We start from the raw sequence: 137,931 nt of genomic DNA, 5'->3' as shown, positions 1-137,931 counted from the left end.
TCGTAATACTCGCTTTCGCTAGAGCTTATTCGATTATTATAAAGTAGTTAAAATAAAGTGCTATAAGAAAGTGTTTTTAGTGTATATTGTAGGTTTAGTTTGTTTCGATATTGCTATGCGAGAAAATAGTATGCTAGGCTGTTTTCTTCTAATATTATCCCTAGGGTAGTATTAGAGTTTAGCCTCCTAGGGGTCGCCTAGTTACCCCTAGGAGCTTTAATTTAGTAAATTTAGACAAAAGCCGCTCGGAGGAAGGAACTGCAATCTCTATTTATACCTAGATCCTAGAAACTAGCCGCTTTACTAATTATCGTTACCTCCTTTAGCTAGGCAGGGGGGCGGGAACCTTCTTTTTCTAGTAGAAGGCTAAGTACTATCCGAACGAGGTAGCGAATCTCGAAACAATCTACCCGGTTAATAGGGGAACCGTCTAGGCATCCGACCTATAATCTAGAAATTGCTATCGTATAAATAGTCTTAGCAAACTAAGCAAGGCTAATAGGTAATTAATCTATCTCCTCCTTAGGCGGGCGGTAGCTTATCTCGAGCAAGCGGTACTAAATAGGTCTTCGACCCGGAGCCGAGTCCTTAGAAGCTAGCTATAGTCGCAGACTAGGCCCTAAGCTGTAACAGTCCTAAGGGTTTGTAGCTTTTCGGGGTTAAAGCGATGCCCTCGTTAAGAGGTTTCTCTGCTTGTCGTAATAGCCCCTTAAGATACTTCGGTATCGTCCGTATCGTAGGCTCTTATCGTGCCCTCGCTTCGGTTATAGCTATTCGTGCCTAGAGACTACCTTTAATATACCCGAACCTGTTAGATATAAAGAGATAGCCCTACCTTCGGCTCTAATAAAGGACGGAAACTAACACTACTACTACTACTAGCAGTAATAGTATAGGCTACCGAGGGTAATATAACCTATAGCAATATAGGCAGCTATGTTTAGTATAATAGGATAACAAGACGGTTGCTTAGGCTAATAACTAGAGCCCTGCAATATAGGCATTATAGAAGTGTGTTATAAACAATGTGCTATACGAGGTTGGTAATCTGTCTACTCTATAAAAGGAGGCCTCTTATATAGGCTCAAAACTAGCCTATAGGTGTAGGGCCGGTTACTAGCTAATAGTAGGTTTAAGACGAGGAAGTACTTCGGGTTTTCCTTACTAATACCTTTTATCGTATAGAACAAAGCATTACCGACTAGGTAATAGGCAAGCTGTTCTCCCTCTAAGTTCTTATCGAAATAGGTCTTAACGATGCCGTATGCCTTGTTTATACAGATATATAACTAGCTAGGTACGATAACGCCCTAGTCGTATCGATCGTATAGACGCTCTAACTTAACACCCTCTAACTAATAGCTATTAAAACGGGCATATATTATCTAGTCTCCGACGATTAGGTATAACCGGCTCTGCCTATCGCGCTAGGCAATCTGCTTAGCAGAGTTACTAGGCTGTAGCTAATACCCGAAGTCCTTATCCTTATTAAGCTATATATTGTCTAGAAAGATATCCTTTAGAACCTCCTTAGATCCGGTAATAGACACCTCGTTATTTATTAATAGCTTTATCGGTACAATATCGTTAGCCTCCTCCGGATCTATTATGTCGATTAGCGGCTATGCGAAGCGTTTAGTCTTAGTGCCTAGGCGGACGAATTAGGTACCAATCCCTACTACTACGTTAAGATCCGCTTATATAGTAGACTAGTATCGTACCTTAAAGTCGTAATTGTCGAATACACTCTTTAGCTTAGGCTTAAACACAATACCTAACGCCTAGTTAATATAATATAGCGAGAGGTGCTTGCGAGTCCTGCACTTCTTATCCTCTTTAAGCTTCTCTAGGATATATTTATAGCTTAGCTGCGAGCTTAAGTCTAGTATGTCCTTAGTTAAGCTATCTTTCGGTATACGCTTATTAATACCGATATAGGAGGTAGTTATGTTTAGTATCTCTATACGGTTACCCTGCTTCTAGACGCCCTTACGATTCTTCTACTTAACTAGGTTATCGTATACCGAGAAACTCCGCTTGTCTCGAGCTATCACGATTATACGCTAGTCCTAAACTGCCTCTATCTTCCGCATTAGTACCTAAATCGTGCGAGCGGCACTAGATAGGCCTATATTGTTAATAATACTAATTATATAGTATAGCATACTACTAGTGACTAGGTATAGGCCGAATTGCTTGCCGAATACGGAAGCCTTCTTTAAGGAGATCGAGCGAACAGCTATCTAGGTTATTACCGCAATGCGCTTACGGAGGCGATCTTGCTTCTACGGTAGATCGTTCTCTTTGTCGATAGATACCTTCTTATTTAGAAGCAGCTTCCGTAGGAGACTAACCTATATTAGCGCAGTTTCCTCGATTATACTATATATCTCCTATATATTGACTTCCTATATCGAATCCTCTAGCTTATATTAGTTAAAGAAGGGCTAACTAACAAGCTTCTTTAGTTCGTTGCGAATAACTCGAGCTAAGACAATATACTTATATTTAAGGGCAGCTATAGACTAGCGGATATAGTTGCGATAAGTCCTATTTAGCTTCTCGCTATAACTATTAAAGATTATTATCTACTGCTTAGGCGGGAGCCTAGTACGCTTTATCTCTCCGAAGATATTAACGTACTTCTACTCGCGGGTACGACGCTAACTACGAACGCGTTAAGTGCCTCGAGTAGTCCTATTCTATTAAATACGTCGCTAAGGACTAGCGGCGGCGGCGGCGGCTACGGCTGCGAGTCGAGTTTGTTATCGAGTCTAGCGGCGTAGTAGTATAGCTACGCTAGTATCTTCCGTATTTTCCTCGTCCGCGAGTTTATCGCTATTATCCTCCTCGACGTCGCTAAATAGGTCGATAGCCTCGTCTTCCTCGATAGGAGCCTCTTCCGCCTCTTCTAATACGATATTATTATTACTAAGATTATTATCCTACTTGTACGCCTCTAGCTTGTATATATCTTTGTCGTCGACCGCCTAGAATAGAGCCTCTCTACGTACCCCCTCGTCGATAGTAGCTATCTAGCGCTCTGCCTCGATACGTTGCTAGTCTATATTAAGCGTAGCTTATATACTAGCATCTACCTCGGAATCTAGGTTTAATTTAGACAATAGCTTAGACAACTTATTCGGGTATAGGTTTAGTAGTAGGCTAGAAAGCGCGCTTAGTAGGTCTAGTAGGTCGGAGTCTAGTATATCGACGTCGGATATGTTAGCGATAGATGCGAGTGCTAGATACGAGTGCTAGATACGAGTGCTAGATGCGAGTAATAGATACGAGTAATAGATACGGGTACTAGGTGCGAGTAGCGAGGCAGAAGAAGAAGAAGAAGAAGAAGAAGAAGGGCGGCAGCCCGCTATTATACCCGTAGCTTAAAGCGGCAAAGCCCTATTGCCTTTAGGTCTACTTAAATAAAGAACGTATAAATAGGGCCTTTATTCGAATTACTAATAGCGATATACTATACACTATATACTACATACTATACACGACATATACGATATATAGAGAGAGTCTGCCTTAACGCGTATACGAAGCCGAATAAGACTGTGTTTTACGAGGTTGCTTATCTTAGCGCGATAAACGATAGCCTATAGGAAGCCGACTATAGGAAGCCGACTACAGAAGGCCGCCTATACGTAGGATGTTCTATCGCTTAGTGTACAACCGAGAATATTAGTAGATAATATGCTAGGTGCTGGCTTTTAGTAATAGCTTTTAGTAATAGCTTTTAGTAATAGCTTTTAGTAATAGCTTTTAGTAATAGCTTTTAGTAATAGCTTTTAGTAATAGCTTTTGGTAATAGCTAAGTAACCTCCGCTACTTAGACATAATACAACAATACTACGCTCTATACAAACATAGCTTATATTAAAGTAATTAAGAATTGGCCATTCTAGAACCTCCGGGTTATTACTTGTCGAGATCCGAAGGTCTTATTTCGAGTAGCTAGCTTAGCTCCGCTTAAGAGTTAGCAGACAGTAGGTATACATTTTCTCGATATATAGCTTATATAAATAGTACTTAGAATTAGCCGGTCTACAACCTCCTAGTCTTAGATATATGTATTTCCTATATTAGATATTAGGTAGCAGCGCTCTATAACAATCCGTCGTATACCTATATCTACCCGTAGTAAGGATTGCTTATTTTCTTTACAACTATACGTCGCATTTGAATATTATATATATAGAATAACTCAGAAATAGCAGGGCTATAATATACATACATTAAATTATAGTATTCTACGCTAGTTAGTAATCTTTTATTTTTATAAGGACAATGCTACAGATCTGCTACATTTGTCCTTAGACCCTTGCTAGCGCAAGGGGGTTAGTGTAGCTAGGTGTATAGGTATGTAAGTCTAGTCGCGTAGTAGTCCGATATAGAATAGTTAGAAGGTAGAAGGTAGAAGGTAGAATATAGAATAGTTAAAAGGTAGAAGGAGGTAGTTAGAAAGAGCCTACTACCTGCTATACTAAAAACCTCCTTGCGCTTAAATAGCAAGGGGCTGAAACGGAGATAGGGTACTAGTAGGCTAGGCTCCTATAGTAGGTAACGGAAATAGAAATAGAACGCCTATCTTTAACGAGGCTAGCAACCTAGACTAAATACGGGACTAGGAAATTAGTTTCTTCTAACTAGACCTACTAAAGGGAGAGGACGACCCGATAGTCGTAGGATTCGATACCTTCTTCTAAGACGTTAATATCTTTATTAAACGACTTAAGGATATTACAGAGTATCGTAGTAACAATCGAGTTAAGTCTAGAATCCCCGTACTACTACAAGGAACGGCCTTAACCTAGTATACTAATACGCTTAATAACCTAGCGAAATAGGGCCTTCGCTACGTACTAGGTCTAGACTATTAGTTTACGACGCTACGAGAGAACTTCTAGACGCTACTATCTAAGTCGCTAAACGAGCTAACGCGGCTTAAATATACGTTGTCTAACGTAGGCAACCGACGTAGTATAGATACCTACCTTAGCGAGATAATACTCTATATACGTAACGCTAGCCTAGTTAATAAGAGCTAGTAGCTAACGTATATATAGAATAGTATCGATATAGAGCTACGACGTAGTATTCGGCTACCGAGAGAAGAGGACACGATCGTATTATTTAGATAGAGGCTTAAGGAAGAGTAACCGGCGTAGGCTAAACTAGTACGACGACTAAACCGACGTAATATAGCTATTACCGGTTCTTTATTAAAACTATTCCCTACCCGCTTAGCGGATAAGCAACTATAGCGTAATCGAGACTAAGACTTCCGACCGAGCTATTAGTAGACAGATCGATAGGAAGGCTCTAGGAAGCCTTAGACTAATACTATACGTTTTTTATAGCCGCCGCCTCGCCGCGACTAAAGTCGAAGCGACTAACGCTATTAGAAGCCTTAAGACTATTACGAATTAGCAAGCGATAAGTTGTAGTTAAAGGGCGTTAAGAAGACCTTCGATAAGGCTAAGCCTTAGCCTATAAAGCCCTTCGCTTAGCGTAAGAAGTAAGACTCTTACTAGGTAGACGACGAGCTAGAACAATTAGAGAGCGAGGAATAGGATACTAACTACGTCGACTCTAACGAGTACTTATCTAATAAAGGAGACGACGACGATACTAATACGGACGCTAACGCGGTAGATGTCTACGATATAGGATACCTAAGTCTAGAACCTAAGTCTATCTATACTATATACTATTAGGAGTTTAAGACATCTAACCGGTTCTATTCGTATTTGCGGATAGAATACCGCAAAGGATAGGGATAAAAATCCTAGTAGCTACTAGATCCGATAAGCTAATAGGCATAACTACTAGATACGTAATAGTATTAGCTTAGATAAACAATATAGCAACAGAAATATACCTAGATAGCGGTAACCTAATTACTCTTATAGATCGAATATTAGCCTAGTAGCGATATCCTAATAGAGTTCCTTTAAAGATAACGCGCCCGCGGCGGATCCGAGGAGTAGGTAATAAGATTACGAGCCTATCTAATAAGATGCCTATTAATATTGTTACGATATAACACTATTGCATATACGATAGCAGGCAGCGGTTACTATCGACCGCTACGGTCGCTATTGCTACTAATAGTGGGACTATTATATAGATAGCTTGCCTCGCGGCACCTTAGAGAATGCATTAACTTTTGTACCGCACAACCGTTACGATACCTTCGTACTATAACCGTGTGCCTAGTAACTTAGTAGCTTCGCTTAATACTTAGTTAGCTTCTATACTAACTACTAGTCCTCTACCCGAATCGATCCCGGTCGTTACGGCTGCGACGAGAATCGACGCGATTAGCTACGGGTCCTACCGATCTTCCGCTAATTACTACGATTCAACTCCTACCCGTTACGACGGTACCTATTCGATTTACTACCCTTCCGTACTATACCCTACCGACGCGCGAGCGCCTTATCGGCGATCCTATTAGTACCCCGAGGAGATAGTAGTAGTAGTTTCTACCTTTAGTAGCAATTGCCTACTATACCTAGGTCTAGGGGCAGCCGCTTTCTATAGGAGGACCTGCCCGATAAGCTACGCTCCTCCGCCTTTAGTCGGTTCTCTATTATTGTCCTCTGTTTAGAGACTATCTCGCCTCTACCCTCTTACGGATAGTTTACCCGCTCGCCGTAGCTCCTTCGGACTCGCTTCTAACTCCGGTAGAAGCCTCGAAATTAGCTAAGCTAGCGGTTCAACCGCTGCCCTAGTACTATAATCTCGGATTGCCGGATATAGAGCCCTATATCCTACGCATCTGTTCCTACATTTAGAACTACGTCGATTATAGCGAGAACTTTGCGACCTAGCTTAAGGCAAAGTACGGCCGAATCGACTTGCTTGCCTTATACGTTCTGTACTATTACCTGCTCGTAGGAAATCCGCCGCCTCTATAGGCTAAAATCGAGGAACTCTACCTAAACGCCCTTAACGGTTACAACTTCCTAGGATAGTAGATAGTAGATAAAGGAATTCTAACTAAATCGGTTAAGGAGCTTAAAGCCGCGCTCCTAACGGTACGCGATTTACGCTATTACCGTCAATCCTACCCGAATATCTATCTACTACCTATAGTAGAGTAGCGCCTACCGGCCCGACCGGCTTAAGTTCTACCGCGGCCTACGGTTTCGCCTATTACTATAGTAGAAATAACCGTGCCGCCGGAATAGCGTCCCGGTTCGCCTAATAGCTCGCTTGAATTGGTTTTCTTACGAAGGCTACTTAAGCTACGATACCCGGCGGACGAGAATCCTTAGAAGCTAAGGGAGCCTCTGCCTAAGACTTCCCCTAAGGAACCGCTAACCGGGCCTTCCGATCTGTCGACGTCGCCGTTCTAGGACATCGGTCGCGGCTAATTGCCTCTAATAAACGACGGCCTCGCCGACCCGTAGGCTAACGAGCCGCGTAGTCGTTTCTAATATCGTACCCCTATAGAGGCCTCGTAGATAACCGAGGAGATCGATAGGGCGAATATCGCTATATAACAAAACTATTAGCGTCGTAATTATCTTCGCGAATTAGCTAGACGGAGAGGAGTCTATCTTAACGAAGTCGTGTTAGACTTTCTAATAGAATAGGCGATTTTACCGCTATCGGCTACGCGTAAGCTAAGTCCGCCCTAGCCGAACCCGGGTTAATACGATTACTAGTAGAGGGCAGACGTATATATAAATACCCGTAGGTATAGCCGCTTACGTCGGGGCGGGTTTGCGCTAGGCGATCCGCCTAGTAATCCGCCTAGTAATCCTCCTAGTAATCTACCCGGAAATCCTCCTAACGATCCTCTACTACCGCTACCTAGTAACTTCGATCTAGGTAATTCCTCTCGTAAGCCGACGCAGGGTTAGCCTTTGCCCTTTCCGCTCTTAGACTTATAGGGTCTACTACGGGAAGGTAAGAAGTAACGCCGGAAACACCGTCGGTATAGGGATAATCCGAGTAAGGATAGATCTTTATCTAATAGTAAGGATTCGGACGACTCCGATTAATCCTCGTCGGATAACGATAGCTCCTTAGATGCTAGTTATTATAGACACGCCTGCCGTCGCAGACACCGTTAGCATTATCGGGACTACGTCGCGGAAGCGCTAGTTTCTAAAGCGAGTTATATCTAGGGGCACTACGCCCGCCCCTAGCGGCTACGGTTCGATCTAGCGTATCTTAGGTTCTTCGATCCTCTACTTAGCGTTACGGATTACGGCGAGGGAGACTACGCCTTAGTTAGGAATAAGATAACATACCGTTCGGTATATGCTTTTATCGAAGCGGCTAAGGATTATACTTATATCGTAGGGCGAGAGACGGTTCGTCTTAACCTCTCCCTTTGCTTTCGAGGGGTAGCGCTTAGTTAGTATTATAGTTACCTTTCTAGCCGTAACCGAGCAAAGCTCCGCGGCGGATACGGTCTAAAGCGCTAGGAACGTTGTCTTAGCAAGAAATAGAAGGTCCCTCCGATAAAGGCGATAGATCTCCTCGATAAGTAACGCTACGACCGGTAGGATATCGCTTTAGGGCGTTTAGTAACGGACTTCATCGTTAAGACGGTACGACTCGCTAAGGATACCGGCGTACGGAAATCGAACCGGCTCTTAGAAGCTTACCGTCGAATAGACCCGCGCCTCTAATTAAATATAGACGAGCTAAATCGTCGTATAAAGGTCGACAAGTAGGTTACGTACTACGAGAAGCAGGTATTAATCTAGGAGCATATACTTTCGTCCTCGTCTAATCGTCGCCTAGACGCTACGACTAGGAATAATAGCCGCGCTAGTAAGGCTGCCTAGTAGAACCGATACAAAGGGAACGCCTCTTATGCCCTAGCGAGCTTCGCTCTAGTAAGAGCGTCCCCTAACTACTAGAACCGCGATGTCGACCGACCGAACCTACTACGCCTTACTAACGCCTATTAGCAGAATCGCCTGCCTAACGCCCCTTAGTAGAATCGCCTGCTGCTAGTAGGAAATAGTAAAGGACCGCCGAAAGGCAGTAGCCCTACCTTCCTCCTAAAAGACCTAAAGCGAGTCGATTCGCGCCTATTTAATCGATAGAATAGAAAGCGTAACGATCGAGCTCGTAAGTAGGCTAACTTTGCCGATAATAGTAAGAGAGCAGGCGATACCGTAAATAATACTAACTAAGCCGACGACGGCTATCGGGAGGATAGTTAGAAGGATAATAGGAGAACCGGCGCAGATAATTATAGCTATTTTAGTAACGCTAGAGAAGACGCCGACTACTTTACCGACCCTTACGACTCCGATCCGGACTTAGGAGCTTACTTTGCGGGCGTAGGCGATTGCTCGCTATTAGCGTTAAACTCGGTACTATAGGCTAAAGCGTCCCTACTAGCGGCGATCTAACTATTTGCCTCTACGAAGCACGCTTACAAGGTCTGTAGGCAGCGATTCAAGTTAGGCAACCTTCTATACTAATATGTTCGTAAGGAGCACGTAGGGGCGACGACGCCTTCTACTATTATCGAACGCGTATCGGCAAACCTAGAAGTAATTTAGTCGAGGGCGCCTCCGTTAGCTTAGTAAGGTTACGTATTCCGGAATTAGTAATATATAACTTTCCCCCTTCGGTTGTTACTATCCGGTGCATCTATATAGGTCTGCCTAGATACCGGCTATACGCTTACTATTACGGAAAAAGACTTCGTTTTAAGCTATCGCCCGGACGTAGAGGTACGTAAGCTACGCGAACCGATCGAAATCGGCGGTATCGCCGGCGCGTATCGCTCTAGGGAATACGTCGTATTAGATATATTTGTCTTAGTAGCGAAGACGGACGGTATAGTCTCCCTAGTACGAATAACTCGTAAGGTTTACCTAGTTCCAAAACTAAAGGCAAAAATCCTAGTCGGTATAGATACGATTACTCTAGAGGGAATAAAGATCAATATTCCCGCATAGACGGTTACCGTAGCTAGTTAGGACAACGCCCGCTTTAAAGTAGCTATTAAGCGCAAGAAAGGGAAGTCGGTTTAGCGCCCCGTAAGGCTAGCGGAGGATGTAACATTAGCGCCGCGCACGGTCGCCCTCGCGCTAGTTAAGTATAGCGATAACCTCTCTAAGGGCCGGGATTTCATTCTTAACGCCGGTTTCTTAGTCTAGCTAACTAGCAATGTATAGGGATTGTCGTTACAAGCTCCGCCTTTAGTAACGGCGTACAATTAGGTCGTAGACGCTAAATTTTCTTATATATACATTCGTAACGATGCGACTACTCTAGTAACGATTCGAGCCGGATAGCTACTCGGTTCGTTAAGTAATAGGACTATTGCTAGGGCCTACTACATCGACGTAGCCGACTACGGACTAGCAGGATTGAGTCCTAACGCTTTTACGGCTACGCGGGATATACTAAATACATAGCGGGAATACCGGCACGCGTTAGGCGTAACGATCTACGGTAACGATAACTAAGTAGACTAAATTGCTATAGTAGTCGAGCGGTACCCGGAGCTCTTTACTAATCGCTAGACGGTCGTTAATATTCCCGAGCACGATTATATACCTATCCTAACCGTACTAAATTACCTAGATCTGTTGCCGCTACCCCGTATAATTAACCTAGGTAAGAGGGATCGTAAAGTAGTAGACAAGATATATAACGACCTGCACCGCTAGGGGAAGATGCAGTATATAACCGAGCCTACGCCTTTCGGCTTCCTAGTGTTTGTCGTATAGAAGCGCGTTGCTAACGGTAAAGGTAGCATAGTTAATAAGCCGCGGGCGGTAGTCGATATACGCGCCTTAAATAAGGTAACGATCCCTAATAGCTATTAGATACCGCTCTAGGCGGACCTCTTTGCACAGTTAGTAGGGTGCTAGTATATTAGCACTATAGACTGCCTAACCTTCTTCTACTAATAGGGCGTAAAGCCGGAGGATCGTTACAAATTGACGATTAATACTTATCGTAGCTAGGAATAGTACAAGGTCGCTATTATAGGATATTCGAATAGTGTCTAATTCGTATAGCGGAAGCTAGATCAGATCCTACGCGACTGTCGCAGCTTTGCGCGGGCTTATATCGACGATATCGTAGTGTTTTCGAAGACGTTGCCTAAGTATCTCGATTATCTAGAAGCGGTCTTCTAGAGATTAGACGCCGTAAGGATTAGTATTAGTCCGAAGAAGACTTTCTTAGGCTTCCCCTCTACGACCCTTTTAGGTTAGCACGTTAGCGGCCTCGGTCTAGCTACGAGTAAAGAGAAAATCGTAGCGATTACCTTACTTTAGTTCCCGGAGAACGTATAGAAGCTAGAGCATTATCTCGGTCTAACTAATTAGTTGCGGCAACATATCCTATACTACGCGTAGATAGCGGCGCCTCTATAGGCGGAGAAAACACGCTTATTAAAAGGGGCGCTAGTTACCGGCAATAGTCGTCGCCGGCACGTCGCCGTAACGACGCTAGGTAAGAACGATTAGCACCGTAACGAGCTAGTAAAAGCGTTTCGCTTGTTGCAATCGATGTTCTACGAGCCCTCCTTCCTATACTATTTCGACCCTAACCGTCGCTTATACGCTAATATAGATTCCTTAAAAGAGTTTAGCTATAGCGCGGTGCTCTACTATATCGATAGGGACCTAGACCCTATTCTGTCTAAGGGAAAGGCGCAGTTGTTTCCTTACTATAAGGTTTAGCCTATTTTGTTCTTAAGCCGAGGCCTAACTTAGGCGGAGATACGATATTAGCCGATAGAGCTCGAATACTCGGGAATCGTATAGATAGTAAAGAAGGTAGGCTATTTAATATATGCTTTATCGAGGCCGACGACTATCTTTATAAACTACTATACCGCGGTCGGTCTTACTAACTCGGTATCGATAACTACGACTACCGATATAGGCAAGTAGAACCTAAAGTTAGTAAGGGCATCGATGTTCCTTTCCTAATATCGAGTTAATATAGTTTACCGCCCTAGGCGGATACACCTAGTTCTAGACGCCCTTAGTCGACTTCTAGGGGATATAGAGTCGCCTAAGTTAACGCCGGACGAGGAGAACTTAGACCCGCTCTCTTACTATACTAACGTAACGCCCTCTTCGGCCGATCTAGAGGAAGTAGCCTACTTCTATACGATATTAGTAGAGCTAGATCCGGATTTCCGACGTCGGTTAAACTAAGCGTACGATAACGACGAACATTAGTCTAGGGTTTTGCGACTAGTTCGATAAGCGTAGGCGCGGAATGCTTTAGAGCGTCTCTATTCGGAGGGAGCTAATATACCTTCGGTAACGAAAACGCTAGTTCGATATAAGGGTAGCAAGAACCCGGACCTATTCGCAGGTAATAAGTTTAATAGTCCGCTAGGCATTCGATTCTTCGAGAGAGACGGCCTCTTATATTTCCGTAACTAATCTTTAGGGCGCGAGCGGCTCTATATCCCTCGAGCCTTAATAGGCGAGATCTTCGAGTAGGCTTACGATAACCGTTACTACTAAGGCTTTTAGCGCGTCTTCGACCGCATTTAAGCTTCCTTCTTTATATATCGACTCGCTCGCTACCTTCGCCTCTATTTAGATTATTATTACTAGTGTCTCCTTTTGCGCACCCCCCGACACGCTCCTTACGGCGAACTTTACCCGATCTAGAATGCGGAGGGCCTATACTATACTATAACGATAGATCTCGTAACCGCCCTACTAGTTACGACCGAGGGATTTAATATACTATATACGATTACTTATAAGACGTCTAAGCGGGTAGCAGTCGTCCTAGGTAAAGAGGACTAGAAGGCCTACGACTAGGGCATCGCTCTAATCGATAGGCTTTACTTAATAGATATAAGTATGCCGGTAGTGCTTATCGCTAATCGTAATCCTCGCTAGCTAAGCGACTTCTTTAAGGGCGTTTTCTCGCGCCTACGTACGAAACTAGCTACGTCTATAGCCTACTACCCTTAAACCGATAGTCAATCTAAGCGAACTAACTAAACGGTCGAGACGGCAATTCGGTACTAGTTAGCGGATTATCCTAGCGAGGATTAGACGACGTTTATCCTATAGCTATAGGCTACGCTTAATAACTCCCGCAATGCGACTACCGGTTAGTCGCCGAACGAGGTTGCTACGGGCGTAAAGACGAATCTCGACTCGCTCGATATACTATACGACTATCCGCATAATAGGGCGGTAGAGCGTAGTCGTATCTAGAAGGAAGTCTAGGACGCGATTACTTAGGCGAACGTAAAAATAAAAGAACGGTATAATAGCAAGTATAAGCCCCTATTCCTTAAGCTAGGCGACCGTATTATACTTCGCCTGCACTATAGTTACGAAGTGCTAGGTTAGTCGTACAAGTTTAGCTACCGTTTTAAAGGGCCTTTTACGGTTCTCGAGAAGGTCGGACGGCTAGCCTACTGTCTCGAGTTGCCGCTATTAATGCGTATCTATCCGGTAATATCGGTTTCGTAGTTAGAAAAAGCTCCTAAAGACCTAGATCCTTTTAAGAGAACTGTTAATTACGAGCCCCCGCCCGTCGTAGCTAAGGACAGTCTAGGTTCTAGCGACGAGGGCGACTCTTACGAAATCGAGCGCTTTCTCGGGCGACGGACCGTCGTCCGAAGAGGCTAGCCCGTTCTCTAATACCTAGTAAAGTAGAAGGGCTACGGGAGCGCCTACAATGTATAGTATAATATCGACGACTTAACGGGCGCGGACGATCTACGTAAAATCTACGATAACGCGTACCCTCTAGAGGAGGAACCGCTATCCCGTACCCTCCGTAGGGTAGTAAAGCGGACGAGAGCTCGCTAGCCTTTTTTAGAGGTTGCTAGCTCCGCTAATAAAGGCGAGGCCGGGCAATCCCTCGCGGTTCGTCGCAAATCGATATAACTCTATAGCGCGACTCCTCCTTCGGAGTCGTAATCCGCTTAGGCGTACCCTTATATCGTTATCGTAACTACGTTACTTAGGCAACTATTATACGTAGACGCGGGCTATCCCTTATTTAGTATCGATCTTTCTAGCATCCTACGATAAGAGAGCTTTCTATTAATTACTAACGACGAATAGAAACGGCCCTCTAGCGCGATAACCGCGTCCGTCGCGGAGAACGTAAAGTAGCGGCTTTTTAGCAAAAATTTCTATAGCACCGATTACGATATAAGCGCCTAAACGTTACATTATTCGAGACGGATTTATAACGCGCGTCTTGCCTATACCGTAAGGCCGACACGTTCGACCTCCTCTAAGGAACGATAGCTAAGGAACATCGTAGAAGCGAGGATCGAGATCCTTAGGACACCGCGATAGGGAATAGTAAGATTAACGCTCCTCGCGGGGAATCGCTACTATTAGACGGTCTAGGATCGGCCGGACAGTCCTTGTTCGTTACTAGCTTAACGCCTACGCCTAAGCTAGAGGACCTAACGGACAAGGCGGATATAGTATTAGATACTACGGTCGAGAGTCGCACGGCCGCGCCGGAGCTAGAGAATGTAACGGATAAGGAAGATATAGTATTAGACGAAACGGTCGAGAGTCGCATAGCCGCGCCGGAGCCTAAGGACGTAACGAGTAGGGAGGATACAGCCTCGGATATACCGATCGAGATTCCTACGATCGCGGCTAGGGCTAAGGATATAATAAGTAGAGAGGAGGCAGACGTAGACCCTTCGATCGAGGTTCCTACGCTCGCGGCTAAGCTTAAGAATATAGCAAACGGAAAGGATATAGCGCCTAGCGCTACGGTCGAGATACGTACGGCTACGCCTAAGCTAGGGGATATAGAAAACTCGATAAAGGATTCGGTAGGCAAAGAAGATACGATAGCGGATTAGATCGGCGAGTATCGTAGAGAGATAGATAACGCCGCGCTCGACCCGTAATAACCGCGGCTAGAGGAAAACGGTACTAACCTAACGCAGACGCTAGAAGGATTTATAATTCTCGCTACGGTAGAAGGCAATATCCGATAGATCTTTCGTAGGGCGCTATAGCTTATTTCTACCGACGGTAGCTTAAGCACTAGCGAGGTTTAGACGGTATTAAGCTATGCCGCCGAGGATAGGTATATATAGCCTTTTCTAATATTTACCGAGGACGGATCCGATATAGAGCTATACTACGCATTAACGGACGCCGGCCGGCAACTATTGTAACGATACGCACCGTTATTCCTAGGTCGTAGTCGCATTAACGAAACGCTAATAGCAAGCTTAGTACCGTTGCCCCCGGCTAATAAGGCAGACGCGTCCGATTAGGAATCGCTCGATATAATAGCCCGGCCGTAATCGTAGGGAACGCCGGGTAGTAAGTTTAGCACGGCGTAGCGTTAGACTATCGCTAACCTATCGATAGTGCTTCCGAATCTAGACTATCCGCTCTCCGATATTAGACGGTTTTTATTTCTGAAATATTACATACCGGCGGTTATCGCGGCGGTTAATCTAGACTACGTTTTCGATAGTAAGTCGTTCGTATAGGCGGTTACAGCGCTTACTACGAAGAAGAAATAGTTAACGGAATTAGCGAAGGCGTTATTAGGCAAGGGCCGACAGACAGGTCGAGCACTCTATAAGGCTATAGCCGACTATTTTATTAACAACGGCGACCCGCCGCCGTACTATTTAGGTAAATAGGAGTTTGTTTAGAAGGGTAAAGCGTTAGAGGTTAGGATTCCGGAGGCCGAGAAGCTATAGGACGCCGTACCTAGCTTCTTTGCCCTCTACCGTAACGCTACGGCCTACGCGTCTAGTAGCCCGGTTAACGGTATAGAAAGCAGCCCGACTAATCCCGTCGACGCGTAGCCTCTTTATACGCCTTCGGCTTTAGAATCGGCACTACCCTTAATAATACCCGCAAACCGACCGGCTTCGCTAAAATTGCTATCTTTACTAGCGTATACCCTTCCTAATTTACCGCTATTATAGGCACTAGCCTCCCTAACGCAGGCGCCGAGTAACGGCTCGCTATAAGCGCCCGCACTAGCTCCCCCTAAGCTACTTACTACTCCGATCGAGTCGGTATATAAAGAATACCTAGACCCTTCCCCTAAAGAACTTAAGTTCGAGCGACGGCGGCTCCGAGGGTAGCGCTCGCGCTAGACTTTAATTAATAAGCGTCTTCTTCGTACTAACGAGATACCCGAACAAGCGGCAATCCGGTAGTGCGTAGAACACGAGGACTATAATAAGAAAGTCGATATACTAATCGCGGCTAATCCTATAGAGCGTAATAAGGCTAAAGATATACGCTTTATCTAGGCCGCGAAACTCGTACGCAACGTATACGCCGAGGACGTAGATAGTCGACTGCCTAACCTCTTTCGCCTACGTCTACGTAAGCGACTCGTTAAACACTATCTAGTAAGGCTTTAGCATTACCTATACTATCTGTACCTTACCGCGGGCGATTAGCGCTTCTAGATTCTACGCGAATTGCATTAGTATATAGGCAAGCTAGTTACCGATTTTGAAAGCCTACTCTTTACGCAACCGTACTCCTTCTAAATCGTAAACGACGATTACGCCCGTAAATACTCTATCTTTAGGACCGACCTCTACTCGGACGGTTACGATACGTAGTAGGAGATTTACGCGATACGCTTTAGCGAGTATATAGCGCTTATAACTACGGGCGAATTGAAGGAGCTCCCTAACCTAGCTAACCTCGATACGAATTTTCTACTAACTATTACTTTCTACTACGCGAAGTTGTAGCACCGACTCCTAGCAAATATTACCCGCTTACGCGAGAACTTCCTTAGCTTAAGCACCTATACCGGCGACCTACGATTCTAGCTAGCACCGTCTCTAATCCGTAATAGAGCCGTCGGTCTTATAGTACGCGCTATCTTACACTTCCTATAGACGGTCGACCTCGTATAAGAGTAGTTCTACCGCTTCGTCTCGAAGGAACATTAGGATAGCATTATAGTAGGCGGTTACCCGGTCCTATATAAGCGTAGCGAGAACGGTAAGGATGTATCCTACCGCGACTACGGTAAGGAATACTAGAAGACAGGTAAGCGACCTATTAGCGAATACGTCGGAGCGACGAAGTATTACGAGATCGACCTAACTACCTATAGCGAAGTCTAGTTCTTATAGATAGTAGCTACCGGACGACTCTCTATAGTGCGCCTACCTCTACTAGACTCCTAGCTTAAGGATTACACCGTTTAGCTACTACTAATCGGTATAGAGCTTAGTGCCTAGTCGGCTATATAGCTCTATAAGTAGTACGAGTCCTCCCTTAACTCTAGTAGCCTGCCCTACCTATACCGTCGCAACCTAGGTCGCCTAGCTATTACCTAGGACGTCGTCGCTTATACCTAGTAGTATGTTACAGTCCGTAACGTATACACGCTTCGCGGCGAGGGCTACACCTCCGCCCTCTATACTAATAAGGCGCTTACGGATACTAAGGCTACTAATACGTCGCGTACGGAATAGTACGCTTAGCTTACTAGTAGCGGTCGCTACTAGAATAGTACCTATATAGCTAACAAGGGCAAAGGCATGCCTCTACTACTCCTTAACCGTTAGTGCCCGGTAGACTTTAGCCTAGTCTGCTAGCTAACGTAGATCGATCCGGTATACGCCTTATCTACCTTTATCGCCTATATCTAGACGCTTAAGGACGGCGCTATCCCTAATAGATTGCAGCCTGCACTAACGCTATAGTTCTATAATTTGCCGCGTACGGCCGCTACCGATCTAGTCTTCGATCCTTTAGGCGTCTAGGAGCGTATTATATAGGGCAATACTATTTTTAAGTACGATAAGATAGTAACGAATAAGAATTACTAGTAGTACAATATCGACTATACTTAGGATCCTATAGGCGCATTCCTAGTGCCGTTACCCGACTACTCGCTAGACGAGACCGACCTTACCGACGTATACCTATTCGGCAAAATCATCCCTCTAGAGCTCGCGACTCGGGCTAAGCCGGTTGCCCCGCTAACTAAGGCGATCTAGCTAAATTCCTCGCGCGTATTACTATCGACTAAGTTAAACACTCGCTAGAAGCTAACCGCTAGCCCTTTCTTAGCGCCTCGCCTACCGTCGAAGATACCGCCGCCGTCTAACCTATTCTCTACGCCTACGAAGGCTCTAGTTGCGGCTTAGCTACTACCGCCTAACAACACGGTTGCGTAGCTATAGTACAAGCTCCTATCGCTTCCGATACGCTTGCTACCTCTGCCCGCCCTATAAGAAAACACTATAGGCGCGTACGGATAGTACTAATATAATGCGACGGCAATTGGTATACGTACGCTTAACTTACAAGCGCTCTACTATATACGCTAGTCCGAGTTAGCAGCAACCGAGGTATACTAGCTTTAGTAGATGCTAGCTAAGGCATAGATCCGCGAAGCTACTAAGCGCTAGATAGCCTAGCAGTATCGCCTTTCCGCTATAGTCTTAAAGGAGTCCCTTACGCTATCGCTAACCTATCTCTACTACGATTTCTTACGCGTCGCGCCGCAATAGGCAATCCCTATACTATATCTAATTAACGAGGACGCTTTTAAGCTGCTCGGCGGCGCATAAGGCAATGCTACTAAAGATAAGATCGCGAAGCTTAACGTATAGATAGCCGACTACTTTAAGCTATACGGTGCTATACGCGATACCGACACGCTACTATTACTAGGTGCCGACTTCCCTAACATCCCTATCGATTAGTTAGATCGCGCTACTGCTATAGCGGACGCAGTTAATACCTCGCTGTCCGATAACAAGACTATAAAGACCGTCGCGCCTTAGCCGTAGCTAAAGGCGGTTTAGACTATACTAACTAGCTTACGCGACGCCCTTCGTAACCGTCGCAACAAGCAAGCATAAAACCGACGTAGTTATTACTAGAGAGACACGATTCTATACCTAGCATTACCGTTCTAGCATACTGTTTAGGCTTAGCCTTTGTGCGACGCTATTACGCTCTTTTGCCTTAAACCTTCCTACGGTGCGGCCTGCTAAGGACCTTTGTTTTAGGACACTATAGACAGTGCCGACCTTTTTTATAGGGGGGGAGGCTGTTACGATATAACACTATTGCATATACGATAGCAGGCAGCGGTTACTATCGACCGCTGCGGTCGCTATTGCTACTAATAGTAGGACTATTATATAGATAGCTTACCTCGCGGCACCTTAGAGAATGCATTAACTTTTACACCGCATAACCGTTACGATACCTTCGTACTGTAACCGTGTGCCTAGCAAATATAGTTTTTAATAACGGGGTTACGATATTAATAAGAGTATATTTAATAAATAGGCTGCCGGCTAGAGTGCTATTAGGAACGCGCCTAATAGAGAAAGAAAAGTTAGTACTATCTTTCGCCGATAGACAAATACATTTCCTAAATAGCACCGTAGTATCGATAAATATCGCTTAGAAGGGACGAGCCCGAGTATTACTATACTTTATAGTAACTACTAAGCGAGAAGAAGACGACGAGTCGCTACCGCTAGCGTAACCGGGAGCGAAGGAAAAGCTAGGCCTAATAGGCGCTATACTATATAGCGACGACGAAACGAGAGCTAAATACAATGCCTTACTAGAGAAATATAAGTAGCTATTTATCGATAACGGCCGTTTTGTAAAGGTTCCTAAAGAGGACTAAATAACTATCCCTTTAGTTAGCGACTAGAAGGCTGCTAGCGCTAAATTAGTATATAAGGTATACCCTATAGGCCTAAAGGAACGAGAGATTATCGATAGCGTTTACGACAAGCTATACGACTAAGGACGGATATCCTAGATAAAGGAACTAACGCCTTTTAGGTTCCCTACGTTCGTAGTCTAGAAGGAATTAAAGAACGGCCGTAAGGGCAGAGCGGTTATTAACATCCGTAGACTTAACCGTATTACGATAACGGACGCCTACCTAATGCTACTATAGGGCGACGTTTTAGCCGCTATCTAAGGCGCTAAATATATCTCTACGATCGATATAAAGTCTTTCTTCTACTAGTAGTTAGTAAAAGCGGAAGACCGATATAAGCTTTCTATAGTCTCCTATAGAGGCTAGGAAATGTATAACGTCGCCGTAATAGGCTATAAGAACGCGCCGCCCTATATATAGCGACAGATTAATAGGATCCTATAAACGGAAGGACTTAACGCGTTCGCTAAGGCTTTTATTAACGATATCGTAATCTATAGTAAGACGCTAGAGGAATACCTATAATATCTCGACTAGGTATTCGATACCTTAAACCGATACTAGCTAACTATTATACCCGAAAAGGCTTTTATTAGGTACCCGTCGATCTAGCTACTAGGGTAACGAGTCGACGCCTTAGGTACCGCGACGCTAGCCGACAAACTAGCGGCTATTGCTAAGCTTAAGTTCCTACGAACGCTAAAGGACCTAGAGCACTATCTTAGACTAACTAGATAGCTAAGGACGTATATTAAGTACTACGCTTAACTAGCGGAACCGCTCTAGAAGATAAAGATAGAGAGGCTTAAGGGAGCGCCCGCGGCCGGCTAGGTACGTCGATATTATATAGTAACGATACTAATCGAGGAAACGGAGGAACGCCTAGCTGCGTTCTAAGCCTTATAAGAGGCCTTTACTAAGCTAACGATACTATATTATTTCGCGAGAAACCGGCCGCTATATATCTATATTAACGCGTTTAAGAAACGAGGCTTCGGCGTAATAGTAGCCTATATCGAGGGCGACGCTATTACTAAAAATCCCGGTAGAACAAAGACGCAACTAATTTTGTTTTTATTAAAGACTCTTTCTAGTACGGAGCAACGGTACTAGCTAACCGAATTAGAGGTCGCCTACCTAGTATAGACGATTAAACGCATACGATAGATAGTCGAAGTATACGAGTTAGTAGTAACCGTACTTACGGATCCGGGATTACGCGGTAACGCTAGGGATCGTAAGCTAAACTACTCTAATATCGTTATTAGTAGACAAGCTTAATAACCGACTAACGAGATCCTCGCAATACCTTTCCCGATTCCTACTAAAGGTAGTCTATAAGCTAGGACGAGAGTATATTATACTAGATGCTCTATCTCGGCTAGAAACGATAGAGGATTATTTACTAGAAAGCGACGTATTCGAGGAACTAGTATATAGAGTAATAATGCTAGAAATAGACGACGCATTTAAGTAACAACTTATCGAAGCATACGAAGAAGATAAATACTAGAGCAATATTAAGGTAATAGTATAGAACGCGGAACTAGGTTCTATAAGCTTCTTAGTCGACGACGAGGGTCTAGTATAGCTCGATAAGCTACACTCTAGCGATCGGCGATTGTATATCCTAAAGGTATTAGAGGGCGACATTTTTAGTAGTATATACGATAACTAATACTATATCGGCTTTTATCGTGCCTATGCCTATATAAATAACTAGTACTATATCCGGAAACTAGCTAAGAGACTAAAAAAGTACCTAAGTTACTGTTAGGACTATCTAGAGTTACAGACTAAGCGATATAAGCCGTATAGGTCCTTAAATCCTATACTATCCCCGCTAGTACCCTTCTATACGATTACGATTGACTTTATAGTATCTCTTTCCGCTTAGGAAACTAACGCTATTCTTATAGCAACGGATAAGTATACGAAACAGGTACTCCTAATTACTAGTAACGATACGTACTCTACGGAGGCTTAGGCTAACCGCCTACTCGACGAATTGTTCCGATATAATTAGGGCCTACTAACTATAATTATCTCCGATAGAGACCCGAAATTTACGTCCGAGATATAGAAGGCTATCTTTAAGCGGATAAACGTTAAGCTTCTAATAACGACTGCCTATTATCTATAGGCTAATAGCTAGTCTAAGAGAACGAACTAGACCGTCGAGATTGCCCTATAGTACTTCCTTACCTAATATCCTAATAGGGATTTAGAATTAGAATACGCGACGCCGTATATATAATTAGTTCTTAACAACTCTATTAACGCCTCGACTAGCATATTACCGAACTAGGTGTTAATAGGTTTTAACCCTAGGGAACTAGCCTAAATAGTAACGACTAGCGCGACGGATTTAGTAAAGGAACGGGACGTCTACCGAGCTAAGGTAGAGAATAATATCGCCTATATATAGGCCGCTATAAAGCAACGCTACGACTCTTAGCACGTAGCCTAGAAACCTATAGTAGGCGATATAGTCTATTTACGGCTTAAGAATTACGCTATCTCTAGAGTTAGTAACCGAAAGCTTATACCTCTAAGGATCGGGCTATATAAGGTAACGAAGGTTATAAGTACCGGACTAGCCTACTAGATTAACCTGCTAAAGACGTAGAAGATATACCTAGTAGTCTCGATTACGGAACTCGAGCCGTACCCTAATACTAAGGATCCGTATAAGCGAGTAACGAGGCAACTCTTAAGGATACGTATCGAATAGAGAGACGCCCTACCGGAAATAGAAGCGCTAAGAGACCGACGAGTCCGACGAGTCGGTCGGTATAGGAAGGAGGTTATAGAATATCTAGTTAGATAGAAGAACGTAGGAGCTAGAGCTAACAAGTAGGTATAAGCGGAAGGCATTCTACTAACGATTATAAAGGCCTACGACCGTCGCTACCGCTAGAATAGCAACGGAGCATTATATAATAGACTTATCTTATATACATTTCCTCTAATAACGGGATCGCGTAGCTTCTACGTAGTTCGCTTTACTTCTATAATAGGTAGGAGCGCGTATACTAAGCTTGCGCGTATACTAAGCTTGCGCGTATACTAAGTTTACTTTATTTTAATATAGTAACTTTACTATAATAACAACTTTCCGCGAATATATAGCTATCGCTAATACGAGAGCTTTCTCGCGATATTCGATACCGTTTCTAGCGGTATAAAGCAACAGAATACGATATAAAGTAGGAGACGCTACTACGCGAGATGCTTAATATACGCGATACGGCTTTGCCTAACGATCTCCTCGCGTAGACTACCGACGCTAGTAAGGCTAATACTAACGATACGATACTACCTAACGATCTCCTCGCGTATACCGCCGAGGCTAACGGCGAGACAGCCGCTACTAACGATACTGCTACTACTAATTTGCTAGGTAACGCTAGCGAGGGTAATAGTAAGGACGGTTCTATAGGTAACGGCACTTTTAATAACCTCTCGGATATCGACCTCGACGACTATTACCTAGCTCGCAAAAGCAACGTCTATAACCTTCTTAACGAGCCCGACTCCGACGAGCCTAACGACACCTTTAACCCTTTTCCGTAACTATAAGAGGGCAATATAACAGTAGAATAGAGAATCGACTAATTCCGAAGCGAGGTAGGATTAGTAATAGAACCTATCTCTAATAACGAGAATAAGGCAGAGGCTATATATTAGGGCTAAAGAGGCTATACGTAATTAGTATATAATTAGGCCGAGTAAAGCTAGGGTCTTAGTGCCTTAGGCAGGGCTTAGCGCTTAGCGTTAGGCTAACTAGCCTACCTTCCTCCTTCTCCTCCGAGTTCTCTATCGAATACTACTTATATCTACTACTACCCTATCTACCTACTAATATAACCCTTCTTATATAGTATTCGATCTACCCTTTAAGGGTAGTAGCTAGATAGTCCTTATTTTAAGCTTTTAGCGGTATAGCTACGAAAACTATCGATTTAACTATATTACGCCCGAAGAACGGGACCTATATATACTATTCTACTAAAACAACCGTACTAATTATTAAGTAAGGCCTTCTATACGGCCTATTATACTAAGTTAAGTACATTAGGCCGATACTCGCTAATTCCGCTATATCCGTACTATAGGGGCCTATAATATATTATTAGTACTACCCCTTATTATAATAGCCGGCTTATTACGAAGCAACAATAACAACCGCGGCGCCGCTAGCAGCGCTAGCAACGACAACGCTAGTAGCACAGTGCCTACTAAAGTGCCTACTAAAGCACCTACTAAAGTGCCTCCTACTAAAGAGCCTACTAGAGGGCCTACTAAAGAACCTATAATCGAAGGGGATAACCCCTCGTTGCCCGTTAACGACATTCTTAGCAATATTGTTAACCGTCGATATAGCTAACTAGCCTTTAGCCCCTAGCTAGTAGCGAGACTTTAAGAAGCTACCTAAAACAGGCTTACTACCTTACGTTAAAAACAATAGCTAAAGGATAATCTCCTCGAGATTCGCCGCCTATAGGAGTCCCTAGTAACTAATACTAAGCTAATAGCAGGGCCTTCCTTACTAACTATTTAAAAGAAGGATACTAAACTTAAGGACTGCACCGTGTTTAACGGCTCTAGCCGCAAGCAGTATAATAATTATATACGCGATTGTAAGCTTAACTAGCGCAATATACCGAGAGCGCTACTAGATAACTATTCCTTAGTTGTCTATGCTATATAGTACATTAACGGTAACCCTAAGCGTATATAGGATAACTATTTTGATTCCCTTTATAACTAGACTGCTATTTAGTAGCAAACCTATAAAACTATTATACTAGACACCCTTAGAAACCCTATACTAAGGCAATAATATACTTAGGACTAGTACCTTCGAGCTAAATAAAAGACTAATTAATCGGCTCGCTTATTTAAGGCCTATTTAAAGACCCTCGAGGACGACCTTCCGGCTAAGACTAATTCTATATAGATCTCCGAGTTACGCCTAAAGCTTAGGTAGGAGCTTATTCTCGAATTAGACCGCCGCCGTATATTCGAATAGGCTAGTCTTATACGTATTTAATTCATAGTTAAAGTCGAGACTATAGAGCGTATAGTATAGCTATAACAACGGTTAGAGTCTAAGATACGCCTATCTACCTATCGTAGCCGTAGAGGAAACTAAGGTTCCTACTAGAACAATAATACTAACAATAGGAATAGTAACTACGACCGTAGAAGAGGCCGTAGCCGACGGCTATATAGAGGAGGCTGCGATAGGGGCCGTAGAAGGGGCTCGTATCCCTATAATACTAACCGCTCGACTAATAATAGTAGCAATAGCTATAGCAACCCCCTAACCGGATTGAAGTGCTTTAACTATAATAGTACTAGCTATCTATTAGGCTAATGCGATAAACTAAGGGATTAGACCCGGATTAACCGCGCTTCCGCTAAATATAGGAAACACCTTTTAGCGGCTAACGCTACCCCTATAGGCTAACCTTCGAAAAAAGAATAAGCGCCGTACTAACTATTAGCCTTATACGGCGTAAAACTATCGACATTATGCTAGCTATTATATATACCTGTCTTATATAGGATATATATAGAAACAACTATAAGACTAAGGTTATGCTAGACCTAGGCAATTTAGTTAGCGCCCTTATTAGCTATCGCCTAGCTAAGCAATTAGACCTTCGACAATTAAATAGGGCTAACCTACTAACCCTTGCTTAGTTTAATAACGCTCGGCACTTAACCTATAGGGCCTACTATATTCCTATAGTTCTAAAGGACGACCTCGGAAATAAACGCCTACTAGACTTTACTACCTACGTAGTAGATATAGACAACCTATATAGAGGAGCTACTATTGTTATTAGCAACCCTATGCTTAAGCACTATGCTATAGCTATAGACCTAGGCAGCTAATAGTAGCGATTTAGAATCGCTAGGAAAGAGGACATTAAATATATTAATACTAGCGAGTGCCCTAACGATATTAGGGTCCTATTTATTAGCAACCTAATACTAGCCTCCGCCTTAGCCGATCCGACTACTAATCTTCTTAGTAGAGATAACGATAAACCTATACCCCCTAATAGTATAGACCCTAATTAACTCGCTCGTATCCTATAGCCTATTCGCGAGACCTATATTAACGTATTTAAATACTACCTAGTACCGACGTTACCTATATTCAAAGAAACGGACTATAAGATCGATATTATATAGGGCAAGGAGGTTCCTTTTAGTCCCCTCTACAACCTTAGTAAACGAGAGCTTGCTATACTACGTAAGTACCTAGAGGAAAACCTAGCTAATAGCCGCATTCGGTATAGTAACAGCCCTACTAGTGCACCTATCCTATTCGTACTAAAGAAGGATAGTAGCCTACGTTTATACGTTAATTACCGTAGACTTAATGCTATTACTATTAAAGACCGCTGTCTACTTCCGCTTATTAATAAGACCCTCGATCGCCTTTCTAGCGCCTATTTCTATACTATATTAGACATTAAGGATGTATACTATCGCATCTATATCTATAAGGGCGATAAATAGAAAACAGCCTTCTGTACCTATTATAGCTATTTCGAGTACTTAGTTATACTATTTAGGCTAGCTAACGCCCCTATAACATTCTAGTCCTATATTAATTAGGCCCTATTAGGCCTATTAGATTACCTCTGTATAGTTTACCTAGATAATATCCTAGTTTATATATACTTACCTAACATTACGGAGTACTAGGCTATAGTCCGTAAGGTGCTCGATCGCCTAAGAATATATAGCCTATATTGTAAGCCTTCTAAATATACCTTTGCTACTAAGGAGGTATTATTCCTCGGCTTCCTCGTATTAACCGAGGGTATTAAGGCTAATCCTAATCGGATTACGACTATTACTAAGTAGCTAACGCCTACTAGTATTAAGGAGCTTTAATCGTTCCTAGGTTTTGCTAACTTTTACCGCCGCTTTATTAAGAGCTATTCGAGGTATGTAATGCTACTCACTAAGCTTACTAAGACTAAGGCAAACCCTTCTAGAGAGTTTAAATAGACTAATAGAGTATAAGCCGCTTTTGACGGTCTAAAGCAACGCTTTACTAAAGTCCCCCTATTGCACTATTTTATACTAAGCAAGCAGATCCGTATTAAGACTAACGCTTTACAGTTCGCTATATCAGCTATTATATTATAATAGGCTAATAATAACTACTAGCACCTAATTGCCTTCTTCTCGAGAAAGATAATTAACGCTAAGCGTCGCTACGAGACCTACGAGCAAGAATTGCTAGCTATTATCGAGGCCTTTAAGTATTAGAGGCACTACCTCGATAGGGCCTAATATACAATATAGGTCTATACAGACTATAACAACCTCCGTAGTATTACTAAGGTTACTAGGGTTATAGGTCGATAGGCTAGATAGGCCGTCTACCTCGCTAGGTTTAATTTTAATATATTATATTGGCTAGGCGTAAGCAACCCTACTAATAGCCTATCGAGGCGACCTAATTACGACAGCGAGACCTAACATATTAACTCTTTGTTTCTAACCCTGTAGTATAAGATTGCTATAGACCTTGCTATAAAGCAAGCGTAAGATAAGTAGACTTCCAAACCCCGCGGCGATAATAAATACTATAGCGGAGTTATCGTTCTTCTAGTGCGCGTTAGGAAGGACGTAGATCGCTCGAGCTATAATAACTCGATTAAAGATATTACTATCTATAGCGACAGTACTATAGAAGAGGTTGTAGTAGTTCCGGCTACTAGTGCTATTAGATGTATATAATGCGTACCTCGTTTAATAGCGAGGGTGCTATTAAATAACCTTATAAATAGGGATAGTTAATCGTTTATAGATAAGCTATTACGGGCTTAGTAGAGGGACGCCTTTGCTATTAAACGTATTAATAGGCTTATAAGTAGGCGAACGACTCGATCTAGTAAGAGTAATTAGTCTATCGACGATAAAGGTTACTTAAAGTTTAAGGGCAGATACTATATCCCCGCTAAACAATCGATTAGATAGGAGCTTTTAAAGAGGCACTATAATAGTAAGCTCGCTAGTTACTATAGCATAGAGAGGTCGTACGAGTTACTATCGCGTATATACTACTAGCTAAATAGTAAGCAGTATATAAAGGAATATATACGGACCTATATAGTTTGCTAGCGAGTTAAAGCACCTAAGCACTTACTATTCGGCGAGTTATCTTTACTTCCTGTTCTAAAGAAACTATTTGTAGAGCTTATAATAGACTTTATTATAGGCCTTCCTCCTACTAAGCGTAGGGGTAGCAAGGATATATATAATGCTATCCTTATTATAGTAGATCGTTTTACTAAAGGTGCTCGTTATATCTCTACTCGGAAGGATTAGACTACTATTAATATAGCAGAAGGACTTGATGTAACTAATGTATTCGGAAGAAGGACTAATCTATCTAGAAGTCCGAAGATGAAGTGTAGCAGTTGCAGCCTTAGGCATTAGGCACGTAATAGACCCTAACACCTAGATATACACTCTAAGTCACCCCCTTAGTACGTGCATATCGCTATAGAATAAAACAAACACATTAGCTATTTAGTTAGCAAAGCAAACAGGAGGGTATTAGGTAATTAAACAAAACAGGTAAACAAGCTAGACTATTCTTATATGTATACAAAGCAAACAAGGGCCCTTTAGTACTTAATAGCTAGCTTTGCAGCATTCTTAATAGCGGCCTTGCAATCTACTAGGTTTAGTTGTTCAACAAAGCGGCTATACTTAACCTTATTAAGCGGCTTAGTAAAGCTATCGGCTATCTAATTATGTATGCTAACCTATTAGACGACAATAGTACTATTAGCAATCTTCTCTCGAATGTAGTAGATACGAGTATCTATATGCTTTATACGGCTATTAATGCTAGTCGACTTAGTAATAGCAATAGCGGACTAATTGTCCTCGTAGAGCGTAACTAGAAGAATATAGCCCTTATAGCCAATTTCCTTTAATAAACGAGCTAAGGCAACTGCTTCCTTAGCCCCTATAGTAAGTTAGACATACTTAGCTTTAGTTGACGATAGTGTAATAAGCGTCTAGCGGCCGGACTTATACAATAGAGGTCCGCCTATAATAGTGAAGTAGAAGCTACCTATTAAACGGCGAGTAACTAGGTTATCGGCCTATAAGGTATTATAGTATCTAGTAAAATTGAGCTTATCGTTCTATGTGCCTTAGAAGCGTATACTACGACTAAGGGTACTAACTAGGTACTCAATTAGCTAAAGGAGCGCGGCATAATGCTCTTTAGTAGGGTTAGAGATGAATCGTAATAATAGGCCTGCAGTATAGCAAGCATTAGGTCGTGTAATTATAGCTAGCTACAGTGCCTTACTAATACCTTCTTAATACTAAGTCTTGAAGGCGGCACTAGCTATATAGCCCTTAGGTGCGCGTTAAATAGACGTCTTAATATAGCGAGGCGCTATTAGAGTAGCTAGACCGATATAGCTACGCATACTATATTTCTTACTAAGCCTATTTAAATAGGCATCTTGAACGACGTAAATAGTGCGCTAACCGCGGTTACGGATAATCCGCATACCGAGATAGTAGTGTAGGTCGCCTAGTTCTCGTATATTAAAACGGTCCTTTAGTAACTAAGCAACGGCCTCTAGTGCTAATAGGCTATAGGCGATAATAATTATGTCGTTAACGTAGATAACGATAATAGAGCCGCTAACAACGTGTTTAAAGACACAGACGTCGGACATTATTAGAATAAAGTCTAGGCTCTTTAAGTACTTCCGAAGCTCTTTATACTATAGCATTAGTAACTGCTTTAGGCTATATAGTGCCTTTAGTAATAGGCAAACTATGCCCTTACTACTACGCTCTTTAAAGCCGTGTAGCTGTTTAACGTAGATCTTGTGCTTATCGCTAATTAGGGCATTAAGGAAGGCTGTTAGAATATCGTATTGCTTAGCCTCTAGGTCGTAATAAGTAATTAGGCTAAATAGGGCTCGAAGCGTGCAAGGCTTAGCAACAGCCGTATAGGTCTTATTATAATCCTATCCTTCGACCTGTATAAAGCTACGGACGACCTAGCGCGCCTTAAAACGGCTTACATTGCTATTAGCGTCTCGCTTGATAGTAAAGACCTATCGGCTACGGACTACCTTGCGACCCTTAGGTACCTCTAGTCGAGTTATATAAACCTATATATAATTGTTAATTAGTAACTTATATTCAGCCTTATAGGCCTCCTTCTATTACGGCTAATATAGTAACTAAGTCGCCTCCTTATAGCTCTTCGGAATAGGAATAGTGTCTCTATCTAACTGTTTAGTAACGTAGTAGGAAGCTATAAAGCCCTTTATATAGGCTATCGGTATATTAGCTATTATGCGTCGAGTTAACCGCTTAATACTATAATTAGCTAGATATCTACGCAACAGGTTACGAGCGGTCTTGTTGCTCCGTATCTTGCGTATAGAACGATTACTAACAGCTTTAGCTAGTCGCTTAAACTTAGGCAACTAGCTAGGCTCGCCCTTCTTAGCGTAAGGATCGTACGCCGGTTCTTCCTCTTTATTACTTAAAGGCGGTTAAATAGCTAGTGGGTTATCGTCGAGCGGTAGCGGACTAGCGACCTTATTAGGCATTTGCTAAGTAGGTTCGTCCGGAGGCTCTTCTTGCTAGGCTAGAAGCTACTAGACTACACTAGCGGCGTCGGCTAGTAACGGAGCCTCGTTGCTTATAGAATTAAACAGAGCCGGTATAATAGACTCAATGCTAATAAACTCGCTCTTAGAAGGGTTATTAGGATTAGTGTATAGATCTATGCTATTTAGAAGCAGAAGGTTACTATCTAACTTAATAAACTAAACATCCTTAGAAGCGATAACCTTATATTAATTAGGTAGGTAGATTATGTACTTTCTAGAGTCTATAGAGCCCTTAGCATAGCTAACTAGCTTGCTAACTAGGCCTCTACTATCTATCTTCTTTCTACGAGCAACACTGTAATCGTAGGCAATTGACGTATAGCTATACGCTCGAAGGTGCTAAAGACGCGGCTGTATTCGTAACTAATTGAGCTCCTTAGCGACAATAGTATATAGGCTTCCTCCGTTAGCGGTTAGCGTAATATTAAAGACCTGTATAGCGGAGGCAATAGCATATAGCTATAGGAACTTAGGAAGGTTAGCCTATAGCATTATCTTTCTTATAGTCGTATATACAATGTAATTGCTAACCTTAGCAAGGCTATTCTAAGTAGAAGAATAAGGAGCTATAACCTACAGTATAATCCCCTAATTACGAGCCTGGCTTAATAGCTAATTTCCGCCGTATTTACCCCCTCTATCGAGGCGGTAGATTAGGATCGAATAGCTAGTTTGTGTACGGACGTGTATACGATATTCCTTAATAGCTACTGCAGCCCCTAACTTAAGTAAGCTAGCATACTCGTAACGATAGCCTAACTTGGCGCATATAAACAGCGTAAAGTAGCGTTCCTATAACAGACTAGGGTTAGTAATAGTAACTATATCTATATAGATAATGTAATAGATCGTAGATAGTCGTACGCGTAGTAGCCGATTGTATTCCTTATATAATATAGCTATGCGATAGGCAATGCGGTTGCGGAAGTCGTTCTTGGCGCTAGTAATAACAATCTAGCCCTTGGACTCTATTCTTAGCAGCTTGCGGTGATAAATATAGCTATATCGTGGATGCTACTCTTCTGTCGTGCCTGTTAGCACCCCCGAAGTTACCCCCTTCTTCGATAGAAGCGCGATAACTTGGCTGTCCGGTCCGGAGGTTAGTATATACAGATAGGGGAGACCATTCTTTCGGTATGTCTAAGCAATAGTAACCTCCGAGCCGTTAACAATAGTAGATAGCACGCGCTTGTCGTTCCGATAGAAACAGCCCTTGTCGGCAAGCTTCTTAGTAGATAGGAGGTTGGCTGCTAGACCTAGTGTATATAGTGTATTAGACAACTTTATACTGCTTACACTACGCTTATTAACTACCTTAGTCCAAGCTGTTCCGACTATCGTAGCGTGCTTCGTATTGCTACTAAACCGAACAGGAATATAACAGCCTTTATATTTAATAAGCAATAAAGGGTCGTTAACTATGTATATGCTAGTACCTAAGTCGACAACCCAATTAGTAGTACGAGTGCTAGCAGTAAGAGCCGTAGAAACTAGGTCGCTTATAGTAACCGTAGCTGTAAAGGCGTAATTGTAACTTAGGTCTAATAACACCCCCGGGGTAGCATTAGCCGTATATAGCCCCTAAGCACTATTCTAACTAGATAGCGGTTGTTGCTATTACTAAGCAGTTAGTCTACGCTGCTACTGTTGCTATACCCCCTTCTTCTTAGCCTTCTACTATTTACGACGTAATCGGTCTTCCTCCTTTAGATAAGGGTATTTAGTATAGCAGCGGTTAGAAGGGTAAGTGCCTTAATAGTATAAGCACTTCTCGCGATTTTAACTATTCTAGTTGTTTCTACTACGACTACGACTATTGTTGTTATTTCCGCGGCTACTACGACCGCTATAATTCGAGTTACCTCGACCGCTGTTATTGTTACTATTACTACCTCATTGTTGTAGTTAGCGCTAAAGACTAAAGAAGCTATTATATTAGGCCTAGTTTAATTAAGCTACATTCTTATTAAGCAACGCGCTAATAATATTGTTAAGGGTGTTGTTATTAATAGTGTATTCTAAGGCGCGTATCTGCTCTCGGCGTATCTATATAAAAGCCTCGTAGAATAGAGAGATCTATATAATAAATATATAGACAGCCTAGTATTAGCTAATAGCTAATTTAGTATCCTTTAAGGTACTAAGCTTCTTCTTGTACTTATTATAGAACTTCTTAATGTCCTTACTATTATACCGAAGGGTAATATATTCCTAGTAGAGTATAAATTTAGTAGACCTACCTTTACTAGTGTATTTCTTCTTAAGGAAGTCCTACACTTCCTAGGATGTAGATAGACTAAGTAGTAATTGTTAAATGTTACTAATACAATTAGCAAAGATCTAGGTACGTGCTGTTTGATCTTTAGAGTCCTATTTATCTTAGCGGTCTTTAAACTCCTTAGAAGACTTACTAGAGGCCTTAGAAAGGGGTCGCTAGCGGGTACCTTGTATATAGCGCTAGACCGACATACCTTTAAGGGCGCCTTTAGCGGCGTACGACTATAATAGGTAATTCTCCTTATTCTTTAGCTTAGGAATGTTGCTTATATAAGCGCTAGAGGTTGTAGAGGGAGCTATTACGGACAGCGACGGCGATATAGAAATAAGACTATAGACTTGTCTTAAGGGGCGGCCGATAGGCGCGCCTATATTATAGTATAGCGGACAGCTAATACTATTGTTAGGAACCGGTATAGCGGACAGCTAACACTAATAGTAACCGACTCGAGTCGGACTAGTACCTACTAGAGTACTCGAGGGCGGCGGCGGCGACGGTATTAGTATCGGCGCAATTTTTAGTAACGGGCGCTATCTACGTAGTAGTCGGATTAACTATTAGAAAACGTATAGAAATGCGTTAGAAACGTAGGGGGCTTATAACTACTTAATATAACTAATGTATTCGGAAGAAGGACTAATCTATCTAGAAGTCCGAAGATAAAGTGTAGTAGTTGCAGCCTTAGGCATTAGGCACGTAATAGACTCTAACACCTAGACATACACTCCAAGTGAAGGGCTATAGAACAATATCTTCTATACCTATTAGGGAACCCCTAAGGGGATAGTTTCCGACCGAGGCTCGATATTTATATCTTACTATTAGAGTAAGATATGCCTATAGCTAAGACTTAAGCATCGGCTATCTATAGCCTTCTATCTATAGACAGATAGCTAGACCGAGAGGTAGAATGCTACCCTATAGTAGTACCTACGCGGCTATATTAATAAGAACCCTAATAACTAGGTTAACCTCCTATAACTAGCTAAATTCGTATATAATAACAGTGTCTACTTATCTACTAAGGTCTCCCCTTATTTCGCTATAATAGGTAGCAACCCTATATTACTATAAGACCCCCTATCGCTCGAGGCCGAGCGTAAGGAAAGGAAAGCGGGTTAAGGTTAACCTAAGATACTAGCGGCTATTAAGAGGATTTAGAAGATGCGAGAAATTCACGCTAAGATAGCTAACAAACTAGCAAAGGCCTAGGCCTATTAGAAGGCCTATTATAACAAACACTATACGCTAATAACCTTTAAGTAAGGCGATATAGTTATGCTTAGTACGAAGAACCTCCGTATCCGCAAACACCTATCCCCTAATAGCAAAACAAGGCCTAAGCTCGTACTAAGATATATTAGCCTATTCCGTATTCGAGAGGCTAAGGGTATATAGGCCTACTAGTTGTAGCTTCCTCCTTATTATACTATCTATAATACCTTCTACGTATCCCTCCTTAAACTATATTACTAGCGCGAAGGCGATAAAGCGCCTACTAAGTTAGAAGAAGTCTTAACCGATAGTAAAGAGCTATTATAGTAAAGCCTCTTTTAAAGACATAACTAAGTTATTAGATAAGTATTAGACTAGTATAAAGAATAAGAAGAAGGCTAAGGGCCTATAATATCGCCTAGGAATAATACTACCCCTAGGGTACTATTAGCTAACTAATTAGAAGCAAGCAATTGTTAGTAACGAAGGATAATAAGACTATACTACTATAGCGAACGCGTACTAAGTATTAACGAGCGCGCTATAACTATCGACTAATCCTCTACTCTTTTAAGGAATCTACTTTTTTACTAGCGTACTCTATAAGACCCTCCTTTTAACGCCCCCTTTTATTCCTTCCTTTTATTAAGGCCTCGAGGCCTAGGCGATCGGCGAGAGCGGCGCGCGTACGCGTAGAGGGCGACGATAATAATAACAATAGCGTCGCGCTTATACGGAAGGATAGCGCGGCTATATTAGTAACGGTATTATAGAGTATATTATTAGTTAAAGAAGGAAATCGGAAGTAAGGTAAAGTTAGCGCTAAGGCGACTAGCGCCGCTATTATTAATATTACCTACTCGCTGCTATTACTAACCTTACTTGTTATCGCTACTATGCCTATAAAAACAACCTTACCTATACTATAGCCTAAGGCTAAACGCACTACTCTAACTAGGTTAAAAGGTTAAACTATTCGAAGGACTTAGAGACTAAAAAGGTTAAGCGACTAATAGACTAACTAAGGGTAAAACTATAGAGCTAAGCTAGCTAGGGTCGATCTTGCAAATAATAGGTTACTCCTTAATCTTTCTAATCCTTTAAGTAAGGCGAACCTTAACTATTACACTTATAATAGCCTTTATCTATAGAAACTAGACGAGCTATGTTTTTTCTAAAAAGATAAGATAAGATTGACAATTAAAGGCTACTAAACCTAACTAATTAGGGCTAGTAAAACTACGATAGTAAATAATAGCCCTCGTAATAATAAGAACAACCCTCGGAGCGGATATTGCTAGGTCTTTTAAGAGTAGACGCAAAGAACTCGGTACGACATTACTTAGAACGGAGGTAGTGCTATAATACCTCGTACGTCTACCTATTATAGTAGAGAAGACGCGCTCGTATTATAATTAGTCGATAGTCCTTAATTCTCGTAGTTATATATTACTTTATTATATATAAGGATAGCGTAGTTAGAGTTAAACATTATATTATATTAGAGGTAAGGTTTGATATAGTTACATAATTAGGTAGTTAAGTGTTTAATTTAGCGCGGCTAAGCGGCTTATTAGACTTGCTAAGTTAGTAGTAATAGAGGTCGAGATTAGAATATAAACAGGCTACGAGGGCGCGGCCTTTAGAAGGGAAGCGTATATTAGGGCTAAAGAGGCTATACGTAATTAGCATATAATTAGGCCGAGTAAAGCTAGGGTCTTAGTGCCTTAGGCAGGGCTTGGCGCTTAGCGTTAGGCTAACTAGCCTGCCTTCCTCCTTCTCCTCCGAGTTCTCTATCGAATACTACTTATACTTACTACTACCCTATCTACCTACTAACATAACCCTTCTTATACTATATCTTTAATACTAATAGGCAATACGGCAAATAAGACGCTAGTTGCTAAGGCGCCGACTCTATCGTTTACGCTAATTAATGCCTACCTATCGTTTACGCTATTTAACGCTAACGAGGTAACGCTATCTAAGTCTAGCACTAAGAAGAGAAAGAAGAATAAGGACAAAGCCCGACTTATCGACTAAGACGAAGGCAATATAACTCCTCGGCTAACTAAGAAGGCTAAGAAGGCGACCTATACTACGCTAAAGATTATACTACTACTAGCTTAGGCGACGTCGTCGGATAAAAAGAGAGCCCTAGCTAGAACCCTAACGGCTTAGCCTACTAAGGATCGAACTTCGAAGGCGGAGCTAGCTAAGTTATTACTAACGAAAAAGGAGAAGCGTAATAAGATACTTAGAGAGTAGAGAGATATAATACGAGATATCGAGGTTAATATACTCTATCTAGTACTAAAGGAGACGCTTCGTATAGATCTAGTTATATAGAGAAATATAGACGACGACAGCATCGAGCGAGTATCTAAGAAGGTTAAGAACTTAACGAAGAAACTATAGTCCGAGGATAACTAACTATTATAGGAACTTATCTAGCGATAGTTTTAAGCGCGTTACGACCCCGAGGCCGAGCGAGTTACGTTTATTAGGCGATAGTACTAGGTAAGGGAAATAGTCGCTAATAACGAAGACTCCGTAGACTCTATAGACTCTAGAGTATTATTAGCCTACTTCGAGGTATTCGAAGATAGGGACAACCGCCGCGCGGCTAAGGAGCCTACTAATAATAGAGGTAATAATAACCTAAACCCGCCTAAATAGCAGTCTAGAGAGGAAGGTTTATTAGTAGTAACGACTAAGGCTACCTAGCCGATAGACGACCTTAGCGCTAAATTCGAAAGTAACTAAGAATAGGTACTCTACCGCAATATAGGAGTATAGACCGACCTAACTAACCTGTCCGTAGAGCGATATACTAACCGATAGATAGTAGCTAAGAAGGAAACGCGACGAGCGTAAGTCTAGGCCTAGTTAGAACGTAAGGAGGCAGCTATAGAAGCTAAGGCTAATAAGAAGCGAGTAGAATTCGTAGAGAGGAAGGCTAAGGTACTAGTATACCTTTAAGTAGATATGAGCAGAAATAAGAACGGACATTATACCTAAGTAGTAGACGGCCTACTAGATAATTAGTATCTAGGCAACGAGGAAAGTTAGAGTAACGGTACGAGGGCGTGCCTTTTCTTTTATTTAGAGTAGACTATTACAGAATAAGGAAGTAACGGTCTAGGGGTTAGCTAACTAATAGAGCGACGGCTCTACCTTTATAATTAGCCTTCCTCCTCTATATAACCATTATCAATCTCAACTTTATAACAAAAGGCAATGTAGAAAAATGCGCTAAAGGAACAGTGCAGCGTCACTTTCATGAATTCTTTCCCAAGCGGCTCAAAGCAGAAGCGCGATGTCATCAAGCCCACTTCATGCTCCTGTTCTCATCTTCAGCTGTATTTCTGAGAACTACACACCGACCTTCTTGCGTTCCCGAGAGAGCATAATATGTTGCCACGGGTCGGGATTCACGCTCCATCCACTTACACGATTAGATGGCATCTGCTTCGCCATCAGCAGGCGCTCTGCGCCCGAGAGGCGGCGAGGAGACTCCCCATCTCTCGCGGCGGGAATGGTGGCAGCATTGTATTCGTCTCCTCCAAGGCTTCTCAAATCGGCTCACCGCACGAATATGCGGACTATGCAGCTAGCAAAGGAGCTGTGGATTCTCTGACTCTGGGCCTCAGCAAGGAACTTGCACAAGACGGAGTGCGAGTCAACACGGTGCGACTGAAATACACACGACAACTGGTGATCCAGATCGAGCTGAAAGACTTGGAAAGCTGACGCCAATTGGCCGACCTGGCGAAGCTGACGAAGTGGCAGAGGCTATCCTATGGCTGCTTTCACCTGCAACCTCCTACGTGACCGGCTCCTTCATTGACGTCTCTGGTGGTCGTTAAATGGCAAGTCCGTAGGATCGGATACCTAGCATAGTGCATAGGCGCCCGGAGTGAGACTGAGAGACGCTGTGCGCTGCAACAAATGCAGCCGGCTGCATGGACGTTTGGACACGAAAGTCAGATCGGAAGGATTCTGACCGGCGCCAAGAGAGGCACTCCGCTCCGACCGAGGACTCTGCATGCAACATCGGCGCTTGATCTCGTATCTGAAACGGTCACCCGGAGCACTACACATGTCTGAACCAGCGTCTGACTTCTCTTCTTGCATCCTCTAGTCGGCGGTCACTCAGAAATGTTCCTCTTGCAACATCGGAGGTTAATTCGCAAGTTGCATTGCAACACTGGCACCAGTCATCCGATGGCTATTCTAGGCCAACATCAGGATTGGCAAAGTTTCAATGTATCATCGATGGCTAGCCGTTTGAATCTGCTACGAATACATCCAGAAGTATATAACAGAGGATCCAGATGCATCGCTCGATCAAGCTTGTCAGCACGATTAGAGGTCATCCCCACCAACCCGCGCGGCATGGGGATTATGCCCGCCGTCCAGCCACAGTTCAGCGTCCATCGCCTTGGCCGCCTCGCCATAGGGGCCAGCCGAAATCCGTTGCAGACGCGCAGGCCAGCGCACGGACCTCAGACCTTCGGCGATCGCCGCTTCCGGCAGGTCCAGCTCAAGCGCCGCGACGATGCATTATCCAAGTCAAGGATCATCATTCGCTCAGCCTTGGCGGATCGCGAGCTGGCACCCATCGTGATGGTGAGCGTTGGACGAAAGACTAGAGTTGTTCACCAGAGTTGGAATTGACAAATGATGCTCCGCAGAACCACAAGTGCAATGGCTGCGTGCTCACTCCAGCAGGCTTAAACCTCGACATGGCCCACACAGTCGCCAAGTACATCTATCACCACCACAACGGCGAAGACGCCGAACTCCCCGGCATAAAAATCTACGACACTGAAATCCACAAACCACTGATCGTCAAAGACATCGAGAAAGTCGGCGACCTGTGGATAGAAATGGAAACCACAATCGACCACCCCTCAGCCTCCACATCAACAGACATAATGAACGCCACAATAAAATGCGTCTTCCACTCCATCACCCCTCAAGGCGTACGCCTCCAAGAATGCGGCTACTGCTCCATCAAATTCGAATCCCACCAATCCTGGCTCCAAGAATGGCAACACTACACCCCCATCATCCTCGACCGAATCCAAAACCTCCACCGCAGAGCCTGCACCGAAAACAACATGGACGTCCAACTCATCCAACGCTCCCACGCCTACAAACTCTTCGAATCCTTCGTCCAATACGCCCCAAAATACCAAAACATGTCCGAAGTGATTTTCAACGCGCGAAACAACGAAGCCACATCGATCATCGACTTCCCCCACCTCGACCCAAACACGGATTTCACAGCTCCGTACTACCTCGACGCTTCATGCCACATTTCCGGCTTCGTCGCCAACGCCGTCGAACCCGACAAAGACAAAAACGCGTTCGTATCCCACGGCGTCGCCGCGCTGAAACTCTCTCCGAACTTCCAACCCGATCGCGTCGCGAAACTTTCGAGTGCTTCGACACCCACGACGCCTGCCATCTCCAGGGCTCCTTCGTTCTCCGCTGAGCCTGCGAATGCCGCGTTCCGGGGTATGAGGAATTATGTCCAGATGCGACAGGATGCGAGCGAGAAGAGTGTGATCAAGGGTGATGTGTTTGTGTTGCAGGATGGGGAGATTGTGGGTGTTTGGGAAGGGGTGCGGTTTAAAAAGATTCCGAGACGGGTGTTGAATGTGTTTTTGCCGCCGCCGAAGAGGACGGTGAGTTTTAGTCAGAATGCGAAGAAATGAGGGAGTGAGATATGTATGGGTGGGATTGGTTGTGGTTTCTTCGTCGTGTTTGTGACCGTGAGTCAGCAGGCGTTTCGAGCTGTGGGTTTTATATAGGAGTTTATCAGGGAAATTGAAAACCCGTGGTTCCCTGCGTCAAATGGTTGTCCCTCCCTCATGCAGCTTCGAAATGTCAAATCACCTCGCTCGCCTCCCAACTCTCATATTGCCGTACATCCCCCGCATACGACGGCGTGAACTCAGATCCGCAATGCGTGTAATCCATATAATGGATCTGTCGTACGTCAGGGAACAGGGGTTCGTACGAAATATGCGGAGGGTTTAGAAACTTGCCTGGTTTTCTATCATGTCTTCATCGTGACTTGCTTCTTTGGGTTTGGTGGTGATTATGTGGAGGTCCATGTATCGATGATTTCCGGTGCGACGTCCTTCTTTCAATCCTATTGCCGGATTTTCTTAAGCTCGTCCACTATCCACATCGAACATCATGTCAGCGGAGGCATCCTCTGTGCTACAGTGATCGGTTGGGACGGTGAGGCTTGCCGCCAGGAGCGGTTCATCTTTGAAAGTATCGAATCGCCCTGGGAACAGTTTGACACCCGTTGGAAATGAGTCCGGATGCATATGTACTGATAAGGTAAGATGTATGCCGAGTGATAGATGATGCGCAATCTGTTTTTGCTGGGTTGCCGAATGGAGGCTAGAGATATTGCTGAGACGGCACACGTGCATGACCAATTACGGGCTAGACCACCACCCTACCACCCACGGGCTTCCTTCCTCCACCTTGACTTTCCGAGCAAGTCCTTCCGGAGTCGGCAGGGTCAAACATCGTAGGCGTGAGTGGAAGATCGTACCAGGCCGGTGTGAAGGTAAGCAGCAATGCAAGAAGTTTCAAATGCATTACTCGCCTCGTAGACCAGCAGCGAATGGCTCCCGTTCACGCTATGAGCGAGCCATCACTCAGCGTCAGATCTGCCAGATACCTCCACGACCTCAATAGGTTCTTCCTTAGGCGCCTCGACAGGGACATGACTTCTCACAACAATCCACGTAGGAAAAACCGCCAAACCTGCAAACGCACTCAGCAAACTTCCACACATTTATCGACCGGCACCTACCAAGAAGGATCGTATTCACCGCCAACGGCACACGTCCACCTTTCCAATTCCTCGAATTAATCCCATACGACACAGCCTGCGCAAAACTCTCCTGTCCACGGAGAATGCCCGAGAACCTGGCCAAATCCGAGATATTATCCGTCTTCGTGGCAAGCAAGTAATACATGAAATTCTGAAGAGCTTGCTGCGAGAACTGCCAGAGCGCGACGACGAAAAAGCCTTTGACGAACCCTTGGTCCGCCCAGTCATATACGGGTGCTTCTCTCATGCTGGTGTATTGCTCCTGCACGATCCAGGCGTATGTCCATGCGATGATGTGGAGGGTGATGACGTAGTAGAAGGCGAGAACGATTCTTTTCTTGATAGCAAAGGCCTTGTAGTCGAGGAGTGTGCTGATTATTTGAGACGAAAGGAGGCCGGCGAGGTAGCTGCAGAAACCCATGAGTGCTCGGGCTCTGACGCCGAAGTAATATGTTTGGAAATTTCCGGTGTATTGGTTGAAGTATGCGGCCCAGAATATTGGGAGCAGAAGTAGGATGTCTTTCCTCGTGCTGGCCTGCCACAGCTTCTTGAATTCTGCTTTGAAGCTGGATTCCGACCGAACGATGACTTTACTGCCATCAGCACGCTGGACCTTCTCGGGAGGGCTAAGCGCTAGTGCGAGTGGTACGGACACGCACTGCAGTGCGATGAAGACGAGATACGTTTGGTACCCGACTTTGCCTTTCTTCGCAGCATTGGCGTCGTGGTTCAATCCCAGGACGATAGCGCCGCCCATAAGAGGTCCACCTGTTCGGAACCAGAGCCAGATATTCATGTACAGACCTCGTTTCCCCGGTTCAGGATATCCCAGAGCAACGGCACCTTCACTGGCCCAGAAGAGACCTGCTGAGAGACCACAAGTCGTTGCTCCGACAAGGACAAGCCAGACAGTGCCATATCTATTGTTGCAATAAAGACCTGCCGAGTAGATTGGATAGCCTACTGCGCCGAGGAGTAGCGTCCAGGAAAGGCCGATCCGGTTCGAAATCGGTCCTCCGAAAAGACATAGGAATCCCATGAGGCTGAATACCAAAGAGTTGGCAGCGTTGACCAGGAAAGGCGATTGTGCTCCTCCGGCTCCGAGGGCATTCATGGCATTCCATAGACCAGGTGCCATGAAGCCAACGCCTCCGATGACGAAGGCATTGAAGAGGGTCGTGCGATACCATATTCGCTTCTTGAGAGGCTGTGGCTCATCAATGGGTAGAGATGTGCTGGTCTCGGGAATCTTGGCATCGATGCTCAGGGCAGTCATGGTTGATGAGGCTGAAGACAGAACAGTGCCAGCCTTGGGGCGGCTTGAAGTATAAACGCTTTCGTGGCGCCATCGCACATGTCCGCTCGATATGGAGCCACGTTACATTCGAGATGTCAAATTTTGCCAACGTCGAGTGTGTTGAGGTCGCGAATCCCGAGACAGTATTGCGACATCAATCGGATCCGCTAGCAAGGATTCTTCGGCAGCTTGGCGTGATCATCCTCATTGCTTCTCGTCTTGAAAGTGCACCGTACTGCATCGTCTCTCAACAGGCATCTCGAAAATGTCGTCTCACGAGCCGTATCCGCGATTACGCGTCGCAATTGTTGGAGCTGGGCCGGGAGGACTTGCAACAGCCATTGCATTGAGCAAGATCGACGACGTGGACGTGACAATCTACGAGAAGTCGAGCCCTTTGCGTGAGGTCGGAGCCGGTATTAGTATCGGGCAGAACACATGGAACGTCTTGTCGCTGCTTGGCATTGGCGATGAATTGAAAGGCCATCCGACTTTGACTGTACTCAATCTGTACGATACATGCCTCGCAACAGAAGCAGTACTCAGTACTCACAAGCGGCAGAAACGGCAAGACGGGCGAGGAAGTCCATAGATTGGACAAGTCATGCAATCTGGAAAGACCTCCGATCCGTACACAGCGAACAGAGCTTCAGAGGCTTCTTCGATCAAAGGTGTCCGACGACGTTTTGCGACTGGGTCGCAAAGTCATCACTCTCGAAGATCTGGACGACGCAGGCATTCGACTTGTCTTCGACGACGGGTCAAGCGTCGTTGCTGACCTTGTGGTCGGGGCAGATGGCATCCGGTCAGCCGTTCGAGATTCTGTCTGGAAAGACTACTCCCTATCTTTCACTGGGACGACGATTTGGCGTGTGCTGTTACCATGGGACGCTGTGAAAGATCTTGATCCAAGGTTCGAGACTACAGCTTGGTGGCATGGCCCAACTACGCATGTTTACTTCTCGCCCGTAGGGGAAGGACTTTGGGAGATTGCAGCTCGTGCGTGGCAGGATCCGAATGTGCACAGCGCAAGTAAGGTGACCTGGGGCACACCCATCGATAATGCAACAGTCGAAGCCAATTTCGTGGTGAGCGCAATGGCTTATTCCTCGATCATACAAGCGGTGCTGACATTGTCAGGAATATCTCCCCCAAGTTCGCGAAGCCCTTAGGCGGGTGCCGGAAGGTGCTTGGAGAGAGTTCGCAGCATTTTCAGGCCCAGAATTGGATGACTTAACCAACTGGAATGATAAGGTGGTCCTGGTTGGCGACTCGTCACACGCGCTGTCTGGCGCATTTGGGAGTGGTGCCGGCTTTGCGATGGAAGATGGCTATGTTCTCGCCCAAGCGCTGAAGCACAGTCGTAACGACGTCCATCGTGCGTTGCCACTGTTTAATAAAGTTAGGCTGCCATATTACACGCGAATGTACGCTCATCTTCAAGGCGAAGCGACGAAGCGAGCTCTGAATTTAAGAGGCTTCACTCACCCAAGCTATGACGAGAAAGTGCGCAACAAGGTCATCAAGGCCGGTGGTACTGATATGCGGTGGATCTATGAGAACGACATCAGCAAAGTTTGGCAAGACTCTATTGCTACGACGGCTTGATGGAAGGTGACATACCTTTGCAGGATACTAGACACAGTGAGCCTAGAGCACCAGTCTTCGCGGTGTCCATCATTTAACATTATAGCTGACTCGACTCGTTCCCTTGCTTCTAGAAATCTTCTTCACGGTAGTGTCACCACAAAGATCGGTGGTATCCACATGCGTGCCTCCGCAAGGATACGTCTCCAAGCCAGCCAGTCTGACGACACGGAACTTATCTTCGCCAGGTGGTAGAAGGCTGCGATCTGGGATAAGCCTCTCGAGACCATTTTTGCTGAATTCAGCTTCGGTCCAGAAGTCAATCTCAACCGGCACAGCGCGTTTAATGTATTCGTTGAGACGCTCTTGGATCGGTGCCTTCCACTTGCCATCGATTGAGCCCTGAAATTCGCACGCCGCACTGTCCGGGAAGTGGGAAGCTTTTAGTTCGTCGAAGCCCTCGATCTCCTTCTCTAGTAAATGCCGGACTGCTGCGCCAAGGACGTGTCCAGCTGTGTGTAGTCGTGAATAAAGCAATCGCTTCTCTGCATCCACAACCTGCTCTACCACGTTTCCCGGCTTGAATTGAGGCTGAGATGAGTCCGAAAACTGCCCTAGGTGCAAGACCTGGCCATTGCTTCCAGTGTCGACATCCATGCGGACGTTGGTCACTTGGAATGTATTGGATGAGCCATCTAAAGCCATGTGCCCTTCATCTGAGGGTTGTCCGCCGCCCTGCGGATGGAAGATAGTCTCTTTCGTGATGACAACAAAATCCTTGTCCGGCACGGCCTGTTTGAAGACGGAGCGATTGGCTTCGCTCAGAGTGGTGACTGGCAACACGGAAACGACAGAGGTCTTGAGGTGTAGGAGCTTGCCATCGTGTTGAAAAGTCAGATGTGTAGGGGCCTTTGATCCAGTCATGTTGAAAACAGATGTTGAGCTTGGTGTGTAATAGGCTCTATGGACGCTCTGGCTATATGTAGCTGTGACAGCGAAATGACATTGCCTTGCAGTTATGACTGTGCGAAAGCGAGAGAAAGTAAGGAGGGTTCTGAAAGGAAGGCAGGTCGAAGACGTGATGACTAAGCTCTTGGCGTTTCCCGGAAGAAAGAACCAACATTTTGTGTTTTCTTCTTATACTGATAACGTGTGCAAGGAGGACTTCGTAATGCCACCCTCTTCGTTAGCGTAGTGGGAAGGGCCGCTGCTAGCTGTTTCCGGTAGACGCTAAACGATTAGTAGTTAGTTTAGCATTAATTAGAAAGCGGTAACCTCCGCGAACCTCGATAAGCAATACCTCCTACGGTCGCAAATGCGACTATACTATTCAATTTTATTAACCGGCTATATACTACTATAATAGCGACAAAATGAAGTCTAAATATCTATCCTAGAATACCCTTTCCTTATCTAATAAAGAAGCGAAGCTCCGAAGGATAATTAAGCGCTTCCGAGCCGGCGAATACGAGTCTAAAGTCGCCTACTATTAGGACTTCGAAATCCCCTATATAACCTTTAACGACCGAGTCCGTAGCCTCTATAATAGCTCCGTACAATATAGAGAGGGCTAGAAGCGACTAAATAGTATATAAAGAGCTACTCTAAAAGAGCTAATACTAAGAATAATCGGAATAGGGTTTCTACTAAGGTATAAGACTATTCGAGGGTAGGTAGAGTAGATACTTGCTATAGATCCGGATTACAACCCTCTTATAATACCTCCTATAGGCGTCTACTAGCCGGCTTGCTTCGTTAAACAAGACGACGACCTACGCCTTCGGTAGACTACTATAATAGACTACTACCGCCGCAGCGTTACTAATAATCCGGAGGTACTAATTAAATACTTTAAGAAGCTAGCGGATACGATAAAAGAGTATAATATTGCAGTAGAAGATATAGCTAATTTTAACGAAGCCGGATACCTTACTAGTTATTACGAGCGTAACTTCTAGGTTGTTATTTATACGCGTAAAGCTAGGTCTACCTTTATACGATAACCTAGCGGTCGTAAGTAGATAACAACTATTAAAGCTATTCGAGCCGATAGTTATTATATACCTCTATTCTTCGTATTTAAGGCGAGATAGGTTACTAAAGCGTTGTTACGGCAATTCTAGCGCTAATTCTAGTATATAGGTACTAGCTTCGCTATAACTAACAATAGCTAGTCTAATACTAAGATTGCCGCTTAATAGATATAGTATTATAATATCCGTTGCCCTCCGAGCAAAGAAGGCAAATAGCGATTGCTAATAATAGACGGTTACGACAGTTACAAGTTATTTAGTTTCCTATAGTATACCTTAGCTAATCGTATACTATGCTTATGCCTTCTAAGCCATTTAACCGCTTACTGCTAACCTTTGGATTATAGCGTATTTAGACCTTGCAAACTAGCCTATTCGAGCTAGTTAATGCAGCGCTATACCGATTATAGTCTAGCAACCGTTACTAAGACTAACTTCTTAGAAATTTACTCTAACCTATACGAAGAAGTCTTTATACCTAAGATTATAACGAAGGCCTTTAAAGGGACAGATATAGTGCTAGTCGACGTAGAGCGAGTAATTAGTAAGCTTCTACGGTCCTTTCGGCCTATAACACCTCTACTACTACGGCGGTAAGAAGGGGTAGAATCGTTACTAATTAATATACTACCGGCAGCAAGAATACTAGTTATAGGTCTACTACTAACGCTACGAAGGCTACTACTACAAGAACTCCGCTAGCAACCGGTTATACTAGCAAAGCGCCTCCTATTTAGTAGCAATCCTTCTATACTAATAAGCTATAAACGACTAAAGACAACGGCTAAGAAGGTAGACTTCTAGAGCTTACAATCTACCTTTAACAACCTCGGGTATACTTACCTGCCTTATACCTACGGCCTGCAACTAGCTATCTATAACAAACGAGTAGTTAACAGGTTTAAGAAGACAGTTAAGGCGGCTTAGGTGCTCCTTAAATAATATTATATAATTGTCCGAAAGAATAAAGGGCTCCGGTATGCCCTTAGATAGAAGATACGTAATAAAGAGCTTAAACACGTTATTAGCAAAGCTAAGGTCTATACAATAGACGTTGTAGACTCTATATTAGCAGAGGCTACTTAGAAGTCCGAATACGAGAAGCTCCGATAATTAGTAAAGGAAGACCTTAGAGCCCTTTAGCTTATACGTAAGCGAAGGTTAACCCTTGCCGCTTAATAGAATAGGACGGCTCGTAAGGAGCGTATTTACCTTGTTACTAAGCTTACTTAGTTGCGGAAGGAGTATAAAGCAGCTTATAAGACCGAGAGCTAGTATATACGAGATATCCGGTATCTTATAATAGGTAAGCGCTTACCTACAAACGCGGCTTTAATATACGTTAGTAAAGCCCTTTAATATATATAGCAACTCGAGGCTCGAGTTAAGGCCTTTAAACAAGCCGAGAAGGTTACTAAGTACGCTAAAGACCTATAGTAGACTAAGTAGACTAAGCTTAAGATAGCCGAAGAGAAGATTGCTATACTTAAGCGGATAGCAAGTAAGGCGGACGTTGCTAACAAGGCCGCTATCGACGCCCTCCTTGCGCTTAACTATATAGTAGACCTAACGGACGAGGTTAAATAGGAGGCGAATAATACTAACGATAAACTAGACGGTAAGGTTCTATTCTTAGTAGAAGATAATAGCGACGTCGAACTCCTCGATCCGCGGTAAGCTAATCTACGTTTAAATAGGGAGTAGTTGTCTATATAGGATATATACGATAGGGGCTTCTTTAGGGATAACAAAGCCGCCTAAAGCCCTCTAAATCTAATAGAAAAGCCGTCGACTAATTAGAAGCCGAGAAACACCTATTAATTATTAAAAGTATACTTAATCGACGTATCTCGGTCGATTAAGTGCACTTAGAATAGCGGCTTCGGCTAAAGTCCGAATTTAGGGAAGCTAGCTTTCTAGTATATATATCTACTATCGTACTATTACCGTTCTATAATACTTTATCTTTATATTGTATATACTTGTTATATATATTAAGACCCTTTATTTGCGCTATTTAGTATATCTATATATAGTGTAGATAGTGTGTTCTTAGTATCGAGGGCTAGTAGCTAGCCTAATTCTACCCTTTTATAGAAGCTCGGAGGTTGCCGAGCTTAGCTTAGCGGCACTTAGCTGTTCGACTAGGCTTTATACTACCTATTTCTATATTACTATATTCTATTATAATACATTAGCAACGATTGTAGAATTATAGAACCGGATGCTACGATTATTTTAGTGCAAAAATTAGTACAATCGCATCGCTATAGGGCGTATATTAATTCGATAAAGTATCGATATAAAACGACGAGGTACTTACAAATCTACGCTAACGAAGGGGTAGTATTACGAAGTCCTCCTTATACACGTTAGAGATAGAGTTCCGTACGTATATATTATTAGAAAGAAGGATAGGATATATATATCTTAGCCTAAGGCTTTAATAGGCAGTAAGCTTATAGTGTCTAATAAGGATATATAATATGTGTATGTCTTTAACAACGTCGTCTATACGCTTAAAATTTACTATACTCGATATAGTAGCTATATAAAAAGTTAAAGGATAACTAATAGGATATAGTAATTCTAGTAATTCCCGGTTTAGGATATATAGTATAAGCACTTTGCGATTATCCCGTAGCGCTAAGCTTTCTAACTACGGGTTATGCGTTTAAAGCTCGTATAAAGGGTTATTATTTTCTATCTCTACTTAGACTAGTAACAAAGGGTATTCGTATATATAATATAGAATTACGTGTTCCGTAGTAGACTTTTCTAAACCCGTAAGTAAACTTTCTAACCCCTCTACTAATTAAATAAACTCCCGTATAGACTATATAATACCCTTTAAGAATAGCGATTCCTATATTCCGCGCTCTAATTAGTAGAAAAATTTGCTTAGCCCTATATAGTTTTTATTTAAGCCCGCTGCGGAGTAGTCTATATACGGGACGCGGACCGCTATATTCCGCAAAGGCAAATTGTCTAATAATAAAACGCTAGTAAGAATATGTAAGGTAGGAATCGCTAATATTCTCGTCTGGTCTCGAGATAGATTATTTTAGGGGTTGGGTGGCCGCGTGAAAGGAGATAGTGTGTGGCTCATCACTGTAACGAGCGGGTCCAGGAGGAGCATAGCATAGCGCGACCTGGTTCAGAGCGTAAGTGATGTCTCAGCAGTTCGATGTGTGCGGCTGATGCGGGTGGTGAATGCCAAACGACAAGCCAAGCCAAGCCACCCTTGCAGTCCTCTCGTTCGGCGAGCCACAGCCGTACAGCTATTCTGAACGAAAGTGCCTCACGGCCTCGTCAGCGCCACGGCTGCAACTCTGGCGGCCAAACGGCGGCCTAAAAGGCGAGGGAGGTAGCCTGCCTTGGACAATGGGAAGTGTCTGCATTTCTCACCACTCAACGACAGCTTCGTGGCTTTCCGTCTTTCCTATGTTCACAATGCCTCTGCACCGTCGCAACAGCGACACAACGTCCATTAGCGAGGCGATCCATACCGAGTCCTGCAACATGTCCTGTGCCGCGAGAGGAGAAGAAGCACAATACGACATATATCCGAAGGGGAGCTTGTCTGGGGCAGAACAAGAAGAGGTGGAGAGAATGCTCCGAGCACAGTCTCAAGAAGTGTCTGAGAAGCGACACCCGATCTCCGGCATCCTCTCGTGGACGACTCGCCTGAGGAGAGACTCGGCCAATGTCCTGCGAAAGAGTCCAGAGTTCAACAGACACGTAGGCTTGGCAAGATAACAGTCATGAGGAGCCTTGCTGATCAGACTAGGTGAGCTCGTACCATGTCGCATGTGATTGTGGGCCCAAGCGGTAGCGACTGAAGATGCGCTACTTCCACTTCAGCGTGATGTGCTTCCTGAATGGATTCCTGGAGAGACACGCTCACAGGACAGCTGGCGGCGCCGGATTTGGTAGAGCAGCCAGAGCTATGGTGGAGCATCATGTCAGGAGCGTTCTTAGCGGCAGTCTACCTGCAATACATGTATTGATATTGGTTTCGTGCGATTCTCGAAGAACAGAAATTAGTAAGCAGCATCCAAGAAGAATCGTGCCTGGTTGATCTGACATCGTCCCCCGTCCGCCGCAATCTCCGCCCATGCCAAGCCCCAAGTCCTTCTGCACGTCACCTTCGCCGCAGCTTCGACAACGCAACAACGAACACGCCACACGCTCTGCCAGCCCATCGCGCCCGACTGACCCAGGAGAATCTGGCTCAGTCCATACGAGATCTCCAGCAACCCACCGCACGTTTTATGCAACCAGAGCCTCACGCGTTCTTCGAAACCACGCGCACAGAAAACACCGCCCAGCACACCCAGCAAGCCTCTTCCCAGCATGGAGTTCGGCAACACAACAGCGCAGTCAATCTGCTGCCACCAGACAATGTTGGCGCAGAGACGGCAAGCGCAGCTGAGCAACGTGAGCTCGATGCAGCTCTCGCGGAATCTCTGCACGAGACGAGCGGTGACCATGCCAGCCAGGCACGGAGATTGAGCTCGAGACACACGCCTTCGCCGCCTGCGCGAAATCGCGTGGAAGAATACGAAAGAAGCATACATACACCTCCCGTCAAACATAGAGAGGGACCAGCATTTGAAGTCATTAAGAAGCAGCGGGTTCCAGGAGATGAGCGTTCTCCTATTCAAGAATTGCCAAATGGCCAGTATCGTCGTGCTGTGTGCTGTTGACATTGTATACTGACACCTTACAGAGCTCTTGACCCATGCTTTGGCGCGCTTGGCTCCCGCAGACTTATTCTCGGTCTCGCTCGTTTCGAAGCGCTTTCACGACCTGGTTACTGGCCCGCACGCATGGCGAACCGCATTTGCACACTTCTTTCCTGGCCCGCACTCGATTGATGCACATCTGCGTGACGATGATAGCGAAGCACAGGTCATCATCCGCTCGGAACGCCGTGCTTTCACGCGTCTGACGGCTCTGGCTTCCTGGCGCAGCGAATACATCATGCGAACAAGGCTTCTGCGATCTCTATCCCGCGGCAAGCCTGTCCAGGCTATAGCAGCATCCCATTCATCTCGCGGAAGCACCGTTGCACCCATTATAATGTACAATTCACAGCAATTCACCACCATCAACCATCTTCATGGAAATTTTGCGACAGGTCCGGGAAACCGCACTCCACGTTTCATACACGGTGCCGATCATTCAGGAACTTGCACCACCAGCGACCCAACAGCTGTCAAGGTGGATAGCTGGGGACTTTCTGATCCTCAATTTTTCCTGCAATTCACTGATCGCTTCCCCGGCGATGCGCAGTATGGTCTTGGTCCTGGTGAAGTGGTTGGCGTTCCCAACACCATGGACGTCAGTCTGCCGTTTGGTATGGTTGTAGGTGAAGGTTCTCCGGGAGGCATGACATATTATCGTTCGACGGAAGAAATGCGAGGCCGGTTTCTTGCCTTCTCATCAGCCATGTCAGTGCCCGACCTTGGTATTCCACGGATCGCCTCGAGCCTTGAAGCTATCACTTCTGTCTGGATCGCAAAATCCTCTGCCGTTCCTACGCTCTCTGACGGTATCATTGGCATTCTTGCCGGCTCTTCTTTAGGATTGATTACCGCCTACAGCCTCGGATCCACGAGCGGCAACAGCAACAAGAACCGCGATCAACGTTTCGGACGTGGAGAGTTGACTGCTCGATGGGTGTTGAGCCCTGGCGTACCTATCATCGGCATTACCGTCGACAACGAGTACAATCCTGCACGTCACGCGCAGAATCGTATCTGGGCTGTGGCGCTGAACGCCCTGGGCGAAGTATTCTACCTCACGAAATTTCCGAAGCGGCCGCACGTCGAAAGAGGCACACGGCTTGACGACGAGTCGCTCGAGCGGACAGCATGGCTCACCGGTCGCACTGTGTACTGGAATTCCGTCGAGCCAAGCCGACGAGTGGCCAAGTTCGATCCGTATGCTGATGCCAGCGTCGACGGCAGCTATTCGCCACGCACGTCTTGGAATGGATTGTGCCTTAGCAAGCTGCAAATAGAAGCGGAAACCCGCGAGATCGAAGCATTCGCGGCGCGGAAGCCACATGAATTCCAACGCCTCTGCATGGGCTGGGACATGCGTCGCAGGCTTGAAGTCGACTTTGCTGGCGATGATGGAAACCATGCAGGTGAGAATGTGGTCGTCTTCGAGTGCGGTCAAAGTGAGGACACGAATGCGAGCGTCAAGCGGTTCAGCCGGTGCAGATTCCAGGAGTTCGTCTCGCGCGACGTGACTTCCACGCCACCTTTGACTAGTGCCAGCACAGAGGCTTCGGGCTCGCCGTCAGTCTTTGGTGGTGCGCCATCTCCCACTCTTTCACCGTCACAGACCTTTCCGTTCGATCGTCTCGAGGATTCTCTCGGTCACGACGACTTCGCCGGCTCAGTTACACCACGGCCAATGACTGAGGAATGGCGGACATCATCATTCTCCCTACATGGCCTCAAACACGTGCAAATTCTGGCTACTGCCATCGATTTATCGACCTTTGCTACTCAGACCACGTCGGAGGATCCTCTGCTTGGCTTCTCGGGCAAGTCCACAGCTTCGTCTCCATCCCTGACTCCAATGTCTGCTACCGAGGTTGTTGCCACTTCTGCAGACGTTCCTGGCCAGCGGGCTCGACTTTTTGCTGCTGGCACAAAACTTGGCACGGTACTGGTTTGGGATGTACGCGCACCTGTCTCGCGCTCTGTTGACGCTGTGAACACTATCGAGCCAGTGCGCATCATCCATACCGATTCTCCTGAGATCTCGAGTCTCGCTTTGTCGGCACTCTACCTAGTCCATGGTGGTAATGATGGTCTTGTGCAGGCTTGGGATCCCCTTGCTTCTAACACACAGCCAATTCGCACATTGAACTCGCGCTTCTCATCGCGTGCTCGTCAACGACTCCGGCAAGCACAGGCATCTCCTCAAGGCGTGGGTATCAACATGTTCGCTGCTGGAGCGATATGTCTAGACCCAGACCCGACTGTGCTGCGAGGCATGGTCTCGCTTGGAGCACAGCTCCGCTACTGGTCTTATAGCTCAACCGCTGCCGATCAATATAGGTCAAGCAAGCGCCGACTGCGTCGGTTCGAACGCGGCAGTAACAATGGCGGCGAACGTTTTTCTGGCGCAGTACGCAGCAATTTGAAAGGCTACATCGAGAGTGAACAGTACGAGCTAGCACGAGAGAAGGAACAGCGCAAGAAAGACAATCAGCGACTTGCAGGTCGTTTCGGCACAGATTTGATGGACGGCAGCGAGGAGGAGATGATTGCGTACGCTGCAATGCTCAGTCAAGAGAGTTATGAGCAAGATACCAAGCGGCGATCATCTGACAACAGCACTGCTAATAGCACGGCTGCTAGCAGCACTGATCACAGCATGTGGTCCACAGTTGAGCCGACGCCAGCACAAAGCCCGTCACCGCACATGTCGTCCCCCAAGACCGACGAGGAGCTTGACGCAGACATTGCAGAAGCGATTCGGCAGAGTCTGGGCACTTCACCTGGCGCTGGCTACGACATTCCGATTCGGCATGCGAAGCCTAAGGGCAGGAAGCCTGGCTCGACCAAGGCGTCTCCGAAGCCGTCACCCCAGCTGGCAGGATCGAGTCATGCGGCTGAGATGAACGATCTGGACTTTGCTATCCAATTGAGTCTGGCTGAGGAGCAGAGTAGGGCTGCGGATACTGACGCATTTCCTAGTCTGCCCGGGGGACATGGCGGGAAAGGTAAGGGGAGGCGGCACTAGATGTCGCAATATGGATGATTAGCAGGCTTGAGATGGCATGGCATTGTTTACTTCACTTCTACGTACCCAATTGATAATGCATGTGAGGCTTGCGATATGCAGTTTTCGAGGCTCTTCGCACAATTCCAGCTTTCCACCGTATCTGCACTTCCACGGAAGTGTCATCCGAACTTGTGAGAATCCTTTCACAAGCCTGTGTATCATCCGTAGGAGGATTAGATCGTGTCCAAACATTGGATATGTGTTGTGGAAGTGAGGCACGCGACCTCCGTCCCTCGCGGATGTTCGCGCCAAGGCTCACGCAAATGCGGCTCCGCCCGATGACGACGTTTCGAGCTTCGAAGGAGAGAAAGAACACAACAAAACCCTCCGACACGCCTGCATCGCCACCACACGCCTCCAATCCCGCGAAACATCCACTGCAAAATCACAGTTCACTTCTGCCTGACCTCGAAAGCTATCGCTCAACATCTAACACCGCACTGATCGCGCCGGACGACGGCTGACTTGGTCTCCACCACGAAACAGAGCTAATCTCCTGGCCTCAAAGCCACCGCCCGACCATAGCGCCAGCGTGACCGCATTGCCATCATAAGACCCCCGAGCTCGCCGACATCATGGAGGCTGCCGCATTGAGGCAGCAGCCCACGATGGACACCAACATGGAGGATGCAGGCAAAGTCGAGCACAGCCTAGGCGCCCCTGTCGACCCACCGTCAATACCGTGTCTCGATGGCTGGATTGAGTCTCTCATGCAATGCAAACAGCTCGCCGAGGACGACGTACGGAGACTGTGCGAAAAGGCGCGCGAAGTGCTGCAAGACGAAAGCAATGTCCAGCCTGTGAAATGTCCTGTCACCGTCTGTGGTGACATTCACGGCCAGTTCCACGACCTCATGGAGCTGTTCAAGATTGGAGGGCCCAACCCAGACACAAACTACCTGTTCATGGGCGATTACGTCGATCGTGGATACTTCTCCGTCGAGACCGTGACTCTCCTCGTCGCGCTCAAGATCCGCTACCCACAACGCATCACCATCCTGCGCGGCAACCACGAGAGTCGACAAATTACGCAAGTGTACGGCTTCTACGACGAGTGTCTGCGCAAGTACGGCAACGCAAATGTGTGGAAGTTCTTCACCGACCTTTTCGACTACCTGCCACTCACAGCCTTGATCGACAACCAGATCTTCTGTCTGCACGGAGGTCTGTCCCCCAGCATCGACACGCTCGACAACATCCGCGCTCTCGACCGCATTCAAGAAGTGCCACACGAGGGACCAATGTGCGATCTCTTGTGGTCTGACCCAGACGACAGATGTGGATGGGGAATCAGTCCGAGAGGAGCAGGATACACGTTTGGACAGGACATCAGCGAGGCATTTAATCATAACAACGGCTTGACGCTGGTTGCTAGGGCTCATCAGCTGGTCATGGAGGGCTACAACTGGAGTCAGGATAGGAATGTGGTTACGATATTCTCAGGTGAGACTGCGACGACATTGAGTGTGCTGCACGCGATGCTAATGTATTATCCAGCACCTAATTACTGCTACCGCTGCGGTAACCAAGCAGCTATCATGGAGATTGACGAGCATCTCAAGTACACCTTGTAAGTCTTGCTGACACCGCCTAATTCTAGCGCCCGCTAACGTTTACCTCTTTTCCCCAGCCTTCAATTCGATCCTTGCCCACGCGCCGGAGAACCAATGGTGTCCCGCAGAACACCAGACTACTTCTTGTAATGAGGATACCCCAAAAGTAAGTTGATACAAGAGCGGCGGCGGCGGCAGTGCAGCAGTAGAGAGAACCGTGTTGTCTTGGGATCTCATGGCAGCCACAGCTATGATGGAATGGTAGACATCTTTCTTCCGTTTTAAAACCTCGTGAGATTCTTCTTCTCTTGCAAGGAGGGATGGACCTGGGCCATGAAGAGCATGAATAGAAAAAGAGGACCGGATCAGTGGGCTTTCATGCTTCCTTCCTGTATCATAGCAGCTCCAGTCCGCGTTGCGCGCGGATCAGGGATCAATCGAGACGTCTTTTCCATGCTTCACGTCATCACACATCTCTCTAACACTCCATCACCTCCTCGTCGTCGTGGTCGTCCTCTTCCCCTCTTCGCTCTCCCCATACCCATGAATCTACAATCCCGTCAGCAATCCATCTTCCCTACACGAAAAACGAAAACCGAAAAACCTACACTCTCCGCCAACCCCACCCACTCCTCCAAACCCCTACAATAAACATCTTCCCTCCTATCCGGTACCATCTCATGTCCCCAAACCACAATTTCTTCAAATTTTCCTATCTCTTCCATTTCTCTCATTTCCGCTCCCTCCTCACCTGCCCCGTCTCCCTCTTCTTCGGTTTGCTTGGAAGGTATCGTTGTCCCCGTCGTCGTCACCACCACTCCCGTGTAATTTTTTGGGACGGGGAGGGTTTGAGATAGGAGTTTGCGGCCTCGGAATGCGCTGGTCGAGTTGGGGGTCCAGTGCCGGGGAGATATTGGTATGGGGCCGTTGTGGTTTATGCGGGCGGGGAGGAGGTTGGGGGTTAGGGATGTTGAGGGGGAGGTGGAAGAGGGGAGGGCGAGGATTGGGGCTGCTGGCATTATTGGTTTTTTTGGTGGGAGGGTTTGGTGGGAGGTTTTAGTGGGAGGGTTTGAGGGTGTGTGGTATGTGTGTGGTGAGGTCGTACTGTGCTGTGCTGTCGCGTGGGAGACGCGTCGATGGGATTTGATTTGATGTGTTTCGTCAATGTTTCATTGAACGGGACGTCAAATTGTCTTGGCCGGATGCAGATCTCTAATTAGAAGATTACCTAGTACCTAGTCGTAGTCTAGTAGAGCTATGTAACTTCACCTCGTCTATCTGGTCTTTTTCTCCTCCACCGTGATAGGCTATAGATAGCCATTAAAGGGACTCACGGATTCACAAATGTGCATTACAAGTCTGCCAACTATCGCGGATTACACCGATCTTTCCGACCCTCGCCGTACTCTACCGCGAAGGCCATATAGTAATGCGAGTACAACCTTGCGATCCGCGACTAGGAACATGGGCTCCAAAGGTTATTCGACTTCAAATTATTAGAATGCGCTGTGGATTGCCGTGCAAGCAATCCAAGGATCACAAAGCGGACGCTCGTGGGTTACTGTAGTTGGTTGATATACGGACGTAGCATAACTCACGAGCGTGCTCCCCCTAGTCACCTAACCTTCGCGAATAAGTGTTCATGATGGATGTCTTCACGGTCCAGACAGCGGTCACGAGTGGCGATTTGAACTCTTCCTGGACGACCGATTTAGTGAGCCAGTCAATTTGTGACACGAGGTCTCGAGCGGTACTGTTGTTTTTGTTTTAGCCCGACAATCCAAGGTTTCGTCAGTCACTCCACACCCGCGAGCTAGGCCAGATATCCCTTGATGAGGCGCTAGCCACCGGGACCTACGCTCAAGGAATTGAACCTTCATACCACGCCACTCACCCATGTCTACCCACAGGGCGGCACTCGTAGCTTGCGAAGTGAACAAGGTCGTCTGAGCCAGGTGCGCTTTGGTGGAGAATCTTAGATAACTACGTCTCGAAGTGCCGTCGACAGCTACCAACAGGCGGCCTCTATGTGTGCCTTGCCGATGGCACCTTCATCTGTAACGCGAAGGTAGTGTGATACGGCCACTGAATGTGCAGAGCTACGGGCTATGCCCATAGATGGTCAAAGTGTGGGTCAGCGTCTTTTCATGTTCTGCTTTGTCGTTTGGTCATCTGCGTTTCATGCACGAGACTTGGTCGTTTGCACTGATTTTCGCCTACCCATTGATCGTCGTCTCTCAGATCCCTGTCGACATCCTCAGAGCGAGATCATGCAGCAAGCTTGCAAAGGAACACGCTGAGCTCTTCCAGAAGTCCCGCCGATGAGCTCGCAGAGAAGGAAAGAGGTGCTCCTGGACCAGACTCCATATCAAATATTACAATGTCTTCCTGGGTGACACGAAGCTGTCCACTTCTGGCAACGCCAACACCAGCTTTGACGACAAGAATATCTGGCCTTCTGCCGACAGCAAATTCGTCATCGTCTTCCAGCTTACAAAGCCGGGAATCAATCGCATGGACACTCTCGTCGAGTCCAGCCTCCCAGAACAGCTTCTGCCCAAACTTCATGTCAATGACTGCGGTAAGCCCGGGAACAACCTTGACCTGGTCATCGCGTTCACCAGTCCCATGAAGATCGCAGCTGCAAAGAAGCCATGCGTAATCGCCCATGCGAGCAAACGATCGACCGTGTCTTCAAGGTTGACGAGGTTCTCTGACGAGCTCGAGCGATATGCAGCCCACATGCCTCGCTCTTGCTAGCACGACACGCGGTGGATGGTGCTGGCCAGGTGCATGTCACACCGATTCGATCAGATCGAGTGGTGTTGCGCAGCATTACGCCATGGCGCTGATGCTGGTGAATGCAGTGGGCCTTCTGGCTTCCAGATGCCGGGAAAGTGGGTCGGTATAACAGGTAAACGTAGCTCTGCAGCTGTGAATCCAAAGTGGCGTTGTGACTTTGCACTTGAGAACAATTGCTGAGAGATCTGTTCAGGTATGTTGGCCTCTACAGCTTGGTTAGTAGCCTCATCTTCCGATACGCCACTTGATCACCATGAACGCCACCAGACGATGTCCGATGACGAGCCCTAGTAAGATGCCACAAGCAGTTGCCAGAAATTTCTTGACGCCGTAGAGAGTCGGTACATCCTTGCCAGACAGTGCGGTGCAGCTTGTCAGATCGATTGTTTCTGCCTGGCAATCAAATACCGCATCACGCATGCTGAAACCTGCACTTCCCACTTGGCTGGGCTGATATGGTCAAGGGGATCGATCCATGCCGGAAGATTAATCGATAATGTCCCACGTAGAGACATGCTAAGGCAGAGCAAAGCGGCCATGATAGCAATGGCTAGTCCGTCATGGTTGATAAAGCTCAATAATATGGGACCGACGCTTTCTACGCAAGAGACAACGCTGAGCGTCGTATGCGCTGTCGAAAAGAAGAACTCTGGGGTGCGTGGCAGTCCAGTGATCAGAAGCCATGCCGAGTAAAGTAATAAGCAGACAGTGACTTGAATGATGATCCCAATGTGATTTTGTACTGCGCTGAAGAAACTTCTGTGCTGCTTGCGCCATCGAAGCTTGGCAGAAGAGTCTCAATCTGCTTTTGGATTGATCAGTATCCTGCCCGATATGCGTAAAGAATAACGCTAGTAGAATGGCCAGGCTCCTCATCTGCATCACTCTTTTAATTAAAACTCACAGCGAGCGGCGGTAGTTTAGCATAGTTCGCCAAAGCATGACTGGCTCAGGGGCAAGAGGAGGATTGAAGTTGGTATGCGACCTGTTTTTCTTTTCTTTTTTTTTTGCTTTGCAGCGAGTAGGTCCATGATGAAGTCCAAATAATTCACGTGCTCCGGCGTAGGATAGCCAATGGTATCACGATACGCCAAGCACTTGACTGTTGATCCAGAACGAAGTACTGATCCACGAGGCATAATGACACAAAGATCGAGCAGCGAACTGACCTCTGACCTTGGCTGATGAACTGACGCTTGATTAGCCTCAATAATTGTATTCTATGGTAAGGGGAAGATATTACCTGTCATGACTATGGCCTTTCCCGCGTCGGCCATCTCTCTGAGGACTCTGACGATGCCCCAGGCCGCCTTGACATCTAGACATTCGCCTCACGCCCTCCTGACTTCCATCGCCCGAGGCAGAAGTGTGCACCAGACAAGAGAACAAGGCATTGTGGAGCACAGAGTATGTCTCAGCATTGTCCGACCAAAGTCAAGCTCATTGCACAAGCAACCAGCCACGTCCCGCAATGGTGTAGCGATCAGCCTATGCTGTATCATGCACGGCGATACTCACCATCATCGACCACCAGAGGTCCAGTAAGAGGTCAGGAGTGGTGCAAGTTGGTACAGCAGAGTGATGTTGATGAACTTGAACGACGCCTTGTTGTCGTTGCCGAATTGGGCCCACAAAGGCTGCTTTGACCAATCGGATCATTCGAAGAAACTCTGAGATCTTGGCAGTGAAGTGTATCCACCCCTGCTCGTACCGACTTGCACAACCTCTTCTTCCTCCTCCTCCTCCAACCCCTGCGTAAAGAATGCACATACAACGTACAAGTCACTCCTTCATGATACGTCGTGGCTCAGGCTGCTCATGTCCCAGGATGCATGATGGACGATTCTCGCGCCCCGAGTGAATGGAAAACCCTCGAGCTGCACGTCTCATTGACCCTTCCTGTACTTCGACGCCCGCAAACATGTTTGCAGTATCGTACAATCCTTTTCGGTGATTCCCGGCGTGTAAAAGCCATCGTCACACCGGCGCCTCCTCAGCGGGGATTAACGTCGATGATGGCAGTGTGCGCCCGTAAGTTATTCAGTGCTTTGCTGCTGATAAGTACAATAGAGCCCCAGTCTGATTCAAACCACGTTGACACTCCTTTGCCTACGACCTTGACGATGGCATTTCAATTGCCTCGTGATGAAGCACACCAACGAGCCGTTGCACATGTGGCGGCAAAAGTCCGCACGTTCTACGACAACAAAACTGCCTTCCGAATCTATCATGGCTCTACAAATAGCACCAGGAAGTCTTCCCGAAATCATGATAATATCATTGACATCAGTCCTCTGAATCGGGTTCTTGGCGTCGAAGTCTCCAGAGACTCCAAAATTGCATTCGTTGGGCCAAATGTGCCAATGGACAAACTGGTCGCGGAAACACTCAAAATGGGCCTGATACCTCCTGTGGTGATGGAGTTTCCGGGTATCACAGCAGGAGGTGGTTTCGCTGGAACAAGTGGGGAAAGCAGCTCTTTTCGACACGGATTATTTGATCGAACGGTGGTCGCCATTGAAATCGTGTTGGGCAACGGCGATGTTGTAATCGCATCACCCGATGATCCATCGACCGTGGAGCTGTTTCATGCTGCTGCTGCATCTTTCGGAACAATGGGTGTGGTCACACTTCTAGCACTGGAGCTTATCGATGCCAAACCATTTGTCGAGCTCATATATGAACGGATAACTGGGGTCGATGACGCTGTCGTACGAATTAAGGAGCTTTCCGAAGGAGATACATTGGACTACCTTGACGGGATTCTGTTCGCCCGAGATCGTGGTGTACTGTGTTGCGGCAAGCTGGTTGATATTGTTCCCTCGCATTGCAAGCTACGCACTTTCTCCAGACCTTGGGACGACTGGTTCTACATCAATGCAGAACGACTTCTTGAGCAGCAAGAGCAGTGCGTCTGGACCGAATATGTGCCTATCCAGGACTATCTGTTTCGATACGAACGAGGTGCATTCTGGATCAGCAAGTACACATACAAGTACTTCGCTGTGCCCCTGAATCGCTTCACCAGATGGCTTCTAGACACTTATACGCATACTCGAATCATGTACAGTGCACTACATCACAGTGGTCTCTCGTCCACGTATGTCATCCAAGATGTCTCCGTGCCTCTTGACAGCGCTTCGAAGCTTGTGTCTTATCTTGACGAAAACTTCAGAAACTACCCTCTCTGGCTATGTCCCATAAGACTTCGCGGCAAATCAGCAAACTCGGCATATGGTCTTCTGGCAGACCCTCCCTCGCCAGTGTCTGGCACAGCCCATGCTCAAGACGTTCCCCCGTCACAAAAGCCAGAAATGATGCTGAACTTTGGTGTATGGGGTCCAGGGCCACCAAAATACGAAGATGCCGTCGCTTGGAATCGGGCGTTCGAGGCTGAGATCCATACTCTTGGTGGTCAGAAATGGCTCTATGCCCAAACATACTATACAGAGCAGGAATTCTGGAACAGCTATGGCGATCGAAAGCGGTACGATATGACCAGACAGAAGTATCATGCAACTTCCTTGCCGAGCATTTACGAGAAAGTGAAGGCTTGCGAATCCAGTGCTGCAAGCAATGTCCGTGATCGAAGCTTGTGGAACCAGTTGGTTGAAATGCTTTGGAGTGTATGGCCACTGGCTGGATTATACGGATGGCTGATGTGTATCATCGGTTCAGAGTACTTGCTGCCTCGGAGGCCGCCCTTCGTGAGTACTCTGCAGCCAGCACAATCGAAGGGAGAGATTGGAAGTCGCACGGAGAAGAATATTACTATAGACTAGATGTAATGAGAGACGGGCCTCCTCCTCTGTAGGTTTGTCTGAACCCACACGCGCAGGAAGACTAAGCCCTCATGGAACCATACCAGGACCGCAATTTGGCGTCACGTGGAACGTAATTTCTACCACATCGAATATAGCGCGGTATCTATCTTCGAGAGACGTGAAGAAAGTTAAGCGGCACGGTCGGTGTTTCTATAGCAGATATACATAGGCACATGCATACCGTTCTCGAATCCAGCAGCAGAGCACTCCCAACTTTCTCCTCCAACATGCCTCGCACAAAAGATAGTCATATCGACCAGAAAAGCGTCGTGAAAGCCAGGCCGGAAACGTTCCAAGCAGTCTCAACCTGGAAAATTCTTACGGTGTGATCATCCCAGGTACCGGGTATCTTTCTCGAGACGAAAAGACCTTAGAGACCTGCACTTAGAATGCCGAGATGGAATCGATAACCGGACTTGGACCGGATCCATTCAATTGCTATAATTAGAACTATCGTTTAACTAATACCGAAGCCATAAGGTTCAGCTAATTGAAACAGTGTCTACGCTGAGATAGGACCTCACGGAACCCTGGCAACGACCAATGGCAATGCAAAACATAGTTCTACCGGGCCATAAGGAAAGCCAGCACTCCGTGAACTCTATCCAACTACCACGCGGCACATGTCTTTACCGTTGTTGGTGGCGAATTGCCTTATCCTCGTGGGCCATCAAGGAAATCTGTTCAGCCTTGGTGGAACTGTAACCACCCCAGTGTGCGAGATCAACTTGATCAGGCGGTTGTTTCTAAGGAAGATGAAGATGAGATTGAAGGTAATTTTGGCAGCTATGGGAGTCATAGCGGTGAGGAGATCGATTTCACTACTGCATTGCATTGGTACGCACTATTTACTGTCGAGGTATAAAATTGAAGCGACGTATAGAAACAATAAGTTATTAGCCGCAAAAACAAAAATCTTTCCACAGACTTCGCGACTTCAACAAAATCATATTCATGCTGAGACAAATCACACAAAACGCATCACCCAAAAAGCGTCTCCAAGTGCATCTCCATCATCACATCGATCCAGTGCACAGGATATTCCGGATCGGCAGCCATATCCGCCAGCATATCTGCACGCGTCCAGACTTCCTGCACCAACTTAGCCAAACGCTTAAAAGGGGCCAACCCAATCTGTCGCGAAGTATGCAAAATCTGCTGTCGAGAGTTTTCGCGCCATGAATCTACGTTCGAGCGCGAGCGTCTCATGCGTGTCAGGTCGCCTTTCGAGGGAGCTTGGTATGCTTGCAAGGCGGAACCGGCGCTGATGAGAGGAATGCAGAGGACTGTGTAGACGCCGGAGGATCGAGGCATGTCGGATATGATTGTGATGATGCTGGTTGCGAGGTCGAAGGCTAGGTCATCCGCGTCGCTTTGGACCTTCATAGGGTTCATCGTGATGTTGTCGGGGTCGGGTTGCTGTGCGAGCAATGGGAAGGCGCGGTAAAGTTCCAGCAAGGCTGTGAAGCGATACACATTCGTGACTTCGCAGAGATGGCTGATTGGGGTATTGGGATCGCCGGTGTCTTCGATGGAAGCCATGGGAGGAAGCTCGTATTCTGTGATTTTGTCGTGGAGATCGCTGGCATCTTGGATCAGCTCCAGATCAAGATTGTCCTTTGCTTCGGCGCCGCGTCTGATCAGGGCGAGCTTCTCTAGCACTCGTTTCTGGCGCAATAAAACCCCGACTTGCGCTGTCAAGATGAACATGGGCGTGGAGACTCCAGTCCAGGAATGCGGATAGACGATCTGCCCTTCGGCCAAGGTACAAAAAGGCAGGAGATAGTGAATCGCTCCCACGGGTTGGTCGCAAATGAAGGAGGCGAGACACTCCCAGTACGCCATGGAGCCCACTATGAAGTTCTGTTCCCTGGTCAGGACTTTCACGCGGCCATTGTGATCGCAAATCTGTTGCTCCTGGCACCATGCTCTGAAAAGAAGGCGAGCACCACGGAGGTGTGACATGCCATTTGCAGACGGATCATGCCAAGCCGATGTCATTCCCAACATGATGGTGCCGAGTAGAGTTTGATAAGTCGTCGCTCCTCCATTGACGCTATCGAATGGGAGAAGACCGCTCATTTGGAGTTGTAGGCTCTCCATAGCTTCCGTCTGATATGAGATTGCCGTCAACGCCATCTCCTTGTCATAGTTTGCCATATGCGCAGCAGCCATGCCCATCATACAATTGAAAACATATGGCGAGCTGTGAAGGGCGTCTGGAATATCTGTGCGATAAGGATTCTGGGTAGAGTCGAAGCAGCTCATCACTCTGCAGACGGTTTCGAAGTAGTGTGGAAAGAGTCTGTCGACTGCTCGATCTTCACTGCTTGGCACAAAATCGTTCCACAAGGAGAGATATTGCTGCAAGCCAGGCGAAGAGACCAAAGCGCTCTCGAATGACGGAGATCGAAACGCTTCCTCGTCGTCGTCGTCGTAGTCTGAGTCCTGCATAACGTCTTGATCGTCAGCCAGTTGACGGTCCCCTTGCCTACTGGTGGCATGTGCTTGGCTTGGCTCACACAGCTGAGATTCGGGCATGTCATGTTGAATTGGTGAATGCAAAGCAATTGAATGCTGGTCATAGCCGCTGCTACAATTTAAGAGTGCATCCTCTGCCCCAGCGTCTTGTGGGTTGGTATCGGCACGACTAGAGCTGGATGACGGTCGTCGCTCGACCCATGGAGTCTTGACAAGAGCTTCATCATCCGACAGTGTGCTTGGGCCCAGATAACACTCATGTGCGTTGCGAGCGCCTGGACTCTCTTCGTCGGACAGTGAGCCCAGGGTGGCCCGCCGACTGCCTATTGCTTGAATTACTTCCTGGAATTGTTGGCGTAACAGCGATGATGTTCGCTCCGCTGCTGCTGCCGACTTGGTCCTCGGCCTAGGAGTCTTGAACTTCTCGTACTTGGTCGACCATTTGAGCTCACGCGTATATCCCGGACATTCGACCTTTCGATGAGCGCAGTTCCAGCATGAGGGGAGGTGTTCATCGCACTTCATCCGCTTTCGTTTACATTCGCCACAACCATTCCGGCTCTTGGAAATCTTCGCTCTGCTAGTCATCGGCTCGCTCATGTTGCCTGAGTTGTTATTGCATGTTCGACGGTGTGTATCAGTCTTAAGACCGACACGTAAGGAGTATAAATGCCGTACTGCTATCTCCTCCTCGGGCGCTCGATGTAACTATCTTCCTTGTACCCGCATGTGTCTCTAAACAACCCTCTCTCGGCTTATCCACGGCGGAGCCTGATCCTCGAAGCCGATGTTATTGTTATGAAGGTCTTGTTACAGAGTCTGTACATAGGAGGGCTATCGCCTTGGGCGTCAAGCGTAAAGGCGAGGCTGCAATTGGCTTAGACCCTTGCTGGCTGAAAGAGGGGGAAAATTGATAGCCTTCCGATGGGGTCAGACGGTGTATGGTGGTCGTGTTGCTAAGAGGCCATTTGCTTGCTAGGGAAAAGTGGGTCTATCTGTAGGTGAAGGTTCGAAGAAGCTGCTGATTGGAGGCAGCCTAGTGCGCACCTTCCACAATCTACTATCACTTTTTCACTTTCTTTTCGATTTAGGCTGGCGGCTGGGAAAAGTCTTCATCGAAGAGCCTAAGGACAGATGTTGCTTGCAGCGCGGCTATCCTATCCTTATGCACCTACAGAAAAGCTTGAATAGCATAACAACTACGCATTTCTTGTTGGAATCGCACCTAGGAACGAATGCGATGAATATATTTACTCATATATTTGAAGGCGTATTGTGCAGCTATGCGAATAGGTCGCGTCTAGATTGCCTCTGTTACGATACTACTGCTGCCGTTTACTGCTAACGAAACATACGATAAGGACCGCTAGAACTAGCCGCTCTCCGACCTAGGTATAAAAGTATGTCAACTAAGACAAGGGTATAGATCGTGCGACTACGGCGGCTAGGCTTGCAACGGCGCTTGCCTACTTCTATACCATCTATGGTTGTTTCTAGCCTAAATATAGATCCAACATAAAGCCTTGTTATCGCATGGTATAGGCCTGCAAATGAGGAGTTGTCTGCTAAGCAGAACGAGGGCATAAACTAGGCCTTATCTGCACTTCTCCACCCTTCAAGTCTTTACTATACGACTGCACGATGCTACAGTATCCTCCTAAAGGGGAAGGGGAGGGCTAGCTAGCTAGCTGCAGAGTTAGATATGCTATAGATTGCTTGGCACGCAATCTAAGCATTGCGAAGCGGTCGCTCGTAGGATAGAATAATGCCTAGATGCCTAGAGATAGAGTTATATAATAAAACATTTGAAATCCGACTAATTGTAGAGCGCTAAGAAATCGACGTCGCTAGTCTATACACCGTCTTTTTATGTAAGATTCGTAGATAAACAACAATAGGGGTTATTTAGGCTAGCCGTAGATCTAATAGTCCGATCTTGAAGTTGCGTATTATGCCTACCTAGAGATGTCTATCTATGAGCTACAAATCCAATCAAGCCTACAGACTTGCATGTTTACTCTAGTATACTCGAGGAGCCGCTATAGATCAGTTCCAGGTATATGGAAGAATAGCCTAAGGTATCTAGAGCTAGGCTACTCTGCGGCTATTTGAGGCCCCGTGCCAGGCGACGCCATATGTTGGTCCGTCTACGGTTCACTGTCGTCTATTGAGTATATTTTGTATTTGCTCGAGAATCTATATAGCCTCCTATCTCTACGCCTGCTTGCCTTCGACTTGCGTTCAGCTGGGAAGGGGCTGAAACGGAGAGAGCCTACAGATCGTCTTGTGCATATGCGAAGCCGAGACAAGACTGGATGGTAATCCATGCCCGTTGCCTCCGAGATTCTTTCGCAAGCAAGGGACGGACCTGTATACGAACCGCAGAAAATTTGCCTCGATTAAGTAAACGGAAGGAAGGTCTAGAAAGCGCTTCCCGTAGGCACAAGACGCTCCGTAGAGCAAGGATCAGAAAACTTGCCTCGATCAAGTAAACGGGAGAGAAGCGCTAGAAAGCCGCTTCCTGTACTGTATGCAGAAGTCTGCAGAGCAAGGATGGGAACCACCAGCATTACTGTAGCATCCATAGGGCGATCCGACCCGCTATCCAGGTTTGAGCATCTTACAGTAGCTTCCGAGTACTCACTCCGACTCTGCATTACGTGCTGGAAGAAGCTCTCGCCCCTGTGATGACTGTAATGATCAGGCTATACTTCTCTATAAATAGTTATTAGCCATTTGATATACGATCTCGAGGAAGCTTACCCTCGCAAGTACTACGCTGCAACTGTAGCCATTAGCTTCTGCCTGCTCTATAGCAAGGAGTCCACGCGAGTCATTGGTGTCGGGCCTTGCCCCGTGGCTTATCAGAGAGGTCGGCGTCCTCAACGGCATATCTAGGCAACATGTAAGCAAGGAGATCCATAGGATGGAGCGCTGAAGTGTTCTTAGGCAAGCGCTGGTGGACTATCTTACCCTAACGGTCTGTTGATATCCCAAGCTTTCTCAAATAACAGCTAAAGTACTGCTGTATTCTTGATCAAAGTAGCTTTCTTCACCTCGTAGTGCGAGGTGTCGATGTCCTCGAACAACAGATATGCTACTATATCCTAATGCTGATGTTCCATTGCCAACAAAAGAGCACGCCCAGTACGGATACTGCTCTGGCGTTGTGCGAGGCGGCGGAGCACCGCAAGTGCTTCTATTACGAGAGGGAGGTTCCCTTCTTGTGAGGCATCTTCGATACTCTGAACAAGTGATGATGCGTTCGGAGGGAATTCGTAGGTGTGGGTTACAGTTGCGTCGAAGTCGAAAGCATCCAATGAAATGATGGCGGTGAACACGATGCCAATGCCGCATCAAGGTCCAGGTCCAGGTCCAGATCCAGTAGAAGCATTGCGTGCAAGAAAGACGGAAGGATGAAGGTGAAGGTGGAGCTAGAGGGTGGAAGTTACTGTAGCTCCCTCTTTTGTGGTATTCAAAAGTCCATGCTGTTGGGGTCCTCATCCTGAGCTGATAAATCGATTGTGGGATGCAAAGCAACGTCTGGATGAGCGCTGTCCGACGATGAAATTCTTTCTGCAGGTCTCTCGGGCGGGTATCCGATATAAATCGTCGTCGCCCGTTCCTAGTTATCGAAGAGTGACGAAGAGTGGGACCTAGGGATGAGTGAGGTATAGATTCTGCCACGACAGTGATAGAATACAGACTACCCAGGATCCGAAGCAATATCCAATCAATACACGCGCTCATCTAAGATCTTCGTTAGCGACCCGCAAATAGTCCAGCCCGGCTGCGAGGGGCTGCAGGCTGGCTTGGGTAATAAAGGAGGCAAGGAGGCAAGGAGGATGCAAGTCTCAAAGAAACGATGGCCGACGATGTGCAAGGGGCTGGGTTTCCTCCTGCAATTCGTTCCATAGCGGAGTTCCTGGCACTCGACGACAGACCTGCTGCCATCTTCCCTCCCACTCCTACCCTCCACCATCCAGGGCGATCTTCAACATGGGCTTCCGATAGCCTACAAGAACCCAGCATTTGACCAGACTACTACTTCCGACCTTGCCGACCTGAGCGAAGCCTTGCGAGCCACTGTTCCAAGTCAACGAGGACAGTGGCATGGAGTATGGCTGGACGGGAAGAGATGGCAGCTACGGGTGTCGGGCGAATACTGCACAGCGATTGCACAAGGCCAAGGAAACAAGACTTGGGCGGAGGGTGGAGATTCCGTAGCTAGTGGGCATACCGACAAGTCACCTTTCGACTGGATAGGCGAAGAACCCGCCAACGTCTCTCCATGGATCAAATTCGTTCGAGACTTCGACTGGGCACTTACCCCAGTCGGACCAATGCAACAATGGCCGCCGCTCTTGAAGATGTATGTTTTGAGTATCATGGCCAATCCCAACCCCAGACTCATAGTCTGGGGGAAGGAGATGACATTCATCTACAATGAGCCTTGCGTTCCACTATGGGGCGCAAAGCATCCAGATGCGCTTGGCAAGAGTGTGAAGGGAATCTTCGCGGAAGCGTGGGACAACATTGGATGTGTCATCGAGAACGCCTATGCTGGTATCACGACACGCATCGACGAGTTCGAGTTACCGATCCAGTGTCAAGGCTTTCTCGAGGAGTTATACTGGAATTTCACGTTGCTGCCAGTGTATGAGGAGCTTGGTAAAGTCGTTGGGACGTACGATGAGCTCACCGAGTCTACGACAGCAGTGGTGTCCGAGCGTCGAAGAGGCGAGATCAACGACGTGAGCAAATCGCTGCGTTCTGCCCCGACGCTTCCGGATCTCTGGCCTGCTGTGCTTGGTAGCATTCGATCTGCAGAGGTGCCATTCGCACTGGTATATGCCGTGGTAGACGACGTTCCCGAGAAGTCTAAGCCTTCCGAGAGCAATTCCTCCGGGTCATCTTCCACAGTGCATCCAAAGAAGTGCCTACTCTATGGTTCTGTCGGCATCTCGGATGACTATCAGGACAAAGTTGACCCCTTTCCGCTAAATGAACAGAACGACTACAATGATAGCATCGTGCAAGCCTGCCTCAAGGCTTGGAAGACGAAGCGCAACGTGGCGCTCTCGTCCCAGGATGACACCTTGCCTGCGTCGCTCATATCCGCAGTGGCCACGTCAAGGTTTGGCACCCCTGTTAGAATGGGCATTGCCAGCCCGATCAACTCCATATCTGGGACCGATGTGCTTGCCTATGGTGTATGGGATGAGTCCGCTGTGTTCGTTCACCCCTGAGTACGAGCTCTTCTGCAATGTTGTTTGAGAAGAATGCCGCTCTGATACTTGTCCCTGCCCGAGGAGCAACAACGAGCTCAGAAACTCGCCGACGACATCAACAGCGCTCTAGCCCAGCAGCTCCGCATGACGACGTTGAAAGCCGAGAAAAGCGAGGCCAAGTTGGCAAGGCTGGCAGGAGCGGCACCTACTGGAATGTTTATGTTCGATGTCTCTGGACGAGCCCTCTACGTGAATGACACCTACTTGGAAATGCTTGGCATGACCCGAGAGGAGCACGCGCAAAAGCCAGATGTTGTAGATAAGCGGTAAACCGATAGAATTGCTTGCTATTTGAACAAAGGACTCACTAGCTACTTATATACCCGAGCGCCAAGAATCACAAGCTATTACCAAGCCGTAAGTGAATAATCCCGAAGATTGCTTCTCTTTCTCTTGCTTATAAATCCAACTACCCTCGTACATTCTCGAGTATAAGGGGCATCCATGGCACGAGCAGATACACACCGTCGAATACCGCATGAAAAAGCCGCGGCAGTCGACGGATAAGAAGTCCGGCCAGGAGATATCGGACGAGACGTGGCTCCTGGCAAGCTATCAAAAGCCAACAGGAAAGCACCATAGCATCACGTTCATACCAGCTCGTCATAGCCGTCCAGCGCGGACGCCCCGATCAGAGCTCGAGAATGGCCCAGACATATACTTGCAGATGGCGGTGTATGACACTGGCAAGGGCCTGAATGAGGATGAAATGAAGGTGCTATTTCCAAGGTTTGAACAAGCAGGCCCGAAGATCTCTATATGTGAGTTATCAGCGAGCGACTTTTGGGGCGAATAATGCTAATACATGACAGACAACATGGTGGCAGCGGCCTTGGCCTCTTCATCTCGCGCGAGCTGTGTGAACTTCAAGGCGGCCAGATTGGAGTTGCAAGCACAGAAGGCAAGACAGTATTCACCTTTTTCATCAGAGCCAAAAGATGGACTGAGCAGACTTCGTCCACGTCCCAAAGACCTAGTCCAGTGCGGTTCACCAGTGCTTCGGCCAGCCCAGTCGTGTACAGTCGCCGGGGTAGCTTGCTTCTCGAGCAACCAACCGATCCCCAAATATCGACACACCGCAGACAAAGTGGCTCCATCGTTGAAGACTTCCACCCTCTCAGCCGACGAGTGAGCAAACGGCAGCCAGCAGCAGCGTCACCAGCAGCTTCTCCCAACAACACAGAAAAAATGGAACCAAACGACAGCCTGCAGAAAGACCAGCTCCACGTCCTCATCGTCGAGGACAACACGATCAATCAGAAAGTAATGAGCCAACAACTCCGACGGGCAGGTTGTATCGTCCACGTTGCAAATCATGGCCTAGAGTGCCTTCAGTTTTTGGACCAGTCCCATTTCTGCTCCGCAGACACGCCCCTATCGATCATCCTTTTAGACCTGGAAATGCCGACCATGAATGGTCTTACTTGCATCCGACACATCCGAGAACGACAGAACAACGGGAAGATTGTCAGTCACGTTCCCGTCATCGCCGTCACGGCCAATGCACGTTCGGAGCAGATCTCTACTGCCATTGAAGCAGGCATGGATCGAGTTGTGACCAAACCTTTCCGAATCCCGGAGCTTGTTCCTCAGATGCATGGTCTGGCTGCGGAATTTTCTGCTGTGGAAGCAGATGGCGGTTGAGATTTTCGCATATCACAACTTTGCTCTACGAAGGCCGAGAACTTGCGTACTCCTGGTCCCAAAGCGCCAGGCGTAAAGCGATAACCAGTGGCCATGGTACGCACATGGTTGTTGAAAGTGCCAGCGCATTCGGTCTGTGAGGATGAAACAACTCCATGATCGCCGAAAGCACCTGGGCAAGTCAGCAGACTTCGAATGGGAACTGCACTCCCCGAACCTCATCCCCCCCACCGATGTATTTGCCCAAAAGTTAGGGGAGTGTATTTTTTAGGAGCGTAGGATTAGGGCTAGAATAAGTCTTAGGAAGCGAATTAATATGAGGAGTTGCGTAGAGTATCCTAATAGATAGTAAATAGGTAAAGTATTCTTATTAGTATTTAAGGCTAGCGAATGCGTTTTCTAATACTATTATAGTTGTATCTAAGAAAGAATTTCAGTTAAGCAAAGCTTTTATTAGCCTAAGGGTACTTCCATAGTCGATTAAGACTAAGCCTTGTCTATGCCTCTAGACTTTAATCCTCTAAGAGGACGTAGGAGGTACTTGCTCTATAAAGTTCGAAGTTGACTCGTATATAGAGGCCTCTCTAACTGAACTCTTATAGTCTCACTTCTAGTAAGACGTAAGCTACTTATCCTGCTGCCCACCAACGTAGTAAACCCCTTCCAAACTCACCAAACCACAACCCTCTCCATATCCTCCTCACCCCCCCTCCCAAACGGATCCGTCCTCTCCACTTCCAAAATTCGCTCCCGATCCTTCTCCGTCCGAGGCATAATCCTCGCTTGAAAAGCTGCCGGGTGACTCACGAAACCCGGCTCCGGATCGAAATTCGGATCTTGATCGTCCAAGGGGGGCAGAATCTCGAAAACAGCAAGCGCTCGAGCGATTGTGAGGAAGACGCTGGAATCTGCGAGCAGTTTACCGGGACATATACGTCTTCCGAAACCGAAGATGAAGGTGCGTGGATCCATTTCGGGGGGATCGCCGAGGAAGCGGTTGGGGTTGAAGGTCGTGGGGTCGTGGTAGATGGAGGGGTCGTGGGCGAAGGCCCTGGGGAAGGAAGTAAGTATAGGTTGATGGAAGGGTTGATGCTATTAGAAGGCTTACCAGATATTGGGGACGAGGATGGAACCTTTGGGGATGAAATATCCTTCGAACTCGCAGTCCTCGCTGCTTAGGTGCGGGAGACCTTCGGGCACGATGGTGTGCCATCGAAAGATTTCTTTGATGACTGCTTCGGTGTATGGCAAGTTCTCACGATCAGACAGCTCGGGCAGGCGATCTTGTCCAACGACATGATCGATCTCAGCTTGCGCTTTGTTCCGAAATTCCGGGTACTTGATCATGGTGAGAAAGAAAGTCATGATAGAAGCCACAGTCTGAAGAGTGTCAGCGACGATTTGATCGATCAGTCTTCGAAGTGTGCCTACTGTATCTGCGCCACCGCCATAGAGTCCATTTGCGGCAAATTTGGCGATGTATTCATCTTCGTCACTGAGCTTTCCCTCGCCGCGCTCAAGCAATCTCGATGAGAAAGAAGTCTCATATTTCCCCGCGGCCATCTGGTATTTCACAAACGCCCAAGGTCGGCCGGAAAATTCGTTTTGTGTCCTGCTGATTTCCTTCGCGATGCGCTTGAAGCCAGTACCTGGTAGCCAATCGGGAAGATGTCTCACTGCAGAGTCCAGCATCAGAAATGCTCGAATGCATTCATTATACAGAGACACTTACGTGCTGGAAAATAGTCAACGAGCCATGCACCTGGCTGCCCAGCGACTGAGGTTTGCTCCAAAGCCTTCTCGACGATGAAGATGATTGGATCACTTCCTTCACTGTTGGTCTCGTAGCCGTAGACTGTTTTCAGCATAATGCCAGCCGCCTCACTGCAGTTTCGATGACTTTCAGCAGACTGTGTATAATCAACTGCCTCGGTTTCTTACCTCTTAATGTATTTAAGAAACTGATCGGGCTTGCGCAGAACGCGTAGGAGAAAGCGTCGAGTCTCGATGTCTTGAACAGGATTGAAGTCTGCCAGCGCGGTCTGCGTGCCCAGCAGCGCGTGTATTTGCTTGCGCATAGCTCGCAGTCGGCGATCGTACGGGATAAAACCAATGTTTTTACCCCAGCCACACCTAATTATCGTCAGCTTGAGAGGAATGATGCACATGTGAGCATGGTACATGCATTTGGGTCAAGAAAAATGGCCGTGGTCGGTCTGAGGCAATCACAGCTCGTTTTGATAGGAACTCCTCTGCCAGATTGTAGTCATGCAGTAGAATGACTGTCGTTCCAAGAGCGGTAAGAGATGTGATGGGACCGTACAGGTCTCTCTGCTTGGTGTAGTGTACCCAATTGCGACCGCCCTTAGGCGGCATATCAAGCATATTTTCAATGAGTGGCAAGCGTCTGGGGCCAGGAGGCAACTTGATGCTGACTCTGCGAACATGGTGGATTGTCAGCAGTATGAGTGCTGTGACGAAGCTCAGCCATGCTGCAAATACCGGGTGTGCGATCATGGTGAACTAGGCTTCAGCGTTTGGAATTGTGCGACTTCCAGAAATTTTTACAGAGAAGACTCTAGGGTTCAATCGTGTCATATAAGGCTTCTCTTATGGACATGCAGGGTGGAGGAGTTACGGAATCAGGAAGTGGTCAGCGTAGCACAAGAGCTCAGCTTTGGCTGACAGCCAGAAGATGATGAGTCGGAATGCATGACGCTTTCGTGGTCTTCTGCAACAATTGCTGGTCAGAGCATGGCGCCAATGCTGTCGTGTATATTGCTGATCTTACATGCTACGCACACTGCGCATTTCTTGCATGAAATATGCAGCTTAATATGGCGAGTGCCGGGTGGACCTTGTCAAGAGCCTTAAGAGCTGGCAACAGCTCCGTCCATGTGGGTCAGTGAGGCTGGAATTCTCTATCGATCATTCAGCTTGTTACCTGCGAATGCACAAAGAGTGGTTCACTGCTGCTACAGCATCCTCGCTTCCGGAGAATATTTTCCTGAGCCTCTTGGCCTGCATCTGCAGCCACACTGCTACGTATTAGACCTGCAAAAAGAAAGATTTGAAAAGGATAGGATAGATTTTGCGAGAAAGGAAAGTGTTCCTGTATTTTCGTCTTCAGCCACTTACACACGGCCGCGATCGCGGGTCTGCCACTGCTTTCTAGGATCAGAAGTCAAAGATCTCGTGAGCGTGTGACTGCTCTAATCATCGAAGAGCTTATGCTTGAGAGTGCGGCCAAGATCATCAGCGAGGTCGCCAGTGATGGTCACGAATGCCTTGAAATTCGTCCTGTCTGGTCCGTCGTCCCGAGCGAAGATGTCTTCCACGGCATCGCTGACTTTCTTGTACACTCTGTCCGCTCTCCCGCGGAAGTCGCGGCGATAGAAGGGGCAGGATGGAGGACATGTGCCATCACAGCTCAGGCCGACACATTTCAGAACTTGGACTTCTTGGCCGCGGAGATGGATTGTGATCATCTCGCCGTCAACCATGACGTAGTCGTCCGAGATCGAGTCACCTTCGGATTGCTCCAAAGGCTTCCCGGAAGGAGCAGAGGAGCTCGGTACGAGACGGCTCGTTTCGAGCGGGAAGTGATCGTGGACCATGGCTGTTGAATTAGCATTCCTGATAGACGTGGCAGGAAAGCCTGTCCCAAGCCAACGAGAAATTGGCGAGCCATCGCCGGCGGACGAGATCAGGCTGTCATGAGAGCGAGGCGGCATGGATTTCAGCTCTGTTCCCATGATGCTTTTGTCTTGTGGTTCGACAACCTGCCAAGAGGATATGTCTTCGGTTATTGACGGCTCGTGGACATCTGCTTCCATCGTGCGAGCGCTGCTCCCGGAGAATGAAAGCATAGTGGCAGTTGTGCTTCTCGAGTCGTTTCGCGGTCGTGAATAGAACTGGCATGCACCTATGTGGTCTCGAGTGCGTCGAGGCGTCTATAAGTAAGATAAATTCGAGCGCTGTGTTTTCACAATGCCTGCAGTGTGAATAGCTCGGAATTAAATCGATCTCTGACTGACTTGAGTCGATATCGTTCCGACATGCTGTGCTTATATAGAATATTCAAGCACAGCTTGCGACAAAGAACCTGCATTGTGCTCGGGCGATAATGCCATTGTGTATATTGTTTTGGAAGCAGAAAGCATTTGTACGTAGGCTTTGTTTGAATAGAGATGCCGAATATTCTCTGCATGACGCGAAGAGCCACTTGCAGCGAGCAGGTGTATCACGGCTTCGTATGCAGATGTACTACGGTCAGAGCAGGATATGATGTGAACAAGTACGTGTCGAATGGTAGTGTGTATGATATATGTCGATGATAATGGTAGAATCAACTTACGACTCTGTGAGGTTGCAAACATTTATTCCGCAGAGAAGACGCGGGAGACATGGGCGTTGATTGCTGCATGTCGTTGACGGTTGTCAGACATAGGCACAAGCTGGCACTTGCGAGACATGCGTGCCTGCGAAAGAAGTATGCATGCTCGATGGGCGAGATTCTTCGTCCGGTGTATGGACGGACATATTCTTCATGGCCGAGCTGCCGAAGTGCAGTATTGCAGGCGGGAGTCATGAGTCCAGATGCAACGCCTGCCTCAAATGCGTGTCATATGTATGGCGTCGATCGATGACGCGCAGTAGATCAAATGATCATGATACGATTCATTTGCGAGCGGGTTGCCGTGTCGTTGAAACTTGCTGTGTTGTCGACCGGACGCCGCCTCAAAGACCCGGTATACTTGGCATTGATTTCCAGGCTTGGAGGTGACCATGTCGGTGTCGTGTGGCGTTCGGAGAGTGAGATGGCAAAAGGCTGTATGCACGCACGTCGATGGATGTTGATGTAACGTTATGGAGAGGATGGAGGACGGAGGACAGAGGGAAGAGTAAAGAGAAAGCCCGGTGTTTCCCGGCTTGGCGAGAGGAGCGCACTGATCACTTCTTGGCGCTCGCGCAGTACCCCGCGGGTCTCTCTCGGTCTTAGCCGGACTTAGGGTGCACCGACGACTACCCTACCCCATCCATCTCCAACACACGCATGGCCACCAACATGTCCAACTCCAACATGGCTTCTCTGCTGGAGCTCTCCCACGAACTCCTCCACTGCATCTTCACCGAGATCGAGCTCGCCGACCTCTCTGCCTTGGCCCAGACGTGTCGAGTCCTCAACAGCTATATCAGAAGTAACCGCTTGCTCCACAAAGACCTATACACGGGACGGTATGACGAGCCAACGACATGCGAAGAGGAGCCGGACTACGAAGACCTCTTGCATCGAGCAGTCCGCCTCGAGAAGCTGTTCGACACAGAAGACGTGGAGGCGAAAAGACGACACTTGCATTTCGTCGCCCAGGAAATCCCTCGCCTAGTCGAGCGAGCAGACCTGCAGCAAGATAAGAGCAAGAACATGCAATGGCTTGAAGATGCTTTTCGGAATCCAGACAATGTGGACAGCTTTCTCTGCGCAAGCAGCTTGTTCGCGCCAGGTCGTGCTGGCGGCAACGATCAGATGGCCGCGGGTACAGAGGAGCTGAGACAGGCCAGTGCAAAGCTGCACTGCTTGTATGGTGTTCCCATCGACGTAATACCGACAAGATCCTTATCCACCATGCCGCGAAGACCCGCCGACCGCTCACCCAAGACCACTGTTTGCACCCGATCACACTCCGCCGGCAGGACCACTCACACCTACGCACGAAGCAAAGTCTACGACCTTCGCGAGTACACAGATGCCACACGGTGGGGTCCGTTCATGAAGGATGGCAGCCAAAGAGTCGACTGGGAAAAGGTCGAAGCCATCATGATCGTTCTGGGCTTCAACCTGCGGAAGTTCACAGATCGCTCAGACGGCCGCTTTCCGATCGTCTGGCGAGATCCTTGGGTAGGCGCAACACCCGGCTCCTACAAATCAGCTCCCAGAATCGGCGACCCTTCAAATCACCTCGAAGAAGAAGAAGGAGACTACAAGATCCGAGAACTTGCTCTCTCCCTCGATGCCATGGATCCTTACGGCGTGACAGGAAGCTGGATGCGAGTCGTCTGCTTCCTCGACTACAACGACCTCTACGCCTTCAATTTCAGCGAAAGAATCCCCGACTCCCAACCCAGAGAGCCGATTGACACAGAAGAAGGTTTGATTGAACTCAATGAAATCGTACGTGTCTATCCCACTAATACTTCACCAATTTAGCCATCCGACTGATTCGCATCAAGTTGCAAGTCACACGTATCGAAGCACCCGGAACGAGAAACGACGAGGACGAGACGGAAGATGACGGCGATTGGAGAAGTTTCCAGGGCGAAAGATTACCAATCGTGCACTTCCGCGGCACGAGTCGGAGTCTGCATGCGAGTTGGGATCCCAATGCCAATTCGAGGATACGAGGCAGTGTGAGGCAGACTCCCGAGGGAGAAATCAGGTGGACTACATTCTCCATCTTCCATGGTGAGGAAAGGTGGAGGAGTGAAGGTATTCAGGTTGGTGGGCTGAAGTCTGCAAGGGGCGTGCTGGGCAATTGGTTCGACAAGTGAGTCCTTCTCACCTTCAGACGTTTCCAAATACTAATTCCCGTCGCATAGGGACTACGATATGCACGGTCCCGCAGGCCCTACTGCTTTCTGGAAGGAATCCGATGAGCTGGATGAGGAGAAGAGCAGCAGTACGCCCGCACTCTATTCTGACTTCCCATCATAACGTTCTGATAGCGCGAGAGCGAATACGCTCGGCATTGATACCCTGGGCACTACGGAACTTCAATGGCTTGGTGGTTTTGGATGAGGATTAGCTGCATGCTGAAATCCGAAGCATGACACAGAAAGGGAGGAAAACCAGCATCGCTCAACAAACAGAGTCCTTCCCTTTAATGACCGACCACTTGTCCAAGAATCAAACCACAGCTTCTTCCTCCAATCTCTAGGTAGTCGTCCACCATCTCTCGTCCTCTGTCTTTTTCTTCAACAAATCCACAGCATCACAATCAATCATTTTTGACCAGGTATATAGACATGTAGTGAGGCTACAAGATTCGATGGAACTAGAAGCAGAAGCTCGAAAAAGGAGACCGACGGGAACTCATTCATTGATCAAGTCGTCTCACCACATCCACAAAACAATTCTTCACCATCCCCCACCCCAAAACCCCTCCTCCACCACAATCATCACTCACCCCGTAACACTCTCAACCAACCCCACCTTATCCGTCCAAAAAATCCCATTCTCCTTACACCCCAACCGTTTCGAATAATAACTAATCTTCAACTTCCCCTCCCTCCACTCCCCCACCTCGTTCCTCCTCCCAACCAACCCCCTCTCACAAACCCCCACCCCCCTGCCCTCCAACTTCTCAATCAAAGCCCGAAACAACCACCCCTCAGCCCCCGGAACCGGGATTAAAGGCGTAACGAAAATAATCCAACGCGTATCGTATCGGATTTCGGGGATTGCGTCGAGGAATTGTTTCGGGAGGGTGGTGAGCCAGGAGATTGTGGAGGTTTCGTCGAGGCAGCGGAAGGGGGGACTGGTTGTGTAGTAGAGGCCGATCGCTTCGGAGAAGATTTGGCGGTTGCTCCATAAGAGGTTGGGGAGGGTGTAGGTGGGTTTTATGAGGGGTGGGCCAGAGGATTCGAAGAGGGAGGTGTAGATTTTGTTGCGGAGTTCGGCGGGGAGGGTGAGGAAGGGGGAGGTTTGTTTGGAGGTTTGGAGTTGGGGATTTGGGGAAGGCACGGTGGATTTTTTGGGTTCGGATTCTTCTTCTGCTCTTGATTCGCATTTGATGTTGGTAATGCATTGCCGACGAGCTTTGGCTTGGCGGAACTCTTCAATGTCTAGACCAGCGACTATTGAGGATCGGCGACGGTTGTGCATTGGGATTTGATGGGAATGGGCTCCGATCAGTGGAGGTCCGAGTGGCGAGAAGGCGTGTATGTGGTCCATGTTGCAAGGCTGTTGATGAATCGGGGGACGAAGAGGCAATACCGGTTTAGGCAATTGCGAGGACAAAGGATAGTTTCGGGTAAGAAACAGAAGCCGATTTTGAACCCAGGGAGAATGTGCTTTGTCGTAGTAGGGCTGAACTAGGTTGCCTCGTGAGACGTGTAGGGTCTAATCGCCGTTTCGTGTCGGAGTATCAAGCTTATGGCATCAGGCTGGCATCGAGTTACGAGGGCCAGGGACCAATCGGGAAGAAGTAGGTGTCACGTGTTCTTGAGTCTTGCTGGCAATGGGTGATAAAAGATGCAAAGCAGTGTCAATGCCGCAACAGCGAAACTCCATCTTTTCATAGTATGGCCTATTTCAATGTACCTTATCTGCCGCCGGAGTCCGAGTAGTGTTTCAGTCATAGCGCTAGTCTGACGTCTTGCTCGACATTCTGACGGTGGTAGTATCTCGGAAGTAACCCGGTATCAGCTAGCATTGGCTAGCACTGCTCTGGTCCTCCGCTGACCGCCCGATGTAGGCACAGAGGGCTTCCATACGAGTGGTGTCTCAAGAATCCGGTGTGATGCCAGTAATCCCGTTGTTGGTAAAATGCGGCGAGGCTCTGTTTGAGGACTGTGCTTTGACTCCTGTGCTTCTCGTAAGCGAATGCCTCGATGTATGCCCGATTTGATGAATGTGCCTCGGAATTTTTCAGACATATTTGTGCTCCTCTTCATTTCTGAAGCTGAAATGAATCGCGGATATCCGACGAGGCTTGTAGTCTTGCATCCATTTCTCCGTCGTCGCAACGTGACGGAAAGTCATCATGCTTATCTCGAGCCGACATGCGCCAGCCAGTGCAAGAAGTGGATGCTTCGGACGACTGTACCAAAGCTGTCCATGTTCTCCAACAGGCATTCGGCCCCTTTTCTAATTCCAGGAGTGAAGGGTGTGTTAACGACTCCGCATAGGAATGATACGCTGATCATGTATCGCACGCTGTGAGTGTCTCATTGGTTCCAAGTCGCTGTGGACTTTGGCGGTAGTCTTGATGCATCGGAATGCGTGTTCGCAAAGTTCTAATATCCTAGCAGTACAATGCTCTCCAAGAAGTCCAATGATGCTTCGTTCGCACTAGCAGCGCTCTTTGCATCTCCTGGTTCCTTCAAGATCCGCCAGAGCTATGTTGCTCCAATCGCTCCCGCTTAGCTCGCAGGATCATGCTTCTCACGTCGTCCACACGCGCCTGGCTTGGCTTGAGGTGAGTGTCCAGACGTCCAGGATGTCGAGGCGGTATTGGAGGTGGTTTTGCTTTTTCGCGCTGTGCAGCGTATGTCACAGCAAGATCATCATCGTTCTCAGACTCGTTCTACGTGCCGGAGACTCCGAGGCCTATTGGTGCATCGCCATTGACCTGGCCATCTCCCTCGATTCGTAAATCTCGAGCAACTAGACCTCGAAAGTCCACCCCGACTTCGTGAAGTACGGCAGCTTTTTCAGTGACAGCAGCCATGCATTCCTTGTACATCTCGGACTGACGATCGACGGTGCTTAGCTGCCGTTGCAGCGAGTCGTTGAATTCATCGACTCGCTCCTTGGCCCATTTCACAGCGGCAGATCCGGAAGTGGGCGGAAAGGACGCGTTGAATGTTTTGAAGGTGTAGAGGACAAGAGTGAAGACCACGTACGAATATGCATGAACGTAAGGAACCAGATCTCCGGTGAAAGTAACCTGTCGTATCCGTAAGCGTATGGTGGCCGTTCGGGAAGACAAATAGGTATTTCGAGCCAGTTCTTCGTATCCAAGGCGCAGCAACCAAGATACGTTCTCCTTGGTCTTCTCCATACCACCGCTCGTGTGACTCAATTGCCTGGAGATGGAATTTGCAAGCTTTGATGCGCGTTCGTTGACCTTGGCCTGAATGATTTCCTGCGCAGTCTGATTGCCTTTGATGCCTCGAGCCATTTTGCGCAACTTCTCTGCTCTGTCTACAGCTTCCTCGAAACGCTGCAGCGCAATGTCAATGTCGAGGCCATCGATCTGTGATTCGACCCATCTGATACTTTGCGGTCGACCATCCACATCCACTAAAACAGAGTTGCTACGACTTAGCCCTCCGAAACCCTTCGACTCTTCAGCCTCCATGGCAGCTGCCGCGGCTCTCTTGAGGGACCTGGGATCACGACCTGTTAGTGCTGAGAACGTATCTACATCCTTCGTTCGGCTTGCATGTTCCGCTGCAAGCTGCTTTCGTTGATCTTCCTGCGCTTTGCGGAAAGTGACAATCAGGTTCAACTTGTCGCCTGGATCGCTAGTGGCGTATGTAAAGGACTCATTACCAGCACGGACATTGATTGCATTGGCAATATTCTTGTTCTCCCTGGAATTGCTGTGGCCGATGCTCGTGGAAGCGCGAGTAGAAATGTCAGCAAGGGACACTTCGTTCAGCTGCCAGCATCGATCGGCCACCAGGGTAGTGGTTGAAGCTTGCGGACCACCGTACATGCTCTGCCTGTTGTTCTTCTGCGGTGTCGCCTCTGCCGGCCTCTTCTTCTCGCTCGCAACAAGCAAATGGTCATTGAGCAGGACCAAGGCCACGCGTCTCCTGGGCTTCCACGTTGCGGCATTCAGCTCGACCCATCTCTGACTTTCCATCAGAATGTGTCTACCGGGAATGGCAGGCAGATACTTTTGACTGCCTTCAACGCGCTTCCACAGCGTCTGAAGATGAGTGCTCCACATGGCTTCCAGGTTCGCGACGCTGCTCCTATTCGCGCGCTTCCGGTCGGCCAGGCTGAGAGTGCTCCCGGAGTTGACGTCTGCACCGCCAGCTGACGTCGCGTGTCCCAAGGCGCCCGTCAACTCCGTCATGTATGTTTGCAGAGTGCGCATCTCGTTCTTCAGCTTATCGGCCTCTTTGGAGATCTTGATGAACTGGGTGCGGTTCTGGTAGACATTGTGCTGCAGATCAGCCTCGGTGTGCGACTTGACATTCTGCAGGTCCTTTTGGAAGGCGATGATGTCCTGCTCCGTAGCATCTCCCAGCACGGTCTGGACGTACTTCTCGGCGTTGAGACTGGGGTCCTTCAATGCGCGCATGTCCACCTGAAGCTTGCCCTTTCCTCTCTCGCGCTCCGGACTTGCGCGTCCCCTCGACGTGGCCGGACGCGCCGTATCGGGGCGTGCCATACTGCTCGCATACTGGGCCGGCATTGCGGGCATGGCCGGCATGGGAGGAGCTGGGCCATCTTGGGGCATGCCTCCTGCGAACCGCGTCGAGTATCGTCGCATGACCAGTTCGCTCGTGTCGCCGCCCAACCGCGGTCTCTCACGCGATCGGGAAGTGGTGGCGGTGTCATGCGAGCCGACGGTCCATGTGCTGTTGTTCCTGCTGACCGACGCATCGCGAGACTGCTGGATGCTGCTGGCGGAGCTGTTGATGGGCGCGGATATCTTCAGTCGCGTGGTGGCCGTCGTCTTCTTTCGCCGCAGCGATATGCCTTTGGACTCCGACATGGCGAATGCTGTTGCATATAGTATTGGTGCACCTCACTGCCCCCAATCGAGCCCAATGTGTAGGCGGAGTTGTACTCGGCATGCACAAGCTGCGAGCTGTGGAGACATGGCCTCCGTAGCCAAGCCAGATCTCCAGTCCCAGTCCCGAAGCTCCTCTCCAAACTTTCATGCACTACCTTCAACCACACCACTAATACTGACTGTGGCATACTTCAATTCATCCTAACGTCGACACCATCGTCGCGAATCGCTCACATCGTTAGTAAAACTCGCGGCTGTTGCAAACCCTCGACAACACTACCGCCATGGCCTCGACACTACCTTCATCAGGCCCATCAATCACCACCATCGCTGTGGCAGCAGCTGGCGTCGTTACAGCTGGCGCCCTCGCATACGCAGTCTACTTCGATCACCGCCGAAGAAGCGATCCCGAGTTCCGCAGATACCTCAAAAAGCAGCACAAGAAGGTCCACAAGTCAGACCTTGAAGCTTCAAAAGCCGCCGAGCACGCGCAAAAGCAAAGGATCCGCGATGTTGTCGACGACGCCAACGAGGATGGCTTCCCACGAGATCAAGACGAGACCGAGGCATACTTCATGCAGGAAGTCGCACGAGGAGAGCAGATGTGCACGGATGGAAGCGACCCCGTCGATGCCGCCCTCTGCTTTTACAAGGCTTTGAAGGTTTACCCACAACCGAGAGAATTGATCAGTATCTACGACAAGACAGTGCCAAAGGTGTGTATTGGTATGGCGAGAGAGAAGCTTTGCACCCGCTAACGATAGTCTACAGCCAATCCTCGCCATTCTCGCCGAAATGATCGCCGTCGACCCAAGCATATCCTTAACAGGCAGCTCGGGTGCTTCTGACGCCGGCAGCGACAAGGTCGAGTAGTTCTCGCGCCTGCAATCAATGTGCACACAGTGTGTGAGGCTAGCGGCAATGCAAGCGATGGTCCGCACGTGGGGGAAAGATAGTTCCGAGTCGCATATCACGGAGGAAGATGCTTTGTCGAGCCTCGACTAGGCTTGCGCACGCCTTTCGCTGAATAGTCTGGAGCGCTCAGAAGGAGAGAGCAGAGCTGCGATGATAGTGCGAAGAGCTTCTATCGTGTCTTTGATAACCAAGCATGCCTCGACAGCTCTTCGAGGCATTGTAGGAAAAGTAGGAGCATTAGATGGCGTAGACTTGGGAGAGAGGGCGCAGGCAGGCATTCTTCTGGTTCCGCTTGGCTTGCGAGAGGATCTCATCTCATGGACTGTATAAAGCGAATTGTACATTTACAGCATATTTCGATGCGCAACGACTAGAGCTCCCGACCACCCAGAAAATACTGACTACGCTTAGCCCCAGCTCTGGGTCTTGGCTCCAGCCTTGCGACACTCAATCTACAACTTTGACCTCTACCACTCCTTTTCAGCGCCTTTCAACGTCAATCCCAATTCCTCCCTAACATACGATGCTCAAATGCGCACGATTAAGAACCCAAGAACATGGAGGTCCAAAGCCAGAACATACTTACCTCCAAGTAAGACCTACCTCCAACCGCTCAACTCTCAATCATCGACCTCAGAGTGCACAACTCCTCCTCACTACTCTTTCTCTTTCTCAAAGCCCACTCGAATTTCTCCCTCAATCATTCACTTCCATTGTCTGATCCTCCTATCCCATTCTCCAGACAACGCTCGACTGTTTCCCTCGCTCTTATGTATCCAATTTGGGGGATTCCATCGAATGACGAAGACGAAAATGCTGATAGCAAAAGGAAACAAAGATTTTGTATTACCGTAGAGTTGTTTTGTTCGTTGAAGGTGAGTGCTAGATACATGAGAGAATGTGTGAAGACCGGAAGGGATTTGGATTTGGATTTGGATTTGGATTTGGATTGTCGAGGAATTGAATGGATATTCGTAGATTTCGCGAGGGGATTCTCGAAGGGGAGGTGTAGGGGAGATACTAATATTCTTTTCGGTGGACGTGAACCCAGGCCGGGTCTGCTTCTTCAACGTCGGTACGAACCTCGAGAACTCTTTCTAATTCTATCTCCATATCTGCTCAGAATGTATGGTATTGGGGTCATCAAAGCGCTGACGATTCCCAAGATCGTCAAGGTCCATTTCACGCCCAAGTGATCGAAGATCGGGATCGCAGCGACGTACATTCCCGCAGACACCAGGTACCGCACAAATGTGACGCTTGCCAAAGCACTTGCAGAATGAGGTCCATAGGCGTCGATGAGATACTGATATGAAGACATGTAGATGCAAAGCGTACTGTAGCCTAGGAAGATGCTTCCGGCTAACGGTGACCAGTAAGAGCTGGTTGGAGAAGAGGTCCAGCCGATCCAGAACATTGAAATTGGGAGGAAAGGTGCACCGTAGATTGCGAATGTCAGTCGACGTTCGGGCGGGACATGGTCGTCTCCATTGCTGACTGCCAAGGCCAGATCTGCTTTATATCGTTGGTAGACGAGCGGGATTTGGAATGCTGTAAGGATGATGCCGACTGCAGTGCCCGCGAATGCGACTCCGGTCATGCCTTGGCTGAAGCCGTACATTTCTCTGAATATGTAGTCATATCCTTGAAAGAAGACAAAGATGACCACGTATATCACGGTCAGGTACAAACTCAGGCACATCACGATAGGCTCGTTGAAAAGAAGGGCCAATGGCCGATACAGTGCAGCTCTCAGGCGCTGCCTGAAGGTGATGCGGTTGAGATCGACTTCAGCGAAGAATCGTTGGTTGCATTCGATGGTGCGAAGCCGTTTGGCACGCCATCGAAGTAGGGTCGGTGGGTGTGTTTCCGGCTGGACAAGGGTCACAGACAGCAGTATTGCGGCGGAACTTATCAATGTGACCCACTCGCACCATCTCCAGCTCAAAGTCTTTGACTCAACGATGTAGCCCCCAATGATCGGTCCTGCCGTACGGTCAGCAAGGACGAAAAGTGTGCATTGCACTGATGTGTTGCGTACCGCAAATTGGACCTGTAAAGGCGATGACCGCGAATGCCGGGAACGCCCAGGCTCGCTCCGTATGGGTCCATAGATCCGACACAGAACCACCAGCACAGCAGAGCGGTGCTGCAGCGAAGTAACCGGCAGCAGTTCGAAATACAGCTTGTGATGCCATATTGGGAGCCAGAGCAGAGGCCATGGTGAAGATCATGAATAAGGCCATCGTTGCGATGTATACAGCACTACGTCCGTACTCTTCAGAGATTGGCCCGGCGGTAAGAACTCCAAAGGACAAGCCCACGAGGAACAATGCCGTTGCTAGCGATTCAATCTTCGTTGACACGCCAAAGTCCTGAGCGGCAGGAACGAGCGCGGCTGCATCAATGCTTGACGCAACAGTGGTGATCCATGCTATGAGAGTGACATTTATGCTGTAATTGTGAGCATAAAGCGGTGCCGAATGCGGTTGTCTCAGCTTACGTCGCCAATGCTCTAAGCCTGAAGCTCCATTTCGTAGGGTCAGTATCGCTGCCAGAGGCAGCAAATGTTACCATGAATGGAGAGCTGACATCTTTTGGAACTTGTGTTCTGTGGTTCAGGTCACGACTTTTGATCATTGCGTCGTCGAATGGGCCATCCGGGCCATCCGCAATCGTTGCCTCTGCACGGCTCTCGTGTGGTGCATTTCGCAGCTCGTTGGTTACAGACTGGGATATGGCAGTATTGGAAGTAAGTCGAGCTGCTGGATTCCGGGTTTGCATTTCTCGATACTGGTGTACCGCGAACATGATGCATATATTGAGGCGCCGTGGAGGTCGCTTGCTATTGAAAATGCAGAGAAGAGAGGGCATTGAGACCTGGCCTGTACATGATCCATTCAGAGTGAGGGTGTCCTTCATACGGTGCTATAAGCCGTCTTCGTGGAAGATGGCGTGGTTCAACTGCCTCCGCCCTGAGGGCCCACGCGCGAGCAAAATACGGCCAAACCGGTGTAGGCTCCACATCTTTTGGCGTCATATTGACTCTGGAGCTCGACGCACGGGGCCAGGTCAAGGCGTGTGTGGCCGATCATGGTCAGCTCGATGTTGTACAAGAGAAGAGAAGCATCAGAAGAGTGCCACAACAAAGAAGCTGCTCACATACCCTAGGCCCAAAGAAGTTAGTGCTGCCGAGGAGCCGAAAAGGCAATTGACCGCAGCAGCCTTCACACCACCCGCCTACTCCAATGCTTCAACTTAGATGATCAGCATCAGCATCACTGCGGCTGCAGCATGATGTTGCTCTCAGCTGGATCTCGAGGACTCCGCTCGCGCCCTGACCACAGACTTCCTTCACCGAGCTCCTGCGCGCTTCCCACTGGATCCAAGGCTTCTGAATTGCTGGTCGTTGAGACTCGCTCGCTCCGGTCAGCTACTTCGATCCTCCATAATGGCCGTGAATCCACCAGGTCTTCGGAGGAGCTAGCAGCACTGCATCAAAGAGAAGGCCCTTGAGGATTTCGGTGCTCGCGCGGCTGAAGTGAGGTTGTACAACGTCAGTAAGCTTTCTTTCAGAAAGAGATTGCAGGAGCGGTAGTCAGAGTTACGGAAAAGGGACAAATGATCTATACTGGCGATGGACATTTAAGCGGGAATGAGTGACGAATACTGCTGCATAGGACTGTCGAACTCACATATGGCTTCGGGGAGTTAAAAGTGTGCGGAGCTTTCGTAAGACGCACAACTCCACCGGTCTTGTATGGCTTCGACAAGAGAATGTACTGGAAGTCGTATCGCATCCAGAGGTGGCGTCTGAACCCATCAGCCCACGGCCAAGGTCTCTGACCGGTCTGGTTGATGCATGAAGTTCGCTCAACACAGGTAGGTGAAAGACCACGAGACCAGATGGCCTCCCGGACGTAGCAGTCTCGTGCGGCACCTCACCTGTTCAGAAAGAGGTCGACATGGTAGGATGATGTAAACGGCTCTTTTCCATCGTCAGAACTCGTAGCACGCGAGTTGCTGTGGGTTAAAGAAATGCTCCTCCTGGTTGCACACCGATGGCACGAACATCCCAACGCTGGGTGAGGAGCGGCTGGCGTACGCATGTACGAGTACTCGCACCGGTATGCATTGTGCTGGTGACTCGGCAATGCCTCGATAGCTGGGCTGTGTGATCATCTAACCAGTATCTATAAAGCCGCCTCCTTTCCAGTCCACATGAGAACAGCAGCAGCTTGCAAACACAATCATCAATCGCCTCACTTGATAAATTTACCCATCTCTTTCACCATGACTGGAAGCGCTTCCGAACATCAGGAGACTGCAGTCTCGTCCATGCCAGCGCGGCTCGAGACTCTGAGCTTCACGAAACTGCTTTCCGGAGACAAAGCAGAGATGGGACGCCTGCTAGTTTCTTGCCAGACTGACGGCTTCTATTATCTGGATCTCAGAGACTGGAAGGATGGACAGTTTGTCAGACTTCTGGACAGCCTCAATAGAATCATGAACGAATGGTTCAAGCTACCGCTTGAAGAGAAAGAGAAAGCAGTAGCTTTGTCTGATGCTCAAGGGTGAGCGACTCCCTTGATCCTCATTGACCTACGTCTAATGTGAAATAGATACAAGCCATTGGGCCAGCAATCTGGACCAATTGAGAAGACCCGAGATGGCTACGAGTCACTGCGGGTGAGCCGCACGCAGCTGCTGGATGGCGAGCCTCTCTCTGCAGTCCTGAGCGATAATCTGGCCGACTTCAGGATGCTGCTGGACCAAAGCCACTACATCACAATGTCCATCCTGGGTTGGCTGTCAGATGCACTGCAAGTCCCTGTCCCTGAACGCTTCGAGAATTATCATCCCGATGACGGCACCTCTCGCAGTGCCTTCGACTTCATCCATCATCCGCCAAAGCCAGATCATGGAGGCATGGGCCACAACATGCATACCGACCTCGGCCTTTTAACTCTGCTGTTCAACCAGCAACCAGGCCTGCAGGTCATCACACCACAGACCAATGAATGGCAGTACGTCACGCCACGCCACGGATTTGCAGTGATGAATGTTGGCGATACATTAATGATGGCTTCGCAAGATCGTCTCCGCTCTGCTCTCCACCGGGTCTACCCCATGGGAGGCACTATGAAGGAGCATCGCTACTCCACAGCATATTTCTTGAGGCCGAGCGACAGTGCCACGGTGAAGGATTTGGAGGGCAATATAGTGACTGCCGAAGAGTGGTTTAAGCGCAAGTTTAAGTCATTCACAATGAACTTGGAGGAGCAACGTAACGACTCGCTCGCATTTGGAGGCATTGATCGCACGCTAAAGATCAAGGTCTGAATGGTCTGAGAGTCAGAAGGAAGAGTGGCGCTACGCTCGCTTTTGTATTTCCAATATAGTTCATTCCTCACGCAAAATTGCATTCACAATGTCCTCTGCATATCAATTTAGACTGGCAAATTGGTCCTATTATCAACAAATCAGTTTTCTGTGGACTTGGCTTTTTGAAAGTGTGATGAGTCAGCAGCATGCGACTTCACACAAACTTCCACAACTCCAACACCAGTATCCTAAAACCCCCATCCACCAAATCGCAACACCACAACCATGACCGACACCCGCAGCCTCATAACCCGCTTCAAATTCTCAACCCTCCTAAACCAAGACCAACAAGGCCGGCGCATCGTCCTCCAAGGCACAATCTCCGGGCAACCAGCCCTCCTCCTCGCCGAACGCGGCGCCTTCAAAACAGAACCAAACTACCTCGGCTCCTTCTCGCGTCTTCTGGCCCACGTGAAAACCCTCGGAGACAATGACATCTACCACTGGTACCTAGCCAACTCCATGACAGAAAACACAATCGACGAACCCACGCCCCCGGATTTAAAGATAAACCTCATATACCCTTGCACCGAAACACATATCCGGAAGTACTCATTCCAGCAAGCACGTGTCGTGAGAGAGACGGCCGAGATTTATGAGGAGTTTGTGAGGCCTTATATGAAAGTTTGTCGGGAGGAGGGGAGATTGAATTGGGTGTTCAATATTTTGGAAGGAAAAAGTGAGCAAGAGAATGTGTTGTTTCGATCTCACGAAGCAGATCCGCAGGATGATTTCCTTTTACTTCCGGATTTGAATTGGGATCGTTCGACGCTCGGGTCTTTACATTTATTGGCGTTACCGATGAGGCGGGATATTTGGTCGGTGAGGGATTTGAAGAAGAGGGATGTCGAGTGGTTGAAACATTTGAGGGAGACTTTGACGAGGAGTGTGAAGGAGTTGTATGCTGGGTTGGAGGAGGATATGCTGAAGTTTTATGTGCATTATCAGCCGACGTATTATCATTTTCATGTGCATGTTGTGCATGTGGATCTTGATGCTACGGGGACGCAGGCTGTGGGGAAGGCGTTGGGGTTTGATCATGTTGTTTCGCAGTTGGAGAATTTGGGGGGTGGGGAGGAGGCGGGGATGCATCTGGTTGAGTTGTCGTATACGGTTGGGGAGAGTAGTGAGTTGTGGCAGCAGGTTTATTTGCCGTTGAAGGAGGGGAGGACGCCGAGCGTTTTGCAGTGAGAAAATTGTTGTGGTGCAGTTGTCTCTATGACAGTTGAGGCCTATTGCCTTTCAGTGCATCTGGAGCTACATTGGGGCCTGCGCAGCGATATTACCCTTCACGAGCGATGCAGAGAGTCCTGCGGGTCGGTGATGCCCACGAAAAGAAAGATCTCATCTGCGTGTATCCGTCTGTGTCTGCTGATAAGCCAAATCGAACTCAACCGGCTCCTCTCGTGACTTGAGGAACTTCGGTGTCTTCACCGGTGAGCTTCAACTCTATTCCCATTCTTGATTTCCGGTACTTATAGTTTCCACCTATCACATGCGAGGTCCCGTATTCGCAAGACTCTGACCCGAGACAGCATGTAAGGTCTAGGCAGCTCGTGCGCGTTCAGATTACAGTATGCAAGAGTACAGCTATGAACATTTCAGCACGTGAAAGGAAGACTCGGCCTTCTGCTCTATATCAAAATCGATCGCGCTCTCAGTTCGCTTCCGACGGTCTCCAACAGTTCTCTTCCTCTGTGAGCCTCACTTCAACATCCCTCGGTGCATTCCGCATCTCATCTTGCCCTGGTAGTTGGTCAGTACTTGGCTCCGCTGGGCATAATGCCGATCTCCCCAAGAGAATCGCGAACGTAGGGTATCCCGGGTATCCCACAAGCGTGCTAGGTGCAAGTTCGGAACGAAATCTTTCCAGTGCGGCCGAATCGGAAAGCAGGTCTATTCAAGTTGCAAAATCTCTATCCTACTTTTGGGTTATATGTCAATCCCTGGCCATGATGTAGTTTTCTGCAACACCTGGCATAGATGCAATCGCTTCTAGGGTATCCAAATGCACATCCTCTTTTCCAATGACACCCCATCTACAATATCCCGAGATCTCGCAAGTCTATTCTGTTCTCTGCTTCTTGTTTCTAAGAGCATCGAGAAACTCTTTTGGTGGCTGTTGTCTGTAGCCCTGTGGATTGTTCTCGGTCCACCTCCAAAGGTCGGCGCAGGCGTCCTCGAGAGTGTGGGTAGCTTTCCATCCAAGCTCCTTATTCGCACGCGATGGGTTCGCTGTGAGGTCGAGCACGTCGCCTGCACGGCGTGGAGCGACTTCGTAGGGTAGATCACGTCCCACGGCTTTGCTGAAGGCCTTGATCATTTCATAGACTGTGGAACCCCGGCCAGTCCCCAGATTCCACGCGCGTACACCTGGCTTGTTCGAGCGCAAGTGGTTCAACGCAACAAGATGGCCGTCAGCCAGATCGAGAATGTGAATGTAGTCACGAATTGCAGTGCCATCCTTTGATGCATAGTCTACTCAAGTCAGTGTGCTGAGCAGCGTAGATAGGTACTGATCTGTGCTCACCATCTCCAAACACGAGAAGCTTTTCACGCTTGCCAACTGCAACCTGGGCCAGCAGCGGAAGAAGGTTGTAAGGAACGCCTGTCGGGTCTTCGCCCATCACACCACTGGGATGGCTTCCGGCAGGGTTGAAGTATCTCAGCAATGCGGCATTGAACTCGTCTCCGGCGCTGCCTGCTTCTTGGGCCTTGACTCTTTCCGAGTTAATGTAGTCTGTGATCATGGTCTCGACTGCAAATTTGGTGTTGCCGTACGGGTTTGTTGGGCCAAGAGGACATTCTTCTGGGATCGGAATCATGTCCTTGAATCGCGTCGCGTCGCCATAAACCGTGGCAGACGAGGAGAACACGATGTTCGTGACTTTGTGCTTCTGCATGCTGCGGAGCAGGCACAATGTGCCATAGACATTGACATGGTAGTAGTCCAGAGGTCTCTTTCCCGATTCTCCCACAGCTTTTAGTGCAGCAAAGTGAATGACATTGTCAATGTCTGGGTGCGCCGCGAAAACCTCGTCAAGCTGCTTCTCGTCGGTGATGTCGCATTTGACGTATTCGGGTCGCTTGCCGCAGATCAGCTCAATGCGATTGAGGACTTCGTCGGAGGAATTATAGAGGTTGTCGACGATGACGACTTTGTAGTCTGCTTCGAGAAGCGCGAGAGCGGTAAAGGAGCCGATGTATCCCGTGCCGCTGCATTGGCATATGGCATCAGCATCGCATGGTCAAAGTGTAAGGTGTCCCAGAATGGGAAGAATGTCTTACCCGGTCACCAGCACTGATCCTACAACCATTTTGTCGTCCGCTTGTCAAATCTCAAGCTATTGAATCTGTTTCTGATTTGTAGGTAGAACTTCTCTCGGGTAGCAGCTGCTCGTCGTCGACTCGATATGTTGCTTCTGAGGGGTTGCACAAGTGGATTCTTTTTAAGCTCGAGACAGCTCCCCCTTTTAAGGCTCGAACCGCTGATCGCTGCCAGGAACTTTTTGTAGGGCTGAACATCGGGAAGTGGGCGAGCCTCGTTTCCACTCACTCCGGCATGTGGTGCTTCCTTCCGAGTAACATGCTCAGACGGTCAGACCTCATCATCATTCTCACCGCAGCAGCTGTTCTTGCCATCGACACTGGAGCACAAATGGCGCGACTAGTCCAGTTCTGACGTTGTGAAGCCATTCCGAGCAGCGCCAGGAGAGTAGGTCTTCGCTTGCAGAAGCATGGCGTGACAATACGTGGTTCAAGTGGCCGCTTTCACACCTTAGAGCTCTCGTGATAGAGCTTTCACGTGGCCTAATGCCGGCCACTTCAACTGGACAGGCATCTTCCCACCTTGATTCAAGGACCGTTGAGCCTTTTTGTGCCTTTCGTTGCCCTCCGCAAATGCTGGCGAGGGCATAGTGCAGCAACGTCTAATACAGATCCTGCGAACCACCACGTCTCAAGTTTTGGGCGCAAAAGCGCAAAGGTGTGGGTCCGGAACTGGCCACAATCGCCTGTAATCGTTGCTGAGCAGCGACGCTGCGAGATCCCAGGCACTTCTCGGATCCGAAGGCTATCAAGGGCGGTGTCCCGATTCAGCATCGAGTAGGTCCGCTGCACAGCATAGACGAACTCTTCTAACATCCAGCGCTCTACTGTGTTCTACACTCCTAAATACACTCCACCATGGCGAACAGGAAGGATTGCTACATTCCGAGGCCACTCACAACATCCGACATACCAACATGCGCACGCATCGCTGGACTGGCCTTTGAATTTGATCGGCAAACACAATTCAAGGCGCGAAGTCTACTGAACCCTTATGATCATGAAGCAGGAATGCAAGATGCCTTGGCCTACTGGCTCAGCCAAGCTCCAGGAACGATGGACATCACAGTCGCTGAAGACCCATCAACAAAATCTGTGATCGGCTGGGTTGCCTGGGTCTATCGTGGCTTTAACTCTGCCGAAGGTCACGCACGACGGGAAAGGGAGCTGAAGCAGCTCGAGGACATCCATGCCGAGGGCAGGCAAATTGCTAGACCAACGTCGCCGGTGGTGGAATCTGTAACATCCGAAAAGTCAGCGCGGGCCAGACTCGAGCAATACACAGGCGACCATCTCAAGGTCTGGATGGAACGTCTCATGCCTCTCGGGACCAAGTGCATGTATATTTCCAGTATAGTCGTGCGTCCTTCCCATCAAGGCAAAGGGGTAGGCTCGGCACTGATTCATCGAGGTACGGCCCGAGCAGATGAGGAAAACGTATTCTGCTGGGTGCATGCTAGTGAAGTTGGCACAGTGGCATTTGAGCGCCAAGGATTCAAGACTATAGGAAAGCTGGAACTCGATCTCGATCGCTGGAACACAGAGGGCATCGTGCCTCCCGATGGTTCGCGATGGGGGATGTACACCTTCAATTACATGCGAAGAGACGCTCGTTAGCTACAATTTTGACGTTAAACATAGGAGAAGCAAGATTTTCTTTTCCCTCATGCGAAAACATCGCCTGATGTGACGGTGCGCCAAGTAATCTGTTGAACATTCCAGGCCAGTGGAATTGCTATGGCCACCGTAAGGGTCCTAAGTGGTGACAGCAGGTAGCACTGTCGATCAAGACGAGCAAATCAGATACAACAAGCGTCGTGAAAGACGCTATAGAGAGATGGCAGCAGGAGGAGAAGCTGAAGTCGAAAGAAAGTCCCACGGACCCAATCCCGGTCCTAGAATAGTGCTCGCTTATGCAAGATGCCGAGGCCCGTGTGTTGTGCCGGCAACAAGGTACAATGGAATGCATTGACGGGCCGGATGCATCATTGTTAGCCAGAGTACTCGAAAGCACTTCGCGATGGCCGCAATGCTCCCCAACTTCTCAAACGAGTTCTTATTGTGATGACAATACAAGAGCACAATCACGAAGTGAGAATAGAGCGCAACAATAGCATCCGCAGATAAGGTTTGGCACTAGTGCCACTGGCTTTCGAGGACCCACCGCCGAATCCTCACTACTTCAAACTGCGAAACTTCCATCGACTTTCTCCCCACAACATCAACAACCCCAAGACCTGTCGCAGCCATGTCTGGCCGCAATCAGACACCGGCAACAACACGCCAAACACGCTCTCGTGCACAGACGCCACTGCCAGCATTGCCAACACGTCAGTCGCACGCGTATGGCGCTCAAGGCAAAGCCGCCATAGCGTCGCAAGTCAATACAACTCAATCTGGCTTCCAGAATGCATTCGCAAACAACACACGCAAACGTGGCACAACTCGCGAACCAACGCGCGATCCCTCACCAGAAGGTGCCGCACCATCCAATAACAACCGCTTTCGCAAGAAGACCAAAGCACCAGAACTAGTTCCACGAGCAGAAACCTATGTCGATGACGAGCCCGAGGTAGAAGACGAACCTGCGCTTGAACAAGAACGTGCACCAAAGACCAATGGCTTTGCTTGGAATGGCCCAGGTCGCCAAGCAATTTTGGAGTCGACTCCCGACGACGCAAGACCCGCCACCTCTCTTCAAAACAGCGCACTCTACACTGCTTCCCACGGTCCCCCACCGCCTCCACCTCCACCACCGAGGCAGCCGACTGACCCATTCGGCCGCAATCCAGAGCGTCAAGAAGCGCATGCTCGCCCAGAGCGATTCCAACCAAACTCATTCATGGTATTTATTCACACATTACCGCGGTACCTTCGGAGGCTTGTCAGCGATGCTAATGGCCTCAAGGGTATCCTCTCAATCGTGCTTCTCACAATTGCAGCTCTGATTGCCATGGCACGTCTACCGCTGCCAAATTCGCTCGCGCAGCTCAGACATCACGCTCTCGTGGAGACGGCTTGGATCATCGGCCTACCAGGATACTCGTCGCCAAAGGAGCTCCAACTGCGCTGGGAAATGTTTCTGAACGATGATGCTTTCTGGGATCTCCTGCCACCAAATCAGACTATACCGAGCTTGCAGTACGGTATCAACGCTCATTTCAAATCTCGACTCGACAAGGCCGACAACGCTACGGAAGCCATGCGACAGACCATCGCTGTGCAGCAAGCTGCAATTGCAGAGCTGCAACGCATTCTGCCGCGCACCATTGTTACCGAAGAGGTGGACGGCGAATGGCAAATACCAGCTCACTTCTGGAAAGCGCTCTCCGACAAGATGACACGACCAAGCGACTCATCTGAAATCTGGGACCACTTCATCCAGAGCAACGAAGAGAAGCTACAAGCTGTCTTTCTGGGAGTTTTAGATCAAGAGATGGATAATGTCGCCTCTCGTCATCAACTCGTCAGCAAAGACGCCTTCCAAGCCGCCATGGTTGCGAACAACAGGCTCATGGAAGAGGAGATGGCGGAAACGCTCCACAAATTCCGCACAGAAATCTTGACTGAAGCTCGCGACGTTGCCAAGGACACTCTCGAGAAGTCTGAAATTATGGCTATGGCTCGCGCTAATATTGCCGCTCTTGGCAATGCCAACGTCGTCTACAATACGGACAAGGCTCTTCGCCAGGTCAATTACCTCTCAGTCGGCAGCGGCGCTGCAATTGACCCTCGCACCACCTCCAAGACACAGCACCCATCCAATACATGGTACTACTGGCTTGGCACAAAATTCGGCATCTGGACTCAAGTCCCAAACCCACCATCTTCAGCTATCCAGGCGTGGGACGAGACCACGCAGTGCTGGTGCTCCGCCAACTCTACCGAACACAGAGCGCAGCTTGGTGTCAGGCTATCGCGTAAGATCTGGCCGACCGAGCTTACCATCGAGCACGCCCCTGCTATGGCAACCCGCAACATCGCTGCAGCTCCGAAGGACTTCGAGGTGTGGTTCGAGCTTGACCCGGCCGAAGCGGACCGCATTTATGAGGAAATCGGTGGCAAAACCTCGCGCTTCGCTGGCGACCGACCATGCTCCAGCACGCCGCCAGACGACTTAAGACCTTGGGCCTGCCTCATGACCGACTGGTACGACATCGACAGCCACAATTTCGTCCAGTCTTTCAAATTCTTTCCAGACATGCAGAGCCACGGTATCAGCACGAACAGAGTCGTATTCCGAGTGACGGACAATTGGGGAGCCGATCACACGTGTATGTACAGGTGGAGGCTCGCTGGAGAGGAGGTTCCGCAGTGATTTGACATTCTGTTTCGAAATTCTGGACGGGTTCACAGCACCTAAGGGGATATCTAGGTGATTTTAGCGATGGCGTTCTGCATGAGATACCCCAATGTGAACGAAATGAAACATGCCCAAACTCTTTTATCTATCGTGCTTTCTTATCTTTGGCTTCCGTCAAAATGGGTGATTCTGAACAATTCGAGGCAAATCTGGATGATGATAGCGAGGCATATTTCATCGAGAAACCTCATGGTAAGGAATTAAAGCTTGTACAAACTAACTCACATCTTTCGTGCCTTCTTCCCTTTGCTTCGTTCAAAGGCGTGCTTCTGAGCAGTTCGAGGGGAATCCGGATGATGATGCTATAGCAAGGCATCTTTCATCGAGAAGCCTCGTAGTAAGCGAGCGACTGGACTCAAGCGTGAATCCGCCTGCAACATCCTTTTATACATTGCCTTCCGGCAAAAAGGGCGCTTCGAAGCAATTCGAGGGAAATCCTGATAATCATGGCAAGGCATCTGTCATCGAGCAACCTCGTAGTCAGCGCAAGCGTAAACCCGCCTGCAGCGTCCTTTCCTACGCTGCTTTCCGCCGATGAGAGTATTCTACGGTCGTTAAGAGAAGATCAGATGTACCAGTGATTTGCTCAGTAGTGGAGCTTGCCCTAGGAGACCAACTAAAAGCAAGGGTGAACAATCAAGCGTGAACCCACCTGCAGCGTCCTTTTCTACATTTCCTTCCGCCGATAAGGGTATTTCCACGGTCGTCGAGAGAGGATCAGATGTACTCGTGACTTGCTCAGTAGTGGAGCTGGAGGCAAGAGTGAACTCACGCCTGCGTTCGTTTCTGTTGTAAACGGTGTTTCTATGATTGTTGATGGAAACTTAGATGGGTTGATACATCATCGAGTGTAATAGGGATGTAAGAGTTCATGGAACAAGAAAACATTCAAGACTAAATCAAGCTCCAAAAGACCCGGTAATACAACGCCATCCAAATTTTAGTGTCGCGGCCATCAAGCATTATCACAAAACATCATTCTACTCGACCGACCCGAGCTTCTCCCACTACTCCTAGCAGAATCCAACAACTTCCCATACACAGCCAGGTGATCCTGAACATCCTTGACAATCCTGGGCGTGCCAGCCTCATCTTGCTCCAGTGCATCGCGGACGATGTATACTCTTCCTTCCCAAGGTCGAAGCTTATAGCCAGGCTCTGAGACATTGCTTGCGATGAGGCGGTACGTGTGGCCGAGAAGATGGCGCTGGACTGTGTTTAGTGGAAGCTCATCGTTTGAGAAATTCAGGATCACGAGTGCAGTCTGTCCATCTTCAGCCATCTTGGTGTAGGTGAAGGTGTGGGTGTTCTCGTAGTCGTAGGTGGCGAAGGTACCGAACATGAAGAGCTCCCGATAGTGCTTGCGCATGGCGATTCTGTCTTTCCAGAAGAGCCAAATGCTGTTCGGGTCCTTCTTCTGGGCTTCGACGTTCAGCCAGTCGTAGTTGTCGTTGACTTTCATCCAAGGTGGGTTGCTGCCTGTGAAGCCAGCATTCGCTTCGTTGCTCCACTGCACAGGCGTGCGAGAGTTGTCTCTGCCGACCTTGAAGACGCCCCTGATGGCATTGTCGTGAGCGAAAGGATCCTTCTCACGATTAAGCTCGACATAGTCTCCGATGTAGATGTGAGCGTCAGGATCTTTGAACTCGGAGGAGCCCCAACTGATTGGCATATTCAGCATGCCTATCTCTTGGCCTTGATAGAGAAACTCAGTGCCTGACAGCGTGGTCTGAAGGAGACAGAGAAGCTTGCCGGCTTCACGCCAATGCCTAGACTCAGGTGTTGCGTAGCGGGCAATGCTGCGAGGCTGGTCGTGGTTTTCCATAAAGACAGTGCCCCACGCATTGGTATCTGTGATGAGGTTCTGCACCTTGGCAATGGCTGTCTTGAATCCTGGTAGCGTATAGCTTGGATCATCGTCCATATAGTTGCAGACTTCATGCTTGGCGTACTCATCAGGATTGTCGTTATTCCCAAGCTTGACCATGTCGAAGTCGAATACCATGCTCAACTCTTTCTCCTCTGGTCTCACGTATCGCAGCAGCTCCTCATATGGTGTGAGAGGCAGCTCACCAACGATCATGATGTCCTTGCCTGGAGCATCTCGATCGATCTTTTCGCGAATCTCTTTCAGCCATGGGTGCATCTTGGGGCCGTTAATGTAATGCTTGCTGCCTGGCTGCCATCTCCCTGGAACGACAGGCGGATCGATGTCCGGGTAGGAAAGATCTTTGCAGAATCGATTCGCAGTGTCCAAGCGGAAACCGTCGACGCCACGGTCCAACCAGAACTTAATCGCCGAGTCGTACACAGCCGCTCGCATGTCTGCATTATCCCAGTTCAAATCTGGTTGGGATTCAAGGAAGAGATGGATGTAATACTGCTCGCGCTCGGGAATCCAGGTCCAAGCACTGCCACCGAATGCTGCTCTCCAGTTGGACGGTTCTTCGATTTTGTGCTCACCAATCATGTGGTCTGGGCGTTTGTCTCCCCACATATACCAGTCTGCCTTTGGATTGTCTTTCGATTTGCGACTCTCCAGAAACCATTGGTGCTTGTCGCTTGTATGAGTGATAACCAGATCCATGAGGATTCTCATACCACGAGCGTGAACCTGTTCAATGAGGTTCTCCATATCCTGAAGCGTCCCAAATTGATCCAGAATGTCTTCGTAATCTGAGATGTCGTAGCCCCAGTCCTTCATGGGAGACTTGTAGGTGGGTGAGACCCAGATACAGTCGATACCAAGATCCTTCAGGTAGTCGAGCTTCGAAATGATACCTTTGATGTCGCCAATGCCGTCACCATTGCTGTCTTTGAAGGACATTGGCCAGACCTGGTAGCACATTACACCCTTCCACCAGGGCCGACCTTTGGCATCCTGCTGGGGATTGAGAGCTGGAGGAGACTCTGACGCCTCACTGCTAGCGGAGGAGGCATGCGAGGAAGAAGAGCGCGAAAACGCGGCGCCAATTGGATCAATCTCCATGGCGCAGGATACACAGCTGTGTGGGTGGTTGTCTTGCTTGGGTTCTTGAAGGTCGAGGAAGTGCCTCACGAGTCTCGGAGTCGTAGTCGAAGAGTCGGTCGAGGCCTGAGAGGCTTTGGAATTGAACATATACCTACAAATGAGCGGGCTGCCTGCTTATATGGTTCTGGACGCTGTGCGAATCAATGTGCAGAAACATGGTGAATGACATCGGCTTCCCGCCGAGGCCGTCACATGAGATATACAGTACCATGTGCCAGAGCCAGTCGACTCACAGGCTGCATTTAATAGTGCCCTGGCATGTTTGCACCATTTCACCAGCACGTTCACGACAATACGATCGTTTGCTTGCGAAATCTGGAAGGAGAAGTTTCCGAGATCTGCCGGAGCCATCATACCATAGTGTGCATGGATATATGAGAATAGCCTCTCGAGATGGTCTGCTGGACTTCTGGCCCGATAGGTCACTGTCTTCGCGCATCGAGTCGAGCACCGGGCAGCCATTATCGCATGAAAGTTCATGTTTATTTCGCAGAAGATGAGAACGAAGTAAGGTCGGCGTGCATAGACGGCACTAGAAGGCGTATAGGCCGCTCGATGCGCGCAGAGACTTCTGCATAGCGTGTCGACTAGTGAGCCAATACTGCTGTGATGCATAGATATATCGCGAAGCATGTGCCATGAAGTCGATGAAAAGGCGCTCCCTGACGCGTCGCGCTTTTCCGTTGCTCCGTCAACGTCATCCGCCGGACCAACATCCAGTCTCCCGATCTCCAATTACGACAACGACATTTACCTCGCAACACACAGGTCCATATCGCCCATCGAACAGTCTAAACAGCATCCACAATGGCTCCGAAGCGTCGCACAACCACAACTCGCTCCTCCGGCCCCCAGCGCCAACAAGCCACCCTCTCTTTCCACGGCAAGAACAACAAAGTCACAAAAGCCCAGTCGCCGAGAAGTAAGACCACAAAGAAGGACCCAGCATTAGTCGAAGATGTTGTCACGGACGAAGCGCAATCAATCAAGACCGAAGCCGAACCAGATCTCTCGGAACCCACCACAGCAGAGAAAGCGATCGAAGAACAAGTCAAATCCGAAGTCTCCAACCTCGAATCTGTAGATCCTCTCGAGACTGCGACGAAGACTGAAGATGTTCTGGGAGGTCGAGCCCAAGAAAGCTCTCTCGGCATAGACTGGCTAGGAGAAGAAGAAAGCCTCGCTCGAAAAGTCTCCGATACACAAATCAAACAATATTGGCGAGCCAAAGAGTTGGAAAGAAAAGCGCCGAGAGTGCATCAGCAAGATTTGAGCTTACATGAGAAGATTTTGAGGGAGTGGGATATGAGTGGTCAATACGGAGTGAGTTTGAACAATGATAATGGGACTGACTTTCGGGGTGTGGATGTCGCTAACGCTTCGTTATAGCCTTGTATTGGAATCGCAAGACTGAAGAGATGGAAGAGAGCTAATGTCTTGGGGTTGAAGCCTCCGATTGAAGTTTTGGCTGTTTTGCTCAAGGAGATGGATAGGGGGGATGTCAAAAGTCAGAGGGCACATGTGGATGAGTTGATGAGTTCAAGGTTTGCGGCGGATTCGTAGTGATTGAGGACGGTTAAAGAGTGTATGATTAAGAGGCGTAAGGTGTTGCATCGGAGTATGAGGAAACTTTGGTGTAGGAATGAATGATTGAAGGGCTCTGGGACAGGGGACTGCACGTAGGACATCTGCACAGCACGCTGGGACAAGATACATTTTCGAGCATGATGCTCTTCAAATTGCTCTACCATGAACTGATCCTTTCATAGCCCTAGCTATTCAACGTTTGCCCGTTAATGCGAACTGAAAACTATACGTCAGCCACCATACCATATTGATGAGTACCGAGGCGGTTCAAGTGCCCTCCTGACTGCGTTTGACCGAGATAGGAGGGATAGTAAGAGTTGCCAGCCAAAGGCTTGGTAAGACATTGCGTCAAGGTGTGTTGAACCATGTGTTGGGAGCTAGGAGCTAGGTTTGTGAACATTCATCGTTAATTATTCACTGGAGGTTGTGATTGAGAGACAAGAAGACCGTTTCGGCGATTTTATGCTGCCGCGGATCATTTTGGCTGTGTGTATGATGAGAAGTGGCAACAAGATCAGCTGTCGCCACTGTGCTGCCGCTTGCGTAGAGATTCCTCCCAATCTTGGTGACGACCCTGCGCCGGCTACGCATTAATGACATGTTATTGCTCATATCTGGTACACTGTACATACACGGCCTTTCCTCGCACCTTTTTCAGCGCTCTAATCTCGGCGATACGCACTTCCCTGAAACGCCGGTAAATGCTAGTCGAGGCATGGGAGCATTGTTAGGAGGCTCTTCAGTGGCTCGATTTGAAAGCACACTCGCAATCTCAAACATTATAAGTCCGTTTCGGTCGAAACTGGACTATTGGCCGGGTGCTTCGAATGGGTTTGCGCTTCCGGAAAGAAGAAGTCCAATGATGAGACCAAATAGTCCAAGGACTGAGGAGAAGATCTCAATAACCAGAACTTTAACGAATCTGCAAAAAGTCAGCACCACGACCGATGTTCTACCACTTTCCGTTGAATCCGCTCACAAGCTTGGATCCGCAGCATCTGCCAGTGCAGCACTTGATCCATTGATGCCTACACTGACACCACAGACCAGGTTACATGCGCCTACGAGCAGCCCTGACCAGAAGAGTGCATATCCAGTGAAGTAGTTGCTGGCCGAGTATATCGCTGGTCCAGTGACGGCTTCAAGCTTTGCAGAGAACACAATGCTCATGATGACACCGTAAATAGCCACGACTTCGCAGAAAATGATGGAGATCAAGTTCTTTGTCCGAATGCGCGGCGCTTTCACACCACCTCCAAGAATCGATGTGCCCGTGATGAAGATGCCCCTGCTGCTGTGTCAATTCCCCTGCCCGCCTTCTGCTGCAGCTCTCGCCTCTTTCCATGTGACTGACCATGCTGCTCCAATGACCGACAATCCTATGCAGAGTCCAATACCGGTCGATGCCCACGCGTATGGCGATATCGATTCGAGAAAGGCTCCTACGTTGAAAGCTTCGCCTTCGCCCTGGAAGAGCATATCTGTTGGTCATCTCATCAGCTTCCACTCTCCCATGTGTCAGAGCTTCGCGCATGCTCACAAAGTCCAATGACCACAAGCGCAGTACCTGCGCCTGAAGCGCCATACGTTAGGCCGCCCATGATATGAGATGTGAAGAAGCCGGCGATTCTTAGGGACGGGTCCTACGTTGCCTGCGCGAAGTGACATCTTGAGCTCATGCATTGCGGGAGTGGCCGCGTCGGATCTCGGCAGCTGACAAAGAAGTGCTCCGCCCGCAGTCGCCCTCTATCGTTCACCTCGACAGCAGTGACTCCTTTACTTTTACACGGCAGACACCTCGCGCGACAACATTTCTTAGAGGCTGTCGGGACACAGAAATCTCACCAATCCACTTCGGCCTCAACAGATACCCTACAAATTCCTACACGATCTTGAGCACGCCAGAGCGCCCCGCGAGCGACCATGGCGCAGGCAGCCTCGCAGCAGCAGGGCTTCTATGAGCTGTACAGAGGCACCTCGTAAGTACAGATCATATCGCACATCTTGGACCAGTAGCGACTTACGCTCTCGTGTTCAGTATCGGCCTCGCGCTCGCAGACACCCTCGACGACCTCATCAGTTCTCGGCGAATCGAGCCGCAGCTTGCCATGCGCATCATGGCCAACTTCGATCAGCACATCGCCCAGGTTCTCGGAGACAAGGTCAAGGCCCGCATGACGTTCAAAGGCCACCTCGACGTTTACCGCTTCTGCGACGAAGTCTGGACTTTTGTAATCAAGGATGTCAAGTTCAAAATGGACAACGCCCTTCAGATGGACGCGGACAAGGTCAAGATCGTGGCTTGTCAGTCAAAGGAGAAAGCGGCTTAACCAGGTACCTGACTGTAAGAGAGGAGGAGAATAGTAAAGAGACCACCTTGGGATAGGTATACTGGAGCCGACCATCGAATGCATTGCAAGGGCTGTCCGTCGAAGGGCTGTCGATTCAGGGGAGACAATATCTCCAAGATCAAGCTAGAGTTCGGAGCACTGGACAGACTATGAGGTCAGACAGTGCCTCAACATCGAGCTCTACGCGCATCTCACATAACAGGCCAGAGTTGGGTATGGAGGGGCAGCCCCAAGTCTTACCGCTGGAGCAATTTGAGGTCTAGATCACTTCTGTTTGGAGGCTCGTCAATAGCAGAGGCAATGATTCGCTGCGCCTAGAAGGAAGATGGCCAATGGCTGATGCCATGAGCATTCCCCCCAGCGGACTGGGCACGAGATATGATAATGATAATGAACTGAACATCAAAATTTTTTCCTGCTGATCATTTTATCTCTTCTTTCTTCTGATAATACCTTCATACTGGCATGTTCTTGCGAACCAATATATACATGTATCATCTATTGCTATTATTGTTGTCGTTACTATACCGCCTATCTTATCTAAACTAGTGTCGCCGTTTAGGCCTAATTATATACTATATAATATAATCAGATCGAATACTATATAAGAAGGGTAGAGAAGAATAGCAGCGAACAACTAGAGACGAAGGGAAGATAGTTAAGAAGGAAGGGAGGACGAATAGAAAGCACTATATACTAGGGCAGAGGAGGTGCTAAAGGCGGAAGATAGAAGAACCCCTAAAAGGGTATATAGGATAATAATCTTAGAACTCCTTAGAGGACTAAAAGCAATCTATAACTAGGTAAGCTACGTAATTATAAAGGTAGCTAATATAGTCGTAGTAAAGATTACGAAGAAACAATAGGAGATAAGCCTAAACTACCGCACCTAGGCAGTAGTAGCTAGTTAGGAGGCGCTAAAACCCCTAAGGATAGTAGTTAGAGTCTATATTACGGACCTATAGGAGCAAAAGGAAATCTAAGGACTTATAGGGAAAGAGATTATAAAAAGAATTGCAGTTAAAGAGGTAATTAGGGCTAGGAACGAAGGAAAAGGGGTAATTAAGCTATTTATAGTATAAGAGTAGGACAAAAAGAAGCTAGAAATACAAAAAGAATAGATAACTAAGATAGGGAAAACAGCAAAGGTCTCCTAATAGCAATTTATAATTATAGCCTATAGTATAATAAGAAGCTTTAAGGAAGAATAAGATATTAAGAGCCTATAAAGACAAAACTAAGCTATATACCTAGGCCTAAAGATTACAAAAGTAGCATAGATTAAAAGGAAAATCGAAGAGACTAAGAAGCAGTCCTCCCTAATTATCTAGGTAGGGAGTATAGAGCAAGCTAATATAGTACTAGACTAGGGGTTGTTCTAGGACTTTAAAAGATTAGAAATAGAGATATATAGAAGCAACTATAGGATAATATAGTACTTCAAATATCAATACTATAGACACTTAGCAGCTAAGTATATAAAGACAACTAATACCTACTCCTATTATATAGGGGATTACTAGGTTAAAGAATACAAAGTATATAAGGGAGAAGCAAGATGTATATACTATACTAAAAGACACCCCTCTTAGGCGAAGGAATACCTAGTAAGAATATAGGCAGCTAGGAAAGCAAAGGAAGCTAGAATCAATACCCTAAAAAGATATATAATAAGCTAGGGCAGCTAGGTATAGAAGCAACCTAGCTAAGTGCTATAAAAGAGGTCTAGACAAGATAATGGATTCATATTTAGGGCCTTACTAGCATAAGAGAGTTACTAGCAACTAGGGAGACTAAGATACCTTAATATTGCAGGAAAGGAAGTAGGATAGACAAAGCTTAGTTAAATGTTAGTCTAAAGTAAGGGAAGACTAAAGGAAAACTTATAGGGAAATAATATAGATAAAACCCAATAAACATTGCAATATTACTAAACATTATATAGTATAATATTAACAAGAGCAAAGACAAGGTATAGAGGAGCTTCCTTTAAGCACTAAACCTAAAAGAATATTACATTATTGCAATCTAAGAGCCCTAGCTTAACCTATATACAAAGAGACTAGTAACAGTTAAAGACCTAAGATACTACCTAATTATCTACAACTAGGGAGCCCTAAGGACATACATCTATATTAGCAAGGAGATAGATATAGAAACCTAGTAGGCTATACTATAGGAGGATAGGGATCTAACATTAGTTTAAGTAGAGACATCCTAAGGTATACTCTAAGTCTACTGTATATACAACCTACTACTAGACTTAAGAAGCAGTACCTAACTAAAAACCCTAGAAAGACTACCTAGGGTTATCTAAGGGAACACCTACTAAATCCTACTTAGGGATTTTAACCTCTACTACCCCCTTTAGGGCTTAGACTTTACCCTAGCTTACTACTTCTTAGTAGGAAGACTAATTAATATATTAGAGAGGGAAGGAATAGAAATTGTTACCCTAAAGGGACTAATTACTTAGGAGGCAAGAGGAAGCAGTAGTACACTAGACCTATACTTTATATTACATTAGATTAGGAACAGGATTATAAGATATAGGGTCAACTAGGAACTAGAAGAATTATTAGACTACTTCCCGGTATAGATCGAGCTAAATGTCTAAGCTAATTAGGAAAGGGAACTAGAGGAGAAGCTTAACTAGAAAGGTACCTAATAGGGCAGGATTAGGGAGGAACTAGAAAGGGACCTAAAACTAGAGGAACTCTTAATAAAGTACCTACTAAGGCTAGAAGACATTAATAAGGCAGTAGAAGAACTAATAGGAATCCTAAAACAGGTAGCTAGAAAACATACCCTAGTAAAGAAACATTCACTATACTAGCAACTATACTAGACTAGTAAGTATATAAGGAAGGTTAAAGTAGTAAGGAAGGCTAGGAGGTAGTAGATATAAACCTATACCTAGGAAGTATAGGACAACTATAACAAAGCCTACTAGGAAAAGAAGATCTAGATTAAGAAAGATAAGATATAAGAATAGAGATCTATAATAGGAATGATTATAAAGAAACTAGAGGAGATATAGAGGATAGCTAAATAGGTAAGGAAACCTAAGTAGGATAAAGACATACTACTACAATTCCCGGACATTATAGACTAATAAGGACAAATGTAGACTATAATAGAAGGGAAAGTAAGAGCCCTAGGCTAACACTTCTTCTATAGAAAAGTATAAGCAGACCTATTAGATATAAAGGAGAAAGAATAAGAGACTCTACTACTAGGCATACTAAGAGACACCTAGGTTAAATCCGAAACTATTGAAAGGATCCTAAAGAAAATTCTAGGCAATAAGGCACTAGGAGAAGACAAGATCTACAATAAACTTCTAAAAGTATATAGGAAGGGGCTAGCCCTAGCACTAGCTAATATCTTTTTACAAAGCCTAGCACTAGGACACTACCTAAGACTATTTAGGAAGTCCCTAATAGTAGTGCTAAGGAAGCCCTAGAAGGAAGACTATATATAGCTTAAGGCCTATAGACTAATAGCCCTACTTAACACAATAGGCAAGGTGCTAGAAAAAATTATCGTAGAAAGGCTAACAACCTTTACCGAGGAAAGGAATATCCTTCCTAAAGGCTAAATAGGAGGAAGAAAGAAGAGGTCAATACTAATAGCTATAGAACTAATTATAGAACAGATTAAGCATATCTAGCACTATAGTTAAAACTAGGTAGCAACCCTCCTCTCCCTTAATATCTTAGGAGCCTTTAACAATATCTCCTATAAAAGGCTCCTATATATACTTAAACAGAAAGCTATACTAAACTAGATAGTCCAATTTATCTAGTCCTTCCTATAGGAAAGATTAATACAGCTTATTCTAGGTAAATTCAAATTAGACCTAATGCTAACTAAAAAGGGAATCCCCTAAGGATCAACACTCTCCCTAATCCTCTTCCTTATCTTTATAGTAGACCTACTCCTACTCCTAGAATTAAAAAATATATTAGCATTAGGGTTTGTAGATAATACAAACATCCTAGCCTAGTCTAAGACAATAGAAACTAACTATAAGATCCTAGAAGAGAAGCACTAGGAGTATAAAAAATAGGTAAGGAGGTATAGAGCAAAATTCGCCCTAGAAAAGTACTAGCTTATCCACTTTAGTAAGGCTAAATCAACCTATAATATAAAGCAATTAATTACTATCTAAGGCTTTGAAACCTAACTATTAATAGAGCTTAGGGTACTAGGGATCTAGCTAGATCTAAAACTAAATTAGGGACTATAAGTAAAGAAGGCAAAGTAGAGGGTAGATGCTAATATACAATCTATTAATAGGCTTATAGCCTCTACTTAGGGGGCTATATTCGAGAAAGCTAAAGTTATATATAAAGCAATTGTTAAGCTAGCAATACTATATAGAGCATAGATATAGATAGCCTAGGAGAAAACACTAAAGAGGATTAAGCAACTAGTTAGTAGGTCCTAAACCTAAAGCCTAAAGAAAATCCTAGGAGCATATAAAACTATACTAATAAGGGTAGTAGAAATGGAATTAGGGATCCTACTAGTTAAACAATACTTTAAGGGACTAAGATACTAATATATAGCAAAAACAATAGAATACCTAGCCTAATAGACTATCTAAAAGGCACTAGACAAGATAAAAGCCTAGTATATTAGGACTAGGAGGCGAGACAGACTATAAATAACTCCCTAGAAAGTTAAAGACCTAGAGCAATATAGAGTCTTAATAAGAGAAATACTAGAGAAAGAGCTTTAGGGACTAAATATAAGGCTAAAGGAAGACAAGCTAAAGGGAGAGAAACAAAGCCTAGTAGAATCAATTGCTAGATACCTATAGGAGTAGGAATAGAACAAAATATAAGTTAGACTAGGAACCCTAAAGGCACTAATTAAATTTAGTCAATATAACTACTAGCTCTATAAGGACCTAAATAGGGCCGAGGCAAGCCTAGCTATCCAAATCAGATCTAAACATATTAGACTCAGATCTTACCTATTTAGAAGAAACGTCCTAGGAATTAAAAGTAGAGCTTACTAATATAGCTACTAATCTTAGAACCCTAAGTATATACTGCTAGTCTGCCCTTAATAGTTAGAAGGCAGAAGTAATTAGAGACTAAAAGCAATAGAAAGGGAATACGATAAGCTAATCTAGAGTAAAGAAGACCTAAAGAGGATAGTAAAGTAGATTATTAAATAGGGTTTTATATAACAATTCGTACTAGTAAGGGAAACTAAGGAGTAGATAAGAAGGAGGGAAGAAGAGGGGGAAAGAAGGGCAGGGTAGTAGGCAAGGTAGTTAGAGGGTAACAACCATAATACTAGTATACCTTAGAAGAAGGAAAATAAGGAAACGAGGAAGATTAATACTTATAAATAGGATAGAAGGGAGGTTTTTACTAACTAAGTTGGTTTCCTACCCAAAACAATACATAGAAACAGACCTACATAGGCCGGAAGGCACTACAACAGGCAAATGAAATATCTATCTATATACATGTATCCGATGTACCTGAACAAAATGCCAAGACCTCATAGCGCGGATCTCCGACTTCACGTCAGCTCCCTCCCCTTCCCTTCCCTTCCCCGACCTTTCTTTCACAATCACATGTCAGCCTGAATCTTACACGATGTCCACACCATCACAACCTCAATGGCTCATCTTTGCAATAGCATCAGGAGGCTGTGCAGCCCTCAACGGCGTTTTCGCAAAATTGACAACAACACAACTAACCACAACATGGGCGACCGCGATTTCACACCTCTTTGGCCTCAAGCAGGAAAGCATAGTCATTGAGTTTATTGTGCGAGGAGTAAGTCCCACGGCAAGGCCGGACGATAGATCTCAAAGCTGATCAGTAGTGAAGTTCTTCTTCCTCATGAACCTCGCCTTCAACGCCGTAATGTGGGGACTCTTTACACGCGCTCTCACATTAGCAAGCAGTACCGTACGCGTCAGCGTGATAAACACCAGCGCGAACTTCATGCTCACAGCTGTTTTGGGAGCGATTATATTTTCTGAATCACTTCCAGGTACACTTTTTACTTCCTCTCATTCATTGGTACTTGGCTTACACTTTGTCTAGGTCTTTGGTGGCTAGGCGCCTCCATGCTCGTGGCCGGCTCTGTGATTATTGGTCGTAGAGAAGAAGGCAAAGACAATGTCGGGTCTGGCGTGGAGCCGACGGTTGTGAATTTGCCTGAATATTCTGATGAGCCGGATGCTCCGCCACCTAGTGTGGGTAACAACTCTGCTAAAGCTACTGCTTTCCTCTGATGAACGAGAGGCTTACTTGGACAGCGACGAGATCGAGTTGGAGACCTCGGGGAAGGGGCGAGGAAGCGGAGAGGGAAGTAGATGAATCTTGATTGAGCGAGCAATGGCTATGCTTCTCGTACAGGATCTGCTGCTTTCCAGGTTTCTTTCGACCGTCGAGAACGGGCAAACTCCACGGGTTCTCGCCGCTTTCCTTAGCACAGCGCCCCGAGCTGTACTGCTACCCTCGCGTCTGTCGAGATGCAGCCATTGCCTAAGCGGCAAGCTGCTGATCGAGCGCCTGCTCATCCCCGAGCTTTGTCGACTTGGTTCAGTGCCGGCTCTGCAGTCAGTACACATGCATTTGGCATGAAGTGAACAGAAGCGGTCCGTGCGCACTACGTAGCTGCCAATCTGGTGCTTTTGAGCAGCTCGCAACAAGCTTGGCAGATTCTTGATATCTCCCACCTTGACTTCAGAATTTTCTCACCCGTCATATCTCAACTGAGACTGGACTGCAAAGGCGTGACCTTTGACTTCCGTACAAGCTTCAACCGCGCCGCGACCGACAACGTATGACATCCCATCATCATCGCCGCCCATCTCAGGACACAGCGTCGCCTTGTCGCAATGCCCTCGACCACTAAGCGCGCTGTTGGCTCCGCCAACGGCACACCTAGGCAACTACCTCGATCGTCACCAATTCCACACATGCTGATCGAAGGCGGCGACTTCGAGCAATGGTCGGACGAGATTGATGCTGCTCTTCGGCGCAAGCGTAACCCGCGACTTAACAAATTCAACAAGGAGACGGCGCATTTACACACACTCGATGGCCCCAATGGCTCAGATGGCTCAGATGAGAGGAAGAAGAAGATGAGCGCTAAAGCGGCTAGACTCATATGCTCGTACGTCCATCCGAGCATACTACGGCGCATACCAGATCATGCATCGAAGGAGCCATGGGAGCTGTGGAAATGCTTGCCGGATAAATCCCGACCTTTCCGTCTCATGGCGTTGCCGGCAGAGTTGAGGGAGAAGATCTTCTATGAGGCCTTGCTCGACTGGCCTGTGACTATCTTCTGTCGTGACGAACAGCAAGCTAAGTCTGCAATACCGCCTCTGCTTCATTCAAATCGTCAGGTTCGAGAGGAAGCAGCCGCTGTCTACTATTCCGAAACAGAATTCCGCTGTGATTTTGGAACTCATGTTGGTACCCAAGCCAGCTTGACGGCGGCGCCCGTGCATGTGCTGATGCACGACTGGACTACAAACATTCTGGGCGAGAGCAAGAACCATCTTCGCCACTTGAGGCTGTCGTTTGAAGCCTGGGCAAGACTAGATTGTGGGAACCATCACCATAAAGTATCCATGACCATCACTATCAAGCTCAACGTGGATCTGAAGAAGAAGCAGCGCCTCGAAGTGGAAGCTACCGCCGCAAGAAAAGGCAGATGGGACGTGGCTTGGCTGAGTCAGGAGAAACAGAAAGAGTTTGACGCACACATCCAAAGGTGCAACGAGATCGCACAGCAATACGATTGGAAGGGCGAAGTCATTCTTCATGCTATTTCGTCAAATCCTGGACTATGGATGTTTGATGTGGGAGATGTGGTTGGGAGAATTGTCCGGCCTTGAAAAGAGGACCTACAGTGGCTCGCTTGGACCTGGGAGTCATGCCACAGACTTACAACCGCAAGGCTTTGGCAAGGAACTTCTCTCCTTCGACATATAGTTGTCAGAGAAAGTCATCGCCAGAGCATCGTGGGTCAAACTCTTTTCGAGCGGTGAACCTGTAGACGGAACTCCGAGAGTCACCGAGGCGGTGGTGCTACTGCTTTGAGCAGTCGCGATCAGCAAGTTATCATAGTTGCCTACAGGATCTCCAGGACTGCAACTCCTGGCTGCGAAGGATATAAGACCGAGAAGAAAGGCGAAGGCAGAAGTCTGGTTCATCAAGAAGATCAAATTGAATTGCGAGGCAGGGAATGATGCATCGCCTGCAACCCTCTTCGCTGCCTGTGCTTTGACCGATGGTGGAGCAACTAGAGCAGGCCAGAGAGAATAATTAGCTTTTTGAAATTGACAGCTGCTTCCCGGCCCTTCACCCTTCGTTTCGCTACGTCTGGCAAGGATAAGAAAAAGTGCGTAGTACGGCATGTTCCGCACGTTCCAGCTATCGAGCCTCTGCTGACTGCTACCTATATGATGAGCAAAATTCCAGAACCGTGCAAAAGGAGCTCCTCATCCTATCAAGCGGCTACTGTGACTTGGCAGGCATACATTAGCTCCAGTGCCCTGACCAGACAAGGATATCCACCAGGCATCAGCGATCACACATTTCTACACTGCTCGTTTCTTCGCACTGTCGTAGCATCCCCAACATTTCGAAAATTCATCTCCTCGCCAGGATCAAGACCTCCTCAGCTCTGGTCACATGAGCTCCCTCCAGCTATGCCAAGCAAGATCCATCGCCACAACCGAGCTGGAATGAACCTCAACGCCGTGATCAATATAGCCCCAATCGAGATCGTCCAGCGACAAGCCATGACCTTAGATTCAAAAAGAAAGGCAGGACATCTCCGAAGTCGTTTACACGGGACGTAACGTTCCTACCCCCTCCCCTTTCTCTCAAAATTGTTGTTGCGAGGGTAAGGGGGGAGGAGAGGGTGTTGGAGTTTATGGGGAGGGGATTGTTGTGGGGGGAGGAGTGAGGTGGTTTGTTGAGTTTTGGATTGGGGTCGTGAGGGTGGAGAATAGTTCTAGTAGTGAGTGAGTGGTGGATGAGGAAGCAAGGAACGAAATTGTGTTAAGAGGGCTGAGAGATTCGGGGTAAAAGCTAATGAACTCCATTCAAGTCTAGGAGTAGATCAAAACTCCTGCGCTGTGCAACACCGTCGTCGCTAATGCAAATGGGTTTGCCCCGCTTCGGAAAGCAAAGAAGGGTATCTTCCCAAAAAGAACGCCAGCACGCCAGCTCGTGATAGTCATGATCGTGGCCGATCGTCCGTTCACAATGGAACATCTTCCATCATTTCCACTGCACCCTCTCTTCCTACCGTAAAGATCACGTCACCGAGCGTCTTGGTCGCGAAGCCAGCTTCGCAGTACGCAAAGTAATATTCCCATTTTCTCTTGAAAGTCTCCACCTCTTCTTCGCTCAGTTTCTTGTTCTCCCGCTCATGAGCCTCTGCGATCAAAGCCGGTCGAATTTTGGTCGAGAAGCTCTGCATGAAGCTTTGTCGCCAGAGACGCAGAGTCTTGGCATAGTGCGGACCAATGTTTTCGAGACTCTCTGGGATTAATTGAGGTTCGACGCCACGCTTTGGGTCTGACGATCCAGCTCGTACCGCATCGAAAAGCTGCGTGATGGAAGGCAAATGGCCGCCCGGGAATATGTATCGCCGGATGAAGTCGTCGCCGCTGTTGTACGTCTTATGCCTCGACTCCGGCATCGTGATACACTGAAAGCATGCGACACCTCCGTCTGACTTGAGCAGGTTGTTGATGCAGCGGAAGTAGGTCTCCAAAAATTCAGCACCGACCGCTTCCAACATCTCAATGGACACGACTTTGTCGTATTTGTCCGACTCTTTCGGCACTGGCAGACTGCGGTAATCGCAGAGAAGGACTTTAATCTTCTTTGCATAGCCCGCGGCTTTGATTCGCTCCTCCGCTAGCTTCTTCTGCTCCTCGCTCAATGTGAGACTAGTAACACGGCACCCGGTTTTCTCGACTGCAAGAATTGCAAAGCTGCCCCAGCCTGTTCCGATCTCAAGAACGTGATCGGTGTTCTTTATCCTGCAGTTCTTGATGAATCGATTCAATTTTCGGTACTGCGCGCGCTCAAGGCTTTCCTGGCTGGAATGCGGATCTGACTTTGGAAGCCAGATGGGGCAGCTGTAAGTCATGTCTGGGCTGAGAAATGCGGCGAACATGTCATTGCTGATATCGTAATGAGCAGAAATGTGTAAGCGAGCGTTGGTGAGCGTGTTTGTTTTCCGCACCAGTGCGCTGATCTTGCCGAAGACATTTGAAGAGAGAGTGGTGCCGTTATCCAAGTGCTTGCGATTGGCAATGAAAAGTTTGAAAAAAGCGGTCAGGTCTGAGCAGCTGATTTCTCCCAGCATGTAAGACTCGGCAAATCCCATGTCAGCGAAAAGCATGAGGCGGACCCAGAACAGATCGTTCAGGACGCGCAGTTCGGCATGAGGGATGGTGTAGATGCTCTTCTCGCTGTCTGTCTCGGCGGCGCCTCTAGGGCTGCCACATATTGTGATGCTGCCATCTGTGTCTGTGATCTTCAAGGAGCCGACCTGCACCTGTCTCAGCAGGGCCAGAATGGCGCCTCTCGAGACGGAGAGCAGAGGAGGCCAAGCGACAGAGCCAGCGTAAGCTGCGAGAGCTGAGATGCGGCCTCTAACGTCCATGCTGCGCTGTTCTCTCCAAGATCGGGCGTGGTGTCCCAGGACGCTTCTCCCAAGCAGCCTGCGGATACGAATGCGAACGCTATCGTGTACTTCTTCGTATCATGCTTCCCGGCGGGCCGACAGAATACTCTCCAGATGTTTCAGAAGGAAAGAGGAAAGATGAGCAGGAACAAAAGCGAAGCGCGCGTACGGACTCACCGGGACTTACGACAAGCTTATCCGGCGAAAGCTGACAATACAATGACCTGCCACTCGGCACTTCGGGGCGCCAAAGGGCGTTCCCGTTGTCGTGCTCGAGTGCAGCGAAATACACCTGGCGTCCAGATAGATGGGTTTGTTGATTGGATGACGTCTTCCATTGTGCCAGAAAGGAATGGTTGCTATGCGGCACCTGTCGGATGTCCCTAGCCTGAGCTTCTGCAAAAAATGCCGGCCCCGATACTGGGTTTTGCGTTTTACCGTAGAATGCCAAGCATAGCACCTCCGCAGCATGGAACCTTATAGTTTACTAGGCATTCTGCTCCTCTTTGCTCTCGTAGACCTTAAATCGTACCCTTATACCGCCTATAGCGATTATTATTAATCTACCGCCCGAGTTAGCATATATAGTCGCAATCTACGCCGCTAGCGACCTCGTATAGTAGTATTTCGAGATGCCTAATCGAGGCAGAAATGTAACGACTTCGTAGACTTCGAGAACGCGTAAACTAGTCGATAAGAACCTACTAGCGTATAAATAGGCTACTAAGAGGCGCGAGTCGCTTATAAAAAAGAGTCGGACGAAGAATATAAAGTCGAAGGCAGTAGCGGCGCTAAAGAAGTTTAGTAAGGCTTGCGTAAATAACGCGTAGGCGTAGAGGGAGTTTACTAAGTAGAATAATAGCGCCTCGACGGCAGTTAGTAATAATAAAGAGGTCGTAGATTTAATAGCTCTAGTAGACGCCTCGCTATTAAAGGGCTCTATATTTAGTAAGTTAGCGCCGCCGCGAGTAGTTAATAGGGTAGAAATAAATAAAGAAGATATCGAGACGGCTTCTTACGACTCTCGTAATACTTTCTAGTATAAATAAGCGTAGCGCCTACTTACTAGTAACTAAGAGGTCGCTATAAAGAATTTCGAGCGTACTAGCTAGTTCGCTTAATATTGCTATAAAGCCTATCGTTAGGTAGTCTCTAAGGCGTAGAAGAAATAGCTCTTCGTAGGCGACTGCTTTATAATCGCTTCTACGAAGGGTGTTAATAAGAGCAACTAGTTTAAGTAGTCGATAACTATAGAAGAAGAAGGTAAGGTCGCTCCGGCTATATCCGTCGCTCCTACTTGCGAATACTAACCTCTCGAAGGGGATAATTATCGAATAGCTCTCGCTATAGCACTCGAGTTTAAACGTAATAGAAAGGACAAGATTAAAGTAGATCTCGAGTTTAAGATAGCGGTAAAGGATGCTATATCTACGGCCGTTAAAGTATCTAAGTTAAAGCTAAACGATTAGCAGACTGTCGATAGAATTGCCTATATTACTAAGCAACGGCAAGTTAGCAATTATATCGCTAAGATTAAAGCTAATAATTAGTATACTAACGGATCTTATAAGAACTATAACTAGTACTACTACGTACTAGACGATCTACCTAATATTAAAGACAACTATCTCTAGATTAGCAATAATAATGCTAGGCTCTAGTCTATAGCCCTTACTACTAATAAACCTAGCGTAACGACTCGGAAGCCGCCTAAGAACGTTGCTATTAAAATAGCTCAATTTACTAATAATACGAGAGATAAGGCTAAGCAGACAAGGGCAAAGGAGACTCTATATACTTAGGTACTATATACGCTATACAACCGTAGCAGGTCTGCGCCTGTATCTTATATTAATTATAAGGGAGTAATTAAGGCCGCTTTCTACGCTATTACTAGCATTCTTTAGCCTAGTAGCTCTCGTACTATTCCGGCTTAGTTAGACCCCGTAGTAGTTCGGTTTCCGAACTACTAAACGTATATAGTTTGGTTTCTTAGCGGCGAACTAGCTCCTTAGTTCCGGTTTAGTTTTTTCGAACTATATAGATTCCTAGTTTAAACTAGAGACTATATTAGTTTTACTATAAGGACACTCTTATTCGACTGCCGGCTACGATTGCCGGCTATAATAGTAACTCTGTTACATTTACTACGCTCTTTTGCCGTTACTAGGGCGTAGTTGCCGTTGCTAGGGCGTAGTTGCCGTTACTAGGGCGTAGTTTTGCTATAAGGACACTCTTATTCGACTGCCGGCTACGATTGCCGGCTATAATAGTTACTAGGTTGTATTTACTACGCTTTATTACCGTTGCTAGGGCGTAGTTGCTGTTACTAGGGCATAGTTGCCGTTACTAGGGCGTAGTTGCTATTACCGGGGCGTAGTTACCGTAGTTGCGAAAGCTTACCTATATAACGTTACGTAGGCGGCAACAATTAGGGCTTCGCGATATTCTTATACTTTTAACTTCTTCCTCTATACCTATACCGACAATAACTACTATACGCTGCGCCCCCGCCCCTTTCCCTTACAATAGTAAGAGAGAAGCGCGCCGCGCGCTAAATAGAAGATAGAACTAAAGACCGCGAGTTTGTTTTGCCTAAGCGTCTAACTAAAAAGCGCAAGACTAAAGAGAAGTACTCTACGAAGAAGAATTCCGTACGAGACCGCGAGAGAAAGGACAAGATAGATAAGGATAAAAGAGCTAAGGATAAGAGAAGAAAGGCGCGGAATAAGGCATTCTATCGATAGCTAGCGCCTATAGAAAAAAGTGAAGGTTAGAATAAGAAGACAACCTAAGAGAAGGCTAAGAGGAGGAAAGAATTACGGCTAGTTTTCGAGCGTAAAGTTCTAGTAGCGTAAGTTAATCTAGCTAGCGGCCGTAGCTAGCAGCTATAGCCGGCAGCCGTAGCCGGCAGCTATAGCCGGCATATTTTTCTTTAATACGTTAACTAATAGCATTTAGACCTATAGCCGCTACCTCTATCGATACGACCGATAGTAACGGAGATGTTTAGATAGCCGAGAACAATAATGCTAGAGTTTAGGATGCCGCGACAGAGCTTAATACTACGAATAAAGGAACTAAAAAAAGCGAGGAGATACTATACGTCGATCTGGTAATAGGTATAGTCTTAGGGCCTAACGCTATAAACGATAAGCGCTAGGAGTAGATCGAGTACAGTTAAAGAGACGAGATACTAGTAAAGGGCTAAGGTATAAGTCCTATTAATCTAGAAAATTATAGTTAAAGCTACTATAAAAAGCTAGCAAGGATTGGAATCGAGACTAGTCGTCTTTATATCCTCGATATAGAGTAGAAGTTTCTTTATTAGTATTAGAGCGAAGCCTTTGCGTCTATAAAGGCAAAGTAGCTTACGATTAATGCGATCGGGGCTAGGTATCTAGGGACGGCAGAAGTGTTACTATAGGAGGAAGGGGTATAGGTAATTATTCTATACTCGGCATATATAGCCGGCGTTCGTAGCCGGCAGATACTAATAGTTAAATAGAAAGCGTTTCTCGAAGGCAGAGTGCTACTACTATATAAAATCTTTACTAAGGTAGAGAGGGCTTATATCCGGAATCTAAGCTACTAGTAGGATAGGTTGGCGTTAGAATTCTCTGAATCTCTATATAAGCCTCCGAAGGATTACCTATTTTAGCGATACGGCTTTATCTCGACTACTCCGCAGGTATCCGAAGAAGCTCGAGCGCTCTTTAAGGTCTTTACTAAGAAGCGGAAGGAGTTCGAGGATTAGGATTAGTTAATAGAGCTATTAGTTAGTCTTAGGTTTCGTAGTTAGACTCGGCCTAAGCATTTGCTTATCGAGTGTCTTATACCGAAAGAGGATAGATTGAGACTAAAAACGAGCTTAGATTCGTTAGGTATAGTAGCTCGGTTCCGTTAGTAGGAGAGAGCCGCCGTATAGAAGGTAAAATTTAGGTAGTTAGGGTAGCTAGGAAAGAAATTCTAGTAGTTAGGCTAGCTAGGGTAGCTAGGAAAAAAAATCTAGTAGTTAGGTAGCTAGGAAACAAAAAAAAAAGGTAGCTAGCTATTTACTACCTAGCTGTTCCTAACGATACGATGCTATAAAAGAAAGGGTGTTTCTCTATAGCTACTAGTATATATCTACTACTCCTAAGTCCTTACCTTACCGTACGAAACCTTAAAACATACCGACCGACATTGTATATATACTAGGCGCTATACTAGGAAGGGTAATAACGAGACGACAGTCGAAACAGTCTAGTATACGAGCGAGATTACGATAACGTCGAGAGGAGGTCGTATACTTACCTTCGAGCCTATCGAGTCCTAGACTACGATTAGGGCTAGATTTATCCTCTCCGAATCCTAGTAGTAGGAATTCATTATAGGGTACTACTACCTAGTCCTTACCTTTACGGAGTCTAAGTAGAAGGTTATTCGGAGATATAAGAATATCGAGTATTAACCCGGAAATCTTCGAAAAGGCTAGCTAGGCGTATCTTTAGAAACCCGAGTATATAGAGCAGTTTAATTAATAGGTCTATAAGATATAGTTCCCTTTATACTTACGTTCGAAGGAGTGTAAACTCCGGAAGTACTCGATGCGATAGGGGAGTAAGGAGCGAACGGATATATTCTAGAAGTTCTTTATAGAGGGGGCATTACACCGTTATACGACTTCTCGACTTAAAGGTTAACTAGTAATTGTCTATAACTTCTACGGTTCAATCTTAAAATACCCGAAACTAGGGGATAGGAACTTATCGCCTACGAACTATCTCTATTCTAAACAGTATCGGGAATCTTAAGGAAAGAGGAGAGTTAATATAGATACAGCGTTCTAGAAAGAGGTATGTCTTCTAAAATGCCGGCTATAGCTACCGGCTATAGCTACCGGCTATAGATTCCGGCTACCTAAATCAACCGTAGAGATCTAGCTAATTATTATAGGCTACGCTTAAGGAAGCTCTAGGATTAAAGGCTACCGATTTCTCCCTTAAAGACTTTAAGCAACTAGCAAACGAAATGCTAGCTATAAACGGTCTTCCGGAAGACTTCTACGAAAGGGAGTCTATATAGAAGACATACCTATATCTTACAAACTACCCTCCCCTATTTCTCGGCGCGATAACCTAGCGTATTATATTCGAAAAGAATAAAAAGGCTACGTTAGACGACATTCGGGAGATCCTCCGTAATACTCGCCGAATAGCTATTGCTATCGATAGCTAGTTAAGCCGGACTATAAGAGCCTCCTTGTTAGGATACGCTCTATAGAGCGGAGACGGACACGATTCTAGTATATAAAGATAATTGATTATTAGTTAGTTGCTAGCCTAGGAAACTATATATATTAATCGTTATAATCTACGGTAGGATCGATAGTATCCGAAGCAGGATCGGCCGCACTAATGTCTAAACCGTAACAACCTCCCCCCTAAAAGGAAAGACTTGTACGCCCTCGTATATAATACGCCGCCTAATGCTTCTTAGTACTGTCTCCTATTGTTCGTATTATACCTATGTTTATACTAATAGGTGCCTTCTACACTATGTCCTATTAATGGAACTGCGTACTATACCAATACTTATGCACTATATCCTATTAATCGTATTACGGGCTATGCTAATGCTTATGCTAATAGGTGCTTTCTGTACTATTGCTCGCTTATGCTAACGGGTGCTTCTTACCGCGCTTAGGGGTAGAAGGCGAACTATCGTCGGCCTAGGCGTTAAAGGCATCGCGCTTGCGCTTGCGCTTCGATTCCGGGGTCTCCGTAGAGGGCTCTAGCGGAGCGACGGTCGGTGTAATAGTAGCCTTCTTACGGAGGACGTATAGATCTATCTCCTTAGCAATACTATTATACGGGCCTATAACCTTAGCTATATACGCCGCCGTCTTATAGGTAGTGTCTAGCGCCGCGTTAGGTATTATCTTCTTAGTAAGCTTATTAAAATCGATTAAGCCGTCGCTATCGCGGGCGTCTAGGCCTAAAGCGTATTTGCCGAGGTATTAATCGGTTACCTCCTATAGGCCGTTAATCTCCGCTTCGGTAGCATTACTAATACTACCGCCGAGAATTGCTAGCGAATCGGCCGGAACTAAGGCGGCGATAGGTAGGTTGCCGGCAGCATCGCGGAGAAAATCATCCGCGAGGAGCGCTATATTTTGCTTGCTAGTCTAAAGCGCGACCTATACTACTACGCGATTCTAAGCGGCTATTACTAGCATCGCATCTCTGCTATCCTTTATCTGCGTTATAAGGTCGTCGTATTGCTTAGCCTACCGATATACGAGAAGTGCGTTTTAGTTAAGGGCGCGGTTAGTAAGCATCGTCTAATTAACTACTAGTTGCAGGCGACCGCCGGCGCCACTTAGGGCGTACGGTAGCAGGGTCGGCAGTAGCGGCAATTTAAGGTCTATCTGCTTAATCGAGCTAGGGAATATAGTAGCATTATCGGCGTCGTTACTCGTTTTACGCGGTAGAGGCGGTAGCGGCGGCATGCTATAGTTATTGTTTATACGAGGTCGCGTATAGCCTAGCTTATCGGAATCTAGCTGTTTGTTAACGCGACCGCCTCGCAACCCGTTGTTTTAGTTTCGCGATAGTAGTAGGGCGGCCTAGGCTAGAATCTTACTAAAGGTAACGGCGTTCGTAGTATCGCCCTCGTCCGGCTTGTAATCGTTATTAGGAACGAGGTAGGAGGACACCGGATCCTACGTCTCGTCGACGTTATACTAACGAGCGCTCTCGTTGCGATCCGCGAGCGAATTAACTACGTCTTCCTTCGTAGTCGCTAGTACGAAGGCGTTAGGGACCGGTCGCTTATTTATCGTCTTTTTTAGCTAGTTCTTTACGATTCCTATAGGAACCGTAAAGCCCGCAGGCGGGTTGGCTACAATCTTGTCTATATAGGCCTTAAATAGCTCACTTATATAGTCCTTATCTCTAAAGGACGGCTAGACAATAGCGTTCTAATCGACAGCGATCTTCTTATCGAGGGTAAGTATAGGAATCTTCTTCTGTTTAGCCTTAGCGTAGCTTATATACTCGCGATATCCTACTAGGACCTAAGGATAGCTATGCGATTTATAGGTAACCGTATCGTCGTATATCTTGTTCGGCTCGACGAGGTCGGCGGTATAGCCCTCTCCTCGTAGCGAATAGACGCCGTAGACGCATACGTAGCGCTAACAATAATCTTCGACGTCCTAGGTAACGGCTAGTTCGCCTAACTAACGGCGTTGCGGTAATAGCAGTCCTTACGCGTTGAATATAGTAGACTAGTAACGCTAGAGCTGCTTAGCGCTAATTAGGCTAGCTACTTTTATACGCATTAGTATATAGACGCATCGGTCGCTTATTTGCGCGTTTTCTAGCGGGAATCGGAGCGTTGTTAATCGACCTATAATAGGGTTAAATAGGAACTAATAGGCTAGAGCGTTAGTAAGATCGGCCTCGCTGCCCTTTTCCTAAGCTATTCTAGCGCTTACCTCGCGGTCGGCTCCTCGAACGCGGTAAGTAATATCCGAATTGTCGGGGGCGCGAGTGTATAGGGCAGGTCGTCCGTTGCCTATAATTGCGACGATGTAATCGAAGGGAAGCGTTACTTCTACCTAATTATAGGCTAAAATTAGGGGAAGCGCTAGCAAGTTCTAGAAGTTCCGTACGAATTAGCGGACAGCGAGGCCGATTGCGCGATAACGGACAGCCGGCGGTTACGCGAAGAAGCGATAGTCCGTAGGAGGCTAGTCGTCGATATCCTTTAGCGCGTAGCGTAAGTATACGCACTAGAATGTAACCAACCGAGGAAAGATTCCTCCGAATACGGTGTCTAACGTTAAGAAGTTAAGCAGGCGGCCGTCCGTATTAAGGGCTCTACGCGTATATATACGAATAAGGGTGCGTTCTATAGCGGGATCGGTATAGTTAGGGGTGTCGTGCTCGTTCTCTAGGTGTTCCTACTCCTCGATAAGTTCTAGTACTCGAAAGATTAAATAGTCTAGCTCTAAGCTACCGTTAGGGTAGCGGAAGGAGGTAACGGGATTGTCGTGCTCGCGCTCCTAAAGAGTAGCGTCTAGGTCGTATACTAGTCGGGCGGTATAGTAATGCAGTTTAGCTAGGATCTGTATCCGATTATCGTAATGCGATAGTTTTAGATAGAGCGGGTAGAGCTTTAAGCGCGCCTAAATATACTCGACTTGCTAATCGTAGGGCTTATTTAGGCGGAATACCTCTAGCAAGGCACCTTCTTCGTTAAGTCTAAATATAGCTCGAAAGATCTGCTACGCTCTATCGTAGTAACGGTCGCCGTAGAATTCCTTATCGCTCTCAATTCCGGTAGACTAAATCCTAGCTACTAGGGCGTCGTACTCCTCCGACTCCTTTAGCTACCGATTGTAGGCGGCTTCTAGCGCCTCTAATTATCCGACGAAGCCGCGTACTCTTAACTCTTCGAGTATACGCTAGTACTAAGTAAATTCGGCGTCGCGCTAGAATTAGTATACCTAGGGTCGAGGACCGGGCGGTAGTAAGGCGAATAGGATAATTCTAGCGTAGTCGGCCGCGGCGCTTAGTAGTAGTCTCGACCGCGACGGTCGGAGCACTGTTATTAGCTAAGTACTTAGTCGTAGGGATACTAGTCGTAGGGATGCCGGTCGTAGGCGAGAACGCGAGGGTACTAGCGGAAGCTATACTAGCAATAACTATAAGGTTTGCGATTATATCGATAGCGTAGGAGGCTAAGCCTATAGTGCAGATAATGCTAAAGATAGTAAAGCTAGTCGCTATAGTAGCGATAGCGGCTACGAGGGTCGCGACGGTAAAGTAGGTTATCGCGGCTATAGAGTAGATAGTCTAGGCAACTTCGACGGCAACTGCGGCGAACGCGGAGGTAAACTTGATTGTCCTAATAATAATAAGATCGCTAGCGACGCCCGTATACGCTCTACCTACGGGCCGTTATCTAGTAAACGCTCCCGTCCTAATAGTCGATATACCTCTCGAAGAGCCTTATCGAGCGTCTTACGTACGTCTTCGTATCTATCTTCTAGGGCCTTTAGTGCGCCTAGTCCTGTCTCGCTAGTAGGACTATATTAATCGGAACGCAAGTAATAAGCGTTACCCTCGGCGTAGTCCCGCAGGTACGTATAGTTAGGCCGATAGCGCTAAACGTACTCCCCCTCGACCGTGCCGGTAGCGTCGTCGCTCTTAGGTACGAAGTCCTACGCGTTAAGGTATAGATTCTCGGCCTAGGCGACGTTACCTTATAGGATAGCGTCGATCTTCTAGAAGATTTAATAGCCGCGAAGGGACGGAATCTCCTACTAGGCGTTGTCGAATAGGTAGGCGGCTAGTATTACGCTCTAATTACGCTTAGTCGTAAGCGATTCGACAGCGCTTTTCTAACTTGCTTTTATAAAGGCGTAGGTCGGGTTCGCCGCTATAACGACTATAGGCGCGTAGGTCTGTAAGTAGTCGAAGCTCGTATCGTATAGGAGCTTAAGCGCTAGGTTAGGGAGGATTAATTTTGCGTTAGCGAACAGGCGTCGCTATACCGTATTAAACTACCTAATAATAAGGCCTATATTATACGATCCTAGCTCGTTTAGATAGGCTACGAGATAGTCCTCTATCTCTATCCGGTTAGCGTCGTTCGCTACGCCTAGATTCTCGTAGTCCGCCTTATTTCCTTCTCGATCGTCCTCTAAGTTAGTAGTGTCCTACTACGCTTTATTCTCCTCCTAATTACTATCTAGCTCGCCCTTATCGGCGTCGTTTCCGCTACCCTTTTCTCTAGCATTTTCCCGATCGCCGCTCCGCTCGTTACTATCGGCCCTATTCTCCCTAGTATCCTAACTAGCATCTTCCTAACCGGCGTCGAGTTCGCTATCTTTAGGGTCTTCCGCAACCTCTAGGGTACGGCCGGTAATAAATAGGCTCTCGCTAGGGGCGACGCGGCGCTTAGCCTCGCGGTCGGCGAGTATCTAGCCGTAGTATTCTACGCCTCTGTTAGTAATATAATAGTATACGCCGTTACGGAGAAAGACGTAGCCGTCTATAACGAGTACCTCGGTAGCTAGGAAAACGGAGTAGGTCGGCTAAGTAAAGGCCTTAGCTACCGCTAAGTAAAGAGTAACGAGCCGTAGGTCGCCTAATAAAAGATAGGCTAAGATCTGCCTATAGGCTTCGGCGGTTTCCTAGGGCATTTCCTTCTTCCGGCGTAGCTCCTAGGGGGGATCTTAGCCTTTTTCGTAGTAATAGTAGCCTTCCTTACCTTCCTCCGTTACTACGAACAATCCGTTTCCTATATCCGCTAAAAACCTATCGGCGCGTATCTTATTCGCTCTAAAGCTAACTATCTAAGTTAGTAGGCCAAATTTCTTTACGATATATGCCTTAATATTATCTACCGTAAACTTCGCGTCGTCCCTAAAAGAAATACCTACCGCGAGGACCTATCGCTCTTGTATCTGCTATAGCGGGTCGCCTATAGCCGGATCTATAGTAGGCGCTTCTAATACTGTACTCGCTAATCTACCTAAGACGTCTAGGGATTGCTGCGAGCTAATAAGGGATATATTCTAATCGAAGACTCGGGATAAGATAGAAAAAGTAATGCTAATAGATCGGATAGAATATTAAACGTCGTTAACCCGGGTCGGTTACCGACTACGAGGACGCTTAGGGTCCGAGATAACGCGATAAGGATAGGGTGTTTGCTAAGGCAACTACGTTACGACTCTATAGGAGCCGTAATACCGCGCTAGCGCTCGGACCGACGCGGCTACGCTTCGTCTAAAAAAGGCTAACGATAGCGCGTTTTTTTAACTACTCTTCTTACGCTCTTCTACGGCGGTTGCTCGTCTTCCGGGTACGCCTACTCGAAGGCCTCGACTAATTCCCGCGCGGTATCGAGATTACCGATATCGTACTAGGCGTTATAGCTATCGCTATAGCCGAGCTATTTAACTAAAAACTAACGGACTAGCTTGCTACGGCGAACGACTATACGTCTATCGAGCACCCTCTCTACCTCGTAGGAGTCTCTTTCGTTATAATCGCTAAGTGCTTCTCCTACCGCTACTAGTAGTAGTTCGTAATTAGCCTTTCGTCCGAAGGGATCTAGCTCCGACGGGGCCTTCTTAAGATACGCGATAGAGATTACTAGATAGATTTTCATAATCGGCGGTAGCTCGAGACGGTATACGAGCCGACCGATACGCTCGAGTACCTTAAATAGACCTTCGCGACGATAGCCGAACTTCCGTAATTGCCCTAGAACCTTATAGCCCGAATAACCGAGCCTAACGGAGAGCTTAAGTATAACCTTGTCGCCCGGACGCAGTATTAATAGCTTATACTTAGCGTTATATCGTTCCTTTATCTTTATCGCTCCCTACGCTATCGCATCCTAGGCTTCCTTCTAGATCCTACCTCGGGCCGCTACTAATTCGTTAGGATAATTATCTAAGTGCGTAATCGAGTCTAGGTTCGTACGCTTCCCTATTACGATTTCGTTAGGCGACTATCTAGTTATAGCGCTGCGGGAATTGTTTAACGTAGCCTAGAGAGAGGCGATATACTACGTCTAATCTTCGCCTAGGTATTCGGAGAGCTAGTATCGAAGTACGGTTTCAACCGTCTAATTCGTTCTTTCCGATTGCCTATCGGTTTAAGGGTAGTACGCTATAGAAGTTAGTAGCTTAGAACGCAATCGATCGAAGACACCCTTTATAAAGCCTAAGAGCTAACGCGGATCTCGATCGGCGATTATTACTATAGGGAAGCTTATATCTATAAGGTAGAGGTAGTCGATATACGCTACGCCCTACCGCGCTGCCTCCTAATCTTTACGACCTACGACTATCGCTACCTTTTTAGAGAATTTGTACGTAGATGTAAGGATAGCATCTATACTACTAGGACTAACTAGTAGCGCCGTTACTAGATCTACCGTAGCGGTATAGAAAACGCCTCTAGTCGGCGGGATAGGCTACAATTCGCTATATAGCGTATAACGCTGCGTTTAGATTAAGAGGCACTGCTAGCAATAGTCGATATACTTACGGAGTTTCCTACTTATACTCTAGATATAAAAAGACGCTTAAAGCTAGTCGTAGCAGCGATAGAACCCTTAATAGTGCCTATCGTCGTACGCTTGCGTAAACACGTCTTTAACTATAGACTACGGGATATATAAACGCTCGCGACCTATTATAGATTCGCGGTAGTAGAGCAGGTCGTCGCGCTTAAAGAACTTGATCCCTAAGGGGTTATTAAACTCGTCCCCGGCGAACGGGTCCTTGCCTTTGTCGTATAGAACTAGGTCTTTCGTAACGGTAGGGACATCTACTCTATCGAGATATAAGCGCTCGAGCGCGTTACGCGCCCGCGCGCGGCGTACTAGGCGCTATACTATCGACTAGTAGTCGTCGTACTCGTACGCTAGCGAAAGCTTATACTTAAATGCCGGATCTATCTCTACTAGGATTGTATAGAACGCCCCTAGACTAGATAAACCGCCGTACCTATAGTACGTAAAGGGATCTAGATTTTCTGCCTCCGGATCTTTCTTAGGGGTTTCGAGGTCGCCGAAAAGGCGACTAAGAGCGTCTAGAACTAGGTAGATACGGCCTAGGCGATATACTATACTAATACGAAACTAAGACAGGTATAGGGATACCCGTACTAGCTTAAGGTTCTGTTTACCCGTATCGGTCGTCGTAGTTAGCGAAACCGAGTTAGTAAGGCCTACTACGGCGTAGTAATCCGTAAAGATTGTAGTAGGATGCGCTAAAGCGTATATCAAATAGCCGATTTTTCTTACTATCTAGACAATCCCGGAGTATTCTAGCTTAGTTGGCTAGTACCTCTTCTCCGCGTTACTTAATCCTCGGCTAAGAAACAGAATCGGCTAGATACGGTAGCGAGGAAACAGTTGCGCCTTGCCGTATTCGTCGAAGAGCGGCTCCGGATCGCCTTTAACGTAGTAGACTACTACGCTATACCCGAACTCCCTCGAGGAGTCGATATTAGCGTAAAGTCGTCTAGAGTAGTCGAAATAATAGAGAAACTTAGGCGATCTAAATATAGATTAGAGGTGATTGAATGCCTTAACTAATTCTAGGCGATACTCTAGATTTTCCCCTAATAGAGTCGTCGCGATATACCGTCGTCTCCCGTTGCCTATTAGTAGCGCTCCCTTAAGCAATCTAGTCTTCTCGGCCTATAAAGGCGCGGCTATCTACGCGTAATAGGGTATATACTAACGGAGCTAGTTAGTTAAGCTAAGGTAGTGCTCTAACTTTTGGACGGACTCTAGGAACTAGAGCGAGGTAATCGCGGCGATTTTCTTATCGCTCGTCGCGAGACTTAGCCTACTAACGTATTAGCCTAGCAATATCGCCGACGGGAAACCGAGAAACGTCTTCTTCGGACTAATGCTAATAGAGACAGCGTCTAGGAGGCGAAAAACCTCCTCTAAATAGCGTAGGTGCTCCTCTAGCGTCCGCGAGAATACTACGATATTATCGATATATACTCGAGCAAAACCCCGATAGTCGCGTAGGATACGATCTAGCTTCCGCTAAACGAATTGTACGCTATTCGAGTAGCCTATAATAGCTACGTTAAACTACTCCTGTCTACGGTAGGTATTAATCGCTAGTTTGTAGCGATCCTCCTTACGTACTCCCTATTAGTAGAAGAATGTTAGGCAGTCTATAGTGCTAATATAGTTGCATCCTACTAGGAGGCTAAACAGGTCGGACTAGAGCGGAATCTAGTAACTATCTGGTATCGATATACGGTTTAGAGCGCGAATGTCTACTACCGCCCTAGGCTTATTAACGTTGCCGCCCTTCCTATCGGGCACGCGCTTCTAAACTATAAAGACGGGGAACCCGAAGGGTGTTAGTTCGGTAGTGAACTCTATTTTGCCCTAGTCGTAGAGATCTTCGTATATCTTGTCGACTACTTCCCGATCTCGCTTTCCTAAATTAATTACCTTAGGCGGAGGGAGCTTGTTAAGGTAGTCTAGGGTTATAGGGATCGGTATATATTTAGACTTAGGGATGTTAACAATCGTGCGCCGATCCGTAAAGAGCTTAAGATATTTTTCTACTACTACGGCGATTGCGTTAGCCCGATCGGGCGCGCCGTAGATAGTTATACCTAAGTTATACTTCTACTCGAGCTCGGCTATTGTTATTAGCGCGTTTAGATTCAGCGCGGCTAGCCTATAATCCTCGGCGTCTACGTAAAAAGCGCCTTCGAAGGTAGAATCTAGCAGCGTACCAATTCGCTAGCCGGCCTTTAGAAGTACTTCGGAGGTAGAATTATTACGGACTTGCGCATACGAGAAGGACGAGTCTACTAACTAGTTGTATACCGATACTAACGGCGGCGATCCGGCAGACAATTCCTAGGCAGATCCGTACGGTTATAGTACCAATCCTACTTCTAGTAAGAAGTCGCGTTATCGTAGCAGTTCGCCGGCAAAATTAATTAGGACTATAGTTACCGAACGAGGTAGAAGCTAGACATCGCTTACTACGCGGACAGGGCGATTAAGGACCGGTTTACCCTTCTTTCGCTTTACGCTAACCTTAAAGGTAGCGTTGCCCTAATTAGCAACCGTAACCTTCCTTACTAGTACGTTAATCTTTATACCTTCGATAGCGACCGCGTCTATTCCCTATAGGATCTTAGCCTTCAAACTCGGAATAAGGTAAACCTCGCGGACTGTATAGGCTAGCGCTACCGTACCGTCCGTACGCTACGATAGTATATAAAAATCTAACTAAACATACTCGGATGTAGCCTAAGCCCCTATAATATCCCTAATTTTAAGCGGCTCGCGAAGATAGAGAATCTAGATATCGGGCCGCTATTAAAGTACGAATGCTTTATCGGCGAGAGTTATAGTGTAGCCGGTATCTAAACAAATCTACTCCGTAGCGCCCTAGGGCGAAAATCGGTAAGGAAACGTTATATACTAAAAGTTGCGAAAGGCGTAGCCGCGCTATACTAACGGTACCGCTATAGATCGGTAGACTACCGGGTTATCTAGCAATCTTTGCTATATAGGCGGCGGCGGCGCTAATTTCTTCGCGTAGCCGGTACGAACGTAATAGTATAAGAGATTTCTCGACGCGAATTCGTAACCGTATATCTTATAGGCGTAAGCGGACGAAAGATATAGACGAATACTAGAGGGGACCTTGATTTCTTAAGGGGCTTTAGCCGCAAGCGAAAGAGGAGTGCCGATACCGCTAAAGTAGGCACTATACTCGGACTAATACGGGTCCGAATAATATATATCTTCGCCTAGGTCGCCGAAGTAACCTTGCTTAACGGGCTAGGAGTCGTCCGCGTCCTACGACCGATCCTGCAACTATTCTAGGTTAGTATCCTCGGCACTATAATAGGCCCGTTTAGAAGGAATTTGCTCCGGGGTTTCCTCGCTACCGAAGTGCGCTTATTAACGATTATTCTAGCGCGGCTTCGCGTCGGCGGCCCTATCGAGGCGCTTTAGATCCTTCTAAGGGAAGAACTTCTTCTATAGCTCGCTTCCGCTTGCGTTAGGTTGCTAATTGTTCTAATAGTAGTTATTAGGACGATTCTACTGTTTGTTAGTATTAAAACGGGCGCGATACTCGCCTAACGATCCGGTCTAGCTAGGATTATCCTTCCAATTCCGAGCACCGTCGGCTCTTCTTAGTAGATTATCGCGACCGCTTCCCTAATAGTTAGGCTAGCGACGATTCTTACCTCCGGTAGCTATCTGCTCCTATATATAGAACTTCTTCTCGTAGGCTGTAACGAATTCGTCCGTCGTCGTATCCTCGTCTAGTTCGAATAGGGCCTCCTAGAAACGCGGCTCTAAACGGCGATAGGCCTATAGGATCTATAGTTCTTCGCCGAAGCTAGCGTCGCCCGCTAACCTTATCGTCGTAACGATATAGTCCGTAATCGACTTTCCTGCTCTAACGTCCTTCTAGCTATACGATTGCTAGTTAAGTAGCTTTATCGCTTTTACCGCCGAAACCTTCTAGCGCTTGCTAAGCTTCTCTTACTAACGCTTAATGCCGTGCCTCTTACGAAGATAGCGGCGATCCTAACTAGAAATCTGCGCCTAGTACTAGGTCTATACAATTCCGCGGAAACAAAGGGAAATATTAAGGCGAACCTCCTCTAATCCTACTATATAGGCGTAATCCTTAGCCGCCGAGATAAAGGCGTATACCGATCGGTAGGTTATTTTGTTGCCTACTAAGGCGTAATCGCCGTCGCCGTGTTCCGTTATACTTAAAGTTAGGTCGAAGAATCCTAGACGGGCTAGATTAAACCTAGGGTAGTGCCGATAGTCGGCCGGTTCTTCGGAGTCTAATTTAGAGGAGGAACGATCTCTATAATAGCGATAACGGCGAGCCCGGCGATGCGCGCTGTATTTTCCGCTATAGTAGCTATAGTAGCTATTATCGTCGCTCGACGAGCTATTAGATAGCGAAGGGGAACCGCGAGTACGATGCTTTCTATTCCGGTTCTTACGCTAATAACCGGGATTTGGCTCGCTATACTCCGTATAGCTATTATATCGGTTAGCGTCTTGCGGGCTACTGTTTTGCATATAAGGGCCTAGGGTGTAAGCTTGCTAGTAACCTTGTTAGTAAGCTTGTTAATAATAGCGAGGGTTATCTAGGCGAAATTAGCGCGACTAGCCTATATTCCCTCTAGTATAGGTAGCGTAGCCTAGGGGCGGCGCTTATTAATAGTAGCGAGGGTTATTAGGAGCGAATTAGCGTGTCTAGCTAGGAGTAGCCTAGCCCTAGGCGTACGTTTGCTAGTAATATAGCGGATCGGGAGCGAGTCGGCCCGTCTAGCTAGCGTTTCTATTACGTTCGAGCTCCCGAGCAGCCTAGCCCTAGGCATACTATTGCTAGTAATAGCGTAGATCGGGAGTAAATTAGCCCGTCTAGCTAGCATTTCCGTTGCGTTTAGGCTTACGAGTAGCCTAGCCCTAGGCGTACGTTTGCTAGTAATTGCGTAGATTATTAGGAGCAAATTTGCCTGTTTAGCTAGCATTCCCTCCGCTATAGGCGGCGTAATTATAGCCTAGATCACTATCTAGACCTAACCGCGGGCCGCCGCTAGCCGGTTAGCCGTCGGGCGGGTCGTTCTAATCCTATAGCGAGTCGCGGCGGCTACTCTCGGAAACCAAACCCGCTCTCTTAAGTCGCGACCTCTAACGCCGGCTAAGATAGTCCTCGACTTACTCTCGGAACTCGTGGCTATAGTAGCCGTCGCGGTCCTCCTGCCCTAGATCGTCCTAGCCGGCGTAGGAACGATTGCTACCTGCGATACGTAAACGATCGTCGCGACTATTATCGTAGTCTTTAGGGCCCGCCTAGGAACCGGTCTAATCCGGTTAAAGCGAAAGGCATTGTTCTATAAGAAATTAGGCGAGGCGATTATCTAAGATAATGCCTCGACGTAGTGCCGACTCTCGTAAGGCATATAGGCGCTACTAGTCTAGTTGTTTACGGATCTCGCTATAATCTAGCTCTATCGTAGACCCTGCAGATAGCGGACGCTAGTGCCGGCTACGAGGCTCGCTATTGCCTAGATTTCCCTTCGTTAGCCCGCGGCCTCGTAGCGCGTCCTTATAATTGCGGTCTATCGGGCCTCGTCTATTATCTAGCGGAGGATACGGCGAGGATTCTAACGGAGAGGATTTATCGCTAGAGATCCTTATAGGTAACGGTCTACGTAGAAATATAGAGGGCAATATGCTATCTATATAATTATTAGGACGTCGCGCGCGTAGTTATTCCGAATAGGTAGTAGCTCTAGGCGGTCGATACCTACTCGGAGAGGGTAGTAGTAACGACGCCGCCTACTAAGTAATCGGCGAAAACTCTAGTGCCCGCGAAGAAGGCGAGCGATAAGTAGCCGGATCGGGCTACGGGCGTTGCTCTCCTACTCGTACTCGTTCGATATCCGCGGGCGAGTATACCTTAGGGAAAAACTGCTTATAATAGTGCGAATCGCGAGTGTTCGGAAAAGCTGCTTTTAGTTCCTTAACCGATCGTATTAGGGTGCCTTTATCGACTACCTACTAGCTAGGGAAGTCGATTCCGTCGAGGGTATATAGGTACAGCTCGTCGATCTTAGCCTAAGACGGTAGTAGATTTCCTAGTCGCGGGTAGTGTTATAGGATATAGGAGGCAAGCAGGTCTATACGGCCGTGCTTTGCTCTAAGCTAGACTACAAAATTCTCGCTATGCCGGACGTAGTAGCCGATAAAGGTACAAATGCGTAGGATATAAGACTTAGTATCTAGTAATCCAAGATTACGGTACTAGGGTAGCGGTCGGACCGCTAGTTTAACAGATTTGTGCTTCTATCCGGGTTAGAAGCGAAACGAAGCGTAGGATTGACGTAAAGCGTTATATAGTAGAGTATCGTTACGGAGGCTGTCCGGATTAGTAGTAAAAGGCGGTTTATTAACTAGTTAGGGCTAATCCTTCCGTTGTTCCTCGAAAGGTACCTTCCTAGGGATGCGGGGAAATAGCTACCGGCCGCTAAAGCGCAGCTGCCTACCGAATCCGCGGTTAGGCGATTCGGGTATATAGTGTATTAGTATTAGCGAGGCACTATAGTAGGTAGCCGCCGACTAGTGCGGAATGGTATAAATCGAGTAAATATCGGTCGTAACGTAGCGAGTCGAATCGTCGCGGTCGGCGCTAGATCGGGGGGATCCTTAGCTAATCGTCTCGGTTCTCGTCGTAATTAGGACTAATAGCTCGGTTCTAGTAGAGGAGTTAATTAGTATAGAAGCTAATTAGGTCGTAATCTTAGCGAAGCTACTAAGTTGTTAGGATACGCTCTATAGAGCGGAGACGGATACGATTCTAGTATATAAAGATAATTGATTGTTAGTTAGTTACTAGCCTAGGAAACTATATATATCAATCGTTATAATCTACGGCAGGATCGATAGTATCCGAAGCAGGATCGGCCGCACTAATGTCTAAACCGTAACACTCCTTCCTCTCGATTATACTATACTTTATCAATTCGGATTAGAAACTCTAGGAACTTATAATCGGATTCCCTAAAATTCTAGGTTCCTATACTAGTAAGGATATAGCGAAGCTTGTCTATATAGCAATAGATAGGGTTAGCGTAATAACGAAACTGATCTCGATTACTGCGGATAACGCTAGTAATAATCGAACATTGTATAAGGCGTTGTATATACAATTCACTCGCATATGTCTTTAAAATTACTAATTGTATCGATAGGGTCGAGTACGTAGAGGAGATTATAAGGTCTATAATCTAGCTTAATCTTCCGAATATTAAGCTCGCTACGATTCCGGATACGTACGACAATACGTACGATAATAACGATAAAGAGGAGCCTATTAATAGCCCTAGCCCTATTAAATCGAAGCCGACGTCGTTACTAGTTGCATCCCTATAGAAGTTTCCCTACCTCGCTTATATAGTTCAAATCGCGATCCGAGCCCTCTTTAAGACGCTTAAAATTGTACTATTAAACGACGACTAATAGAAGATCCTAGATAAGGATAAAGCAAAGTCGAAAGTCGAGAAACTTATTATAGCAATAAGACGGGATAAGGTAGAGAGCCTCGCTCTCGTTTTGTATAAGGTATAACTTTTGTCCGTAGCCGGTACCTATAGCCGGCAACCTAGTATAGTTCTAACTCTTTTTCTCTAGCTTCGTCGTCTAGCAATATATACGAACTCGAGCTTATAGAGATATAACCGATTCGAGGCTATTTAAAAGAACCTAATCGAGCGCCCTAAAACCGATGCCTAGAATATCGTATAGAATAAGCGATAGCAAAAGCGGCCTCCTTAGCGCCTACTCCGTTTTACCTAAGACGTTAAGACCCGGTTCGATTCGACTTTCTATATAGTTACGAGGGGATATACTTTACGTACCGCTCTCGAGATCTATTAGAGTTCCGAGGGTATTAAGTAGCTCGGCCTTACCGCCGCCGAATAGCGCTAAGCAGAGTATCTCGTCGATATTAGTAAGCATTACGCGAAGGTTACTGCTACGATTAGAAGAACCCGAGGACCGACGATCTACCTTATCTTTATATACTATAACTAGCTCTTTAACGAGCTCGAGGAAACCGTAGCTAAGCTAGCTAAGAAGAGCGTTCCCTAGAAAGTAGCTATAACGAAAGCTATAGACACCTCCTATACTAAGTTGTATAAATATTATAGTACTACCTTTAACTCGTTCGGGGATATCTATAGCGTTGCGTGCTTGCTTAACCTAGTAGAAAAGGATATATACTAGTAGAGGCCGGAATAGAAGGCGGACGAGGTATAGCCGAAGTATTACTAGACTATTCTAAAAAAGATGTTCTACGAGCGTCGGAAAGAAACTAGTCTAAATACAGCTCTTACAAAGAAAAAGAAGGTTTAGAAGGCTCCGATATTATACCTATTTCGTAGGTAGGAAGTAGAGGCAGAAGAGGAAGCAACTACTAAAGTAAATAAAGAAGAGTTCGATCTCTATCGGCGCGCGAGTAAGTATAAACCCGTAGGCTCGGAAAGAGGGCTAATAATCTCTAGATCTTACCGGTCTTCTAGACGAATTCGGAGACGATATTCTCGCTATATAGCAGCGGTTAGAGCCTAAGTTTCTAACGATAGCGTCGGTCGCTCGGGACGTCCTCGCTATCCCGAGCGTAGGTATAGGCTATAAGAGGTCTTTTAGTATCGCTCGTTACTAGGGCCGCTTTAATCGAATATACTCGCCTACTACCTTCGAATCTATTATAGTATTCCGATACTATCTCCTCTACTAGAATCGCTAAGGTAGGTTACTAAAGATTATACTAAAGGAGTTGATCGAGGAATTAGAAAACCTTAAGATCGAAGAAACCTAGGAGCGCGAAGAGAATACGAAATTTAGTTTAAGCGAAACCCTAATTAGCGATAACGAAAAGGAGGAGGGCGGAGGCAGAAGGCGATACCGGGTCAAGAAGCGGAAACGTATATAGGCTTAGAGTAGCTTTAAGGAGACGAAGCGTTTACGTACAAGGTAATATAGCCGGCGTATATAGCCGGTATATATCCGAAATGTGTTTCGAATTCCTAGGACCTAAACAGACTAGTTGCTATAGCAACCGACCCCGCTTACCTACGGACTATTTCTAATTCTCTATTCGCTCTTCCTCTCCTTCTTCCCTTTCCCTATATTCTTAAAGATAAATATACCTTAAGGATTCGGCTCTTCGGGCCTTCCTAAGCCGGCTACCTCCCCTTCCTTAAGCTACTATCCTTTATTCGAATCTAACGATGACCTAATAAGGCGGTTTAATAGAAGACTATTTGTTCTAGAAGGCAAGAAGCATTAATATCTCCTTACGATTATATGCTTATTAATTTCTAGGTCCTACCGATATACCCTCGTCGCCTAAACGCGCAGATAAATATCTTTAGAGGCTAAAGGGCAAGGGTAAAGTAAGCTAAGTATAGGGAGACCGTAGCGAGAACGAGATATCGGAAGAGCAAGGCTCTCCGTAGTATATACGAAGGAAGGGGGTTCTTCGGAAAACAGTACCGAAAAACAAGAAGGCTATAGGTAGACAGGAGAAGGCTAAAAAGAGTAGGCGGATAAAGACTATCGCGAAGAAAAGTTATCTTTCTATTAAAAGAAAGGGAATAAGGTAGGACTCGACGACAAAGAAGCGGCGCTTTAAACTAGGTACTATTGCCCTTCGCTAGATCCGGCTTTTCTAAAACAAAAGAGGGACCGAGCTTTTAATCCCTAAGACTCCCTTCTAGCGACTCGTCCGAGAAATTATATTAGATTTTCGGTCTAGTATACGATTTACGGCTAAGGCGATTAGTGCTCTTTAGGAAGCTACGGAGGCATTTCTCGTAACCGAGCTTAAGCTTTTAAACCTCCTTACTATCTATGCGAAGCGGGTTACTCTTTAAAATAAAGATATATAGCTTCTAGCTAAAATTCGGCGTCGGTTTACAGCGGATTAGTTGGAAATTGTATTTAGTCGTTAGATTAACCTAGGAGGAGGCCTATTTTCGCATCGTTTTGCCGGCTATAGGTGCCGGCTACATTTCTAATTTTATCTCCGCGCCGTCCTTAAATCTAAGGTACGAAGTAAAATGTGCTCCTAGGCGGCTAGCGCGTGCCTAGAGGAGTGCGAGCGAAGCTTTCGCCTTATATATACTAAGCTAATTCGGTTCTTTAGACCTCGAAGCTAGACCTTAAAGCTATTACTATTATTATACGATTTAGTTCTATTAGAATAGTTTCTTAGGAATAAGTATTTTTATATTTTTGTATTACTATTTTTCGTTTCTAGTATTTTAGATACTACTTTATTATTTTTAACTTTATATATATTACTTACTTTTATTCTAGTTTTCTCTAATTTTTTATATCTATTACTACTTTTTATATTATTAAAAAAACTATTTTTAATTTTTTTCTTTAATGTTTTACAGTTTTTCTATTTAGTATCTTACTTGTTTTACTTACCTATTTTATATTTTCTTATTTATTTTTATTATATGTTTTCTTTTTTCTAATACGTCTAAGTCCTCTTATTTATATCCTTATTTATTACTTGTTTTCTATCTTACTACTTAGTTTAGTACTAGCTTATTATTTAGTCTATTAATTAGCTTATTATTTAGTTTATTATTTACTTTTTTCTCTAGTTTTTTATTTAATCTATTATTTGCTTTATTATTTAGTTTCTTCTCTAGTTTATTATTTACCTTCTTTTTAACTTTATTATAAGTTATTTATTTACTAGAATATAATTTATTTTATTAATTGTTTAACTAATTGTTTAACTAATTGCTTTACTAATTGTTTAATTAATTATTTAATTAATTGCCTTACTAATTGTTCTACTATTGTTTTATTCATTGTTTTATTAATTGTTTTGTTAATTGTTTTGTTAATTGTTTTGTTAATTGTTTTATTTATCGTTTTATTAATTGGTTTATTAATTGTTTTGTTAATTGTTTTGTTAATTGTTTTATTAATTGTTTTGTTAATTGTTCTATTAATTGTTTTATTAGTTGTTTTATTAGTTGTTTTATTAGTTGTTTTATTAGTTGTTTTATTAGTTGTTTTGTTTGTTGTTTTGTTAATTGTTTTACTAACCAGGATAGTACCCGTACGTAAGTACTTCTGCTCCTTCTACTTACGTAGTAATAGCGGTAGCGCCCGCGAGTTTTTAAATTTTATATATACCTAGTATAGCGGAGCCGCGAATTTTAGGGTTCCTCGCTCTTATTCTCGCTCTCGTTCCTTTAATATTTTTCGGTAATTTTATAAATTTAAATCGTATGTTTTCTATAATTAAAATTAATTTTGCTATAGGTTCTTTTATTAAAAGTTGTTTTATAAATTCTTTTATTAATGTTTTAGTTAATTTTCTTATTAATTTTCTTATTAATTGTTTGTATATTTTACTATATATTTTACTATATATTTTACTATATATTTTACTATATATTTGAAGTATTAGAAGGAAGGCAAAAGGCTTTACTAGCGGTTGTTCGGGAAGTCGGCGCTTGTTCGGGAAGTCGGCGCTTGTTCGGAGATACCGGCGCTAGCTCCGAAAGTCTCCACTTGTAGAAATTGACCAATTAGGTATACAGGATTCTGAAATCCGGGGTCGGCTTGGCGTCACGTGTGGCTGAGTGCGCATTCTAGCAACT

At 46.9% G+C, this 137,931-nt stretch overlaps 32 protein-coding genes across 32 annotated transcripts; 18 read left to right on the top strand and 14 right to left on the bottom strand.

Annotated features, from left to right (window-relative positions):
• Positions 1 to 37,256: 37,256 nt before the first annotated feature.
• On the top strand, positions 37,257 to 38,250 carry MYCFIDRAFT_212484 (uncharacterized protein). Its single transcript, XM_007932921.1, has one exon. It carries the CDS (start codon positions 37,279 to 37,281, stop codon positions 37,615 to 37,617), a length of 339 nt encoding a protein of 112 aa, XP_007931112.1. The 5' UTR covers positions 37,257 to 37,278; the 3' UTR covers positions 37,618 to 38,250.
• Positions 38,251 to 38,271: 21 nt separating this feature from the next.
• On the top strand, positions 38,272 to 39,590 carry MYCFIDRAFT_199952 (uncharacterized protein; the record flags this gene model as incomplete). The annotated part of the gene is made up of 2 exons (XM_007932920.1): positions 38,272 to 38,496; positions 38,562 to 39,590. 2 exons carry the CDS (start codon positions 38,272 to 38,274, stop codon positions 39,588 to 39,590), a joined length of 1,254 nt encoding a protein of 417 aa, XP_007931111.1.
• Positions 39,591 to 40,549: 959 nt separating this feature from the next.
• MYCFIDRAFT_144007 (uncharacterized protein) lies at positions 40,550 to 42,008 on the bottom strand (the record flags this gene model as incomplete). Its single annotated transcript, XM_007932919.1, has 2 exons — positions 40,550 to 40,662; positions 40,712 to 42,008. 2 exons carry the CDS (start codon positions 42,006 to 42,008, stop codon positions 40,550 to 40,552), a joined length of 1,410 nt encoding a protein of 469 aa, XP_007931110.1.
• Positions 42,009 to 42,121: 113 nt separating this feature from the next.
• MYCFIDRAFT_178937 (uncharacterized protein) lies at positions 42,122 to 43,637 on the top strand (the record flags this gene model as incomplete). Its single annotated transcript, XM_007932918.1, has 6 exons — positions 42,122 to 42,254; positions 42,284 to 42,399; positions 42,436 to 42,528; positions 42,563 to 43,032; positions 43,057 to 43,184; positions 43,216 to 43,637. 6 exons carry the CDS (start codon positions 42,122 to 42,124, stop codon positions 43,635 to 43,637), a joined length of 1,362 nt encoding a protein of 453 aa, XP_007931109.1.
• A 69-nt stretch (positions 43,638 to 43,706) lies between these two features.
• On the bottom strand, positions 43,707 to 44,540 carry MYCFIDRAFT_190980 (uncharacterized protein; the record flags this gene model as incomplete). Its single annotated transcript, XM_007932917.1, has 2 exons — positions 43,707 to 44,408; positions 44,460 to 44,540. The coding sequence occupies 2 exons, from the start codon at positions 44,538 to 44,540 to the stop codon at positions 43,707 to 43,709; spliced, it is 783 nt and encodes a 260-aa protein (XP_007931108.1).
• A 4,562-nt stretch (positions 44,541 to 49,102) lies between these two features.
• On the top strand, positions 49,103 to 55,119 carry MYCFIDRAFT_88881 (uncharacterized protein; the record flags this gene model as incomplete). The annotated part of the gene is made up of 5 exons (XM_007932916.1): positions 49,103 to 49,390; positions 49,906 to 50,089; positions 50,382 to 53,399; positions 53,630 to 54,904; positions 54,959 to 55,119. 4 exons carry the CDS (start codon positions 49,103 to 49,105, stop codon positions 53,923 to 53,925), a joined length of 3,786 nt encoding a protein of 1,261 aa, XP_007931107.1. The 3' UTR covers positions 53,926 to 54,904; positions 54,959 to 55,119.
• On the top strand, positions 53,834 to 55,470 carry MYCFIDRAFT_212483 (uncharacterized protein). The gene is made up of 3 exons (XM_007932915.1): positions 53,834 to 54,904; positions 54,959 to 55,031; positions 55,092 to 55,470. Exons 1-3 carry the CDS (start codon positions 54,037 to 54,039, stop codon positions 55,162 to 55,164), a joined length of 1,014 nt encoding a protein of 337 aa, XP_007931106.1. The 5' UTR covers positions 53,834 to 54,036; the 3' UTR covers positions 55,165 to 55,470.
• A 149-nt stretch (positions 55,471 to 55,619) lies between these two features.
• On the bottom strand, positions 55,620 to 56,084 carry MYCFIDRAFT_168150 (uncharacterized protein; the record flags this gene model as incomplete). The annotated part of the gene is made up of 1 exon (XM_007932914.1): positions 55,620 to 56,084. A coding segment is annotated over exon 1 (414 nt), but the record flags the coding sequence as incomplete, so codon positions are not given.
• Positions 56,085 to 56,478: 394 nt separating this feature from the next.
• MYCFIDRAFT_178933 (uncharacterized protein) lies at positions 56,479 to 57,091 on the top strand (the record flags this gene model as incomplete). Its single annotated transcript, XM_007932913.1, has 8 exons — positions 56,479 to 56,491; positions 56,540 to 56,567; positions 56,603 to 56,616; positions 56,652 to 56,693; positions 56,734 to 56,744; positions 56,786 to 56,912; positions 56,966 to 56,979; positions 57,023 to 57,091. The coding sequence occupies 8 exons, from the start codon at positions 56,479 to 56,481 to the stop codon at positions 57,089 to 57,091; spliced, it is 318 nt and encodes a 105-aa protein (XP_007931104.1).
• A 22-nt stretch (positions 57,092 to 57,113) lies between these two features.
• MYCFIDRAFT_178932 (uncharacterized protein) lies at positions 57,114 to 59,586 on the bottom strand (the record flags this gene model as incomplete). The annotated part of the gene is made up of 16 exons (XM_007932912.1): positions 57,114 to 57,169; positions 57,207 to 57,270; positions 57,310 to 57,612; positions 57,636 to 57,735; positions 57,783 to 58,019; positions 58,061 to 58,209; positions 58,233 to 58,528; positions 58,560 to 58,687; positions 58,721 to 58,809; positions 58,869 to 59,036; positions 59,070 to 59,126; positions 59,152 to 59,229; positions 59,266 to 59,304; positions 59,335 to 59,420; positions 59,449 to 59,530; positions 59,566 to 59,586. 16 exons carry the CDS (start codon positions 59,584 to 59,586, stop codon positions 57,114 to 57,116), a joined length of 1,953 nt encoding a protein of 650 aa, XP_007931103.1.
• Positions 59,587 to 59,939: 353 nt separating this feature from the next.
• On the top strand, positions 59,940 to 61,598 carry MYCFIDRAFT_43637 (uncharacterized protein; the record flags this gene model as incomplete). The annotated part of the gene is made up of 2 exons (XM_007932358.1): positions 59,940 to 61,079; positions 61,125 to 61,598. The coding sequence occupies 2 exons, from the start codon at positions 59,940 to 59,942 to the stop codon at positions 61,596 to 61,598; spliced, it is 1,614 nt and encodes a 537-aa protein (XP_007930549.1).
• A 1,023-nt stretch (positions 61,599 to 62,621) lies between these two features.
• Positions 62,622 to 64,709, bottom strand: MYCFIDRAFT_43729 (uncharacterized protein; the record flags this gene model as incomplete). The annotated part of the gene is made up of 1 exon (XM_007932371.1): positions 62,622 to 64,709. One exon carries the CDS (start codon positions 64,707 to 64,709, stop codon positions 62,622 to 62,624), a length of 2,088 nt encoding a protein of 695 aa, XP_007930562.1.
• A 3,074-nt stretch (positions 64,710 to 67,783) lies between these two features.
• On the top strand, positions 67,784 to 71,056 carry MYCFIDRAFT_199945 (histidine kinase; the record flags this gene model as incomplete). The annotated part of the gene is made up of 6 exons (XM_007932911.1): positions 67,784 to 67,792; positions 68,039 to 69,354; positions 69,475 to 69,678; positions 69,748 to 69,769; positions 69,909 to 70,173; positions 70,806 to 71,056. The coding sequence occupies 6 exons, from the start codon at positions 67,784 to 67,786 to the stop codon at positions 71,054 to 71,056; spliced, it is 2,067 nt and encodes a 688-aa protein (XP_007931102.1).
• Positions 71,057 to 71,725: 669 nt separating this feature from the next.
• On the bottom strand, positions 71,726 to 73,573 carry MYCFIDRAFT_190975 (uncharacterized protein; the record flags this gene model as incomplete). The annotated part of the gene is made up of 6 exons (XM_007932910.1): positions 71,726 to 72,107; positions 72,165 to 72,436; positions 72,488 to 72,732; positions 72,789 to 72,940; positions 72,998 to 73,189; positions 73,242 to 73,573. The coding sequence occupies 6 exons, from the start codon at positions 73,571 to 73,573 to the stop codon at positions 71,726 to 71,728; spliced, it is 1,575 nt and encodes a 524-aa protein (XP_007931101.1).
• A 695-nt stretch (positions 73,574 to 74,268) lies between these two features.
• MYCFIDRAFT_83814 (uncharacterized protein) lies at positions 74,269 to 74,925 on the bottom strand (the record flags this gene model as incomplete). The annotated part of the gene is made up of 1 exon (XM_007932909.1): positions 74,269 to 74,925. The coding sequence occupies one exon, from the start codon at positions 74,923 to 74,925 to the stop codon at positions 74,269 to 74,271; it is 657 nt and encodes a 218-aa protein (XP_007931100.1).
• Positions 74,926 to 76,139: 1,214 nt separating this feature from the next.
• Positions 76,140 to 77,720, top strand: MYCFIDRAFT_98456 (uncharacterized protein; the record flags this gene model as incomplete). The annotated part of the gene is made up of 4 exons (XM_007932908.1): positions 76,140 to 76,643; positions 76,716 to 77,205; positions 77,265 to 77,601; positions 77,654 to 77,720. Coding segments are annotated over 4 exons (1,398 nt in total), but the record flags the coding sequence as incomplete, so codon positions are not given.
• A 516-nt stretch (positions 77,721 to 78,236) lies between these two features.
• MYCFIDRAFT_83816 (uncharacterized protein) lies at positions 78,237 to 79,007 on the bottom strand (the record flags this gene model as incomplete). The annotated part of the gene is made up of 1 exon (XM_007932907.1): positions 78,237 to 79,007. One exon carries the CDS (start codon positions 79,005 to 79,007, stop codon positions 78,237 to 78,239), a length of 771 nt encoding a protein of 256 aa, XP_007931098.1.
• A 1,414-nt stretch (positions 79,008 to 80,421) lies between these two features.
• On the bottom strand, positions 80,422 to 82,347 carry MYCFIDRAFT_1585 (uncharacterized protein; the record flags this gene model as incomplete). The annotated part of the gene is made up of 1 exon (XM_007932276.1): positions 80,422 to 82,347. A coding segment is annotated over one exon (1,926 nt), but the record flags the coding sequence as incomplete, so codon positions are not given.
• A 503-nt stretch (positions 82,348 to 82,850) lies between these two features.
• On the top strand, positions 82,851 to 83,388 carry MYCFIDRAFT_102145 (uncharacterized protein; the record flags this gene model as incomplete). Its single annotated transcript, XM_007932906.1, has 2 exons — positions 82,851 to 83,246; positions 83,302 to 83,388. Coding segments are annotated over 2 exons (483 nt in total), but the record flags the coding sequence as incomplete, so codon positions are not given.
• A 1,123-nt stretch (positions 83,389 to 84,511) lies between these two features.
• On the bottom strand, positions 84,512 to 86,085 carry MYCFIDRAFT_43681 (uncharacterized protein; the record flags this gene model as incomplete). The annotated part of the gene is made up of 3 exons (XM_007932365.1): positions 84,512 to 85,431; positions 85,487 to 85,899; positions 85,949 to 86,085. The coding sequence occupies 3 exons, from the start codon at positions 86,083 to 86,085 to the stop codon at positions 84,512 to 84,514; spliced, it is 1,470 nt and encodes a 489-aa protein (XP_007930556.1).
• A 1,698-nt stretch (positions 86,086 to 87,783) lies between these two features.
• MYCFIDRAFT_43670 (uncharacterized protein) lies at positions 87,784 to 88,788 on the top strand (the record flags this gene model as incomplete). The annotated part of the gene is made up of 2 exons (XM_007932363.1): positions 87,784 to 88,019; positions 88,068 to 88,788. 2 exons carry the CDS (start codon positions 87,784 to 87,786, stop codon positions 88,786 to 88,788), a joined length of 957 nt encoding a protein of 318 aa, XP_007930554.1.
• Positions 88,789 to 89,055: 267 nt separating this feature from the next.
• Positions 89,056 to 90,021, top strand: MYCFIDRAFT_83821 (uncharacterized protein; the record flags this gene model as incomplete). The annotated part of the gene is made up of 1 exon (XM_007932905.1): positions 89,056 to 90,021. The coding sequence occupies one exon, from the start codon at positions 89,056 to 89,058 to the stop codon at positions 90,019 to 90,021; it is 966 nt and encodes a 321-aa protein (XP_007931096.1).
• A 693-nt stretch (positions 90,022 to 90,714) lies between these two features.
• On the bottom strand, positions 90,715 to 92,147 carry MYCFIDRAFT_72500 (uncharacterized protein; the record flags this gene model as incomplete). Its single annotated transcript, XM_007932454.1, has 3 exons — positions 90,715 to 91,308; positions 91,361 to 92,046; positions 92,119 to 92,147. 3 exons carry the CDS (start codon positions 92,145 to 92,147, stop codon positions 90,896 to 90,898), a joined length of 1,128 nt encoding a protein of 375 aa, XP_007930645.1. The 3' UTR covers positions 90,715 to 90,895.
• Positions 92,148 to 93,015: 868 nt separating this feature from the next.
• MYCFIDRAFT_199934 (uncharacterized protein) lies at positions 93,016 to 93,774 on the top strand (the record flags this gene model as incomplete). The annotated part of the gene is made up of 1 exon (XM_007932904.1): positions 93,016 to 93,774. One exon carries the CDS (start codon positions 93,016 to 93,018, stop codon positions 93,772 to 93,774), a length of 759 nt encoding a protein of 252 aa, XP_007931095.1.
• A 631-nt stretch (positions 93,775 to 94,405) lies between these two features.
• Positions 94,406 to 96,475, top strand: MYCFIDRAFT_199933 (uncharacterized protein; the record flags this gene model as incomplete). Its single annotated transcript, XM_007932903.1, has 1 exon — positions 94,406 to 96,475. One exon carries the CDS (start codon positions 94,406 to 94,408, stop codon positions 96,473 to 96,475), a length of 2,070 nt encoding a protein of 689 aa, XP_007931094.1.
• A 1,025-nt stretch (positions 96,476 to 97,500) lies between these two features.
• Positions 97,501 to 99,509, bottom strand: MYCFIDRAFT_190967 (glycoside hydrolase family 13 protein; the record flags this gene model as incomplete). Its single annotated transcript, XM_007932902.1, has 3 exons — positions 97,501 to 97,527; positions 97,644 to 99,391; positions 99,491 to 99,509. 3 exons carry the CDS (start codon positions 99,507 to 99,509, stop codon positions 97,501 to 97,503), a joined length of 1,794 nt encoding a protein of 597 aa, XP_007931093.1.
• An 849-nt stretch (positions 99,510 to 100,358) lies between these two features.
• Positions 100,359 to 101,114, top strand: MYCFIDRAFT_122291 (uncharacterized protein; the record flags this gene model as incomplete). The annotated part of the gene is made up of 3 exons (XM_007932901.2): positions 100,359 to 100,601; positions 100,647 to 100,874; positions 100,941 to 101,114. The coding sequence occupies 3 exons, from the start codon at positions 100,359 to 100,361 to the stop codon at positions 101,112 to 101,114; spliced, it is 645 nt and encodes a 214-aa protein (XP_007931092.1).
• Positions 101,115 to 101,724: 610 nt separating this feature from the next.
• On the bottom strand, positions 101,725 to 102,747 carry MYCFIDRAFT_71071 (uncharacterized protein). The gene is made up of 4 exons (XM_007932448.1): positions 102,679 to 102,747; positions 102,493 to 102,619; positions 102,118 to 102,426; positions 101,725 to 102,060 (listed from the first exon to the last, which is right to left on the bottom strand). The coding sequence occupies exons 1-4, from the start codon at positions 102,737 to 102,739 to the stop codon at positions 101,946 to 101,948; spliced, it is 612 nt and encodes a 203-aa protein (XP_007930639.1). The 5' UTR covers positions 102,740 to 102,747; the 3' UTR covers positions 101,725 to 101,945.
• A 200-nt stretch (positions 102,748 to 102,947) lies between these two features.
• Positions 102,948 to 103,893, top strand: MYCFIDRAFT_71072 (uncharacterized protein). The gene is made up of 2 exons (XM_007932449.1): positions 102,948 to 103,117; positions 103,177 to 103,893. Exons 1-2 carry the CDS (start codon positions 103,062 to 103,064, stop codon positions 103,466 to 103,468), a joined length of 348 nt encoding a protein of 115 aa, XP_007930640.1. The 5' UTR covers positions 102,948 to 103,061; the 3' UTR covers positions 103,469 to 103,893.
• Positions 103,894 to 109,110: 5,217 nt separating this feature from the next.
• MYCFIDRAFT_144196 (uncharacterized protein) lies at positions 109,111 to 109,757 on the top strand (the record flags this gene model as incomplete). Its single annotated transcript, XM_007932900.1, has 3 exons — positions 109,111 to 109,293; positions 109,348 to 109,513; positions 109,567 to 109,757. 3 exons carry the CDS (start codon positions 109,111 to 109,113, stop codon positions 109,755 to 109,757), a joined length of 540 nt encoding a protein of 179 aa, XP_007931091.1.
• Positions 109,758 to 110,366: 609 nt separating this feature from the next.
• Positions 110,367 to 111,374, top strand: MYCFIDRAFT_83830 (uncharacterized protein; the record flags this gene model as incomplete). Its single annotated transcript, XM_007932899.1, has 1 exon — positions 110,367 to 111,374. One exon carries the CDS (start codon positions 110,367 to 110,369, stop codon positions 111,372 to 111,374), a length of 1,008 nt encoding a protein of 335 aa, XP_007931090.1.
• A 1,168-nt stretch (positions 111,375 to 112,542) lies between these two features.
• MYCFIDRAFT_216771 (uncharacterized protein) lies at positions 112,543 to 114,263 on the bottom strand. The gene has a single exon (XM_007932898.1). The coding sequence runs from the start codon at positions 114,164 to 114,166 to the stop codon at positions 112,748 to 112,750; it is 1,419 nt and encodes a 472-aa protein (XP_007931089.1). The 5' UTR covers positions 114,167 to 114,263; the 3' UTR covers positions 112,543 to 112,747.
• Positions 114,264 to 137,931: the final 23,668 nt, after the last annotated feature.

Source organism: Pseudocercospora fijiensis, assembly GCF_000340215.1.
Source record: "Pseudocercospora fijiensis CIRAD86 unplaced genomic scaffold MYCFIscaffold_9, whole genome shotgun sequence".
NCBI lineage: Eukaryota > Fungi > Ascomycota > Dothideomycetes > Mycosphaerellales > Mycosphaerellaceae > Pseudocercospora > Pseudocercospora fijiensis.
The sequence above is the reverse complement of the archived record's forward strand: the minus strand, read 5'-3'. Positions and strand labels throughout refer to the sequence as shown.

Coding starts and splice junctions, on each gene's coding strand:
- MYCFIDRAFT_212484 (XM_007932921.1), top strand. CDS start 37,279: ATGTTGCCACGGGTCGGGATTCACGCTCCATCCACTTACACGATTAGA.
- MYCFIDRAFT_212483 (XM_007932915.1), top strand. CDS start 54,037: ATGGAGGCTGCCGCATTGAGGCAGCAGCCCACGATGGACACCAACATG. Junction 54,905..54,958: donor TGTGGTTACGATATTCTCAG/GTGAGACTGCGA, acceptor TGTATTATCCAG/CACCTAATTACTGCTACCGC. Junction 55,032..55,091: donor GAGCATCTCAAGTACACCTT/GTAAGTCTTGCT, acceptor TCTTTTCCCCAG/CCTTCAATTCGATCCTTGCC.
- MYCFIDRAFT_71071 (XM_007932448.1), bottom strand. CDS start 102,739: ATGGGCGGCCTAACGTATGGCGCTTCAGGCGCAGGTACTGCGCTTGTG. Junction 102,427..102,492: donor TCGGTCATTGGAGCAGCATG/GTCAGTCACATG, acceptor ACACAGCAGCAG/GGGCATCTTCATCACGGGCA. Junction 102,061..102,117: donor GATGCTGCGGATCCAAGCTT/GTGAGCGGATTC, acceptor GACTTTTTGCAG/ATTCGTTAAAGTTCTGGTTA.
- MYCFIDRAFT_71072 (XM_007932449.1), top strand. CDS start 103,062: ATGGCGCAGGCAGCCTCGCAGCAGCAGGGCTTCTATGAGCTGTACAGA. Junction 103,118..103,176: donor GAGCTGTACAGAGGCACCTC/GTAAGTACAGAT, acceptor TCTCGTGTTCAG/TATCGGCCTCGCGCTCGCAG.
- MYCFIDRAFT_216771 (XM_007932898.1), bottom strand. CDS start 114,166: ATGGACGTTAGAGGCCGCATCTCAGCTCTCGCAGCTTACGCTGGCTCT.